This window comes from Trichomycterus rosablanca, chromosome 6, assembly GCF_030014385.1.
Source record: "Trichomycterus rosablanca isolate fTriRos1 chromosome 6, fTriRos1.hap1, whole genome shotgun sequence".
NCBI classification, from domain to species: Eukaryota; Metazoa; Chordata; class Actinopteri; order Siluriformes; family Trichomycteridae; genus Trichomycterus; species Trichomycterus rosablanca.
This window is the reverse complement of record NC_085993.1, coordinates 41,724,563-41,868,741: the sequence shown is the minus strand read 5'-3', so window position 1 is coordinate 41,868,741 and position 144,179 is coordinate 41,724,563. Positions and strand designations below refer to the sequence as shown.

The following is a 144,179-nucleotide window of genomic DNA, read 5'->3' as shown; positions in this document are numbered from 1 at the left end:
GCAAACCCAGACACAGGGAGAACATGCAAACTTCACACAGAAAGGAGCCAGACCACTTAACCTGGGAATGGAATCCAGGACCTTCTTGCTACCCACTGAGCCACTGTGCCACCTTTATGGAGAATTACACCGACTAGGCATAACATTATGACCACTGACAGATGAAGTGAATAACACTGATTATCTCTTCATCACGACACCTGTTACTGGGTGGGATATATTAGGCAGCAAGTGAACATTTTATCCTCAAAGTTGATGTGTTAGAAGCAGGAAAAATGAACAAGCGTAAGGATTTGAGCGAGTTTGACCAAAAAAGGACCAAATTGTGATGGCTAGACGACCTAGTATCTATCAAAAGTGGTCCAAGGAAGGAACAGTGGTAAACCGGCGACAGGGTCATGGGCAGCCAAGGCTCACTGATGCACGTGGGGAGCAAAGGCTGGCCTGTGTGGTCCCATTCAACAGACGAGATACTGTAGCTCAAATTACTGAAGAAGTTAATGCTGGTTTTGATAGAAAGGTGTCAGAATACACAGTGCATCACAGTTTGTTGCATATGGGGCTGCATAGCCGCAGACCAGTCAGTTAGGAAGGTGGTCATAATGTTATGCTTGATTGTTGTAGGTACACATTCAAAGAAAGTAAATAGAAAAAATACTTCTAAGTATTTACTTCTGATCTGATTGGACTTCGAGACCTTTTTAACCGAAGTCAAACCCACAGCCCCAACAATCCAAGATGAAGTTTTGTAACTACTGGCCCAGCAGCCCATCCCCTCTCTGCCTGCCTGATTCAGACTAAGAGCTTTCTAAGGTTTGATTTGTGCCTGTGGGCTGGATTTGCACACTGTCATACCTCAGACTAAATTGATCCGTGATGGCGCGTCTGGTTTTGTGGACACCGAGTCAACTCCAGACGAAATGAAGTTTTTCAGTGGAGCACGATGTACAAGCAGAGGCCAAGTATGTCATTTCAAGTAAAATGCAAAATTATGATTTTGCTTTATATTTTTTTCTTTAACCGTCTGCGATCCTTCACATTCTAGACTGAGTGTTATGTAATGCCTTCAACTTTTATTTAAACCCCAAGAAAAAGTTTTTCATTGTTCATGGTAGTTTTAGCATAAACTTATCTATACTGCAAGTCACTAAAGATTGTTTTACATTAAATATGTGTGTAGCTACTAGTGGCCAAATAAGAGAAAGCATAGACGTATTTTGAATTGAATTTTATATATATAGATTCAAGAATAAAAATATGTGCCCTGTGATCTGACCCAACGCTGCCCTAACCAAGATAAAGGGGTGGTAATACAGACAATGAATGAATTATAAATAAATTACCATTGACATGTTAAACTCGATAAATGAAATGTAGAAAATAAACAAAATATTCTATTACTCTTGGCTTGTTTTCCTAAGTCACCTCTCTTGCCCAAGTTGTCAAAAGGAAGCTGTCAATATGTCTGTCTGTCTACTTATCTGTCTGTCTGTCTACCTATCTGTCTGTCTGACTACCTATCTGTCTGTCCAGCTGTCTGTCTGTCTATCTCTGTCTTTCTACCTATCTGTCTGTCTGTCTATTTATTTATCTGTCTATCTATCTGTCTGTCTGTTTATACATCTATCTTTCTGTCTGTCTATTTATCTAGCTATGTATCTATCTGTCTGTCCATACATCTTTTTTCTGTCTGTCTGTCTGTCTGTCTGTCTATCAATCTATCTGTATACAGTATCTATCTATCTATCTAGCTAACTATGTATATTTTTGACCATTCTTTCTGAAGCGCATTTGTGAGGTCAGACACTGATGTTGGACAAGAAGGCCTGGCTCACAGTCTCCGCTCTAATTTATCCCGAAGGTGTTCTATCAGGTTGAGGTCAGAACTCAGTCAAGTCAAGTAATAATCCCCCTCCACCAAATTTCACACGGCACAATGCAGTCAGACAAGTACCGTTCTCCTGGCAACCGCCAAACCCAGACTCGTCCATCGGATTGCCAGACGGAGAAGCGTGATTCATCACTCCAGAGAACACGTATCCACTGCTCTAGAGTCCAGTGGCGGAATGCTTTACACCACTGCATCCGACGCTTTGCATTGCGCTTGGTGATGTAAGGCTTGGATGCAGCTGCTCGGCCATGGAAACCCATTCCATGAAGCTCTCTACACACTGTTCTTGAGCTAATCTGAAGGCCACATGAAGTTTGGAGGTCTGTAGCGATTGACTCTGCAGAACGTTGGCGACCTCTGCACACTATGTGCCTCAGCATCCGCTGACCCCGCTCTGTCATTTTACGTAGCCTAACACTCCTGAGAGTTTGTAGAAGCAGTCTTCATGCCTCGGTGCTTGGTTTTATACACCTGTGGCCATGGAAGTGATCAGAACACCTGAATGTAATGATTTGGATGGGTGAGTGAATACTTTTGGCAATATAGTGTATCTGTCTGTCTGTCTATTTATCTGTCTTTTAAAGTGATCTCTGTAAAACTGAGTCAGCCTTGCTGCAGACTGAATTACTAACAGTGTGGCTATTATTTCCTGCTAAGCATGAATGCTCAGTAAAATCGTTAATTTTTTATTGACTGGTTAAGGAAAGTGGCTCTAATACAAGTGCAGTATAGCCCTGCATTACTTCTTTTTTAAAAATTGATTCTGCAACTCTAGAGAACTTCATTATCTAGTTGTAATTTATCATGGGGTTGCTGTTGCTTGATGGAGGATTAACTTAAGATAACATTTTGTGAACCTATTTTGTTACAAAAATATGTTGTAAAATAAACAGTAAATATAATGTGTTCATGTTAGCATGGTAAAAATGTTTCATTTTGATTAAGGCTAAAACGTTACGTGAAAAGACTAACAGACTAATATACATTGTCTCTGATCTGGCCTGATGAAGTTAAAGTTACATGATAACGTTGCAGTCATGGTCACTGTAGCTCCTCTGTGCACTGCTGCTGTGTTTTGTTGTTGCTACTGCTGCTCTAATCGGTCTGAATTTGAAGAATTTGGCTGGCACCTCTATGCCCTGCATTCAGGATGTACTGTACTAATAAGATCAGTAAAGGTGGCTAATTACACCACACGCTGACTGAAATGGTCAGAACACACATGCCCAAGCCAGTTAAAAGTGTGAGAATCTATCAGACACAGTCAGAGGTTCTTTAGGAAGAAAACACTGAAGTATTCATGTTTTTTTTACAAAGGAGAACTCTTTTATTATAGCTTAATTGCCCATTTTCTCAATGGTAAAGACATTTCAAATGGTAAACAACAAACCCAAAGGTGTACTAATGTTTAGGAAAAAAACAGGCCAGATATGTGTTAGCTTAGAGTTTTGTATCCAGCTGTTTCCAGCTCCATCCGTAATCCACCCCAACAGATCATAATAATATAGAGATTTCCATTGTATTTCTATTAGGTTATTTATTTGGTTATTTATTTATTTCCTACACTGTATTATTCTTATATATTTTATTAGCTTTAAGATGTATTGTGTACACAATATTTCTAAGTCAAAAGGACTCAGTATTGATTAATGTGCCAGGTTTATATGCCAGCTCTTGTGCTGCATCTGTCTTCGATAAGCTACCTGAAAGTAATTGCATTTGGCACATATCCATTCCCATGTATCATCTAACTACCAGATCCCATTAGTGTACACAAAAACAGTCCGCCATGCCATTACACTGAATCAGTCCAAGCATTTTGGCTCCCTAACTGAACGCTCCTGGAAGCTACTCAACACAGCAGAGCGTTTGAGCTGGTTTATCTGTGACGGGACCACGCTCTGTTGTTCTAACTGAGGTTTGAAGGGAGCATGTTCTTGTCTTTACATTTGCTCTGCTCTTAAAAGAGAAGCCAAGTAATTACTAACGACTGTGTGCTGTGGAAGACTCGGGGGTTTGGTGGCTAGGTTAGACTTCACTGAGGGCATCAGGGTCAAGAACGTGCTCCAGGACCACACACACTAGTATACTGTGGGTACAGGGATGAAAATGTAGAGAGTAGAGAGAAAGATACATTTAGGCTGAGGAGCCAAGTAACAGTATTGCCCCTAGAGACTGTGGAAACCTCAGACAAAAGTCTTCGTACCAGAATGTCAAACAAAATTTAATCAGAAATGAATCTGAATGTAGACCTGTTTTATTTTCAATGATTTATTTATATTTACTGCGTTTAGCAAAGTCACCAAAGCTAAGCTAAACATCTATGGGGACACTTGAAGACCAAATGAGTCAAGTATAAACCAATCAGCCATAACATTAAAACCACCTCCTTGTTTCTACACTCACTGTCCATTTTATCAGCTCCACTTACCGTTTAGAAGCACTTTGTAGTTCTACAATTACTGACTGTAGTCCATCTGTTTCTCTGCATGCTTTGTTAGCTCCCTTTCATGCTGTTTCTCAATGGTCAGGACTCTCCCAGGACCACCACAGAGCAGGTATTATTTGGATGGTGGGTCATTCTCAGCACTGCAGTGACACTGACATGGTGGTGGTGTGCTAGTGTGTGTTGTGCTGGTATGAGTGGATCAGACACAGCAATGCTGATGGAGTTTTTAAACACGCCACTGTTGTCACTGCTGGACTGAGAATAGTCCACCAACCAAAAATATCCAGCCAACAGCGCCCCATGGTTAGCGTTCTATGACCACTGATGAAGGTCTAGAAGATGACCAACTCAAACAGCAGCAATAGATGAGCGATCGTCTCTGACTTTACATATACAAGGTGGACCAGCTAGGTAGGAGTGTCTAATAGAGTGGACAGTTAGTGGACACAGTGTTTAAAAACTCAGTGTCTGATCCACTCATACCAGCACAACACACACTAACACACCACCACCATGTCAGTGTCACTGCAGTGCTGAAAATGATCCACCACCTAAATAATACCTGCTCTGTGGTGGTCCTGACCATTGAAGAACAGGGTGAAAGCAGGCTAAAACAATATGTAGAGAATCAGATGGACTACAGTCAGTAATTGTAGAAGTTCCAAGTGCTTCTATAAGGTAAGTGGAGCTGATAAAATGGACAGTGAGTGTAGAAACAACGAGGTGGTTTTAATGTTATGGCTGATCAGTGTACATTATACATATATGAAATAATATAAAAAATAAAATAAAATTAAGGATACAAAATGTACATTTATTTTATGATCATTAAAATGTCTAATTGTTAGTCTGCCATGAAGCATTTGGTCTAAATGATTTGGTCTATTATGAGTGACAGATTGACCAACTGTAAATTACCAGGCCAAGTTTGGAGGTAAATGGTAAACCATCTGGCATGGCAGTGAGCTGATTAGGCTGTGTCATTGCTGGACCAGCTGTTGGTCACAGCAGCATCTGCAGATACTCAGGTTATTTCCTTTCACACAGCAGGTGAGAACAGAGCGAGAACTCTGCCGCATCTGAACCCGATGTTTACCGGTGTACCGATCATTCACATGTTCATTAGCACAGCTTGTCGGTGAATAGGCGGCATGCAGTGGGGATCTGACCATACACTGAGAACGTGTTTAGCTCTGATGTGTGAGAAATGGTCTAAATGGTGGTGTTGCTGCAGTCTATAGGGATGATATTAAAATAACCACTTTGTCTTTTCCTGCTGCTCTTTCTTTTGAACACCTGGCTTTCAAGTTGTCAGGGCCTACTCCTCTGGTCACTGCTGTAGTTTATCGTCCGCCAAAGCCAATCGCTTCCTTTCTCTCTGATTTTTCAGATTTTTTAACCCAGCTTAGTGGCCTCTCATCCTCTGTACTGCTTATGGGTGATTTTAACATCCATATTGATGACAACAACTGTAAATTTGCCAGGGAATTTTTGGAATTGTTACAGTGTTTTAATTTCACACAACATATACATTTTCCAACTCATAAAAAAGGTCATACTCTTGACCTTGTCTGCTCTACTGGTGTCCTAGTTCATCAGCCGTCCAGCCATGACCTTACTGTCTCTGATCATTTGACAATCATCATGGACATTGAGGTCACTAGGCCCATCACTAGAGCTAAACGTAAAATATCCTTCAGGAATCTTCAATATATCTCTCCCTCTGCTTTCTCAGATTCTCTTGTTAAAAAGATGTCTGTCTGTCCTGTACTGTCTAGTAATTCATCTGACCTTGTCGATTACTATAATGACATACTCGCCTCATGTCTTGATGAGCTGGCTCCTTTGAGAACCAAATTTGTTTCATTTAGTCATTCCGCACCATGGTACACAATTGAGCTTCACCAAATGAAATCCCGTAAACGCCAGCTTGAAAGACTTTATAAGAAAACCGGTCTAACAGTACATTATCAGATTTATTCTGATTATCTTCAACATTACAAAGACGCTCTTACGGCAGCCCGATCCACTTACTATTCCGAACTCATACATGCTGGATCAACAAATCCTAAGACTCTCTTTTCCACAATAAATAAACTTCTCAAACCAGTTGACAATACTACCAATTCCTTTACAGTTGACAAGTGTAACTCTTACCTCTCATTTTTTCAAACAAAAGTTGAGAATATCCACAATTTTCTGACAGTTTCCCCTGTCATCTCTGTTTCTCCGCCTATCTCATCTCAATTTATTACCCAGCCTCTGTCTCAGTTCTCACCTGTGTCTCATTTGGACCTATCTGAGATCTTAACAGGGATGCGAAGCTCCACTTGTGTTTTGGATCCTGCTCCATCAAAACTTGTTAAGGGTTGTTTTCCAGTTATCTCATCACTTATCACAGAGATAATCAATTCCTCTCTTAGTTCTGGCTCAGTCCCTCAATCACTCAAATTGGCTGCTGTTACTCCCATACTTAAAAAACCTGGACTTGACTCTAACATTATGAGTAACTTTCGGCCCATTTCCAATCTTCCATTTCTGTCGAAAATACTGGAACGTGTTGTTGCCTCACAGCTCAAAGATCACCTAAATTCCAATAATCTATTTGAATCATTTCAGTCTGGTTTCCGCCCCCAGCACAGCACTGAGTCAGCCCTCCTCAAAGTCACAAATGACCTTCTTCTTTCCTCAGACTCTGGACAAATTAATATTCTCGTCCTCCTTGATCTTACTGCAGCTTTTGACACCATTAATCACTCCATTCTTCTGTCCCGCCTTGAATCCTCTGTCAACATCACTGGTACTGCCCTTTTGTGGTTAAGGTCATATCTCGTAAACAGACAACAGTTTGTTAATATCAACAATTGTAGTTCTGCCATTGCTCCACTGTCCCAAGGCGTTCCCCAAGGCTCAGTGTTAGGTCCCCTTTTGTTTATTCTTTATATGCTCCCCCTTGGTGACATCATACGTCGGCATGGTTTACATTTCCACTGCTATGCTGATGATATTCAGCTTTACATCTCCTCCAAATCCATTAATACTGAACTTCACTCCACTCTGACAAATTGCATCACTGAAATGAAATTGTGGATGAAAGCTAATTTCCTCAAATTAAACTGTGAAAAATCTGATATGATCATCGTAGGTCCTACAACCCTGGCAAAAACCACAAAAAATTTTCAAATTACCATTGATAATGACACTTTGTCTCCGTCTTCTAACATCCGAAATCTTGGTGTAATTTTTGATAGCAACCTCTCTTTTGACCGCCATGTAAATCACATCACCAAAACTGCTTTCTTTCATCTAAAAAACATAGCACGTCTACGTCCATCACTCTCCTTTTCTGCCGCCGAAACCTTGATTCATGCTTTTATTACATCCAGAATTGATTATTGCAATAGCATCCTTTATGGTACATCTAACAAAATCCTAAAAAAACTTCAGTATATCCAGAATTCAGCTGCTCGCCTCCTTACTCATACTCGCTCCCGTGATCATATTACACCTGTTCTACAAAAACTTCATTGGCTTCCCGTTGCTCAACGCATTCAATTCAAAATTCTTCTATTCACTCACAAAGCTCTCCATAATCAGGCCCCATCCTACCTCACCGACCTGCTCCATCAGCACATTCCCTCCCGTAGCCTTCGCTCTTCTGAGGCTAACCTACTGTCCATACCCTCTAGGACCAAGCACCGGACCTGGGGTGACAGGGCCTTTTCCATAGCTGCTCCATCTTTATGGAATGCTCTCCCCAAACACCTACGAGATTGTCCTGACCTGTCCAAATTCAAGTCACTTCTCAAAACTCATCTATTCAATATGGCATTTAACTTGTAACAACACGAAATAAATGCTTTTATTTTTTGCTATTCTTTTTAATAGTTTTTATACTTAGATCACGACAGAAATGTGAAGTCCTAGATCCTAAAACTTGTAAAGTTTTCAGTTTCCTGATTGCATGTAAATCTGTCCTGTTTCAGTCTAATTTTAAGAAATTGTTCTATATTTGTTGTTCTCTCTCATAATTTAGCTAATTTTTAATGAACTGTCTTATGCTGCTCTCTTTGTTTTTATCTTAATTATTCTTGATGTTGATGTACTATTTTGATTTTGTACTATGATTTGTATGGTGTATGTACGTATTTGTTTTGATTATTTGTCTTATGTAAAGCGTCTTTGAGTATCTTGAAAAGCGCTATATAAATAAAATGTATTATTATTATTATTATTAAATAAAAAGGATGGTTATTTTATAGGTTTGGACATGTGTGTTCTCCTAGATGCTGGCAGATATTTGCAATGGAAACCAAAAAGAAATAGATGTAATTATTTGCTATAAATAATATCAAGAAAAAATATACAGTTTACTAACACAGCTGGATAACTTGATGACTCATGCACATTATTTATTCATTCAAAATAGCTGAAATGTGTCACTTCCACCAAATGAAATACTTTAAAATGGTATTTATTGATGCTCTGATTGCATAGCATTTTAATGTGCTAGCCCTCCACTGCAGAAACCCAGTATTGAATAAGAAAGAATAAAAGAATACTGTTCAGTTACATGTCAAACGCCAAAATGTATAATTAATCATTTTATATACAGATGGGGCGGCACGGTGGCTAAGTGGGTAGCACTGTCGCCTCACAGCAAGAAGGTCCTGAGTTCGATCCCCAGGTGGAGTGGTCCTGGTCCTTTCTGTGTGGAGTTTGCATGTTCTCGTGCCTGCGTGGGTTTCCTCCGGGTGCTCCGATTTACATTTTCGGCATTCAGCAGACGCTTTTTTATCCAAAGCTACTTACAGTATACAGTCTGAACAACTGAGGGTTAAGGGCCACTTCTGGTTCATTTTCACCTTTTCACCTTCCCACTGAGTTTAGTAGTGCGTTTTAAAGAAAAGACTGTGTATAAGTGATGAGGTATTCACAAGGCTGCCAGTTCAACGTGCCCTAAAAGTGTAATGAAGTAAGGCAGGGGTATTTTATGAAATGGTATTCATGGAATTCTGTGCTGTTATTTACAATGCACTAAAAGCATACACTGTTTCCTACAAAAAACTAATAAACTTTTTTTCCATGTAGAAGTTTGTTAATAAAGATAAGATAATAAATCATTTTAATACTAAGTAATTTTTCAAATAGTATAAAATCCCAGTAGGTTTGGCAAGTATTTACTTCCATTACTACTACGTCTGAGAAACCTTTTTGTAGTGAATTAATGAGGAGTAAGCAAGAAAAATTGATTGATTCAGCTTTATTTATTTTACTCCTGCCAACCATTCTGATTTAATAAATGGGGCATGCTGGAGAAATGCATTGCCACTATATGCAATTAGCAGATGCCTTTATCCCAAGTGGCTTACACTACTGTGACAGTATACAGTCTGGTTAAGGGCCTTGTTCCAGCAACCTTCTGATTACTAGTCTAGTCCCCTAACTGCCAGGCTACAACTGCATATAACGTTATGACCACTGACAGGTGAAGTAAATAACACTGATTATCTCTTCATCACGGCACCTGTTCACCACGGCACCTGAAGGCATAGGACCACCTTTACCCTCAAAACAACTGTAAATCTCTGTGTTATGATGTAAGTCCTGAATTATTTGGGATGTTAAAACATTCTTCAAGAACAAATCTTCCAGTTTTTAAAGAAGAAAGGATGTCGATATGTACTTTATAATCAGTGATTTAGAACTTCTCGTAAAGGTTCACTAATGTTTAAAAGTTTTGACTGAGAGGGCCGTATGTGTTTTACCTCCCGGTGTTCATTAAACCCCTCTATCACGGATGAGGAATTATTGCCAGAAAAGTAAATGCAAAGGCTTTCAAATGGCAAGCTGTCGTGAATTTCAGCTTTGTAAGGTTCACATAGTAATTTTTTGTTAAGACTGGCTTATAAAAAAGCTGGATGTCTTTTAGGGGGTTTTATATTTTCCAGGTTCTCCAGTGTTTTAACCTCTCAAACACATGTAGCAGGTTGATCTATTGGTCTGTCAACCACTGCTAGATTTTGCTGATGCTGTTTGTGCATGTTTAATGCTGATGGAACATTTAAGAGTGTTTCCCGTACAACCTCCAATTCAGACCCCACTTGTCATATAGGAGCACTTTGTAGTTCTACAATTACTGACTGTAGTCCATCTGTTTCTCTGCATGCTTTTTTTAAACCTGCTTTCACTCTGTTCTTCAATGGTCAGGACCCCCACGGGACCACCACAGAGCAGGTATTATTTAGGTGGTGGATCATTCTCAGCACTGCAGTGACACTGACATGGTGGTGGTGTGTTAGTGTGTGTTGTGCTGGTATGAGTGGATCAAACACAGCAGCGCTGCTGGAGTTTTTAAACACCTCACTGTCATTACTGGACTGAGAATAGTCCACCAACCAAAAATATCCAGCCAACAGTGCCCCATGGACAGAGTCCTGTGACTACAAGGTGGACCAACTAGGTAGGAGTGTTTAATAGAGTGGACAGTGAGTGGACACAATATTTAAAAACTCCAGCAGCGCTGGTGTGTCTGATCCACTCACAACACACACTAACACACCACCACCATGTCAGTGTCACTGCAGTGCTGAGAATGATCCACCACCTAAATAATACCTGCTCTGTGGGGGTCCTGGCCTTTAAAATACAGGGTGAAAACAGGTTAAAAATGTATGTAGAGAAACATGGCTGATCAGTGTATATATCATCACACAGTAATGATTGACAAAGCCAGTTCATAGCTGAGACATGCTGTAATCAATATAATACAGCTGTTTGTATTTTTTACTTTAAAATCCATTTCAATTGGTATCACTGTAAAATGCTTAACACTAATATGTCCAATGAGGCGAAATCTGGCCCTCCAACCAGACTCACAATAAACACATTAGTGTGAATAAGTAGCTATTTGACATTAGCAATATACATATTTGCCTATAGAGACTAACAGATATAGAATAAAGTACCTGGTTACTATCTTTCCAGTGTTTGTGTATGTTTTATAGCCGTGTTTGTGTGTGTTTTATAACTACGTGTCAGAGCCATTAAGGTTTTCCGAACCTGCTGAGAAAAGCTCATTTGTGAAACAGGCAGTATTAGCCTCTATTAAAATCAGACAGTAAAAAACAAAAACTGAACCTCAGCACTCTCTGTACAGAAACATCACACCAATATAAAGTCAAAACAAACGAGACAAGCAATTACGGATACTTCCTCTTGTTGAATAATTCACAAGGTCTTTTTTAGTAAAAGTATAAAATGTAAAAGTAAGGGCTGATGTTTGGTCTCTGGCTCCGAGTGCTTAATCATTCTGGCTAACAAGATAAAGTAAGCAGGAGCACTGATAGGCTGTGACATTTACAAGTTCCCACAGAGACTTTCAATGATAGAACAACCTTCTTATTCATTTATCTACATATTTATTTTAGTCTGAAATAGTGTCATACTCACTAGGGCCGTGTACATTTTTTAATCATCTGAGTAAATAAGTCATTATGTGTGGACACCGGTTGCCCTGACTTGTGACATCTTGGATTAGTAGTAATATGTTCCTTCTGGTGTAAAAAACAACATGAGTATTTTAAATTTCTGTTTGTATCCATTCTTTCGTCTTTCTGCATTAGGACACATTCACATAAGAAGCGACAAAACCATGAACCCCGGGCCGCTCAGGTGGCGCAGTGGTAAAATCACGTGCTGGAACCAGAGCTGAGATCTCGAATACATCTTATCGAACCTCAGCTCTGCCTGCCGGCTAAGGCTGAGCGGCCACATGAACAACGATTGGCCTGTTGTTCAGATATGGGTGGGACTAGGCCGGATAGGGTCTCTCTCTCATGACTGGTGCAATTACGACCTCTGCTGGCCGATTGATGGCGCCTGCACAGAGATGAGAAAAGAGTGCTCTCAAGGTGTGTCTCTCCGTACACAATGCTGAGCTGCACTGCACGCGTCTGTAGGTGATAAGATGCATATGACATGCTGCCCACGTGTCGGAGGGGGCGTGGGTTAGCTTCGTTCTCTTCAATCAGAGCAGGCGCCCTTAAACCCTAGTTGCTTTCTATGGAGAGGAATTAGTGAAAGATTTTAGTGGACAATGGTAGCTCAGCGGTTAAGATACTGAACTAGTAAACAAGTTGCCGGTTCAAGCTCCACCGCTGCCAAGTTGCCACTGTTGGGCCCCTGGCAAGGCCCTTAACCCTTAATTGCTCAAACTGTATCACTCATTATTGCAAGTCGCTTTGGATAAAAGCGTCTGCCAGATGCTGCAAACGTAAATGCTATCACTACAATAAAAAAATGTCAAAAAATGTTTAAATGAAAAGCAAAACCTTTATTATGCTAATTTCACGTTGCTTGACCATGTTACTGAAACTCAACACACAAGGATTTGCATTTAAAAAACAAAATGCTGGCTGGCCGCTCAGGTGGCGCAGCAGTAAAACACGCTAGCACACCAGAGCTGACATTTCTCGTCGGTTTAAAAATCAGCTCTGCCAGTCGTCTGCCGGCTATATGAACAACGATTGGCTGTTGTTCATAGGGTAGGATAAGCTGGATAGGGACTCGAATTACGATCTGCTGGCTGATTGATGGCATCTGCACAGAGTCGAGGAGTAATGCGTTGATCAGGGTGTGGCTCTCTGTACACAAAGCTGATCCACATATGAACTCGCCTCGTGCTAGTAAAAAGATGCAGTCGGCTACTGTTCATGTGTCGGAGGGGGCGTGTGTCAGTCTTGTTCTCCTCAATTGGCGCGGGGGTCAGCTCCAGTGGAGAGGAAGCATGACGCAATTGGGTAAAAGTTGGACATGCTAAAAATTGGGAGAAAAAAGAGAGAAAATGCATTAAAAAAAGCTAATTTCATTTAAAAATGTATACAATCAGGTGTGAAATAAAATCAAGACACAGCTTTATTGCTTTCCGTTGTGCTATACTTCAACCATGTATGCCTCTTTGAATCACAACTTTCAAAGCTAAAAAGCTGACTTTTTTTATTTCAGTCCTGAAGGACCAGATTTCAGCACAGGTTGGTGTTTTTTTTTGCTCTTATATGCCTAGCAATCTTGATTTACACGTTTGACCAGGTAAGCTTAAGCAGAGTAATTACCAAACTGTGCTGAACTCTAGCATGTTAGCACTGGAACTGAAGATGCCCTCTAAAAAACTTACATTTGAAACACAGAAAACAAAAACTCTCTTACTTAAATTTATTACTTTATGGTAAAAGATGAGGTGGTGCAGCGGGATAGCACACTAATGCCGAGATTCTGAACTCCTCGGTTTGAAACTCGGCGCTGCCTCCGGTCTGCTGGGCACCATCTAGTGGGCATAATTGGCAGTGCCTGCAGCAGATACTTATTGGCCATCGTATCTTCAGGGTGGGTCTTCATACGCTGTGTAAGGACCCTTGGGCATGGGCGTGAAGAGGAGGGCTGTACACGTGTCGGAAGAGGCCTGTACAGCAACGTGCTCTCCTTAGATGCAATCGGGTATCCCTCAGCAGCAGAAGACACATTGACTGTGTTATATCGGGAGGAAAATGGGGAGAAAAAACACATAAAAAAAGATGATTTGTCTAAATGGACTGATGTAAACTAAGAACGACCAAAAAAACAGGTGCCATGAATAAAAAGCCTTGGTGACACTTTATACAGTCAAGCAAGCTCTACAGACCACTGGCTTCTGTTACCAAACAGCATTTCCAGAATGTGTTATATCCTTCTTTGACTCACTGGGATGTTCAACAGCGGCGTGGTGCTATTTTTCAATACCGGTCCTATGAAAGCACATTTCTAAGAAACACGCAGTCAAGCTACAGATTTATGACAGACTGACAGTTACACTATGGCTTTATGGCTTCATCTGCTTTTAGTCGCCTCTGTTTTATTCAGGCAAGCTCATGAGTGCATCTCATATTAAATATAGACATTGATCATCCCAATGGTCCCTGTAGTCCCTTTAATACACCATTCCAACCTCCCATGCTTCGAATGAAGCAAATTAACAGCAACATATTAATCTTTCTATTTTTGTTATAGTGAAACTGTGGAGATGAAGCTTAATCATAAGTTTTGATGAGCTCAGTATTATAGAAAGCCAGTTTCTGCAGTGGTGGTTGTTTACTAGTGATACACGAGTAAAGCACAAGTCTTTTTTAAAGCACTGCCTGGTACGTTCACCAGTTCCCAAGAACACTGGTTGCAAGGTAAGACTGCCTGGACAGGGCATCAGGCCATTACAGGGCAACACACTTACACTTGAGTGCAATCGAGAGCAGCCAATCCACCTTCATGTTTTGGGCAGTGGGGAAAAACAGATTTTTTGGGAAAAACATGCAAACACACGGAGAACCTGCTCAAGAAGACATAATGAATGGATAGATGGATTGGTCTGTTGGTAATCTTTTATTAATAATTTATTTTCACTAATGGCTTCGTGCGGCGGCACAGTGGTTCAGTGGGTAGCACTGTCGCCTCACAGCAAGAAGGTCCTGGGTTCGAACCCCAGGCAGGACGGTCTGGGTCCTTTCTGTTCTTATGCAGTCAGGTTAATTGGAGACAGTGAATTGCCCTATAGGTGAATGGGTGTGTGCATGTGTGTCTGCCCTGCGATAGACTGGCCCCCCGTCCAGGGTGTTACTATGTGCCTTGCGCTCATTGAAAATTGTGTTCCAATCATTCAGTCACAACAGAAATACAGTTGCAGAATAAATTAGGGCCAAAAACTGCCATGATTCTTATGCCTCATACTAGTGTATGCAAACTTTTGACTCTATTTTATGTAGTGATGTTGCCCAAGCAGAATTGACCCATAGGTTTTGGTTCTGGTCTATCTGGTCTATCCTGCTATTAAATCTGCTTATCTTCAGTACACTTCTGATATACGACCTGCTGTGTCTATGTCCTGGTGACCTTGATAATAATGTAAAGTGAATGTACCAGGCAGTACAATAAAAGAGACAGAGACTTGTGCTGGACTAGGATATTACTGTAGTAAACAAACACCTCTGTAGAAACTGGCTTTATATAACAGTTTACGATCAGCATCGCCCCAAATAGCACACCAGACTTTTACTATCACAGTAAATCATCTGGTCTTGTATCTGCACTCCTTTGAATTGAACCTGATCCAACACAAAATGTGCAACACTTTGACAATTCTACTTTATTACTGTGCAAAACCTTTAAAATTGTGCAATATTCATTAAAACTGAACCTTTATATACACCAATCAGCAATAACATTATGACCACCTCCTTGTTTCTACACTCACTGTCCATTTTATCAGCTCCACTTACCATATAGAAGCACTTTGTAGTTCTACAATTACTGACTGTAGTTCATCTGCTTCTCTACATACTTTTTTTACCTGCTTTCACCCTGTTCTTCAATGGTCAGGACCACCACAGGATCACCACAGAGTAGGTATTATTTACATGGTAGATCATTCTCAGCACTGCAGTGACACTGACATGGTGGTGGTGTGTTAGTGTGTGTTGTGCTGGTATGAGTGGATCAGACAGCAGCGCTGCTGGAGTTTTTAAATACTGTGTCCACTCACTGTCCACTCTAGTTGGTCCACCTTGTAGATGTAAAGTCAGAGACGATCACTCATCTATTGCCTCTGTTTGAGTTGGTCATCTTCTAGACCCATGGGGTGCTGTTGGCTGGATATTTTTGGTTGGTGGACTGTTCTCAGTCAAGCAGTGACAGTGAGGTGTTTAAAAACTCCAGCAGCACTGCTGTGTCTTATCCACTTATACCAGCACAACACACACTAACACACCACCACCATGTCAGTGTCACTGCTGTGCTGAGAATGATCCACCACCCAAATAATACCTGCTCTGTAGTGGTCCTGTGGAGTCCTAATGACCATTAAAGAACAGGGTGAAAGCAGGCTAAAAAAGTATGAAGAGAAACAGATGGAGTACAGTCAGTAATTGTAGAACTACAAAGTGCTTTTATATGGTAAGTGGAGCTGATAAAATGGACAGTGAGTGTAGAAACAAGGAGGTGGTTTTAATGTTATGCCTCATCGGTGTATCTTTTTAGATTTTTTCATATTTTTATTTGTATATCTGTATCTTACCTTATATTATCTTGCCAAATTGTATTTATTATTTATTAGTAACTGTAATATCCTGGTCAAAGTTTCAGTAGATCCAAATCCTGTGCCCTAAACACTGGACGCAGTGCCCCAAACACTCTTGCAGGAAGCCACACACTTACTAATGGACATCCATAGGGTAACACACTTACCCTATGGATGTCCCTTCTTGCATGTTTTTGAGATGTAGGGGGAAACCTCAGTACCTGAAGGAAACCTATACTGTCCTATTCTAATTACTGGCTCAGGTGTTTTAGCCACACTCATTGCTAACAGGCGTAAAAAAAAAAAATAGGGACAGTGGTAGCCTAGTGGGTAGGGCTTTGGGCTGTCAACTGGAAGATTGGCGGTTCAAATTCAGCCTCTGCTATGCATCCACTGTTGGGTCCTTGAGCAAGGCCCTTAACCATCTCTGCTTCAGGGGCGCTGTACGATGGCTGACCCTGCACTCTGACCCCAGCATCCAAACAAACTGGGATATGCCTGTATATGTATATGTATATGACAAATAAAGAATATCTACATCTAAAATTAATTATAATAAAGCAATAAGCCACGAGAGACCGTGCGTTACTGCGATTTTATCACGGGGAAGGTCGTTTTGCCACGACGCAAAGCGGAGTGCCTAAAACGTCTTTCCCCGTGATAAAATCATAGCAGTAACGCACGGTCTCCAGTGGCTTATTGCTTTTATAAAACGGCGGTCAACATAAAATATAATAAAATACAACAATGTTCAATTTATAGATGTTTTTATTTACAAAAACACTTACAAAAAGCATTCTTCCGCGAAATCAGGTAGTCCGTTAACAGTGTTGCTGGGCAACATGAGGGCGAACACAACATTCGCTTTTTCTTTTCAGTGGCGTATTAATATGGAATGATGTGAGGTGGTCATAGGTGTGCGTTTATCAGGGATTTTACAACGGCTTCGAACGCGGCTCAGCCAATCAGATTTTAGGACCGGAACTATCCGTTTTATAACATTCATTTATTCATTCATTTATTGTCTGATTTACCACTGCTTTATCCTAGTCTGTGTCACTGTGGGTCGAATTCACTGGACAAAAGGTAGGAAACACCCTGGACAGGTTGCCAGTCCATCACAGGGCAAACACACACACTCATACCTAGAGGGATTTTAGCATCTCATATTAACCTGACTGCATGTCTTTGAACTCTGGGAGGAAACCCAGGACCTTCTTGCTGTGAGGTGACAGTGCTACCCACTTTGCCACCCTCAACTCTTCATTAATACGCATGGTTTTTGGAATGAGATGTCCAGCAAGCTGATCCATTATCAGATGTCCATATAGTGTAAATCCAAGATGTTCAGTAAGGCTTCTTGTCTAGAGCATGTTACAAATTAGAGGCGTGTTTTAAGGAATTCATTTAGCAGTAATACTTAATGAGAGCAGTTTGTAAACAGCAGAAGGCACAGAGAACCCAGAGAATCATCAAAGACTCGTATCCTGAAAGTGCTTCACTTTATTCCAACTCTCAAGTGCAAAAAGTAATTTAGCTGCCAGCAAAAAAGCTGAGAGAACATGATTGAGTGCAAGGATGCAGTACAGGCGATAATAATCCTCCAACAGGTATTGTTCAGCTCGCAAGCACTGTGAACACTTGATCAGCATGAGCAGTACAGGTACATTCAACAAGAGGAAAAGCTGAAACTAAAATTGTTCATTCATTTAATCAATCATAATCTTTCACTACTGTGATATTTGTACATGTATCCACCAAGTTGTTGGTACATTTTGATTTTGACTGTACCTTATTTTGTGAAATTAGAACGTAATTATAGTATGGACATACAACGATCAGCCATAACATTAAAACCACCTCCTTGTTTCTACACTCACCGTCAAATTTATCGGCTCCACTTACCATATAGAAACACTTTGTAGTTCTACAATTACTGACTGTAGTCCATCTGTTTCTCTTCATGCTTTGTTAGCCCCCTTTCATGCTGTTCTTCAATGGTCAGAACCCTCACAAAACCACTCTAGAGCAGGTATTATTTAGGTGGTGGATAATTTTCAGCACTGCAGTGACACTGACATGGTGGTGGTGTGTTAGTGTGTGTTGTGCTGGTATGAGTGGATCAGACACAGCAGCGCTGCTGGAGTTTTTAAATACCGTGTCCACTCACTGTCCACTCTATTAGACACTTCTATCTACTTGCTCCACCTTGTAGATGTAAAGTCAGAGACGATCGCTCATCTATTGCTGCTGTTTGAGTTGGTCATCTTCAAGACCTTCATCAGTAATCACAGGACACTGCCTACGGGGCGCTGTTGGCTGGATATATTTTTGGTTGGTGGACTATTCTCAGTCCAGCAGTGACAGTGAGGTGTTTAAAAACTCCATCAGTATTGCTGTGTCTGATCCACTCATACCAGCACAACACACACTAACACACCACCACCATGTCAGTTTCACTGCAGTGCTGAGAATGATCCACCACCTAAATAATACCTGCTCTGTAGTGGTCCTGTGGGGGTCCTGACCATTGAAGAACAGCATGAAAGGGGGCTAACAAAGCATGCAGAGAAACAGATGAACTACAGTCAGTAATTGTAGAACTACAAAGTGCTGCTATATGGTAAGTGGAGCTGATAAAATGGACAGTGAGTGTAGACACAAGGAGGTGGTTTTAATGTTATGGTTGATTGGTGTACAGTATATGATGTTGTTATGTAGATATACAACACATAACACATATTCTTTGGTCTACACATAACTAGCACTAAAGCAGAACTGTAATATTTAGTTTTTTTGTAACTATACTGCAGTCACACCTGTTAAAAGAATATTTTATTTTCAGGAAAAAGAAAACACTAAGTTGTCATTCTGTATTAAACCTTGACCAGCGCAGCAGCCTGTACAGTAAGGCAATCCAACTTGCCAGTCACATCAAGTGCTGCTGGAACACTTTTACTTAATTTCATCCAGGTGTTGCAATGCACATTCAGGATGCCTTCAAAAAGCAATTCATTTAAGGTTCAGGTCACTGCACAAAAACAAAAAGCTATTCTAACTTTCCAGCGCATTCCATTATGCTTTAAGCGAGCACTGAAATGAAGGACAGGGCAGTTAGCATGCTGCAGGCTGGTGTACCAATGCATATAATCCAGTGTTCCCAGATTTCAGAAAGTTTTAGCAGGCTTCTTGAACAGATGAGCATCTCAGATCTGGTCCTTGTCAAACCTTTAAATCTGTAAAGCACCAATGACCTCGATCAAAGTATCAGGGGACAGTGTGTAATTGTGCCTACTACTGAACAGCAACTCCAAAAGGCCTTTACCTATTAATATTAATAGGATCGGTCATTATTATTAATATTTACAGTATACTCTGATCAGCCATAACATTAAAACCACCTCCTTGTTTCTACACTCCCTGTCCATTTTATCAGCTCCACTTACCATATAGAAGCACTTTGTAGTTCTACAATTACTGACTGTAGTCCATCTATTTCTCTACATACCTTTTTAGCCTGCTTTCACCCTGTTCTTCAATGGTCAGGACCACCATAGAGTAGGTATTACAGTGTATCACAAAAGTGAGTACACCCCTCACATTTCTGCAAATATTTCATTATATCTTTTCATGGGACAACACTATAGACATGAAACTTGGATATAACTTAGAGTAGTCAGTGTACAGCTTGTATAGCAGTGTAGATTTACTGTCTTCTGAAAATAACTCAACACACAGCCATTAATGTCTAAATAGCTGGCAACATAAGTGAGTACACCCCACAGTGAACATGTCCAAATTGTGCCCAAATGTGTCGTTGTCCCTCCCTGGTGTCATGTGTCAAGGTCCCAGGTGTAAATGGGGAGCAGGGCTGTTAAATTTGGTGTTTTGGGTACAATTCTCTCATACTGGCCACTGGATATTCAACATGGCACCTCATGGCAAAGAACTCTCTGAGGATGTGAGAAATAGAATTGTTGCTCTCCACAAAGATGGCCTAGGCTATAAGAAGATTGCTAACACCCTGAAACTGAGCTACAGCATGGTGGCCAAGGTCATACAGCGGTTTTCCAGGACAGGTTCCACTCGGAATAGGCTTCGCCAGGGTCGACCAAAGAAGTTGAGTCCACGTGTTCGGCGTCATATCCAGAGGTTGGCTTTAAAAAATAAACACATGAGTGCTGCCAGCATTGCTGCAGAGGTTGAAGACGTGGGAGGTCAGCCTGTCAGTGCTCAGACCATACGCCGCACCCTGCATCAACTCGTCAATTCATCAGTGGTCACAGGACGCCGCATACGGGGTACTGTTGGCTGGATATTTTTGCTTGGTGGACTATTCTCAGTCCAGCAGTGACAGTGAGGTGTTTAAAAACTCCATCAGCACTGCTGTGTCTTATCCACTTATATCAGCACAACACTGCATGAAAGGGGGCTAACAAAGCATGCAGAGAAACAGATGGACTACAGTCAGTAATTGTAGAACTACAAAGTGCTTCTATATGGTAAATGGAGCTGATGAAACGGACAGTGTGTGTGGAAACAAGGAGGTGGTTTAAATGTTATGATTGATTGGTTTTTAGGCAGCAAGTGAACATTTTATCCTCAAAGTTGATGTGTTAGAAGCAGGAAAAATGGGCGAGCATAAGGATTTGAGCGAGTTTGACAAGGGCCAAATTGTGATGGCTAGACGACTTGGTCAGAGCATCTCCAAAACTGCAGCTCTTGTGGGGTGCTCCCGGTCTGCAGTGGTCAGTATCTATCAAAAGTGGTCCAATCTGGGTGGCCAAGGCTCACTGATGCAGAAGGGGAGCGATGGCTGGTCCGTGTGGTCCGATCCAACAGACGAGCTACTCTAACAGCTTGGTGCCAGATACCACAGCACACCTTCAGGGGTCTAGTAGAGCCCATGCATCAACAAGTTAGGGCTGTTTTGGCAGAAAAAGGGGGTCCAACACAATATTAGGAGAGTTGTCATAAATTTTTGCCTGATCAGTGTATCTTGTACTGCATACTGCACATTTTTCCAGTTTTCCTCACAATCTAGGTGTTTCTAATTACCCAATCCATTTGCTACCTTAATTGCTACTGACCCCCACTTCTGAATGAGGAATGCTGCACCAACAGTAGTCAGTTTTTTGGAGACATGTGTAGCACTCTCATTTTCCACCTTACCATCTGCTGAGTTTGTTTTAGTATTCCAGTCACTAGGAATAACTTATAAGTAAGTAGGTTAATGATGTGGTGAGTAAATTTTCTTACTATTTAAGGGCAGAATGTGGAAAAAGTGAAATATGGCATGAGTATGATTTAGTTGTCTGCTGGTCATGCAGAATTAACATCAGCACAACAGAATAATTATAAACTGTAAAACCCATTAATCATTTTTTTTAATTCGACAAAAATGTATCTGCACAATGGCATATTATTTTTTCCACATGGGTTTATAAATGGGGTTTGATAAGTATGCCAACTCATCTTAATTAAAGTCATTCTCAGATTATGATGCATTCCTTTATTCCAGAGCACCACAAGAAGTGCTGCTCGAGAGAGATACAGTTCCAAGGCAACATCTTTCTAATTCTGTCTTGCTTTGAGACAGAGAATGAGAATACTCAGAGTGAATAATGCAGTAATGTTGCCTTTTGCATATTTAAATGCAGATAGCTTTGTTTAGTGGCACACAATGGTGTGTGGAGTTACCTATACATACCAACTGATAGATGAACAATGCTATTCTATTGCTGGTCCAAAATCTTATATCTATTGAGCCCTTGGAGCAGAATAAACCACCTTCTTGTCAGCATATTCTGCTTAGTAAAGTAAATTATTTTATATTCATTGACATTACAATGCAGCAGTGGGCTGATGTGGCAGGCAGTGTTTGGGTTATTTGGAAACCAGGCAGGCAGCTGAGTTTTGAATGAAGTGGATGTGGGAGCACCTGCCTGGAGGGAGTTGCAGTAGTCCAGCCTCCAGTCATTCCTGTGATCAGACAAGAAGCTGAGTGGCTTTCAAAAGAGAAATGGCAGAATCTTCTTTATGTTGTACAGAAGAAACCAGCATGATCTTGTCATGTTAGCTACTGGAGAAGAGAAAGACAACGGGTCATCCAGGACAACAAGGTTTCATACATTATTAGATGGTTTAATCATTGTATTGATTATTAATGAATAATTCTGATGAAGCCTTAAGAAGTTGTTTACACCAGAAATTCTCAACCTCTTTCATTTCAAGAATATCTTGAAAAAAGTGAATAGAGAAACAAACTGGGAGTTGGTCCACACATGCAGGTTGCTGCAGTACTGGGTGAGTTCCCTGGAAAGAAGACAACGTGTGGTAACATAAGCCATTAGTGCTGGACTTCAGCATCACATTTTCAACCACATTGCCAACTGTGGGTATAAAACTGTGATTTTATATACCTTCCTCCATCTGAAGCTAATTAACACTCATTGATGTGTACAGACTTGTTCAACAAACCAGTACTATGAGACATCTCTGCCTCCATGCCCCCCTGCCAGACATTAATGGCAAAGCAGGTGGCATGACACTAATCTGCTAAACAAATTAGGTTCAGGTTCATTTTCAATTGATTATTATTTCTTTAATGATGGTGAGCCACCATGAGGCATAGGTAGCTCAACAGGTAGGGGACTGTACTAGTAATCGGAAGATCTTTCCTTAACTGGTTCCTGGTTGCCATTGGTGGGCCCCTGACATACTAGTGCAAATAGTAAAGTGGGTCATGAATCACCAGTAATCCTAAGGTCCTTGGATATGGGTGTCATAATGATGCAGCTGGTAAAGTGAATGCTCACATGAACATGGGTCCTGAGGACCTGGGTTCAGTTCTTGCTTTTAGTAAATGTCCAGAAATTTTACATATTGTGCATTGTTTTTTTTTTGTGCAAATCTGGGTTTCTCCCTTCTCCTAAAATCCTGCAAAATATAGATTGGCTACTCTTGAGTGCAAATGTAAGTGAGTATGTGAATGTTTGAGTAGGTGTTGGCCTGTTATTAATCTTACATTACGTTACCTTATGGACGCAACCTGTCCAGGGTGTATTCCCACCTTAATTAAGGGTGGCGCTGGACCAAAATACTCTTACAAGAATTAATTATTTAGTGAAAAAGTGAATAATGAATAAATGAATAAAATGTGATCACTGGTACATTATTGCCTGTTGGCTTCTCCTGAATGTAGATCCATAAACCACTAAAGGTGTTAAGCAGTCCATGGCCCAGTAGTTCAGAATCCCAAGTATATAGCATAGAAACTCTTAAAGCTTAAAGCTTTAACTGGGTGTATTGTGTTACCCTCACATCTGTAGATCATCACTGATGCTGCTATTTTATTCAGTACGCTGTTTAAAATCTTCAGAAGTACAGAGCCACTATAATCAAGTGGGAAGGTAATTATGAAAACCTTGAATAAGCAAGAAATGTAAGAAAAGAGCGTCAGAAAGAATACAAGGGCCGGGCACAAATATCCAGACAATAATGTGGGTGGGAAAAAAGCACTGAATTTGCGATCATGACATTATAATTGCTTTAAGTGTAGTGTAATTTACATTCATCATTTGTAGTGATAAAAAGCTCCACTTGTCCTTGAAACCTAGAGTCACCTTTATAATTATGACCATTTAAAGCAATTTTCCCATGAAAATTGAAATGAATTTTTTTTATTAATCAGTACGTTTTTTCCTCTTTGAGGTCCATGTAAAATCATTTTCCATGAACCACTTGATGTCTGGATCAAATAGATATTATAAGACCTAGAGGGAGATTTTTTAGCCCTTATTCATCTGAAAGGTTTTGTCAGTGGTGCAGCACAATCCAGGCTGTAGAGTTCATGTGCATTATTTTTATTACATATACACAATGAGTTGCTACAACATACAGTAATTGCAACACGTAATGACAACGAATACAAAAACATGCCCTTCCAACACAAAAAAACAGTAAATTGATTTAGAGTAGCCAGTCCACGGACAATATTTTTTTGAGACATCTTGTGCCCCTGGTCTGGTCAAGTCATAAACATTAAATTAAAATCAAACCATTAGACAATTCCAAATTAAAAAGCCATACAAAAGCTACAATGGATTAACCTCATCAATTAGTTTGGGTCTTTAAAAAAGTAAGATTAACAATAATCAATAGAACAAAAGAAACTGCTTGGTTGAATCAAAACTTCACAAGTTCGGAAATTTTATGAAATGCAATAAAAACTTAAATTGGTGATTTTTAAATTTTCTTTAACCTTTATTTAAGTCACAATATTTTCACCGAGCAACTTAAGTGTATGAATATGAACACATTTAGAATTTAGATCATATAAGATAAGATAAAATAAGACAATACTTTATTGATCCTGAAGGAAATTGCCATGTCACAGTACTTTACATATTACACAAGGGAAGACAGACATTATCAACACAAGGGCGCTGATGGCTGGATATATTTTTGGTTGGTGGACTATTCTCAGTCCAGCAGTGACAGTGAGGTGTTTAAAAACTCCATCAGCATTGCTGTGTCTTATCCACTCATACCAGCACAACACACACTAACACACCACCACCATGTCAGTGTCACTGCAGTGCTGAGAATGACCCACCACCCAAATAATACCTACTCTGTGGGGGTCCTGACCATTGAAGAACAGCATGAAAGGGGGCTAATAAAGCATGTACAGAAACAGATGGACTACAGTCAGTAATTGTAGAACTACAAAGTGCTTCTACAGTGGGGAAAATAAGTATTTGATCCCCTGCTGATTTTGTAAGTTTACCCCCTTACAAAGACTTGAACAGTCTATAATTTTTATGGAAGGTTTATTTTAACACAGAGAGACAGAATATCAACAAAAGTCTAGAAAAAAAAACATTAAATAAAGGTTATAAATGAATTTGTATTTAATTAAGGGAAATAAGTATTTGATCCCCTACCAACCAGCAAGAATTCTGACCCCCACAGACCGGTTATGTGCCCATGAGGCACACAAATTAGTCCTGTCCCTGTATAAAAGACTCCTGTCACAGAATCAGTTTCTTCTGTTCAAATCTCTCGACCACCATGGGCAAGACCAAAGAGCTATCAAAGGACGTCAGGGACAAGATTGTAGACCTGCACAAGGCTGGAATGGGCTACAAGACCATCAGCAAGAAGCTTGGTGAGAAAGAGACCACTGTTGGTGCGATAATTCGAAAATGGAAGAAATACAAGATCACAGTCAATCACCCTCGCTCTGGAGCTCCATGCAAGATCTCACCTGGTGGGGTAAGAATGATTCTGAGAAAGGTGAGGTCAGTCCAGAATTACACGGGAGGAGCTTGTCAATGATCTCAAGGGAGCTGGAGCGAGGGCGATTGACTGTGATCTTGTATTTCTTCCATTTTCGAATTATCGCACCAACAGTGGTCTCTTTCTCACCAAGCTTCTTGCTGATGGTCTTGTAGCCCATTCCAGCCTTGTGCAGGTCTACAATCTTGTCCCTGACGTCCTTTAGCTCTTTGGTCTTGCCCATGGTGGTCGAGAGATTTGAACTGAAGAAACTGATTCTGTGACAGGAGTCTTTTATACAGGGACAGGACTAATTTGTGTGCCTCATGGGCACATAACCGGTCTGTGGGGGTCAGAATTCTTGCTGGTTGGTAGGGGATCAAATACTTATTTCCCTTAATTAAATACAAATTAATTTATAACCTTTATTTCATGTTTTTTTTCTGGATATTTTTGTCGATATTCTGTCTCTGTGTTAAAATAAACATTCCATAAAAATTATAGACTGTTCAAGTCTTTGTAAGGGGGTAAACTTACAAAATCAGCAGGGGATCAAATACTTATTTTCCCCACTGTATATGGTAAGTGGAGCTGATATAATGGACAGTGAGAGGTCATAATGTTATCCCTGATCGGTGTATGTTATATTTAAACTTCTACAATTAGTAACTTTAATTGGTTTGAAGAAATGATCCAAAATGTGTTTATCTTGCATTAAAAAAATAAATTAATAATGTTTTTTCTTCTCCTAACATTAACAAATTTTGAAATAACTAAATTAACTAAAATAACTAAATTGTATGTAAAATTTTATTAAGAAATTTACATACTTAGCCAACAACTAGACTCTCCTCCAAATTATATCCTCAACATAAACTGACCAAAAAAATTCCTCAGGGAACAATTTTGTTTTGGTTCTGAAAGATGCGTCAAATGTGACTTATATCACACTTTTTATTATTTATGCTTAAATCACACTTAAAACAACCTCATTTTAGACACTTAAATGACTGTGATTTTACTAGACTGGTTTAAGCTTTTATTGCATTTCAAAAAATAACAAAGGAAAAAAGAATCATTGTACTGTACGTATATACAATATTGATCAGGATAGAGTATCAGCACAATAAACTACAAACCTCACATTCTCACCAAGGGAACTCACCAAGAACTTTGTGGACTGGTGTGGACAGAACCACCTTGAGATCAACACCAGCAAAACAAAAGAGCTGGTGGTGGACTTTCGAAGGTCTAAACCACATCCACTGAAACCAGTGAGCATCCAGGGACGGAATATCGAGATTGTTAACTCCTACAGGTACCTGGGTGTTCACCTTAACAATAAACTGGACTGGTCGGATAATACACAAGCCCTGTACAAGAAGGGCCAAAGTAGACTCTATCTGTTGAGAAGGCTCCGCTCTTTTGGAATACAGGGGGCCCTTCTCAGCTCTTTTTATGACTCGGTGGTGGCATCGGCCATTTTCTATGGTGTTGTCTGCTGGGGCAGCAGCATGACAGCAGCAGACAGGAAGAAACTGGATAAACTGATTAGAAAGGCGAGTTCTGTCCTGGGCTGCACCCTGGACTCGGTGGAAGCAGTGGGGGAGAGAAGGATGATGGCCAAGCTGTCATCCTTAATGGAGAGCACTGATCACCCACTGCATGAAACTGTGACTGCACTGGGCAGCTCCTTTAGCGACAGGCTTCTTCACCCGCGTTGCTCAAAGGAGAGATATCGCAGCTCCTTTCTTCCTTCTGCTGTCAGGCTATACAACCAGCACCGTCCCAAACGTAGACAATTACCATCACAATAATTCACTTGGTTTTTAGTACTTCTCTGTGCAATTACTTTTAAATTATGTGCAATACTTGCTGTACCTGCTGTACTTTGTGCAATATTTTTTAATAACTGTGCATTTGGTTAACTTCCTTCATAAATACTGTTTATATTTTTGTAATTTTTACTTTTGTAATTTTTTTGTAACTTTGCACTTTACTGCTGTACTTTGTGCAATATTTCTAATAACTGCAATATTTGGTTTAACTTCCTCTATAAATACTGTTTATATTTTTGTAATTTTTACATATTCTTACTATTTAGTATATGTGTACATACATGTAAACATTTTGTAATTTTCTATTTTTTGTATTCTTGAAAGCTGCTGTAACTTATCTTCTATTATTGAACAAACTTCAAAATATGGGGGTAGCACAGATACACACATACATACACACACAGATAGACAACAAGGAAAACCATTCAACCTTCATCACAACCCTCCCCAAAATAACGTTCAAAGTAATCTATAAACCTAATGCTTTTGTTCATTTATATCCTCAACATGAGTGTCTAAACACTGCTTTAAGCTTGAGGTGAAACCATGAGCGGATGTGACGTCAGTGCGAGCTATCAAATTGTACGCGGGCAAATAGCGGTATCAGTTATCCGTGCACTGCACCGCTTACTTTCACTCATTTGTTTAGTTACTTAAAACTTTATTCATAATGTCTAATTCAGCCGAAGCGGATTTACCATCGAACCTTGCGTGTCTGAAAGTAAGTATAAAACGCGGTCAAGTGTGTTGCTAAAGCAGCGAGCCAGTAGTGCATTAGCGGATTAGCTACCATAAAGCTAATGAGATGTTTATGTTATCCAGGATTCTGCTGTCTAACGTTTAAATTGGGTGCAGAAAGAAACAGTAACAGTTTGTGTACTGAACATTTCATGGATTGGGCTAGAACTAGTTCTGTGTAGTTTGTTTATTATTTTGAATAACGGTCTCTTTCATTCTTAAGAAGGAGAGAAAACTTCAATAATATAAATATAAAATTTAAACACAAAGCCAACTGCATGGAACACTAAGACCTTCCAAGTTTACACTTGAATTTACAAATGTAAACAATTAGGTGTGTGTGTCTTAATAGACTGTACGAGTGCAAACTTGTATCTTGATATGTTATTGGATCAGAGTATAGATACTTTGTATCTTTACATCTAGAATGTACACCAGATATAAACCAAAACACAGGGATCACCCTTCAAAAAAAGTGCATGACAATACCTATTGTGTATGAATTGTGCATGAATTGTGCATGTGACAATCCTTCTCATAACTAGGGCCCTACTAAATTCACTAATGTTCCTAATCTTACAGATTTCATTTTTCAATAATTACAGATTTAACAAAATTCAAAGCAAAGTGCCACATTTCATGGCAGTCAATAAGTAAAACTCATACAATGAATGATAGGACCAATGTAACCTTTAATACATAATCTTAATAGCTCCCTCTCAAAGACCAAAGTACTTGTCTGTGTTTTGACACACCATCCTCTCGGTTGGCAGTTTTCCGAACTTTAGACTTTGACATCTTGGACATTTTGTCTAACCAATTGCTAATGTAACGAGCGTCTTTAGAGTTTGATGACTTTATAAAGAAAGAAAGAAATTAACTACATAGACAAACTACTGGGAGCATAATACTTTACTGGCTTGTTCTTTTGAGCACAAACTACAGAGAAATGATCACGTGTGTAGAGAAGCACACTTTATGGAATCTCCAAAGGGACAAAATGCACTTAATACGTAAACACATACATCAAACCTTGTCAGCACTAACGTAATAACCGTATGATTGCTATAGGATTGCCGCATATTGCGCCTCATATTTTATGCGCTACGCTATTGAGAGATGTTGAATTTCTAAACACAAACTTTACATTTCGAATTTTACAATATGTAATTGCATATTACATGGGAAACAGCTCATTTCACGGCCCATGAATTAGGTAGGGCCTTACTCATAACATACTGAAGATGAATGTCCTGTCTATTACAGTCTATGTTTTGAAGGATTAAAATCCTTAAAGTCCTAATGTTTTGACCTATCAGCGTACACATACTTGATGTTAAAGGTTTAAACATTTGTATGAGACATATCATGATAGTCAACTGTTTATTTACTGAATGATTGGGACTGTATTTGTGATTGTGATCCCTACTGTTTTTTTTTATATCAGAGTATAGACACGATGCTGCGATGTCCCATTTGCTTTGACTTCTTGAACATTTCCATGATGACACAGTGTTCCCATAACTGTAAGTATAAATAAGGAACTAACATACTGGTTAGATCTTTGGATGACATGGTAAAACCAATGTTTACTTTTCCTCATTCTGCCATATTGTGTAGCCAGTGTTCCTTTAACTCCAACTGAATCATTCTGAATATCAGTGAATCTTTGTAACCAATGTTTCGTAGCTGCTTTCTCCTCCAACACACCAAAATGTAACAAGCATTACACAGCACTTAGCTGATTTAAAACAATAAAGTCTAGCAAATATGCAAAATAGAAATAAATGTGTTTTTCCCCTTTTATTTTCCAATCTAGTCATTTTCAATTTCCTGTGTGAATTTGCTGCTGCTTGCACAACCCTGATCTGATCATGGAGAGTCTGATCATTACACCATTACACCATTTCTGCCAGTTTTGGGTTCTCACATAGAGCCATATCATTTATGGAAAGCCATGCTGGGCCCCATGTACACCACGACCTGTTCCGTAGGCGATGGAAGTGGGCAGAGACCCTGTTCAACCTTCCTTTCCTCAAACATGGTCAATTGTGTTTATATGAACGCCAGGCCAGTTTTTCTGTCTGAGTTTAAAACTTTCGCAGTGGTGTGCACCCAACCAAGCACCCAACATGTACAGTTCTATACAAAAATATACATTTGATCAAATAACAATTAATAACAATAGAAAAATATGTTTGTTTAGCATAAAAATGTTTAAAAGTTTTAGCCGTCCATCAACCTTTGGTCAAGTAGTGAACCCTACAGTATAATGTTGAGTTTTGGTTGTCTGTGGAAATTATGGTAAATATGTTTATGTTTATATGTGATTATTTATAAAATATTTTCTGTTTTAACTATTATATTGTCTGTTTTTCTCCACAGTCTGTTCCCTGTGCATTCGGAAATTTCTTTCCTACAAGTTGTTGTGTCCTGTTTGCAATACGGTATGTATCATTAAGCACCATTATTCAGGGCTGTATAAATAATTAGATTTCTGTATTGAGATATTGATTATTTTTTATTCCTAAGTTCAGCTTTTTGGAACCAGTTTGATGTCCTAATTGGTGATAAAGGTACTGCATGTATGTTGCACAGCCTTAATGAAATATTGTCTCTTATTTCAGCCAATGACTGAACAAGAGCTGAGGAACAACAGGATATTAGATGACATTGTACAGAGCTTCCAGTCTGTGAGGTAGCTTTTCATGTTTTGATACAAGCATGCTAATATTTTTAAGGTAAATGCACAGCAGGTCTTCAGGGCCACTTCAGCCGAGGCTGCGCGGTAATGCTAATTAAAAAAAGTAGCAAAATAATAAATGTTTGCAAATATTCTATACATGAAATACATAATTGCAACTCATGTGTGACTTAGTAGTGCGCATGTCCCCCATGTGCCTGTATGTTCTCCCGACTGGGCATGCTCCTGATAAGCAGGTGTATGATTTTCTGGCGGATCTCATCTCAGACCTGGATGTTGATCAGGGCGTCAGTAAGCCTGGATAGTTACATAATGTCCCAGATGTTCTCTATTGGATTCAGGTCTGCAGAATGATATGCTTCCCCAGACTATTACTGGCCAAACTGGTCATGCTGGTTAATGTTGCAGGCAGCCTACCATTCAACACAGCATCTCCAGACTATTTCACATGTCACATGTGCTTATTGTAAACCTGCTCTCATCTGTGAAGAGAATGGGGCACAAATGGCGAACCTGCCAGTTCTGGTGTTCTTGGCAAATGCTAATGTAGCTGCACGGTGCCTGGCTGTGCATGCGGGTCCCACCTGCCAGATAATTTGGATTGAATACTGATAACCATGCTATGAACTCCACAAGTACCCCAGCACTCATGCAAATGCTTGACCCGATTTTCAACGGCAATAAAACTCATCGGACCTTTATTATTTAGGCACAGTAAATTCTGCCTGGGATTTGAAGTTGAAAGCTTGAGATTTTGGCAGTTGTGAGCTAGTGAATTAATTTACTGCACCATCCAAGCATTCTAATTTGATATTAGCGCCTCTGTTATAAGGCTGGTCTCAATGATCTACCACGGCAGAAACAGTAGATGCTAAATCTCTTCTAGTGTACTAAAAACTTACCCTACCCCCTAAAAAGACTTTCCTTTGTTCACTTGGTCAATGGCACTTGTGCATGAATGTGATTTGCTGTGTTTATGGATAGTGGTAAAATCAATATACAAATCTTAGTGTTGTAGTTTGATATAAACAAACAGACTTTTCGTTATCAGGAACTGTCAAAGCAAAGTATTTCTGCCTGTTTTATACATAAGGCGACTGTTCCGTTTCTCCTGTGTTTGAAAACTGTTATTGTGTTCTTGGTTACCATAGCTTTATCTATTCATGCGGTCCAAAGAACACATTAAAGATTTAATACTGGGTATGTTTCAAATAGAGAAGTCATTCATGCACCTGGATGCATTATTGCGTGTTTGTAATATGGCTAAAAGAAGAACAGGATTGTAGCTCAGCAGTTAACATTTACAGTTACATTTTCTGCATTTAGCAGACGCCCTTATTCAATTTGACTTGCATTACAGTTACAGTATACAGTCTGAGCAATTGAGGGTTAAGGACCTTGCTCAAGGGCCCAGCAGCAGAAATCTGGCAGTGGTGGGGCTTAAATCAGCGACCTTCTGTTTACTAGTTCAGTACCGTAACTACTAGGCTACGGCTTGTGGCTTAAGGTACTAGACGAGTAATCAGAAGGTCTCTGGTTCTTGCGTCACCCCTGCCAGGTGGCCACTGTTGAGCAAGGCTCTTAACCCTCAATTGCATAGATTGTATATTGTCTCAATTATAAGTCGCTGTAAATGCTGTAAATGCCTAAAAGTACTTTATTTAGGAAATAAAAGTGCTACAGCTGGTCCTGAACACGTCGATGATAACACAAATATATAATGGGACAGTGGTAGCCTAGTGGGTAGAGCTTTGGGCTATCCAATTGAGAGTTTGAATCCCAGCTCTGCCATGCAGCCACTGTTGGTTCCTTGAACAAGGCCCTTAACCCTCTCAATGCACAATGGCTGACCCTGCACTCTGACCCCAGTTTCCCAACAAGCTGGGATATGTTGTTGTACTGTACATGTGTATACATGTATGTATATATGAAAAATAAAGGCAGTCTATTCTATAGTCAGCTTAAAAAATACAGAAAGGCAAGATAGCGGCTTTCCATTATTTATTTAGATATTCAATCTCTTAATATCATTGGTTATTTTAGCAATGTTTTTTGTACCTTATGTTAAAAAAAAATCCACAAATCTACTGTGGCATTTATGCCCGTTCCCAAACCCTGTTGGAGAATGTGTGAAATGTCACAGGATTGCAGCGGGTTATTAAGCAGTAGAACAGTAGAATATAACATTGCTGTAATTTGCTCACAGATATGAACATAAGGCATGTAGGGTAACCAATCAGTGCTCATGAGTAACCTTAGTGCTTGCACTTCTGTGCGAGTTTGCACAAATGAGCTGTGTGAGGATGCAAGTTCCAGCACTGGGACTTGTCCGACAAAACGTGTTGACTGAATTTCTACAATCTCAAATACATCTTTAAATTCCATGGCTGTGTTTGTATCTGAATGTTTACTAAGTCTAAAATAAATTGCATGTTGGTTTACATTGTTATGCTTGAGACATCAGTTTTGTTTTGAAGAATCAAAATTAGAGATGGGACGATCGATCGGCTATGAATCGGTATCGGCCGATTTTTAATCAAAATATGCTATCGGCGATCGGCGATATTTCCTAAAAGTAGCCGATCCGATCGTGTGATATATAAAGATCACGTTAACAGCTCAGTGGATTGATCCAGACTTTGAGCTACGAAGCACCAACCATCACATCACCATTCATCAACCATCGTACAGAAACCACAGTGAAAGCTCTTCATGACCTAAAATAACATCATTAACGTTGTGCATCATACATACGATGTAATTTTGCTGATTGTAATATTTACTTTAAAAAGATCATTCAACCCGGTCACATCTGAGTCGATTCTATCAGCACGTTATATAAACTCCTGGTTCACTTTGGTAAATCGTGAGCGGTTCTTACTTGTGATGTAGATGAGAACAGAAAACGTTACAGAGCCAATCGGAGGCAAAAGTTTATTCATTACCAAATTCGTTAGTTCAGGATCATCTGCTGAACTTTTAGCTCCTTAGACGGAACGAGTCTGACGGTCGGTTACAGATCTGTGGTAATAGCAGTTTAATTAAGCTTTTTAATGAAGCTTTTTAATGTAAGAGAGTCACAAAATGTTCTGTAGTAGTTGGTGTTTATTTAAAACCACGACATTTAATTAATAACAGTAAACACGGAGAGATAACTGAGAAGAGAAACTTATGCTTCGCGAAAAATGACTCGTGAATCAATGAATCACTTATAGCGATACAGTGAACAAAGCGTCTCTTCTAAAGGCGCACACACACACACAAACACGCGCGCGCTGCTCCGGTTTATCTTCACTGTGAGGCTCTTTTTAAGTTTATTTATTTTATTTACTGCTCCCCCCCCCCCGGATCGGAGATCGGAATCGGTGCCAAAAACCCCGATCGTCCCATCTCTAATCAAAATCCCTGGCGTGTTTCCACTTTTTATCATGTTCTCATTCTAGCTGCACTGGAAATAAATTTGATCGTTAAAGGTAGAGCCAGTCCTTTGTTCATTGATGCACCTTTTGTTAAGTTAAATTAGAAATTCAATTGAGTGTAGCGTTACACCCATGTTCAATAGTGTCAGAGTGGGTTTTTACTGATGAATCCAGCATCCAAAGCCTATGAATGGATAATGAATTGCAGTGCACTATATATTTACTACAGTAAATTGCTTGTGATTTTTATTTTGGGATTATTTGCTTGTACGTCGTATGCAATCAGTCACTAATGGGTGGGTTACCCCCCCCCCCCCCCCCCCCCCCCCCAAACACACACACACACACACACACACACACAGTCTATCAATCGCTGACAAAGTAAAGCTACTTATAGATCCAGACTGTCCATGCGGGATGAAAATAAGAACTCCTTTTGTGACTGCTTATATAGTACAGAAACAAATTTGCCGTTATTCGACACGCAGTAAAAGCATGCTCTTTAAGGGCATGAGGGATTAAACACTGCATAATTAAAATAAAGAACTAAAACTATAAGACATACAGTCTTTTACCACTGTTTTACCGTTTTACCACTGGGGACAGTGGTAGCATAGTGGTAGCTTAGGGCTATTAATCAAAAGGTTGATTAGTACAACTTTCGAATCCCAAATCTGCCATGCAGCCACTGTTGGGCTCTTGAGCATAGCCCTTTACACTCTCAGCTTCAGAGGTGCTGTACTATGGCTGACCCTGCACTCTGACCCCAGATTCCAAACAAGCTGGGATACATGAAAAAAGAATGTTATTGTACTGTACACCTGTAGGGCGGCATGGTGGCTCGGTGGGTAGCACTGTCGCCTCACAGCAAGAAGGTCCTGGGTTCGATCCCGAGGCGGGCATGTTCTCCCCGTGTCTGCGTGGGTTTCCTCCGGGAGCACCGGTTTCCTCCCACAGTCCAAAGACATGGAGTGAGGTTAATTGGAGATACAAAATTGTCCAGGACTGTGTTTGACATTTAAGACTCTAACTGATGATTCTTGTGTAAGCAGTAATTACCTGTCCTGTCATGAATGTAACCAAAGTGTGTAAAACATGATGTAAAAATCCTAATAAATAAATAATCGTCTACCCACGATACGATTCACGATACTGGGTTCACAATACGATTTTTTTTCCTGATTTGTTTTTTAAACAAAATGAAATTGAAGACAAATTATGATAAATTAAGTTTCCTTTTATTATTTCTCCTAAAAAAATAAATTAAAATACTGTATTAGTGCTTATATTTTATTTATCTGAATAATGAATGCCCTTTTATTTCTGAGGTAGGTACAAACTATGCCAAATAATGCTTATTGTGTAAAAAAACTGAAATGAAATTTTAAAACAAATCCAACATTATACAAATAAAAGAATACTACAAATAAAGAAAGTATCCTCACATGAGTAAATTTGACTGGAGAATCCCCCTACCTGGCAACTTTGTGAAGTGCCGTCAACCAGGCGATGTGACTAGTGCCAGTGCCCTCTGCTGTTTAAAGTGAATATCGATTCATCTTAAATGAATATCCGATTCGAATCGTGGCACATGTGCACCGATTTTTAACTGTCTTGTGGTGCATCGTTACATCCCCACTGTTCAGTGTAAATAAAGACCATTACTCAGGCTGATATGTAGGTAAGAATGTGATTGTTATAGTTTCAGTGTTGGCAGCATGATTTAAAAATGAGATTCAGTGAACCTGGAATGCCTACGCTGGCATGGAATTAGGGATTAGTATTCGCAGTTAAGCAGGGATTTATTTTTTTCTGAGGAAGCTTATTTCTAAAAACTTCCATCTGTTGTGAGCAGGGTGCTTTTTTTATCAAAGCATCTTTTAGATCCAGATTTTAAAGCAGTAATGGTGCTGATTCATTACTGTTATAAAACTGCTGGTAATTTGATCCTGTGTTAATCAGTAAAGCTGGATGTGCTGGATACGGTAAGCCTCAAGGCAGCAATCAAGCATGCCCAAACCCACCATTTTTTACCTTTTTCCCCTGCAAAACTGGAAAGCCACACCCTCGCATCAATGCCCGTTTTCTTCTTTCTCATCTCTGTTGTTGGATTGTTTATGTTGCTATGGAGATACCTCTGCTAGACATGATCTGATCTCACTTTCCTCATTATAGGAAATGTTTGAGGTTTTATAGTGTGTAAATGTACAAACCCCAAATAAAAAAAAAAAGTTTGAGGCATTTTGTAAAACGCAATAAAAAGAAGATTCTGTGATTTGTTATATTTCTTGAATCTTTATTTACCTGACAAAAGTGGAAAGAAAAGATTTCTGATGTTATCTTTATTGTATTTTGTATATTGTATAAGTATAAATACATTTAGAATTTGATGCCTGCAACACAATCTAAACATGGTGGGTCAGTGGGTAGCACTGTCGCCTCACAGCAAGAAGGTCCTGGGTTCGATCCCCAGGTGGGACGGTCCGGGTCCCTTCTGTCTGGAGTTTGCATGTTCTCCCCATGTCTGCGTGGGTTTCCTCCGGGAGCTCCGGTTTCCTCCCGCAGTCCAAAGACATGCAAGTGAGGTGAATTGTCCATGACTGTTTGACATTAAACTTGTAAACTAATGAATCTTGTGAGACCGGTACTACAGTTTCTGTCATGAATGTAACCAAAAAGTGTAAAACGTGACGTTAAAATCCTAATAAATAAATAAATAAATCTAAAAAAGTTGGGACAGATGCAAAGTAAGAGCTAAATGCTAAATACAATGCTCATTATTTCATTATTATTTATAAGTAGATTGAAAGAAGGACTCAGACCACAGCACTTCAGTCAGTCTTGGATAAACTTTAGTCTAGAAAGCTTGACTTTGTTTCTGGATGGTATTATTGTTTTAGCTTTGAGATGCAGCTACAAACTGTATTTACTTACAAGGGTTTTTTTTTATATTTCAAAGTCCATGTGATTGTATTCATTACAGAAGCATGTCAGATTTCAGAGCAGTGCCCTCTGGGGTGTATATTTACAAAAATTATCAGCAAAGATAACTCTCTTCTCTTTGTGCTTGTTTTTCCACCTGGATTTTACCTCTATCTCCCAATCTAGGCATTTCCAATTCCCAATTGTAAATTCGCTACTGCTTGCACAACCCTCAACCTCTTCAAGGAGAGCCAGATCACCACACAAAACGTGTCCAATCTGTGGTCTGTTCTTATCACCGTCAGTGTTTGGTTCCCACACAGAGCCATATAACGTATGGAGAGCCACATAAGCTCTATGTGAACACCCCCCCCCCCTCCCCCCCTCCCCCCCTCCACTTACGCAGATGCTCAGACCAGCCCTGGAGATCACATATCTTAGTGACAGTAAATAGAGACCTAGTCCAACCTTCCGTCCATCAAACACAGCCAACTGTATTTGTGTGGATGCCTGGCCAGGTCTGTGGCTCTACTAAGATTCAGATCTGCAAATTCAAACACTTCGCAAAGCACCATAAACTTGTGTTTATATTATAACTACGGCCCTACTTAATTCATGGGAAAATGTGCTTAATTTCACGGACCTCGTTTTTCAAAAATCGCAGATTTCACAGATAAAAAAAAAAAAAGTTTAATACATTTTCTCCTCATTTTCCTCCAGATTTAGCACACTCAATTTTTTGTCTTCCGCTGCTGAGAGATACCAGATTGCATCCAAGGAGAGCACGTCGCTGTACACGCCTCTTCCGACACGGGTATAGCCCTTTTCTCACCCCTGCATTCTGCACAGGCGTCTCTTCCGCCAATCAGGGTCCTTACACAGCGTATGAAGACCCACCTACCCACACATAGTCTGGCCCCCACCCTGCAAATACGGTGGTCAATTAGTATGTGCTGCAGGCACTGCCAATTATGCCCGCTAGATGGTGCCCAGCTGACCCATGGAGTTCAGAAACTCAGTGCTGGTGTGCAAGCGGAATATCCTGCTGCGCACCGATTTCACAGATTTTTAGGGAAAGTGCCACATTTCACGACAGTCATTAGATAACACTGTACACAAATTAAATGATGTACATGTTTTGACACCCCCCCCCTCTTCGTCCACAGAATCATTTGGGAGTTCCAAACTCAGTTACTCTCACAGTCGTGTTTTAAGCTGCCTTAGACTTCGACATCTTCGACATTTGTTCTAAAGAATGAAGAATAATGCTGAAGAAAGAAATAAACTGTACATAGATAAACTGTCGGGGGCAAAACACTTTACTGGCTTGTTCTTCTGAGGCGCAGTACAGACTACACAGAGATGATCTCATGTGTAGAGAAGCACACTTTTACATTGACTATGGAATCCCCAATGGGGCAAAATGCATTCAATACGTAAACACATACATCAAACATTGCCAGAACACTACCACATTACCACAGAAAAGTCTGTTACACTAACTTAATTGAAGTATAATTTCTACTCGAATGAAAAATGCTAAATCTCTATAAACACAAACCTTAAATTTTGAATTTCACAGCATGTTTCACGAAAAACGGCTCATTTCATGGCCTGTGACATTATTTTCATGGCCATGAATTAGGTAGGGCCAAAGCTATAACTGTAACCAATTACTGCACTATTTTTTTGTTTTTTATTTTATTTTACAAATTACAATATTTAAACAACTACAGAATATACACACCATAATGAAATGTATTTTAACATTTAGATTTCTGCATTAATGTGCTGTATGATGTCTGACATTGAAATGTGTGTTACCAGTGGTCTGTTTTGCCTTGATTAGCAAATATAAAGATAAACATATGACAGCTTTTATGTTTTTGTAAAATCTTAGTAGATTTAGGTGTATACACACATACACACACACACTCACACATCTAACTTTAGTGCTGCTAACATGGACAGAGTGTGCTTCTTGACATGAATTATTGGATTTGGAGGGAAAGAACAGCTGATAGCAGGAGAAGTCAAATTAGGATTGGAACTAGCTTCTTAAGCAGTGTTAATTTCTGCTTACGCAGGAGCTCATCAATTGACTGGCCAGTCTAAAGACGTTTCGATCAGGAGCTTAGCGCTATCAACTAACATCTGCACAGTGAATGTTTGTGTATGTGTGTGTGTGTGTGTGTCTGTTTATTAGGATTTTAACGCCATGTTTTACACTTTGGTTACATTCATGACAGAAACGGTAGTTACTCATTATGGTTCATCAGTTCACAATTTAGTGTCTCCAATTCACCTCACTTGCATGTCTTTGGACTGTGGGAGGAAACCGGAGCACCCGGAGGAAACCCATGCGGACACGGAGAACATGCAAACTCCACACAGAAGAGACCTGGATGACAGTGCTATCCACTGAGCCACGATGCCGTGTGTGTGTGTGTGTGTTTGTGTTTGTGTTTGTTCACAATGTACTGATATTGCTTCAACAAATGTATTTTTAAAATGAAGCTTTTCTGTAACATTTTGTATAAAATATATTATATATTAATTCATATGGGGTGCTTTTCTCCTGGGATTTAGGTTTTAAATCGTCAGTGGTGATATCAGACCAGTCGGACATCTCTATGCATACATGATTGGCTGTATTTTACTGGGTGATTGATTGGTGTCCTGTCCAGTGCATTGTGCCCAGTGATTCAAGGGAGACCAGACCCACCGTGACTTTGACCAGGTTAATGCGACAGTAAAAAAATGGAAATAAAATGTACACAGGCCTCTATGCTATGTGTGTGTGTAAATTGATTCCAAGCCTTTGAATGGTATTAACAGTGCAGAGGTGTGGATGATTTATTAGTGGTGGATGATTTATTACATTGTGCTGACGTGCCTCTTATTTAGTAACTTCAATCTACAGTTGTGGATTACATTTAAAGGGGGGGTCCGAATTTAGATTCAAAATATTCCTGTTACAGCGCTGGTGTAGTGTGCCTCATGCATTTATGAACCTGACTTATCTTTTAGTTGGTAATCAGCTTTCTGATGCATTCTGCAGGTCTGAAACGACAGGTAGGAAATGTGCACTTCACAGCTGGTTACAAGACCAACAAATGGAAAGTGTGAGAGAGAAACAGAAGGTGGATGCACTTTTTATCAGCATGAAATATTTTTTAAACTGGCGGCATCAGGCTGCACACAGTGGTTAGGAGAGCTAATAATAGGGTATAGGGCTGCCGTGATTGGTCGACCTAGTCGATGACGTCGACGCATTTGTCAATATTTTAAGTCGATGCATCGTTTTTAAAACTATGTTCATAAATTATTCTTTTTTTAATTTCTACAACGTTTCCATTCATATAATCATTCATATGATTTCCCTCAACACTACTTGCTGCGTGCATGATCTAAGTCGTATTTTGATCCAGTCACTGGTTGAACTGGTTAAAAATGCCGTCTGCAGCAGTCAGAGGTCGATTGTAGAGAGCTTTCAAAGAAAAGCTAAAAGTTTTCCAAGACCCGAATCACCAACAGTTTGGGAATACTTCAAACTGGCACAAAACAAAAAGGGGGTTTGTAGACTGTGCAAAGCTTTGATGGTCTACCATAGCAGCACTAGCGCGATGTTGCTTGTCTGTATTGTTAAGCTTCTTCATCGCGGAGATCTTGGAATACTGCATTTCTTAGCAAGTTCGGTTAGACCGCCGCAAACTTTGCTGCGTTGGGCTCGCGATTTTTGCTGTTGCCGCGGTGCTCAAAGCGCAGAAAGCTTCTCATGTGAAACACTTACCACTTTGTTTACATCGCTTACAATGTGAAGTAAGTTTTGAGTGTAGGTTAGAATCTGGGCTCATTCTGTCGTTACTGTACGTTGGACTTAATGAGACGTGCCCACCTCTATTTTATTTCTGCTATAAGTTTAAGCACTTTGCTTTGTGTATGGAATGCCATAAACACATGTTGTACTTTGTATATTGAGCACTTGAGAATTTGATAATATGGACATAAACCCTGTTTACATTTATTTTTGTGCCATATTATTATGCCATACAGTTTGTTGTTAAAATAAAAGAAGCGTGAATTAGATTTTTTTAAAGGAAAATTAATCGTTTAGATTAATCGACTAATCAATAAAAATAGTCTATAGATGAATCAATAGAAAAATAGTCATTAGTGGCAGCCCTAATAGAGTAATAATAATATTTAACCAATAATAGGGTTACTTTTTAAAATTCACAACAGCAATTAAAGAAAAATAACAAACTAGTAACAAAGTGTGGTTTGAGACGATCTCGAAGCTTCGAATATCAACAAATATACCCTGAACAAGATGTTCTAATTGTCCAAGCAGCCACAGCATGACGATTCTCCAGAACATCCTGTTTTCTTTTTAAACTCTGTTATAAACCTCATTGTGGAAACAAACCAACCGTACTGATAATTGGTACAAAATTATAATAGGCAGTGTAATAACACAGTTGTTCAGTATAATGAGGTAAATACTTCTTAATCACCCTGGTTTTGTTTATGGAATTTTTGCATCATTGTCACTAGTAATCTTCAGTCCTGTCTGGCTTAAGGGGCGAATGCATAATTTTCTACAAGGTGCAATAAAAGATGTCTGTTAGGTTGGAGAGGGAAACGTATCATGTCTGTTGTTCCTTGCTGCTTAATTTCCTGTTGTCTCTTGATCTCATCAACAAAGAAGGTTCTGCTCACTGACAGTGCCTGATCTTCTTTAGATCTGATATCGTGTGGGTGTTCAAAACAGGATCCATCAAACTCGTTATTTTTTGACCTAATGGTAGTGGTGTGGTTTGTAAGTAAAAGCGCATATCTGTCTGTCTGTCTGTCTGTCTGTCCTTCTGTCCGTCCATACATCCATCCACCCACCCAAATAGCTGAATCATATCTGTCTGTCTCTCCGTCCATCCATCTATCTATCTATCTGTCTGTCTGACTGTCTGTCTATCCATCCATCCACCCACCCAAATAGCTAAATCATATATGTCTGTCTGTCCATCTATCTGTCTGTCTGACTGTCTGTCTATCCATCCATCCATCCACCCACCCAAATAGCTGAATCATATCTATCTATCTATCTATCTATCTATCTATCTATCTATCTATCTATCTATCTATCTATCTATCTATCTATCTATCTATCTATCTATCTATCTATCTCTCGCTCTCTCTCGCTCTGTCCGTCCGTCTGTCCATCAATCCATCCATCCATCCGAAAGTGTTCAGACCCCTTAAATGTGTTTATTTTGGAACGTTTTGGATGGGTTGCTGTTATTGTTATTGGTTATCCTTTGACTATTGATAGTCAGTTATGGGTTAAAAGAAATGGACAACATTTGCATTTTTAGTCCAAGCATATTAGTGTTCTTTATTTGGGCTCTTTTAGTATAAGGGTGTTTTCACACCTGTCTGGTTTAACTGGACTTAGGTTTGCCTCCTCTTTGCTGCCTCTTGTTTGGGTAGGTGTGAACACAGTAATCATACTTGGGTGTGGACCAAAAAAACAAAACGCTTGGAGGAGGTGGTCTCGGTCCAGTCCCAATCAAACTCTGAAGCAGTTTGCTTGTGGTGAGAATGTGGTCCAACCTTGATCTGACCCAATCAGAATTTCATTATACGTTCTCAGTATCAGCTTCCTTCTTCTGATCAGTCGTCTGAGGGCTTCTTTGAAAAGTCTGAAGCAGACCAACATTTAAGAGGTGGCCTTAAAGTTGTGATAGATTTATGTAATGGTATGCTCAGATTTTTTTTTCTCTTGGTGAAAAGTGCTTCGAGTTGTGATTAAAACAATCTCATCAACGGATTCAGAGCAAAGTAAATGAACTAAAGATGTAAAAGTGCACGTAGGCGTGATCCAGCCATGTGCGGATTCCAGTTTGATTAATTATACCAAAATCTAAATTATAATTGTGTGCAAAATGTGTGCAACCCACTCATCAAGCAACCAGCAGAGGAAAAAATCTGTCCTGATCAGTTTCACTTTTAAAGAGCTGAAATAAGACAGAACGTTCACTGCAGTGCTGGTGATCTGTATGTTTTACTGGTGCTGCATTAAATCTTCTGAAAACCAGGAGATAACAGATGAAAGGAAAAGAGAATGGATGCTCTCGCACTGACACTCCCAGACTCTGTCTGAAAGGCACTTGCACAGGCTGCTGGTGTAGTGTGGGATGTGACATGTAATGTATTAGTCTTTTATTAGGGATGCTGTCAAATTGAGAACACATGAGTTATGGGCCAGTTTGCCTCTGATGTTTTGGTTCATGTTTATTCATTCATATTGATTTTGAATTGGTTTGCATGTGTGGATGTGGAAATGCAGTTAGGATTTAATTCAGATCAAATGTGTGGTATAATTGTTATATTTTTAACACATAATGCTGTGATTTGTACAGTTGACTGAAAGCAACTTTTCTGTCTTAGCACACTTGTCTTCTTGCTTTTTTTTTTATTACTGTTTAAATTATTTATTTATTTGTTTATTTTAAAACTTAGTTCATTTTTTTAATGCATTTTCTCCTAATTTTCCTCCTGATTTAGCACACTAAATTTTGTCTTCCGCTGCTGAGAGATACCAGATTGCATCCAAGGAGAGCACGTCGCTGTACACGCCTCTTCCGACACGTGTACAGCCCTCCTCTTCTCGCCCCTGCATTCTGCACAGGCGTCTCTTCTGCCAATCAGGGTCCTTACACAGCGTATGAAGACCCACCCATCCACACATAGTCTGGCCCCAACCCTGCAGATACAGTGGCCAATTAGTATCTGCTGCAGGCACTGCCAATTATGCCCGCTAGATGGCGCCCAGCTGACCGGTGGCAACACCGAGTTTCGAACCGACGTTCACCTGGGGGCCTGCACCTGCCATTTTAAAGCAGTAATTCAGACCAGTAAATTAATGATTCCTTTTAGCTTCTCCTATTAGGGGTTGCCACAGCAGATCATTCGGCTGCATATTTGATTTGGTATAGTTTTTATGCCAGATGCCCTTCCTGACACAATCCTCTTATTTATCCGAACCTGGAACCAGCACTAAGGGTGCACTGATATGCCCCAATTCCCAAATGACTAGATTTAATTAATACCATGTGCCTTCTTTGTTTGTGAGGCCAGGCATTGCTGTTACCATTATGCCACACAAGCATACAAAAACTAAGCTGGGCTCTTGGGTACCACTTCAGTCTGTTATGCTTGCTAATCAGGGTTCAAATCTCAGCAGTGCTATCGGTCGACCAGGCATCTACACAGACATACTGTATTTGGCTATGCCTGACTGGTGGTTGGCTAAGGCCCTGCTATGGTTTGGCACCTTGTCCAGGGTATTCCTGTCTTCTCAGTGGAACCACGGCATAGACGTAGGTTCTTGATAATAAACAATGAAGTGAGCTGCTTTTCAAGATTTCTTACTTTCTCCAGGTTGCTTTGATTTGAATGATGACTGGAATATCAAAGAGGTAACTGCTAACTAAACGTGCATGAGGTTTGTTGGAATACTAGTGGGAAACGTGTCAACACCTAACAGTGATTTATTAGGACTGTGATGAGATTTATCAGTTTCAAAAACCAATATATGTTTGTATGTGCATAGTGACTTAGAAATCTAATTGGATTTGGGATCTGAGCGCTGTTATTTAAAGTCAGTGTGACTGATGGCATGTTATTGTAAGGGTGCACACACGTATTTCACTAGATTGAACTAAAGTTTTGCTTTATTGAGTAAAATCTGACTGTCGAGTTGCTTTGTGTCATAGAGCTTAGTAGCTTAGTAGTTTTTATGTCTGAGCGCTTTTTGGCTGTAATGTTTCCATATAAATAGGTATTTTTATTCTTTTGTTGAAAGTGGAAAAGAAAATGAAAAATGTGCAGAAAGCAAGATTTTTAGGGCTATATGACTTGTTTATCTTTTAGTCTGGCAGAGCTGGTTCACCAGTGTTCCAAATTTTCTTTTGTTTGTGTATTATGGCTAGGGTTGGCTGGAGTGTCAGAAGGAACATACCCTGAACAGGGCACCAATCTATTGCAGGACTTTGGCTATCAACCCTCATAGACATATACCTTCATAGACCCTTAGACATAGTCTGTGTACAAACTGATAGTTTGTGTAGCCAGTAGCAAACCCGCATCTCAGCACTGGTAAGCTAACGTAGTAGACTGCTGCTTCACCGAGCGTCAACCCAAACAGGATTTTACCTAAAGTTAAATTCAATTTAAGTGACTTTTCAATTAGCCTTAAATGTGTGGCGCTCAGGTGGTGCAGCGGTAAAACACGCCAACACGCCAGCACACCAGAGCTGGCATTTCGAACTTGTCGGTTTGAAACTCAGCTCTGCCATCCGGCTGGGGTGGGCGCCTACATGAAGAACGATTGGCTTGTTGGTTATACTGGGTGGGAAGCCGGATAGGGACTCTCTCATAAACTGATGCAATTATGACCTCTGCTGGCTGATTGATGGCGCCTGCACAGAGACGGGGAAAGCGTGCGTTGATCAGGGTGTGGCTCCCCGTACACAAAGCTGATCCGCATATGAACTCGCCTCATGCCAGTGAAAAGATGCAGTCGGCTACTGCACTTGTGTCGGAGGGGGAGTGTGTTAGTTTCGTTCTCTTCAATCGAAGCGGCGATCGGCATCAGTGGAGAGGAAGCATAATGCAATCGGGCAACTGGACGCGCTAATGTTGGGAGAAAAAAGGGAGAAAATTAGTAAATAAAATATATTTAAAAAATTGCTTTAAATGTAAAAAAAAATAAAAAATCATCAACAAAAATAAGAATATTTGTTTGTAGTTTTCCAATGTTATCATGCTTAAAAGCAATAAACCCTCCTGGCTATACCTATTTTTTTTTTTTTTTGATGTGTTGTGTTTGTGAGGTTTTTCTGTCTAACTTGATTTCCTATTTTTTCCCCCTTTTCTTTCATGTATCCAGGCAACAGCTGTCTCGGGCAAATTTTGACTCACCCCCGATCTCCCCCAAGACCCCGTCAGTGGCTATCAAAGGCAAAGCAGCGAGACAGAAAGCTCTCAAAAAAGAGGGCACGCCTCTGACTCACTTTTTCCAGAAACGAGTCCCCAACAATCCTGCCACAGAGGTGAAGAAAGGCTCTGGTCCTCTTCACCCAGTAAAACAGGAGCCCATGGAAGTGTGTCTGCAGGGAGACTTCCTGCCTCAGAGTGTACAGACCATGACCTCAGCAGTGAAAGAGGAGAAGCTGGACGGGGCTTTTCCTTCCACGTCCCGGGATATTGTAGTCAAAGGTACTGCACAGATACCAGTATGAGTGTGATGTTCAGAATATAGATTTTCTTTCTTTGTTTTTTTGTTAGAGTGCACAAGATTGCTCACTCACTCACTACTTTCTTAACCGCTTATCCAATTAGGGGGGGTGGGGTGCTGGACCCTATCCCAACTTTTCAATGGGCGCAAGGCACACGGTGTAACACCTGGACGGGGCACCAGTCCATTGCAGGGCAGAAACACACACACATACAGTGTCTCCAATTAACCTGACTTCATGTTTTTGGCTATGAGACTGTGGGAGGAAACCGGATCTCCCGGAGTAAACCCACGCAGACACGGGGAGAACATGCAAACTCCACACAGAAAGGACCCGGACCGCCCCGCCTGGGGATCGAACCCAGGACCTTCTTGCTGTGAGGCGACAGTGCTACCCACCGAGCCACCCGTGCCGCCCTCCAATTTAGTTCTGGCTTTTTCCACTACAATACAATCACATTCAATGTGCAATTTTGTGTTGGCCACACTACACTCATACATCCATGATAAAGCATGCAGATGTTGATCACTATACTGGGCTTGTGTGTAGGGATGCATTCTGCATTCCTTATAAATAATTTTGTAAGAGAGTTTATATAACTATTTATTAAAGATCTTTAGGTCATTTCAGTGCACCAACACTTCATCTCTCTTATTGAACATATGGAGATGTTGCAGCTCATTAAACATGCAGTTGTGGTTGCCTTTAATTAGCCTGCACTGCAAGTAGGGGCTAATCATTTCTCAAAAGGCTTAAATCCTTCCGCTGTGCTATACTAATAGGTACTGAATTTAAATGATGCCATTTCTCATGCCTTCTTCTGACTCTTCATTTACATTGTATATGCCAAGGTAGCAGTGCTATCACACCTAGTGCACTGTTATGAAAGTGTACTATTATTGTTCTTCTCCCCCCGGTCTAGTCAGATCAAATTCGCTATGGTAATTTATCAGACAGGGTGGCATGAACGCTCGGTGGGTAGCGCTGTCACCTCACAGCAAGAAGGTCCTGTGTTCCATTCCCAGCTTGAGTGGTCCGGGTCCTTTCTGTGTAGAGCTTGCTTGTTCTCCCAGTGTCCATGTGGGTTCCTCCCACAGTCAGGTTAATCGGAGGAACGTAAATTGCCCTAAGTGTGTGTGTGTGTGTGTGTGTGTGTGTGTGTTTGCTTGCCCTGTGATAGGCTGGCGACCTGTCAGGAGGGTTTTTCTACCTTTTGCCCAGTAAATTCTACCCATCACAACCCTGAGTAGGATAAATCAGACCATTCATTAATGAATTCGTGAATGCATAAATTTCTCTGCCGCACACACCTCCTGCATTCTGGTCTGGAAGAGCCACAGCCTGGCAAGCGCCCCCCTCTGACATACTCATACATTCCATCTGAAAGCATTAAACTGATGAAAACATTTTTAGGGTTAGGATTAAAACACATCTCCTTTAATTGTGTGTGTTTTTAAGTTGCCACTGTAAAACCGTAACATCTGCTTATGGTAAAAACTGCTTAGGGCAGTTGTAGCCTAGCGGTTAAGGTACGGGACTAGTAAGCAAAAGGTTGCCGGTTCAAACCCCAGTACTGCCAGGTTGCCACTGTTGGGCCCTTGAGCAAGGCCCTTAACCCTCATTTGCTAAGTCTGTATACTGTAAGTCGTTTTGGACAATTAATACTAAACACTGAAATACTGAAAATGTAAATGTAAAAAACTAGACCATTCAGTGATGAGCTGTTGTCCTGTTCTGTGTGTTGCAGTGGAGTGTCCAGTGTGCAGCGTGGTAGTGCCTCAGCAGCACATTAACAAACATCTGGACACATGTCTGAGCAGAGGGGAGAAGAAGGAGAGCCTCCGAAGGTTTGAAGATTAAATTCTACGATTAAAGGCTAAATGAATTTCAGCTTTTATGGAACACAGTTACATGTTACTGCAGTGAAAGCTCAGGTGTATACTACATGCTCAAAAGGAACTACAACCCTAATACTGACTGCCGTCCTTGTCCCTGTCATTGGAGGTGGGAGGGGCACACATCAGTGCACTCTTAGTGATAGTTCCAAGCCCAGATAAACAGGAGGGTTGTATAATGAAGGGCATTCTGTGTATCAAATCAAATACAAGGATAAAGTGTCCACTGTAGCGTCACCTAACAAGCAGCCGAATTTGTGGTTTGAAATGTGTTTAAAATATTGAAATGCCAGGGCTCCATCGTAACAGTTTCTCATAGAAGACCAATTTCTTTTTTTTTTTTATTTGCTCTGACTCTAAATCCTGCATGCAAGCTTTTGAGTCCATGAGAACAGATCACCCAATCATCCAAGAACTGCAGGATTCCCAGTCATAGTGGCATAGAAGGCAATGAAAAAGCAGATAGCTTGGCGAAGGAAGCGAGAAACAAAGAGATTGCTTGGAGATACATCCCAATAACTGATGCCTACCCCGAAATCAAAGATTACTGCAGAATAAAATGGCAAGAAGATTGGTCCAGCAATTCCCACAAACTGCCAAACTGCATGAAATAACTCCCCACATTGAAGTTAAACACAACCGAGACTTCTTAAACAGGCAAGACCAGACCATTATAACCAGGTTGCCGAATTGGTCATACTTCCCTCACTCACCGACACCTCCTGGTTGGCGAGCAGGCACCAACCTGTTCATTTTGTGCTACAACCCTACAACCAGTTAAACATATTTTGTTAGAATGTCCTAGAATTTCAGCCATCAGAGACGATTTCTATAGGGTTGAGAACATGAAAGAATTGTTCGAGAAAAGTCCCCTATTTAAAATTCTGAACTTTTTAGTCAGACTTGATATAAAACAAATGATCTGATCAAATAATGATGTACAATTTCAATATCTGTCTTTGCCATAAATATAGCCAGTTATGGAGCTGATATGGAAATAAACCCAAACAAACAAATCTTTTTTTTTTTTTTTGCAAGTAGCCTAGTGGTTAAGGTACAGGACTAGTAATCCGAAGGTTGCTGGTTCAAGCCCCACCACTGCTAGGTTGCTGCTGTTGGGCTTTTGAGCAAGGCCCTTAACCCTCAATTGGTTAGACTGTATACTCTAACCGTACTGTAAGTCGCTTTGGATAAAGGCGTCTGCTAAAATGCCAAAAATGTAAATTTCTTTTTTTCCCAATCTATTCATATCCAGTTACCTGATCACATATTGCTTTCTCTATTGTTGCTGACCTCCATTTTTAACCAAGGAGAGCTGTGATTTATACACGCCCCCTCAAACGTGTGCAGTAGTCGTCCACTTCTTTTCACTTGCATGAGGCGGGTTCATATGAAAATTCCTGCTGTGCATGGAGATGCACCGATCTCCGTTATCCCCTGCCTCTGAGTAGGCGCCTTTGCTCAGCCAGCAAGAGGTCATAATTGCAGCAGTTATGAGGAATCTCCTCTGGAACTCCCTTCCTTGAATAAGCCAGTTGTTGTCCCCCTTACAAATTGTGAAGTACAAGTAAACCTCCAATTATCAGAAATGGATACTTCACTGCCTTAAAAGCTTGCATTTTTTGATATAGCCCTAAACTGAGATGAACAAACACACTTATTTAAGTCAAGGGTGTGATGTACCATTTCGGTCTGTCCGTTCATCTGTCCTCATTTACCATTTTTCCTGACATCATTCCAGCTCTATTAATTCATCGTACAGAAACGTAGGCCTGTAAGTAAACACACGTCCACACGCTCCTCACAGATGAATGCTGTCCCATGTTTGCTTCTGTTTTGAGGGAGCATAGCGCTCCTGTCTAAAAACAGACTGATGCTCGGTTTGGTTTTCTAAATTACCGGGTGAGTTTGAAGAGCTCACTGATTACCACGGGCTGATCCAATCCTACCCAGTATGTACCCAGTATCTTCTTTCTTTTTTCAAAGCTTTGTAGTATGTTGTGCTCTTTCATCTCCCCATGAACTGAATAAAGTATAAAGAATAAAGTTTTTTTTATATAAATTGAGAGTATGCAGCAGGTTGAGGAGAGCCTGGAAAGATGGAGGTGTGCATTAGTGTGAATGGGAGTGACAGTTAGCTGGAGTAAAACAGAGTGCAGGTGCATTAATGACAGGGAGGGTGGTGGAGAGGTAAAGTTGTGAGGAGATCATGTGATTAAAGTGGATGAGTTTTAATACTTGGGTATAGAGGTCAGGTGTTCCTATACATGTTTTATAGTAATATAGTGTTAAATTGGGTTTAGTGTTTAAAAAAACCTGCATTTTATCCTTAAAATTGTCGTTCGGCAGGTAACTTCTCTGATCAGATGTTCTCTAACTTGCTTTTCATTTTTCTTTGATGAACGCTGTAATGTAGTTCACGTAACTTCAGGTTTCTTGCTGACACCCAGTTTGTAGCATTGTTTAAGAGGATCTGTATTGTGTATTAAAACCATATTATCTTTCCCATAGGTCTGACCAGCTAGGCCTCCCCTGTTCTGCATTTGTAGTGCCCAAGTGAGTGTCCAAGATTATTTTGAATTAATGAACACTTCTCATACAGCTGTGACTGTACTTTGGGGGATGATAAAAGTCTGTCATGTTCCCTGTGATGGTAGCTGTAAAAGCTTGGCATGCTTTGCACTGCAGATGTGCCTTCTTTTCCGGCTCATTTAAATCCACGCTTGTCTGTGTTTTTTTAGCACTTGCTTCCATTCTGGATCTCTCTGGATACAGCCACTTCTCGTGCTTATACTATGGAGTATGAAGAGTTAATTCAGTTGCACGGTTAACGCTGTTAGTGTTGTGCTTTTGTTTATTGTGAATACTCATGTCACGTTAACTAAAAAAAAAAAGGGTAGTTGTAACCTAGCTGTTACAGTACTGGACTAGTAATCTGAAGGTCACTGGTTCAAGCTAGGGCTGCGCGGTATATCGTAAATATCGATATATTTAATTACACTTTTTATACAATGTTAAAAATGACCATATTCGATATATCAAGTATGGATAAAATACACAGGTTACCATTTGAGAACGTTTAAAACACAAAAACGCTAACGGAACGCTTTCCTTCGCGTATGAGCATGGAAACTGAATCACTGAGTCAATGAGTCAGAAACGACTCTTTTCAGACGAATTATTGATTGGAATCTAATCAGAAAACTGTGCTCCTATCTATGGTAAAGATTTATTCATTTGGCTCACTCTGTGGGCAAAACAACTCCGGTTCAAGAGATTCAGATGTATAAACCAATCAGAGCTTCCGAATTTAATTTTGGGCGGAATCTTTCTCTTCATTGGTTGCTGTATAATTGACAGATAAGTGAACGAATTACCAGTTTCAGCTTTCAACCGCGACAGCCGAGAGAATAAATGAAGTTAAATCTAAGACGGTTTTTATTAGTTAGGTGGAAAAACACAGTTAAATATGGATTTTTATATTCTGGAAATATTCTGGAAATATACAAGATGGCCTCCAAGGTGCGGTTATGATTTTATGCTGCTGTGTGGTTGATCTGGGTCGCGGTGCTGCTGTTTACAGTGTGATTTCATTTTGCAATGATAGCAAAGCATCATCAAATATTAAACGTTTTCGGGATTTTTTTGATCCTCATTAATTTGAAGTTAAACGGAGCATAAATGTGATTGAGATTGTGCTGGTTTGTTTAATATAAATGTTGTCAATATGAATACAAATACAGCCTGTAATAATACAAAATATAAACACTAATTAGTCAGAATGTATCAGAACTACAATGTTTTGTGATTTTAAGATAACTTATGAACAATATAAGGTAAAATACAGGCATGGTCTGCCATTGTACTTTAAGTTTACATTATATCGCATCGTATCATATATCGCCACTTCTCAAAAGCATATTGAGATATTAGGTTTTTTTTAGCCATATCGCCCAGCCCTAGTTCAAGCCCCACCACTGCCAGGTTGCTGCTGTTGGGACCTTGAGCAAGGCTCTTAACCCTCAATTGCTCAGACTGTATACTGGCACAGTACTGTAAGGTTTGGGTAGAGGCGTCTGCTAAATGCTGAAAATGTAAATGTACAAAAAAGTAATTAATCGTGCACCATACCAGGTTGAAATTTTTTTTTAATATATATATATATATAGCTTGTTGGATCGCCTCCAAAGAGATTCGGCCAAATCCCAGCGTTACACCATTCATCTAAGTCGTGCCAAGCTGAAAGATTACACTAAATCAGAAACATGCTCATTATAATGGAGTTTGTTTATGTCAGTGTGTTTCTATGTAGTCCAGGTTTACTCCACCTTGGCAACCGAGGCCAGCCTGATTTTGTGGCCGAATTTTTAAGCAGGACTGATGAATGTGGTTGTGAGTCAGCATGCTGCTGACCTTAAGCGTATCCCACCAATCCGCATGCATGCACTTCTAGAGAGATTGATGACAGATGAATAGAAACTTGATGCCCACTGTTTTGGGCTGTGTGTGGCTTAATAGGCTTTTGGTGAATAAATAGGGTTGATTGAATTTTCACATCAATGTTACTTTTTGTTTAGAAACTTTATCATGTCTTATTGGTCTGTTCAGTGTGGTAAAAGAATGTTAGTGTTGGACACAGAACATTGGTATTGGCCTTTAAATGGGATGGGACAACATTGCTAGAAACATAAAAGTAATTGTTACACAAGACAACAGAAAAATACACCGATCAGCCATAACATTAAAATCACCTCTTTGTTTTTCCACTCACTGTCCATTTTATCAGCTCCACTTACCGTATAGAAGCACTTTGTAGTTCTACAATTACTGACTGTAGTCCATCTGTTTCTCTGCATGCTTTGTTAGCCCACCTTTTATGTTGTTCTTCAATGGTCAGGACTCTCCCAGGACCCCCACATAGCAGGTATTATTTGGGCAGTCGATCATTCTTAGCACTGCAGTGACACTGAGTGGATCAGACACAGCAGCACTGCTGGAGTTTTTAAACACCTCACTGTCACTGCTGGACTGAGAATAGTCCACCAACCAGAAATATCCAGCCAATAGCGCCCCGTGGGCAGCATCCTGTGACCACCGATGAAGGTCTAGAAGATGACCAACTCAAACAGCAGCAATAGATGAGCGATCGTCTCTGACTTTACATCTACAAGGTGGACCAACTAGGTAGGAGTGTCTAATAGAGTGGACAGTGAGTGGACACGGTATTTAAAGACTCCAGCAGCACTGCTGTGTCTGATCCACTCATACCAGCACAACACACACTAACACACCACCACCATGTCAGTGTCACTGCAGTGCTGAGAATGATCCACCACCCAAATAATACCTGCTCTGTAGTGGTCCTGTGGGGGTCCTGACCATTGAAGAACAGGGTGAAAGCAGGTTAAAAAAGTATGTAGAGAAACAGATGGACTACAGTCAGTAATTGTAGAACTACAAAGTGCTTCTTAAAAAAAGTGGAGCTGATAAAATAGACAGTGAGTGTAGAAACAAGGAGGTGGTTTTAATGTTTTGGCTGATCAGTGTGTATATATAAATACATATATATATAATTCATGCCCTGAGTATGAACTAATTCTCTATGCTGATCTGACTCTGGTGCTCAGAATAGCTGTTCTGACTCTGCTAACAGGCAATGTTAAATGCCAAAGGTGTGACAGTGGTTTAACATTTTTAGATGTCACATTTACATATAGATAAAAACGTATAAGTAAATTAAGTGGAAAATCTAATGTAGTTCTGATCCATCCTTTTTGGAAAGTATCAACTCTGGAACCGATGCTCAATATTAAATTATTACATTCCTTTAAATATTTAAGATATGTTCATTCTTGTTGGGGCATTGACCTTTGTCGGTGCTTGGTGATTTCTCTTTAGTCATATAAATAGGTTTAGTGTGACTGTACCCATAATAATTACATGGTCACCTGCTAAGCCACCCAATAATAGATCTGCTGTGAATTGGAAGCTGTTGAAACGTATGCAATAGGGTGGCTGAAAAGGTTTTATCAAGACTAGCGTAAACCTTCTTGTGTCTCGAACTACATGTCCAATCCTTCTAACTATTACATTTAGGTGTTTCAGCTGTACACAATCAGTTACACAAAATAAACCATTTGCTTAGAATTTTAAACCTTGTGGTGACTGTTATTGAAAAGCCCTTTTCAGTACCAGCATGACCAGCATGTACCGTGCATAAATAGAAGTCCATAATGACATGGTTTTGGAAATGGACCCCACTGACGAGCTTTGAGATGGATTAAGATGCTGATTGCAAGCCAGGTCTTCTTCTAATTTAAACATTAGTGCATAACAGGATTAGGTGAAATTGTGCTAGATTCGTATTCTATAAATAGGCTGGTAATTCTAAAAATACATTATGATTATTTTTGTAGATTAGATCCTTCTGATGTAATATGATTTGCAATTATTGTAGAATCAATTTATGTACAACTTACACATGTTAATATGAGTGGTCTGTGCTTGTATTAAAACATTGTAAAACATAGTTAGCACATTTTTGTGAACAATTTCAGTCATTTGGCATAATTGCTTTCCTGTTAGATGTTAGAAATGGCTGTTAATAATTTTTATAAACCACCATCACAGTAATATAATAAATATAATTTTTTATTAATTTTTTTACTTTTTTGTAATTTCTCCCCCAATTTTCTCCCTTATCTGGTCCCATATCCAATTACCCTGACGCTTCCCCTCTACTGATACTACCCTTCGACACGTGCGCAGTACCGACTGCATCTTTTCACCTGCACGAGATGAGTTCATATGAGGATCAGCTCTGTGTACGGAGAGCCACACCCTGATCAACGCATTATTTCTCATTATTTACGCAGGCGCCATCAGTCAGCCAGCAGAGGTCATAATTGCATCAGTTTTGAGAAGCCCTTGTCCGGCTTTCCCACCCACCCTTTCTAACCTAACAGTTAATCAATGTTCGAGTAGCCACCCAGCCCAGCCGGATGGCAGTGCCGAGATTCTAAACGATGTGTTCAAAGTCCCAGCTCTGGTGTGCTAGCATGTTTTACCACTGTGCCACCTGAGCGACCAATAAATATAATTTTTTAGTAAAGTAAATGTAATTTTGATGTACGTACCCTTTATACATGTGGCATCAAGTCTTTTACTACACTTAAATATTGAAATTCTAGCAGTTCTGTTCTAAAACTGACCTCTCTTTCTTGTGTGTGTGTGTGTGTGTGTGTGTGTGTGTGTGTGTGTGTGTGTGTGTGTATGTGTCAGCTCTCGGAAGCGCAAGGCAAAGCTGGTGTACACCCTTCTGAACATGTCTGAGCTGAAGAGACACTTGAAGGAGTGCCATCTATCTACACAGGGCCCTAGAGAGCAGCTTATTAGGCGGCACCAAGAGTTCACACACGTCTACAACGCACAGTGTGATGCCCTCAACCCCAGATCAAGTACGTCTGTCTGATTTTGTCTTTTATTCTGTTTCTGCATTTTTTTAGATTTCTTTCTACTATTATCAGTTAAATACAGATTCTAAATAAGTAAATCATTTAGATTAAGATTAAAGTATTTCATGAAAATAAATAAAGGAAGAATTTTATCTCGATCTAGTTTGAGGTACCATGGGGCACTGCTGCAAATAACTTGGAATGCTAAGCTCTCTTGGAAAATGTTTTTGCTTTTAGATCAATGTTTTTCATGTCAGAAAGGACCCAATATGAAAATATTCCATGGCTCCGAGGGTCATCAGTGTCTTGATTTTGCTTTGTGTTTTTGGGATTTGTTGCCTTATTTGGAAAAGTTTGTCCCATTTCTAAACCAGTGTAATGATTCAGGACGCTTTCATGGATCGGCTTATTTACTTCAAACCACTGATGGCATATTGGCCAAGACACGCGGTTCACATCGAATCAGTGTTTCTAAATTCAGTTAAACTGCTAATGTGCTGTTTAGTTCTGAGACTGTGAGAATACTGCAGTGGTGCTGATGGGAATTGGTCTCTCTAGGTAACGTGTTTCTTGTAGGCACAGAGGATTGTGGGTACCAAGCTCTTAATATGGACACAGTTTTTGCAGCAGTTTTTGCTAGTCTCAACCCACCCAGGTCACAGACTGGCCATCAGGCAAAAGATACAAGACCATCAAGACATGCACGAACAGACTGAGGAACAGCTTCCCCAGAGCTGTAGCCTCTATTACACCCCCGCCCCCACACACATCTATAGCTGCTGAAGACAGCAAACCACCAAACTGTCTTGTACCCTTACCCTTGTATCATACTCTAAATAAGGGGCTCATCTGTAAAAAAGGCTGGTGCCTACAAGAGATACAAAAGATTATGACAAGCTACATCTTTGTACTCGGTTGAAACTGAGCATTAAACTAAGAAAGCTTCAATATCACATGAGGGAATTAACAGGATTGACAAAATGGGTCATTTAATATTTTATTTCACAATCAAAACCTCTTCAAGTAGTAACATTATTAAAAAAAACGAGTGTTTTTATTTGCAAGTTTGGGCTTGTCAGCAAATGTAACCGTTTTCTGTACACGAATCGAGATGTTATATTGACATGTTAGCGCTGTCCCACCTCATTCCATTGGTTTTAATGGCAAGATGCTAAATGCTAAACGCAAAACCCGATGGAATCGCTAAGTAGTGCGTTCGAATAACCTGCCTTATAAAAGTTAATGACTTATAAGAATCCTCTCTACTGAGGCAGCTGCATATGTAGGTAGTAAGACAGCAAGGCGGCTCCCTAGGTAGATGTCACTGGTGGATATGTCATGGAAAATGAGAACGTGTGAATTTTCGTTTTGTCAAGTAGCAAAAAAGTTGTAGCATGACGTATTTGATTTAATTTGCATTAATTGACATCGCGCGTCCTGCGATGTGACTATTGCGCATGCACACATCGCGATGACGATGCTGAAACGATATATCGTGCAGCCCTAATATATACACACACCGATCAGCCATAACATTAAACCCACCTCCTTGTTTCTACACTTACTGTCCATTTTTTCAGCTCCACTTATACCATATAAAGCACTTTGTAGTTCTACAATTACTGACTGTAGTCCATCTGTTTCTCTGCATGCTTTGTTAGCCCCCTTTCATGCTGTTCTTCAATGGTCAGGACCACTACACAGTGTAGGTATGGTGGATCATTCTCATCACTGCAGTGACAATGACATGGTGGTGGTGTGTTAGTGTGTGTTGTGCTGGTATGAGTGGATAAGAAACATCAATGCTGAGTTTTTAAACACCTCACTGTCACTGCTGGACTGAGAATAGTCCACCAACCAAAAATATATACAGCCAACAGCGCCCCATGGGCAGCGTCCTGTGACCACTGATGAAGGTCTCAAAGATGACCAACTCAAACAGCAGCAATAGATGAGCGATCGTCTCTGACTTTACATCTACAAGGTGGACCAACTAGGTAGGAGTGTCTTAATAGAGTGGACAGTGAGTGGACACGGTATTTAAAGACTCTAGCAGTGCTGCTGTGTCTGATCCCCTCATACCAGCACAACACACACTAACACACCACCACCATGTCAGTGTCACTGCAGTGCTGAGAATGATCCACCACCCAAATAATACCTTTTATTATTGCTGCTGGTTTTATTGAGAGCTACCAAACAAAGTCTATCCTGTCTTATTTTTACATCACATGTTGTGTTCACTCCTGACACTTGAACCTGATCACATCGAAAACCTTAGTCCACTATATGAATTGTTGTATCCATTGTAGCTTTAATATTACTTTCTATAATCATTTAAGTCTGTATTTTGTCAAATGCACATTTTCATCTGCCTGTGTGAAACTGTGGATAAGCCAGATATTACTCATCATCGTCATCATCATCATTCTCTTTCGACTGTTCCCATTAGCAGTTGCCAAAGCAGATCATTTGTCTCCATCTTGTCCTGAACAAAGTCTGTAGTGATTGAAGCCAAGTCCAGACTACACATTTCTAAGCCCCGTTTTGGGGAGGTGCGTGAGCTTTCCCTTATTTGGTGATCCCGTCTTGTTTGTCCTTAAGTGAGTGGTTGAGCGATCACCAGTCAGTTGCCAGAACTTTATTTTCCTGCATGTCTGAAAATCAGTCATGGGATTTCAAACAACTAGGCAAGCATGTAGAAGCATAGAGAGCAACCGTAAGGTTTGGGACACAGCCAGGAGATTGTTTAGGTAAGCTTGTCAGCATTGTCCCGATGGACGCCGCACCGTTGAAATGAATGGTAAGCACCGATTGTTGAACACACGGATGCTGGGATGTAGGTGTGATTTGTGTATGGAACATATTACGTGTTAATCGATCGTCTAGTCAAAACAGAGTACCTCAGAAGAAATCTCTACAGTGATGGTGAAGTGAATGATGGGTAATTTTGGATGAAGTGTGACTTTACTGTTTACATGCTGCTAAGAGAACTAAATTGACCAGCAGGCCTTTTCTCTAAATGTGTGAACTTGAGAACGACACGAATCGAGGCTTTTTTCTGTACTGGCACCCAAGTGGTGGAACAAAGTTCCCCTGTCTGTTTGAACATCTGAGTCTCTCACCATTTTCAAAAGACGATTAAAGACCCACCTCTTTATTAAGCACTTAAGCTAAGAACTGACATGCACTCTCTAACCTTCTATAGCATCTTATTTATTTAACAACGTCATCTGAGAGAACTACCATCCTCTGCTGAGGGAACTAAATTGACCAGTAGGGCTTTTCTCAAAAATAGCTGTTATGGATTCAGCTGTTAGGATAAACCCTCGGACTGGGGCGCTCTGGTGGTTCAGCTCATTACTGAGCTAGCACACCACTGTAGAGTGTTTGACCGTGTGAGTTTTAATCTCAGCAGAGCCACTGACTTGGCCAGGCGTCCACACAAACACCGTTTGACCGTTTGACCCAGGGAAGGTTGGACTTGCGCTCTCTGTCTGAGTTTGGGGGTTGGGGGTCACACAACACTGGGAACCCAACACTGACAGGCAATAAGAAACGACCGCAGATCGGACACGTTTCGGAGGGCGTGTGGGGTGATCCTGCTCTCCTTGATCAGTTTGGAGGAAGTGCAAGCAGCCACGGATTCACAGACGGAAATTAAAAATGACTAGATTGGGAGATAAAGGGGGAAACATTCAGGAAAAGGCTCAGACTACAAGGTGGGCAGAACATTTGATTGAATTCTTTTGGACAGCATTTATTGTCAGTGTTTTTTCTTCAAAGACCTTTTCCAGTCATTGCATCAAACGATTGTCTGGACCTGAATGACCTGCTGTTACTGTCGTCCCGCAGGTTTCTTGGCACTAAATTTAGCGTCACTTTAGTCAGAATGGTCCTTCATATGTCCTTAATCGTGGTTTCTCCGTTTATTGTTATATGCTTTTGTCTTGCTGACAGGTGAGGACATTGCTAAAGAAGTTGAGAGCAACGAGAAGACCAGGATCCAGCTGGAGAACAAAAGGAAACGCGTACGTACGGAGTTTTGTCTAGCTTGCATGCTCGCTGAATATTTCTAGCATAAATCAGTTTTTTCATCTATATCCTTGTTGATTTGCTCTATTTTTAATTGCAGCCGATAGTCATCACCAAAAAGCACACAGCCGAAGAGATCGAACAGTTGAACACAGACTACCGTAAGTTGGCACGTTATTGAAGTCAAGTGGAAGAATTCAACTTGCTGTTTTCTGATTAGAGGCTCTCCATGCTTAACACTGTTCTTGTGAAGCAACTGGATACTGAATTATTGCCGAAACAGCATGCCATCTACTCACATTCCGATAGTCATGTGTTCCATTAGACACTGTTTCCCATGAGGAAATTGGATTTTGGAATAGACCAAAAGAATTCATTCTCATTTCCCTTCTTCAGCTGTTTTTAGAACAAAGAAAAACAAAATTAGAAGAAAATCATGCTTGAAATATGACACCTGATAAAGCTTCTCAACTAGTGTGCTCCAGTTTAGCGTTGAATAGAGTTGGGTATTGTTTGTATTTTTGCAGTTCTGATTCCGATTCATATTCTGCTCATTGATTCCAGTTCTGTGCTGACTGAACATTTATACAACTATAATAAATATTAAACAGTGACATATCATACGAGTCTTTACTGAAAAAAAATAAAAGTCCGTCTGATAGATAGAATATGAAGGTGTCCATGAACTTTTGGTCACTTGTTCTTACTTTGACAGCTGTGTTCAACAGAGTTACACATCCCAGCAATAGTTAACCACAGCACCTGTGTAAACAGGTTTTATGTCCCCACCAACCCCAGTACCCTAACCATTGGCTATAGGCTAGGCTCATAAATAGTTTTCATTAAGCCCTACTATTAAAATTGAATCAAGTTTAGAAATAGGCTCCCATTTCTCACGTCTTTTCCAACCACATACAGTATATACTAGCCCATTTCATAGAATAAACTGGAAGCTTTACTCTGACTGTCTGTGTGATGAGTTCCTCCCAGTGTGCACTTATGCCTAGTTCACACTACACGATTTTTGCCCTGATTTTCGCTCGGCGACTGGTCGGCGATTGATTTTCCGGGTCGGGAGCAACTCAGCGTTTGCTCGGCGATCAAAACTCGGCTCTCAGTCGCTAAGTGTGAACTATCCAACAACTCGACCCGACCGGCTCGCCGAGCACTCGGCGACTGGATTGAGTTTTCTAGCACGCCAGATATCTGATCTCAGACGGGCAACTGGGAATGAGTGACTTGTCGAACAGCCAATGAGAACACAGGATACAGCGTGAGGGGAAATGCAGGAGAGGACAGGGGCTTAATTAATATAGTTTATATCAGGATACACCGGCACACACACGTTTTTTACAGTATTTCTGATTTGATCGTCCTCTACTTAACATAATACCCACGCTGCATTGCAAAACTTACTACAGAACAAGCCATATACTGTTTGTGTTGCCAAATCCACTCAGATTCATTTATTTTTCCTCCTTGATATTACGCTGCACATCAGCGCACAAACCCTTTGATCTCTCGCTACTTGTTGACGTTCATTTTTTTGGACGTGGTATCATTAAACTTCTCGTCACTTCTCACGTGTGTTTTTGTAAAAAAAAAAAAGAAAAAAAAGAAAGAAAGAAAAAAAGGGAGACCAGAGAAGCTCGTCTGCGATTCCAGTTGGTGATGGATCGTGTAGTGTGAAACCCCCTATCGCCGATCAGTCGTGTAGTGTGAAATATACACCGACTGAAAGACTCCCGAGTGCAGGAGATTCAGTCGTATAGTGTGAACTGTACAGCGACCTGACGACTTGGAAAGTCGTGTAGTGTGAACTTGGCATTAAGATCAGGACTGCTTCTCTCATATTCAATAAATGACACTGGAGTAGAAGATCTGAGCAGCAAGATTTTCTTCAAAAGATGTTCTAACAAAAGGCTAGAACCAAAGTGTGTTCAGTGCACAACCCATAGCTGCCAAGGTTAGTACGTAAAACAGAGGGTGTGTTTAATATGAATGCAACTAAACAGTTCTTGTTAAGGAAAATCAGCATATCAGCCTTTTCTGGCTATCAGCCTTTTCTGGCTATCAGCCTTATTGTCGTTTTCTTATACAAGGTGAAGCCACACGTTTGACCAATTACCGCCTTCTTTTTTGCACCGTCTTAAAATTAGCCATGCATGCTAGCTCTGTTGTGTTGATGCATGACGTATTAACTTTGACTAGTCCTGTCAGATATTTCTGTTTGGCCTTGCAGATTTTATATATAGCAACATAAAAATAATTCTTCACCTCATCGAATTTACAATTTTTTATGCATTTCTCCCTTTTTCTCCTGATTTTTTAGCGCGTCCAATTTTTACCCAATTGCGTCATGCTTCCTCTCTACTGGTGCTGACCCCTGCCCCGATTTAGGAGAGCGAACTGACACACGCCCCCTCTGACACGTGTGCAGTAGCCGACTGCATCTTTTCACCTGCACGAGGCGAGTTCATATGCGGATCAGCCTTGTGCATGGAGAGCCACACCCTGATCGCATTATTCCTCTACTCTGTGCAGACGCCATCAATCAGCCAGCAGAGATCGTAATTGCATCAGTTATGAGGTCACTATCCGGCTCCCTCCCTGGATGGACAACAGCCAAAAGTTGTTGATATAGCCGCCCAGCCCAGCTGGATGGCAGAGCTGAGATTCGATACGATGTATTCGAAAGCCCAGCTCTGGTGTGCTAGCGTACAAATTTACTTTTTATTTAATAGAGAAGCAGGGATTTTTGGCAGCAAGCTGTGACATTATTTTATATGGAGTGTGGCAGTGCTGCTTACCTTGAGCATCTTGCACATTTACCACTTTGACGTTCGTTTTGAATGTGTCGCCAGCTAGTCAAATCATTTATAAGTGAAGTAAAGACATGGCAGAGAGAAACTGATTTTCACTGTTTTACACAAGCCTGAACTGTTGAGTATAACATTACATTTAACATGACATGAGAAAAATACGGCATGGCAACTAGTTATGATCGTTTTCATTTTTCACTCTAAAACACATTTCATACAAAACTGCATGTGAAGAAACAGTCAGTCAGTATTGAGTACTGTTTATTATCTCAAGCTTGGCACACAGTGGCGTATCATGTGAAAGGCCTACCTAATTTCAACAAATGTAAAAGCTACCTGATGTTAGGGCTGCCACTAACGACTGTTTTTCTGTCGATTAATCTATAGACTATTTTATCAATTAGTCGATTAATCTAACAATTAATTTTCCTTCAAAAAAATGTAATTCAGAATCTCAGTTAAGCTTCTGTTATTTTAACAACAAACTGTATGGCAGAATAATATGGCACAGAAATGAAAGTACACAGGGTTTATGTCCATATTATCACATTCTCAAGTGCTCCATATTAAACAAAGTACAACATGTGTTTATGGCATCCCGTACACAAAGCAAAGTGCTTAAACTTATAGCAGAAATAAAATAGAGGTGGGCACGTCTCATTAAGTCCAACGTACAGTAACGACAGAATGAGCCCAGATTCTAACCTACACATTCACTCAAAAATGACTTCACATTCTAAGTAATGTAAACAAAGTGGTAAGTGTTAAGGCGCATTCATATGAAAAGCTTTTTGCGCTTTGATCGCCATGGCAACCACAAAAATCGCGAGCCCAACTCAGCAAAGTGCGCGGCGCGTGTGAATGCGCCCTAACTAAACTCGCTAAGAAATACGATATTCCAGGATCTCTGCGATTAAGAAGCTTAATGAAACAATATAGACGTAAAAATGCATGCCCTAACTAAACTCGCTAAGAAATACAATATTCCAGGACCTCTGTGATTATGAAGCTTAATGAAACAATATAGACGTAAAAATGCATGCCCTAACTAAACTCGCTAAGAAATACAATATTCCAGGATCTCCGCGATTAAGAAGTTTAAAGAAACAAGACGTGCAGCATAGCGCTAGTGCTGCTGTGGTACCATCAAAGCAGTGTACAAACCACCTTTTTGTTTTGTGCCAGTTTTAAGTATTTTCATACTTTTGGTGATTTGGGTCTTGGAAAACTTTGAGCTTTTCTTTGAAAGCTCTCTACAATCGGCTTCTGACTGCTGCAGACGGCATTTTTTAAGACAGTGCTTAATGCTGGCAACCAGTGACTGGACCAAATATGACTTAGATCACGCACGCAGCAAGTAGTGCTGAGGGAAATCATATGAATGGAAACATTGTAGAAATTAAAAAGGATCATTTATAAGCATAGTTTTAAAAACAATGCAACGTCATCGACTAGGTTGACCAATCACGGCAGCCCTACCTGATGTGAACAAATGTAAAAGCTACCTGACTAGCACCAGATTTTGGCTTCTGTGTATGTACGATCGGCAGCTTGGTTCTCAAATCAGCTGGCAGCTTGTGGAAATTAATTTAAATAGCAAATTAACTGATTGCAGTGATCAAGGACCTGGTTATTGGTTAATTGAGACATCATTACCATCTCTAATACTTACCTAATGTGAACAACAAGGCACATGTCGCACTCACATTCATCAAAATGGGCCTAATGTAACTCCTGACTAAAATATTCTTGGTATTTCCTGGTAGATTGGGGTTTGTTACATTGCATGTTAAACTTGATAATGTGACATGAACTAGAATAGAAACAAAAACAAGAAAGAAAAGTCAGGCATCGTATTGAAACCAGCACGGACAAATAAACTCCTCAGTCTGGATGTGCATTTAATTACCATTATCTGTTTGCAATTGGCTTTTTGGCTGAATGTCAGGATTTTTCCTGATCTACCATCAGAGCAGCGAGGCCTGTTTCACGTGCTTCAGAAGAAATAAATAGAGTAAAAGAAATTACAATGCTTCTCATGCTGTTGATGGCATTGTGAAGTGCTGTCTACATCAGTTACTCTGGAGGTGAAACAGCAGCTGTCACCATGAAATGATTAGTCCCTTTTTTTTAGATATCAAGTGCTTGAGTACATGCTCCTGAATTTCAGGTATTGGCGTTTTTTGTGTAGTATAATTTTTTCATTCTATTTATATGATGCACTTTATACTGGGCAGGGTCACGCTGAGTCTGGTTCTCCTAGACACATTTGGCGCAAGGCAGCAATACCCTGGGCAGGGTGTCGATCCCCCTCAGACAGTTCTTCTTTGCAGATGCTTGCCTGGCCAATTGCTGGTGGGTTAACATAGTGGACTGCTGCACCACTCGAGTTGTTTTTATAGTGTAGCGTCGCCACTGGGGGGCCGGCACAGGCTATACCCAGAAGGCCTTGCGGCAGTTGTGTCTAAGCTCACCGTAGCCGTGTATCCCGTTGTTGGGAGTGGGGTGGCTGCGGTGAGGGTTGGGTAAGTAGCTTATATGTTTGTCTGTTGTATGAATGTATGTGTGTATGAATGGGTGTCTGTCCCTAAACCACTGAATGAACTGCCAAAGGCAGCTCACTTGCGGCCCTGACGCTATCCTTCCTGCTCGCCGGCGCCACAATATTATCATATTTAGAGTTTATATTTTTTTGTATTTTATATGTTTATTACAGCTAGGCTCTGTAATCTTGTGTGCATTTTTTTCCACATATGGCTTTGCAAATTCTATTGATTGTAACAGTACACTCATTGGCTCATAAGATTGCAATCTTAAGCTAACATGTAGGAGGTTGATTATCAGTCTATAAAGCAGCAGAACTGGTATGCTTTCAATATTTTTAGCATCACTTGACAAGATCTGTAAAGAGACCGGACATGCTAGCAAGGCCTTAATTTTTGCAACACCTGGAGCAGTGGTCCCAGCCCTAAGGAACTCCTTACTAATTAGTCCAATTAGTTTAATTAGGTAAAAAAAAACACATTGGCGCAACAATTAATTAAACAATTATTGGCAATCATTAAGCACCTGACAGTGGCTGCATGGAAATACACTTATCAGCCATAACATTAAAACCACCTCCTTGTTTCTTACCTCACTGTCCATTTTATCATCTCCACTTACCATATAGGAGCACTTTAGTCCATCTGCATGTTTTTTTGCCTGTTGCATGCTTTTTAGCTTTCACCCTGTTCTTCAATGGTCAGGACCCCCGCAGGACCACCACAGAGCAGGTATTTGGGTGGTGAATCATTCTCATCACTGCAGTGACACTGACATGGTGGTGGTGTGTTAGTGTGTGTTGTGCTGGTATGAGTGGATCAGACACAGCAGCGCTGCTGGAGTTTTTAAATACCGTGTCCACTCACTGTCCACTTTATTAGACACTCCTACCTAGTTGGTTCACCTTGTAGATGTAAAGTCAGAGACGATTGCTCATCTATTGAGTTGGTCATCTATTAGACCTTCATCAGTGGTCACAGGACGCTGCCCATGGGGCGCTGTTGTCTGGATATTTTTGGTTGGTGGATTATTCTCAGTCCAGCAGGGACAGTGAGGTGTTTAACAACTCCATCAGCATTGCTGTGTCTTATCCACTCATACCAGCACAACACACACTAACACACCACCACCATGTCAGTGTCACTGCAGTGCTGAGAATGCCTACTCTGTAGTGCTGACCATTGAAGAACAGCATGAAAAGGGGCTAACAAAGCATGCAGAGAAACTGCAGTCAGTAATTGTAGAACTACAAAGTGCTTCTATATGGTAAGTGGAGCTGAAAAAATGGACAGTGAGTGTAGAAACAAGGAGGTGGTTTTAATGTAGAACATCTCATTATTATATGTATAAATATCTAGATGGAAAGTGTTCTCCAGATGTGTTTTAGTGTTGACTTGTGTCATCTATTTATCTTTGTTTTGATTGGGAACTGAGCTTACGGTCGTATAAAAGTCAGTTGTGCTTCTGCTGGAATGGAATCAAACTGTAATTGTTTCCATTACTGCACATCCTGCGGCACTTGACTTTAAGTGGTCTGCATTCATAATTAGTGTGTGGATGTACAGAGAAAGTACTGCAGATGGAAAGTACAATGAGATTCAGTGTGCTCTACTTAGGAACTAAAATATAAATATATATATATACATACAAATAGTTACGAAGTTGGATAAGCAGTATTTACAATCAGTCCAGTGGGGAAGTGTGCAAGTTGCAATGCTACATTTTATATATAGACAGGCATATGTATAATGTGCATATATAAGGTTGGAACGGAAGGAAATCTAGGGTAATTCATAAACTTATAAACGTTGTTGGAGAAAAGTTTACATACACGGTCCAGCGAAATATGTACTTTTGTTTTTTTTAGGACTTTATGAGAAGTTAAATATAGTTACCCTAATGCAGTCTGCACATGATAAACGTATGTGGTGGAAAAAACCTTAATGAAAGACCTCATAGACTGGATTGTGAGTAAAAAAAAGAGTTAATCTTGTCTGCAGAGAAGGACCGCACTGACACAGTCTTACATATAAACTCGAAGAGTGTGATAAGACAGAAAAAAAATTATCCCCCTTTATACTGCCATCAGGGACCTTGTAGGACAGTGAAAAATTCCATTGGTAACAGAGATTTCTTAGCTAGAACATAGAAACTGGTCTAAACCAGCTAGAACTGGGATTTGGAGATCATACAATGCAATTGATACACTTTTTGTCACGCACACCGCTTTCCATTAGATAGATAGATATACTTTATTTGTCATATATACATATACAGTTGTACAGTACAATGAAATTCTTTCTTCGCATATCCCAGCTTGTTTTGGAAGCTGGGTCAGAGCGCAGGGTCAGCCATCTTACGGCGTCCCTGTAGCAGACAGGGTTAAGGGCCTTGCTCAAGTACCCAACAGTGGCTGCATAGCAGAGCCTGGATTTGAACCGCCAATCTTCTGGTTGATAGCCCAAAGCTCTACCCACTAGGCTACCACTGTCCCCCAGTATTTTTGGAATATTCTAAGTACATTTACATTTTCATCATTTAGCAGACGCTTTTATCCAAAGAGACTTATGGATTTCCTCCAACAGTCCAAAGACATGCAAGTAAGGTGAATTGTCTATGACTGTGTATGACATTAAACTTGTGAACGAGTAACTACCGTTTCTGTCATGAATGTAACCAAAGTGTAAAACATGAGGTTAAAATCCTAATAAATAAATAACCACTAGGCTATAACTGCCCTAAGTAGTAGTTGGTTACATATTAATACTTCTAGTGTAAAGTCCCACACATGTACTAGTCTTTTTTTTTTTTATACAGGTATTTATATTTTTGTTCACTATGAGACAGTGCAGCATAATTTCTTTCTGTCCTTTTTTTTGGTACATTGAATCTGACTGCTTGTCCAATACTTTATTAGTGCTGGTTGTTCTGCTGCTGCATATGTACATTAATATCTTTTCATTAATATCTAAAGGGGTTTTTTTGTTGAAAGTGGTCTAAATATAAAATCCTTTATAAACTCTGTTAGGCTAAAGCTGCACTGCTTCATAAAAAGAAAGCTGTGCAGTGCTTTCTCTAATTTGTTCAATATTTATTATCCAAAGTGTAGAATGCCCTAAATACACAAAGGAAAGACAAGTGCACATGCCTGAAACCATAAAAGAAATTCTCACACAAGACAACAAGAACAGTTTTAACATACCTCGCAGCCATGAAAATATAAATACAACCCCAAATCAGAAAAAGTGATACCTTGAATAGTTTAATGATATTATGCACTGTAGAGGGAGAAATATGCAAATCCCTTCCAATCTTTCTTTGAGGTTCATTGTTTTTAAACATCTCAATAATTTGTTGACAAACTGGAGATCCTCTGATCATCTTTGCTCATCAAAAACTCTTTTCAGGATGCTGCTTTTGTACCAAACCATAATTACAATCACCTGTTGACATCACCTGTTTGGAATCACATCATTATTTAGTTTTTTTTTTTTTTACCTCATTACTAGCCCTAAATTGTTTTGCAGACCTGAAATGCAGGAATGAAGGTTTATTAATAAATGAAATGAAGTTGAGCAGATAAAACATGAAATATCTCAGGTACATCCTGTCTGCAATCAAATAAAAGTCAAAGTAAATGTAAGAAACTCTGTGTTTTTTATCATTTGCATTTTCCATGCCATCCCAACTTTTTCTGATTTGGAGTTGTATAAAATGGACCAAAGTATGAAGACAAGATAAAATAGACACATACGTATATAATACCCGGCTCTGGCATTAAATGACACACGTGTCTAACATGGCATAAAAAACCCAAATAAATAAATATATCCAAAGTGAGGACAGAATGCAATTTACCAGCTTAGGGTTAAGAGCCTTGCTCAAGGGCAACTGGCACCAATGGGGCTTGAACCAACAACCTGCTGATTATTAGTAAAGTCACTTAAGCACTGAGCTATAACTGCCCAGTTCACATCAAGTAGGATAAAAAAAAAAATGACATGACGACACATCTAAACCAATATCTGAACATCAGCCAGTACAACCCAGATGACAGGAAGACTGATATAATGAATATAATATCGTCGCTGTTTGATGAGAAACACGTATCTCCACTTTTAGTGGTTTTCACTGTTTTACATGTGTATCTCCATTGGCTGCTAGATTAAATGTGCTGATTTTGACCAGGTATAGTCTCGTATAGTAATATTAGACTCTGCTTGTGCTAAAACATGCATTCATACCGGCAGTGTTTAAAAGAACACACAACAGGCTGTGCAGGAAGTTGGATGTGCTCTATTTTGAATTCGCCAAAAAAAATCCATGTATGTCCCTTTTGGCTGGCTACAATACACGTAAGTCCAGTTTACATATTATGAAACCGACTGACCTGATAAAGATATATTTTTATTTCTGTGCTGAACTGTATCTAAATTGTGCCATCTGTGGTTCGTTTGCACCGTTACTGTCAGGGGCAAAAGTTTTTACCTTTTCCTGAAAAGTTGGGTTTTTGGAGATACATGTTTTTCATTGGACAGTGACGATATAGTGACATAATGCAGATGAAAAATAGGCTCTGCAGAGAGCAGTTAACCCATTGTTTTCTCGTTGAGGATGAATAATGGCTTGCTAAAGATGAGTAGAGGGTCAGTTTCACTGAAGTTCACCTCTTTACCCAGTCTCATGAACTATACCCACTCATGTTCGAACCCATGCTCTCATCCTGGGTTAGAGCAGCACAAACAGCAACATGTGCAGAACGGTAAACTTAACAGCACTGAATAGAGCCCAGACGGATTTGATTATTGAAAACTATCCCTTTGCATGCTAGTACGTCATGAGCCTCCTTTCTTTACTTTATTATTAAAAACAAACAAATGTTAGAACATCACTGCTACCAGTTCTTAGAAGTCATCAAATCCCTTGTAGCTAAACTGGAGCACAAACCGGCAGGAACTGATAGAGCTGTGGGAACTGTGTATAAAAAGCATGATACTGTATAACTATATCTTATTAATGCGTATATTTTATGGTGTTTATTTTTACTTAAATCGTATTTTTAAATGCAAAACTTAAGTGGACCACTTCTTAATCATTAATGACCATTATTTACATTATTTTTATTTTTATTTATGAGGATTTTAACGTCATGTTTTACACTTTGGTTACACTCATGACAGGACAGGTACTTGTTAAGATTCATCAATTCAAGTTTAATGTCAATCACAGTCATGGACAATTTCGTATCTATAATTCATCTCACTTGCAAGTCTTTGGACTGAGAGAGCATGCAAACTCCACAAACCCTTACCGCTCCACCTAGGATTCAAACCCAGGACCTTCTTGCTGTGAGGAAATAGTGCTACCCACAGAGCCACCGTGCCGGCCTATTTACATAATACATTTCTTGTAGTACTAAAACACAAGTCACATCATTTTCATCTTTTACCACCACTTTATCCTGATCAGGGTTGTGATGGTTACAGTTTCCCTAAAATCACAGGGCGCAATGCAGTAACACACCCCAGCCAGGATGCCAGTCCATCGCCGGGCCTTGGCCACCTGCCTTTCTCAGGCATAGCCAGTCCTGTCTGTATATAGATGCTCGATTAGTCGATAGTCCACCCCCCCCCCCCCCAGCCTAGACATAGACGAGTGTGTCTGTTTAAACTGTCTGACCGCCGAGATTCGAACCCAGGTCTCAGAACTGTAAGACTAGTGTTATAGAGCAGTGGTCCTTTTTTACGGTTGTTATTGTCTCCAATCACCACTAGGTAAAAGCAGCAACTTGTTGCAGTGAAAAAAGCTCATTTGTGAGTAGTTCAGTTATTCTATTTTAAATCCTCCCGCCCCCGCCGATCCATGAAATTATATCTTATATGAAACTGGTCCATGGTGCAAAAAAGGTTTGGAAGCGCTGTAGTAGAGTAACAGGCTTTTTTTCCTCTAAAATGATGCCAGTCAGTATCATGAAGAGCCACTACATACATCCATGTGTATCAACTTTGTGCAGGGGAAACGATAATCTTTACAATCACAGGCCATCTGTTTCTTCTAATGTTGCTTATTTTTGCAGCTCATCAGTTTTCTCTGTATACCAGAGCTTGTAGCGCACAGATGGTCTTTATTTTCCCGGCTCGACTGCTACTGCTGATTCAAGTGTTTTTGCTCAGTTATTAACTCATGTTTAAAGCCCAGCTGCCATTTACATTTCTGATACTCACTTCAAATCAAACAAACCGCCGCCCTAAGCTCGCTTCTCTGTTTTGTTTATAGGGAAACAGCACAGCAGCGAATTTTCCCGTTTGATCGCTCAGGTTCGAGGTTGTTTGGAGAAATCGAAGAAAGAACAGATTAAAGAGGAAAAAGAACAAGCAGCAGAGATGACATCTCACACAGGTAGCAACACTCTTTTATTTTATATGGGTTTTGTTTTAAGCTAACGTTACTGATGGTCTCAAGGGGAGGAATGAAGCAGATCTGCAGTGGTTAAATACATGCTGCAGTGGCTTTTTGTTATCGGACACTTAGGTCATCCTATAACATATGGCCAAATGTCCAGTTCATTTCAGATCTTCAGATGAGTTTTGATAGCATCAATCCATCTTGTTGATGATGAAGAATTATTTGTGTATTTGTTATACATAAATATACATCGATCAGGCATAACATTATGACCACCTCCTTGTTTCTAAACTCACTGTCCATTTCATCAGCTCCACTTACCATATAGAAGCACTTTGTAGTTTTACAATTACTGACTGTAGTCCATCTGTTTCTCTGCATGCTTTGTTACCCCCTTTCATGCTGTTCTTTAATGGTCAGGACTCTCCCAGTACCCCTACAGAGCAGGTATTATTTGGGTGGTGGATCATTCTCAGCACTGCAGTGACACTGACATGGTGGTGGTGTGTTAGTGTGTGTTTTGCTGGTATGAGTGGATCAGAAACAGCAGTGCTGCTGGAGTTTTTAAATACAGCGTCCACTCACTGTCCACTCTATTAGACACTCCTACCTAGTTGCTCCACCTTGTAGATGTAAAGTCAGAGACGATCGCTCATCTATTGCTGCTGTTTGAGTTGGTCATCTTCTAGACCTTCATCAGTGGTCACAGGACACTGCCCACAGGGTGTTGTCAGTGAGGTGTTTAAAAACTCCAGCAGCACTGCTGTGTCTGATCCACTCATACCAGCACAACACACACTAACACACCAATCAGTGTCACTGCAGTGCTGAGAATGATCCACCACCCAAATAATACCTGCTCTGTAGTGGTCCTGTGGGGGTCCTGACCATTGAAGAACAGCATGAAAGGGGGCTAACAAAGCATGCAGAGAAACAGATGGACTACAGTCAGTGGAGCTGATAAAATAGACAGTGAGTGTAGGAACAAGGAGGTGGTTTTAATGTAATGGCTGATCAGTGTACAGTACAAATAATTTTTCTGCATATTCCAGCTTGTTTGAAAGCTTGGGTCGGAGCGCAGGGTCAGCCATTATACTGCACCCATGGAGCAGACAGGGTTAAAGGCCTTGCTCAAGGGCCCAACAGGGGCTGCATAGCAGAGCCTGGATTTGAACAATCTTTCAGCTGACAGCCCTGGGTCGTTGTGAGCCAAAAAAAAATGGGTTGCAGAAAAAATAAATAAACTAATTTTAAAATGTACATAAAAACAAAAGTAGCTTATACACAAACGCCCCCTTGTAGAGGATTTACATTACATTTTGTAAACCACAGTGGGACCAGATTGTCCAAGACTGTGTTTGATATAAACTTGTGAACTTTTAACTGCAATGCTTGCAAGCTACTAAACTACAACTTACTTATTGTCCAAACAATGCATCTCAATTTAGGTCTTAGTGATACAGCCAGAAATTTCTGTTAAGTATGTCAGTAATTAATAGCTCAGTGGTTAAGGTATTGGACCAGTAATCTGAAGGTTGCCGGTTCAAGCCCCACCACTGCCAAATCGCCACTGTTGGGCCCCTCTGCAAGGCCTTTAACCCTCAATTGCTCAAGGATCGTGTTCAGTCATAATTGTAAGTCGCTTTGGATAAAAGTGTCTGCTAAATGCGGAAAATGTAAATGTAATGTAAATGATTAATCGTTTTACCGAAAACCAGCAAAGAAGTCACTGTTGGTTTAATGCTGTTGGTTACACTTCATTGAAATTCATACAGCTGAAGCATGATGTGAGCTGAGCTGAGGTACAGATCTCACCTCACACCAGAGCTCAGATTGCTGCAATTCTGGAAACATCCACTCATCATGCAGGTGACTGGGTTGCATTTGCTAAAGCAGTGAGGAATGCAGTAAAGCTTAGGCTTGACTGCAGGTTTTGAACTTTTTTTTAAAGAGCTCGAGGTCTCAGCTGTGGTGAGCTTGTCCATTAGGCCACTGCACCGTATCATTTAGGTGCCCTCGGTTGGCGCAGTGATCTGTCATGCTAGCCCACTGCTGATGAGATTCTAACCTAGATGCTGGATGCTACTCGCCAGCCAGGCGCCTACAAAGACATTATTGGCTGTCTGAGGGGGATGGGATTGCCAAGGCCTTGTGATGGATTGGCGCCCTGTCCAGGGTTTGTTCCTGTCTAGCACCTGGGGAATCCAACCCACCGTGACCACGCCCAGGATAATGTAGTGGCAGAAAAATTTAAATGAAATAAAATGTAAATAATATTATTTAGTGTAATATTACATTCATTTATGCAATTTTTATGTATGAATGTGTTTAGGGACACGTATATAAATAATAATTTAACTGCTTGTGTTTTTATTATAGATGATCACACCACTGTTCAAAGCACAGTCCAGCCCACTCTTTCAACATCACTGATGATGACCAATAATAAGAAGATCCCAGTTATAGATATTCGGTCAAGGTCACCAAGCCCCACTCTAAGTGAAGTGTCTCTCAGCAGGTAAGTTGAAGTTTTTTTTTTTCTTTTTTTGATTTTTTTTGGTCAAACAAATCTTAGAACATCACTTTTACCAGTTCTTAGAACTTATCATCATCATCCCTTGTAGCTAAACTGGAGCACTAACCAGCAGGAACTGATAGAACTGTGGGAACTCATAAAAAGAAGCATTTTAGGCCAGTATCTTATTGGTATTGAGTTACGACATCCCTAATGTCATTACTTTACTAACAGTACAACTATAATTAGAGCCCTACTAAATTCATGGGAAATTTTACAGACCTCGTTTTTAAAAAATCACAGATATTACAGAGGCACACATCACACGGCAGTCATTAAATATTACTCATAAATTGAATGATAGATTAAATGGAAGCCACAATACACAGCACAGCTACCTTAATAGCTGAATGTAAACCTACAAACATTCAGTGACAATGCAAGGCTCTGTCTCAAATACGAAAATTCCTCTTTTTAGCTGCTTTACACTTCGACATCTTGGACATTTTGACTAAGACATTTTGTGAATTTCCCCACTGTGGGACTAATAAAGGATTATCTTATCTTAAGTGTTTGCTAACTGAATTCCCGTAGGATTGCTAGGGCACCTCTTAGTGCAGATTACCCAGTAAACATGAGGCACTTGAATGATACGTGAATGAAAAATGTTAAATTGCTAAACACAAATATTACATTTTGAATTTCACAGCAAATTGCATATTACACAAGAAAAAGCTCGTCTCACGGTCCGTGGCGCGATTTTCATGGCTGTGAATTAGGTAGGGTATTAATTAGGGCTGGCATCGATCCGATACTCTGTATCGGTATCGGTCCGATATTGGCCCAAATCACTGGATTGGATATTGGAAGGAAAAAACATGTAATCCGATCCGATACTGTTGCTTAATGTAAGTAACACTTAATGTAAATAAGGCCATTATTTGTGTGTAAAGCAAATAACACATGAAGATACGTTCCAACAGAGTGCCGTTTATTGCCAGCTCACTCAGCAACTGTCATAACAAGGTGCATCTTGATGACATCATTAACATGTGCCACTGATCTACAACTCATCCGCAACAGCCATTCAGAAATTGAAACACACTGATCTACTTAAACTTGTAGCATTTTAAAAAATCATTTACTACTGCCAAAAATCACTTTATAAATGATAAATCGCTCACCTGAGATAAAGAAAACCTATCTTGTCCCGGCTTGGAGATATCTCACATCCTCAACGATTAATCCATTAGTGTTATAAAATAAAACAAACTACACCGTTTCCCGTTTAGCCACAGCCTCTTCAAAATCCAGCAGGGTTTAATTATCTAAAAACATGACAGAACTTTAATGGAAAATCTCAACTCTGCGTCAGTTCTAATTGGTCCATCGCGTTTCATTGACATTCACATCTTCCAATCGTAGACACTTTGTACGACACGCCGTAAAGCGAGATGTCACGCGATCAACAGCTCAAGCCAAAAATGCTGCTAAATGTTCTGTGTGTAAAAGTGAAAATAAAAACAGCAGTTCTGTATAAGTGTGATGTTGTAGGTTCTGTATTTATTCCTTTAGAATATTTGTGTCACAGTGTGAGCATTGTTATTTACATAGCTAGTTTAACCATGGTGCATTGAGACATGTATTATTACTGCTTAGTTGTTTGAGAGGAGAAATGACGGTATCGAATTGATATCGGTATCGGCAGATACTCAATTTGCAGTATAGGTATCGGACATAAAAAAGTGGTATCAAGCCAGCCCTAGTATTAATTATAACGATTCTAGAGAATCAAATGTTCAGAGCAAAACAGAAATGAAACATGCTGGTCATTCAGCACAGTTTACACAAGGACAGCAGACATAGAAACATTAATACAGAACGTAATAAATTGTAACAGTTTAGAAACCCTGTACTGAAACAGAACTCTGAGATTATTATTTGTATTTTTTGCATTTTCTATGTTCAGTTCCTTGTTTAGTCCTTGTTATGTATTGGCTCATATCTCTTCCTGCACTGAATGTCAATGATATTGGAATGTTATGGTTGTGTCAGGTGTGGAAGCAGTCTGATTAATTATGGTTCCAGTACTCTGCTCTGTCAGTTGTCATGCTGATAAGAGTTAAATCGAGGAGGGAAGGGTGCTGTCTGTCTTTTTTTAGCTGTCAATCACTCATGTCTTTGTGCTTACTCTCAGTTAAGAAGCAATTACGTTTTAACTACAATCTACCTGCCTAAAATCATCCTGTCAGAATTAGATTTTTCAGTATTACCTGTTTTTCTTAAGAGGCTGGTGAACATTAATTATGTGCCATGTCATGAGGTTCAGTATTAATTTCTTGCACATTTTCCACTAGTTTAGAAGATGAAGAATGCATGTTATACAGATACACGTGTACAGTACAATGACATTGTTTTTGCCACATCGGAGCGAAAGGTCATCAAGAGTCAAGACAGGCTTTATTGTCATTTTAGCTATATGCAAGTACATATTGAAATGAAACGACGTTCCTCCAGGACCAAGATGCAACATAGAACAAAAAGTGCAAGACAGTACAGTACACAGTGCAGATAGACAACAGTACAATAAATACAAAAAGGCCTAAAATAAATACATCCAACCCTGGAGCAGGCAGTGTTAAGTGCCCAACAGTGGCTGCATAGCAAAGCCTGGATTTGAACCAACAATCTTCTGATTAATAACCCAAAGCTCTACCCACCAGGCTACCACTGTCCCTATATATTTAGTCTGGTACTGAGATTAGTGTATAACCATTAGTGTATAACCAACTGCATTTTAGCAGACACTTTTATCCAAAGCAACTTACAGTTGTGACTGTATACAATCTAAGCAATTGCTTAAGGGCCTAACAGTGGCAACCTGGAAGTGGTGGGGCTTGAACTGGCAACCTTACGATTACTAGTCCAGTACCTTAACCATTTAGCTACAACTGCCCTTAATTAAATGGTTACCTTTACCTCGGATCATTTATATAATAAGAGTAATTATTTTAATATTATAATTTTATTGTAAAAATGCTAGCTAACAATTTTTTAAATAATGAATCGTTTTTAGAGAAAGTGCCTGGGTGGTGCAGCAGTCTGTTACGCTGACCCGCCACCGCTGAGATCCAGGCTTGAATCTCAGCAGAGCCACTGAACTCGCCGGGCTTTCACACAAACACGATCGTAATTAAGGGAGGGAAGGTGTGGTCCCTTCCTGCTGCAATATGTGATCTTCAGGACTAGTCTGGGCACCTGTCCGAGTGGGAGGTGGGAAGGCACGAGGCCTAGCATGGCTCTCTATATGCGAGACGGCTTTGTGTGAGACATCGGCAAATGTTAAGAGACTGGCGACTGACTGGTGGGAAATAAAAAAATAAAAATAAAAAAAAACTTTAATACCCAGGGTTTGGAAATGAGACGTCCTGCAAGCTTACAGTCAAACGTCCACATATTTTTGGATGTTTAGCTTGAGTTTCCCCAGTAATATGCATAATATGACAACCCTGTTTATAAAGAAAGACAAATGTACTACTAATAGAATTACTATAATTACCTTTATATACAGTACAATCATAAAACCGTGGTGTCTGAGTTTGGTGTTAGATAATTAACACAGAAACAACGCTCTTCTTTTATAGAAAGAGAATAGATAATTAATTAATTAATTAATTAAAATTAACAATGAGAAATATGAGGTAGTGTTAGAAGGCTCCTGGTTTCCATGTAAGGTGTCATGTGCACTAGTAACAAAGCAATATAACAGTGAAAGTAGAGCCTTTTAATACTACCTCATATTTCTCATTGTTAATTTTAATTAATTAATTATCTATTCTCTTTCTATAAATGAAGAATTATCTTTATTCTCTGTATAAAAGAAGAATTATCTTTATTCTCTTTGTATAAAAGAATTGTTTCCCTTCAAACTGTCATTTCTCGCAGGACAGGGACACAATACACACATTGTATTCTCTTTGATCACTCGCAGTAGTACCAGAATTTCCATGTTTCATTTTTCATTTTCTTTAATTTCTTCCTCCCTGACGACTTAACAGAAACTTCAGTAGAATTTATGCTTTGTTCATAACCCACAAAGAAGTTATTGTTTGACTAATGCTGTTAGTTAAAAAGGTCATCACGTCTGTGGAGATGTCAGCCAGCAGATTTAAACCCAGGTCTCATATCCAAATGTCACCTTATATCTGAATTATTTTTAAGATATGAGTTTTACATGCAGTCAGACTCCATACTGAGACCTGAACTGCAGATTTGAGGACCCTCACCCCTTTTGAGACTGACACGTGTCAGGTCTATGTCTGTAAAAACTCGTTTAGAGAGAGCGCTGTGATTTCAACCTGAGCAAGAAAACCTTTTTATTTATATTATGCTATTATATTATATTATCCATTTACAGTCGAATCCGGTTAATCGGACCACATCGGGACGCGATCGTTTTGGTCCTAATAACCGGCTGGTCCGATTACACGAACATGCCCTATGTTACAAGGAATGATAGTGGAATGATAGCTTTCTCGTGTAGACTTTAATCGTGATTGACGGGAGGGAATTCCTTGCACGTGTTGCCGGACACTCTTGTTTACGCTTGACTTCATTTCGCCGAAAAGCGGAGATGCAGATGGATCCAATAACCACGCCGCTGGCTACTGGGTGCTTCGTTGTGGGAAAGAAAGTGGTGGGCGTGTTCACCTCCCGCTGGTTTTGCTCTTGTCAACACAACTTTTCGGATTTCCTGACCTTTGATAAAAGCATAAATTCTCCCAGGGAGCCCAGGAATCCTCCCATATCTCGCTGACCCGCGTTGCATCCGCTCTAAGTGGCGACTTGTGGCTTCTTTTTCTTATTCGCTCTCACGTTCTTTGGTCCGATTAAACGGAATTTTGGTCTAAATAAGCAAATAACATTACACGTACATAATAGGATTTGTTTCGGTACTTTAGGATTCGGTCCGAATAAGCGGCTGGTCCGATTAACCGGTGGTCCAATTAACCGGATTCGACTGTATATTATGTTAATAATAAGCGACAAATGTTTTTTCGCATTACAATCATAAACTATGAAACTGTTTTGTTTCATGTAAAGCTCTTTACATGGTAATCTGTGTACCGTGTTTTTTTTGTTTTCTCTGTAAAAATGTTCACTTTAACACTGTCCGGAGCTGCTACATGGTCGATTGCATTGCTACTTCCATTGTTATATTGCTTTGTTACTAATGCACATGACACCTTACATGGAAACCGGGAGCCTTCTAATTTCATGCCTGTCTATATGTACAAATGAAGCATTGCACTTTGCATACTTTCTCCACTGGACTTCTTTGTATATATCTATTCTATTTCCTAAGAGGAGCACTCTGAATCTTGTTGTACTTGTACAATGAAAATAAAGGTGTTCTTATTCGTATTTATAAAAATAATTTGGATATGAACCATGGGTTCTAATCTTAGCTGTGTTATCAGCTGGCTGGTGTCTCTGAGAAAGGCAGTGGCAGCCAGAGCCCTGTAATGGATTGGAGGGTATTCCTGCCTTGAGCTCAGTGTTTTCCGGTGAACCTGACTGGTATAAAGCAGTTGATCTGTCTATATCTAATTTGGATATTTTGTCCGCGTATGAAGGTAAAACTTGATTTATAATAACTACACTAATATATTTTGTCTAAATCCTACATTCATATAGCTTGAACTGGTTTCACTCTGTGTTCGTAATGCAGTTCTTCATTTTTCATTCATTGTTTATCTTTTTTTTTTTTGTCCTTTTGCATTTTTTCCACCGAATTTTCTCCCAATCTAGTCATACCCAATTACCCTGATTGCATTACACTTCCTCTGTGTCAATATTACCCTCCTCGGCTGACTGAGGGGTGCCACAACTGACCTCCTGGGCAGCACGGTGACTCGGTGGGTAGCACTGTCACATCACAGCAAAAAGGTCCTGGCTTCGATCCCCAGGTGGGGCGGTCCAGGTCCTTTCTGTGTGGAGTTTTCATGTTTTCCCCCGAGTCTGTGTGGGTTTCCTTCGGGTGCTCCGGTTTCCTCCCACAGTCCAAAGACGGAGACCTGCAGTCAGGTGAATTGGAGATACAAAATTGTCCATGACTGTGTTTGACATTAAATCTTGTGTAACCAGTAACTACCGTTTCTGTCGTGATACGATACGATGTGTTTGAAATCCTGTTTGCCACCTGAGCGCCCATTGTTTTTCATTAAAAAAAGAATTAAGAATTTTAACCTGTTAAAAGGAAACCTGTGATGTGTTTTATACTGTAATTGGGCACTATATATATGTTGGGTATCAATTAACCTTAAACTAAAGTCATCAGTTAAAAGAAATTTGTCAACATTTCACATCCCTACTTCATATTTATTTTTAGATCTAAAATCGGAGTACAGAATTTACTGTGCTCCTCAACATGTCATTCGAAGAATTTATTCTCTCCTCTGTCTTGTGAAGGCATTTCAGCTCATTAGCCTGCTTAGCACGGCTAATTATCACTCATGTGCTACCCCTGCTCACTATTCATCCTTTTCACTTTTAATTAGAATAACAGTAATATCAGAAAGTGCTTCTTCCAGATGGGACATCAGTCCTTGGGTCTAATGTTGGGACAAGCAAAGCTTTACAGTGACTGGAAAGGCTTTTAGCTTAAATATTTCTTAGACAGTGTACCAATGTTTTCTTTTGGTCATTTCTAAATAGCTTTTTCGTATTTGCATTGTGATTTTTATTTACTCTTTTTTTTTTATCTCAGTGCAATGGGCCGGAGACCAAAAGGGTTTATGTAATGAATTGTTATAAATTGTTCTCATTACTTTTTGCGAGGCGAGAACTGTGTTTCACAGCTGGGGGTGTTGTACCCTGCAGCAGAAATGAGGACAGTGCATGCTCACACTGGGAATTATTGATTGATTAATAATTACATAATTGACCCTGAATTTGAGCATAATTGATTGAGGGTGTGTGACCAGGATTGATTACATTTACATTCTTATTTTAGCTTGAAAATGTGGTGTGATCTGTTTAAGAATAATAGAATTTGAGATTTCAATTCACCAAGAAAACATTATAATTCCCTTTTCTTAGTTTTTTCTATGTTTTGTTTTTTTAATTAACAGCTCATGTACACATCTGAGAAGTGAACCAAAAATAAAATTAGTTGTTATATATGATTATATATTTAGGGACTAAATATATTTCTATTATTTATATTATATACATTTCACAGACCTTGTTTTTCAAATATCACAGATTTCTCGAATTGATAAAACATCACTAAAGTTCCACGACACAAACAAACATCTGTGTGAAATAACCATCAAACCCAGTCTAAAAGCTCCACATGTATCTGTGTTTAACTGGATTTACTTCACGTGTGGTGTTTATGCAGCTCGGGGTTCTAAATCTTCTCGGGAGAGTCGAAAAAGCATAACGTAAAAATTAAAATGTAACGTGGCTAAATGTACTAAAAGTACGACATAGAAACACTAAGTTTATTTCCGTTATTACTGGTTATAAGTGCTCTGTACTGCCCAGATTCATCGGTCATTGTTTTAGTACAACAAGCCACATTACGCTTTATTTTTCACGTTAAGTGTTGTTCGTACTGTCCGGGTCACGTTTACCACGTCCTATCACACAGTTCATCTTTTTTAAGGCTCTTTAAATTTTGATCCAGTTTGCCGCTGATATTTTCAATCAGGTGAACTTAAAAAGATAAATATTCAGCATCAAGCTCCATATGAGGCACCAGCACAGTGGTTTAGCAATGCACCCAAACCTCAGCACTTTGAGACGGCCACCGATTACATCATGGTTTGCGCTGAAAAACCAAGTATTCTGTGGTGCCAGATTAGCCCGCTAGTTCGCTGCCTGGAACCTCTTATTTCCGGTGGAAACACGTGGAACCGGTTTAAAATCAATTTCGCGAAACCGGCACCGTTCCGCATCGGTGGAAAAGGGGTATGGATGTTGTATGTGTTTTTTTGCTACTTTTTGAACCACCTTTGTAGGGTTCTCTCATCAGTTTTCTTCTTTCCACTGCATCCTTCCATGGGTAGCTGGATAACTTTGTGCTAACTTTTCAAACTGTTGAAGCCGGGAGGTTGACGTCTTTGATGATCCGGTACCATTTAGACTGCTTATGCTTGGTGATAATAGCATGTCTGCTCTGCTCAGACAGCTCTCTTGTTCCACTGCGAACAAGGAACAGGGAATGAAAGTGGCCTTTTTAAGCATCAAAGTCACCATTCATAGGCTAATTAAAGTCATGTGAGTACTGACAAGGTGGAGACAGGTTAATTAGTCTGATTTTGTCTTTTGTTTCAAACTGAACAAAGAGTGCCATTAATCGTCTTCTGGTATTGTTTTAAGTTTGTGTCCTTGTTCATCCAAGTTTACATTGTGTTATCTTTTGTCTCAAACATTTAGTTTTAGTGAGTTTATAAATGTAAACATGTTATATCAGAAGATATTTTACATAGTGTCGTAAATATTCACAGGGAAATAATGTTGATCACAACAACTGTGTAAGTATGTACACTGATCAGCCATAACATTAAAACCACCTCCTAGTTTCTACACACATTATTCATTTTATCAGCTCAACTTACCATTTAGAAGCACTTTGTAGTTCTACAATTACTGACTGTAGTTCATCCATTTCTCTGCATGCTTTGTTAGCCCCCTTTCATGCTGTTCCTCAATGGTCAGGACCCCCACAGGACCACTACCAGAGCAGGTATTATTTGGGTGGTGGATGATTCTCAGCACTGCAGTGACACTGACATGGTGGTGGTGTGTTAGTGTGTGTTGTGCTGGTATGAGTGGATCAGACACAGCAGCGCTGATGGAGTTTTTAAACACCTCACTGTCCCTGCTGGACTGAGAATAGTCCACCAACCAAAAATATCCAGCCAACAGCGCCCCCTGGGCAGCGTCCTGTGACCACTGATGAAAGTCTAGAAGATGACCAACTCAAACAGCAGCAATAGATGAGTGATCTACAAGGTGGACCAACTAGGTAAGAGTGTCTAATAGAATGGACAGTAAGTGAACAATGAATGATCCATCACCCAAATAGGACACCCACTCTGTAGTGGCCCTGGGAGGGTCCTGACCATTTTAAGAACAACTTGAAAGCAGGTTAAAAAAGTGTGTAGAGAAACAGATGGACAACATTCAGTAATTGTAGAATTACAAAGTGCTTCTATATGATAAGTGGAGCTGATAAAATAGACAGTGAGTGTAGAAACAAGGAGGTGGTTTTAATGTTATGGCTGATCAGTGTATATGACCAGGGTGTTTAATGTTTGTATAAGTTCAGTGACGTGATCAGTATTAAATCAATGAATCTTTAGTTTTGTCTAGTAAAAAAGCAGCTTTAATCTGATGGTCATGTCTGGGATTTACTGCAGTACATGAGTAAACTTTTCCACCTAACATCATGCATAACGTTGTGCTTATAATGCCCAGGGTCTTTTAAAAGGAGTTTTGTTCTGAAACCAGATGAAGCTGTAATCACATATGTAAGGCATGATTACATTTGGAATCACTGCTTCCCTCTAAATGCACCATCTTATATACACCAATCAGGCATAACATTATAACCACCTTCCTAATATTGTGTTGGTCCCCCTTTTGCTGCCAAAACAGCCCTGACCCGTCGAGGCAAGGACTCCACTAGACCCTTGAAGGTGTGCTGTGGTATCTGGCACCAAGATGTTAGCAGCAGATCCTTTAACTCCTGTAAGTTGTGAGGTGATGCCTCCATAGATCTGACTTGTTCTTTCAGCACATCCCACAGATGCTCGATTGGATTGAGATCTGGGGAATTTGGAGGCCAAGTCAACACCTCAAACTCGTTGTTGTGCTCCTCAAACCATTTCTGAACCATTTTTGCTTTGTGGCAGGGTGCATTATTGTGCTGAAAGAGGCCACAGCCATCAGGGAATACCATTTTAAAGAAAGGGTGTACATGCTCTGCAACAATGCTTAGGTAAGTGGTACGTGTCAAAGTAACATCCACATGGATGGCAGGACCCAAGGTTTCCCAGCAGAACATTGCCCAAAGCATCACACTGCCTCCGCCGGCTTGCCTTCTTCCCGTAGTGCATCCTGGTGCCATGTGTTCCCCAGGTAAGCAATGAACACGCATTTAGCCATCCACGTGATGTAAAAGAAATCGTTATTCATCAGAACAGGCCACCTTCTTCCATTGCTCCGTGGTCCAGTTCTGAGGATAAAATGCCATGATGAAGAGATAATCAGTGTTATTCACTTCACCTGTCAGTGGTCATAATGTTATGCCTGGTCGGTGTATCTATTTAAAATCTGTGAAATAATTGAAAAGTTGAATTGCTTTTCAATTTCATCTCCAGCTTTTTTTAATGGCTGCTGAGATTAAAGTATTTTTAGCCCAGCGATTGGAAATAATTTGGTTTATTTGGCTTTGAGTTTGTTAGGCGCTTGCATGCTGAATTCGTTTTATGGATTTGAATTATACGTACACAGTACATTACTCGTAGGAAGTGGACTGATTAAACCAAAGTGAGTGAAGGAAAGCAGCTTTTATTTGCTATACTGTTGACATCAAGTTTGCTTTGCCTGCACACATCTAAATAAAGGCATTTCTTTTTGTTTACAGTAGAGCTCAGAGCCGCAGGAAAAGGAACAAAATGTGATCCATCTTGAAGCTGACCTGAAACATTTTAGCCCAGCAGCGAGTAGGAATCGAAAACAGAAGTCAATAAAGGTGCAATGTGCAGAGCTAGGATGTTGAATCTTGGTGGCATTGTGCTACTTGTTGCTATATAATAAAGAATATCAGATTTAGAACATTATTTTACACTGTATTTTTGTTCTGTAGATTTCTGTGGAAATATTTGAAAACAAAGTTTAGGTTGACCTTTTTACATTTTCATACTTGGTCTAAAAAATGAAGCTTTTACTTGGTGTTGATTATAATTAAGGATGTACTAAATTCATTCGAAAATGTGCTTAATTTTACGGACCTCATTTTTCAAAAAACACATTTCACAGATACAGTGTATCACAAAAGTGAGTACACCCCTCACATTTCTGCAAATATTTCATTATATCTTTTCATGGGACAACACTATAGACATGAAACTTGGATATAACTTAGAGTAGTCAGTGTACAGCTTGTATAGCAGTGTAGATTTACTGTCTTCTAAAAATAACTCAACACACAGCCATTAATGTCTAAATAGCTGGCAACATAAGTGAGTACACCCCACAGTGAACATGTCCAAATTTTGCCCAAAGTGTCAATATTTTGTGTGACCACCATTATTATCCAGCACTGCCTTAACCCTCCTGGGCATGGAATTCACCAGAGCTGCACAGGTTGCTACTGGAATCCTCTACCACTCCTCCATGATGACATCACGGAGCTGGTGGATGTTAGACACCTTGAACTCCTCCACCTTCCACTTGAGGATGCGCCACAGGTGCTCAATTGGGTTTAGTCCATCACCTTTACCTTCAGCTTCCTCAGCAAGGCAGTTGTCATCTTGGAGGTTGTGTTTGGGGTCGTTATCCTGTTGGAAAACTGCCATGAGGCCCAGTTTTCGAAGGGAGGGGATCATGCTCTGTTTCAGAATGTCACAGTACATGTTGGAATTCATGTTTCCCTCAATGAACTGCAGCTCCCCAGTGCCAGCAACACTCATGCAGCCCAAGACCATGATGCTACCACCACCATGCTTGACTGTAGGCAAGATACAGTTGTCTTGGTACTTCTCACCAGGGCGCCGCCACACATGCTGGACACCATCTGAGCCAAACAAGTTTATCTTGGTCTCGTCAGACCACAGGGCATTCCAGTAATCCATGTTCTTGGACTGCTTGTCTTCAGCAAACTGTTTGCGGGCTTTCTTGTGCGTCAGCTTCCTTCTGGGATGACGACCATGCAGACCGAGTTGATGCAGTGTGCGGCGTATGGTCTGAGCACTGACAGGCTGACCTCCCACATCTTCAACCTCTGCAGCAATGCTGGCAGCACTCATGTGTCTATTTTTTAAAGCCAACCTCTGGATATGACGCCGAACACGTGGACTCAACTTCTTTGGTCGACCCTGGCGAAGCCTGTTCCGAGTGGAACCTGTCCTGGAAAACCGCTGTATGACCTTGGCCACCATGCTGTAGCTCAGTTTCAGGGTGTTAGCAATCTTCTTATAGACCAGGCCATCTTTGTGGAGAGCAACAATTCTATTTCTCACATCCTCAGAGAGTTCTTTGCCATGAGGTGCCATGTTGAATATCCAGTGGCCAGTATGAGAGAATTGTACCCAAAACACCAAATTTAACAGCCCTGCTCCCCATTTACACCTGGGACCTTGACACATGACACCAGGGAGGGACAACGACACATTTGGGCACAATTTGGACATGTTCACTGTGGGGTGTACTCACTTATGTTGCCAGCCATTTAGACATTAATGGCTGTGTGTTGAGTTATTTTCAGAAGACAGTAAATCTACACTGCTATACAAGCTGTACACTGACTACTCTAAGTTATATCCAAGTTTCATGTCTATAGTGTTGTCCCATGAAAAGATATAATGAAATATTTGCAGAAATGTGAGGGGTGTACTCACTTTTGTGATACACTGTATTTAAAGAAAAATGCCACTTTTCACAGCAGTCATTAAATAACACTCATAAATTGAATAATAAAATAAGTAGAAGCTACAGTACAATACACAGCACAGCTACCTTAATGATTGAATGTAACCTAAAACTTGTCTGTGTTTAGACACACACTCCTCTGCGTCCACATAATCAGTTGGGAGTTTTTAGCTGCTTTAGACTTCGACATCTTGGACATTTTGTCTAATCGATTGCTAGAGTAACCAAGCATCTTTAGAGTTGCTGAGACAAACTATCAAGAACAAAATACATTACTGGCTTGTTCTTTTGAGGTGCAGCACAGAGATGATCACGTGTGTAGAAAAGCACACTTTTCTTTTCATTATGAAATCCCCAAAGGGACAAAATGCACTCAGTATGTAAACACATACATCAAACACTGTCAGCACACTACACCACAGAAAAGTCTGTTACACTAACTTAATTGCTGTATGATTGCTAGAACCTTCTCATATTGCGCCTTATATTTAATGTAAATTACGTATTACATGGGAAACGGCTTATTTCACGCTCCGTGGTGCAATTTCCACGGCCGTGAATTAGATAGGGCCTTAATGATATTTTTGGTTAGTGAAGGGCATTATACCTTTACATTCTGAAGCTTAGATTGATTGCACAATGTAATGACTGGTGCTTAAAATTTTTGAAAAATGTAAAGATATAATCTCCATTTCTGTTATTATTAAATAATGAATTCAGGGTTTTTAATGGCTTGTTACGTCTTATTCTATTCCTGGATTAAGGGATTGCTTTCACACAGAGTATAGTTGGGTGGCACGGTGGCTAAGTGGGTAGCACTGTCGCCTCACAGCAAAAAGGGTCCTGGGTTTGTCCTGAGTTGAGGGGTCCGCTTCTTTTCTGTGTGGAGTTTGCATGTTCTCCCCGCGTCCATGTGGGTTTCCTCAGGGAGCTCCGGTTTCCTCCAACAGTCCACAGACGTGCAAGTGGGGTGAATTGGAGATACAAAATTGTCCATGACTGTGTTTGACATTAAACCTGTGAACTGATCAATCTTGTGTAACCAGCAACTACCTGCCCTGTCATGAATGTAACCAAAGTGTGTAAAACATGACGTTAAAATTCTAATAAGTAAGTATTTGTAGACAACTCCTTACTAGTCTTCACCCACGGTCTTTTTTTTCAGGTAGCACTGACAGTGCTTGGCCACTGTACAGATTTAAATTGGGCTCAAAATTCTTGCCTGCTTCCGTACCGACATGCCAGAACGTACCACCGCTACAGAGAGATTAGAACATTAAATTTTGCTCTGATCAGGCCTTACTATCAGTTCTAGACTATCGATTTTTGAGTTTACAAGATTACTTTATCTCCCTGCATGACATGATGCATTAACGTCAGGGCTAAATTCCACCACGGCTGACTGTCAGATATTATGCCTTCACCATGTCACATTATACACTCATTTTCTGATGATGGGTACACGTTGGCAGGAAATTAGATTGTGCCTGCCTCATTAATAAGCATGTTCTGTAAATGAGGTGGTGTAAACAAAAGCAAGGTTTTTGTTTAATAGGGCGAAGCTGGACTGTATTAAATGCTCCCTCAAGAATTAGGCCCTAGAGTTATTTGGCAGGTTTTCTGTGCAGTGCAGCATGGTAGTTAATATGTGCTGTTTCAGCTTACTTTAAGTGACTAGAAAAAAAAGCCATGCTTACACTTTTTTGGATGTACTCTTTTTATCTAGTCTAGTTATTTCCATTTCCCATATGTGAGTCCACTGCTGCTTGTACAACATCCGATCTGATCAAGGAGAGCCGGATCACCACACTTCCCCTCTGACACTTGTTCAATCTGTGTCCACTTCTTATCACCTGCTCAGTGTTGGATTCTCATACCTAGCTGTATCACATCCGGAGAGCCATGTGCCTGGAACAGTCCCGGAGATCACAAACCACACCAAGAACAGACCTTGTCAGACCTTCCCTCCATCAAACACAGCCTACTGTGTTTGTATGGATGCTCGGCCAGGTCTGCGTCTCTGCTGGGATTCGAACTCTCCACAGTGGTGTGCACCACTCAAGCGGCAATGTACAAAAAGTATGTGGACAGTGGTAGCCTAGTGAGCAGAGAAGGTTAAGGGTCTTGTTTAAGGGCCCAGCAGTGGCTGCATGGCAAACCTTTTGATTGACAGCCCAAATCATGCAGCCATTGTTGGGCCCTTGAGCAAGGCCCTTAACCCTCTCTGCTCCAGGGGATAGCTGACCCTGCGCTCTGACACCAGCTTCCAAACAAGCAGGGATATGTGACAAAAGAATTTCGTTGTACTGTACACCTGTATATATTTAAGCAATAGAACACGAGAGGGAGTGTATTATCGCCAATAACATCACGGCTGTGATTTGGTCGCAGGCACGAGCCGAAGGCGAAAAAAACTCATTTCAGGGAGGTAAGAACAAGAAGAAAAATGCAAGAACCTCTGAAGGGAAAAGAAAATGAAATAAAAAACCTCTCGCACACACCAAAGGATATGGGTGATAACAGAACTTCTAGGAGCTGCTAACTGGGCTATTAAGCTAACTTCGCGTTACAAACACATTAATGTTCTCTACATAGTGCACTAGATTGTGTATCGGATCACGGATATATGTTCCCTACATAGTGCACTAGATAGTGAATTAGACTGATTTATGTTCCCTACACAGTGCGCTAGAGATTGTATATCACATAACGGATCTAAAACGTGATCAGGAAAAAAGTCTGTCGCCTGCGTGCGCGTTTGTGTGCATGAAGCTTGTCGTTAATGGCAACGCGTCAGCGGAGTAATACAGTTGTGGTGTGAAAAGGCCGTGCTGTTATCACGAATATCAGCACAGTTAGAACGCTTCTCAACCAATCAGATTGTAAGGTCGGAACTAACTGTTGTATAAATATATATATATTGACAGGTGAAGTGAATAACACTGATTATCTCTTTATCGCGGCACCTGTTACTGGGTGGGATATATTACGCAGCAAGTGAACATTTTATCCTCAAAGTTGATGTGTTAGAAGCAGGAAAAATGTGGGGTGTTCCCAGTCTGCAGTGGTCAGTATCTATCAAAAGTGGTCCAAGGAAGGAACAGTGGTAAACCGGTGACGGGGTCATGGGTGACCAAGGCTCATTAATGCACGTGTGGAGCGAAGGCTGGCCCATGTGGTCCGATCCAACAGACGAGCTGCTGTAGCTCAAACTGCTGAAGAAGGTAATGCTGGTTCTTATAGAAAGGTGTCAGAATACACAGTGCATCACTGTTTGTTGCGTATGGGGCCAGATACCACAGCACACCTTCAGGGGTCTAGCGGATCGACGGGTCCATGCCTCGATGGGTCAGGGCTGTTTTGGCAGCAAAACGGGGACCAACACAATAGGAAGGTGGTCATAATGTTATGCCTAAGTGGTGTTAGTACATCACTAATAAAGGCATTCTGTTCTGTTCTGTATATGTTATAGTTTGACATACAGGTGCTTGATAACATCCCCAATTAATTGTAGTAATTGTAGAACTACAAAGTGCTTCTATATGGTAAGTGGAGCTGATAAAATAGACAGTGAGTGTAGAAACAAGGAGGTGGTTTTAATGTTATGGCTGATCGTTGTATGTAAAATTTAATTTGTTACTTTGGAAGCAAAATGTTGCATTTTCTGAATGCATCATCAGCAATTATAGGGGTTAATTTGGCTGTTTCTTTGGGATAATTGGTTTTGTAAATGTTTCATCTATTCATCTATCTAAATAAAACACTAAATAAAAAAGGACCAGCAAGCCGTCCAACCACTGTAATTGCTTTTACTTGTTTTAAACCAAATGAACTGTTAGATTGTAAGTTTTTTGTTTTTTTTTCATGTTCACCTGCTTTCCATTAGGACCGGCAGGGCGCATAGAGGCGCAGAAGACTTGTCGTATCGATTCCTTGTATCAACTGCCTCTGCACCTCATTATGTGTTGATGCGCTTTAGCCTTGAGAATCGATTTAAATGCTGATTTTGCAGAAAAAAATCACTGCTGGTGCATTGTGTTGTGTACTCTCCTGCACAGGTTGCGAGGCCGATATACTGGGCGGCCCTAGACTCAGCTTTCTTTTCTGTTGGTTCTTATGCAGGTATTCTTTTATTTTATTCTTAATATTCTTAATATTTTGCAGTTGCTGTATTATCGTGTTGCCATGTGAGATCTCTTCTTGGTGAAGTATCATCAGGCATGGAAGTGGCAGTTTGCTTTTCTGTTTAGTTGCCGCCAGTGTGATAAAGTAAGCCTGAGTCTCTAAAGTGGTGGATTGAGTAGCTGGTGTTAGATTTTCATGTTCTTTGATCTGTACCATTCCTTTTTTTTAGTGGATGTGTTTCGCTAGGGGTTATTACGCATACTGCTGGGGGCGAGCACATGGCCTTTTCTGACGTTCAATAGATGGAAGAATAGGTTAATGGTCCTGTGGCGAACATCCTCCTTTTGTAGTCAGCAAGTCATCCAACCACTATAATTGCTTTTACTTAATTTAAACATAAAAATTAAATTAATTAATTAATAAAATAGAAATTAAATAAAATTGTTAAATAAAATAATATAAAATAAAAAATTAAATTGTACGTTTTTTTTAATGAGTCCATGAATGGCAGTATCATGTTTACCTGCTATCCATTAGGATGTTGTGTTGTAATGGTTGTGTGTTTCACAAGGGGTTATTATGCATACTTCTGACGCCTGTTATGCCTTTTCTGACATTCGCCGGGGGAAGCTTAGGTATATGTTCCTTTGGCGAACGTCTTCCTTTTGTAATCTGTGCGAGTGTTTGGAGTGTGATGTTTCCAAATCTAGTTTTGTTCTATGTGTTCTAACGATTTCCCGCATTTGCTGGACACCCGTACCTCCTCCACGGCCCCTCCGACACTTGCACAGTCCCTTCGACCCCTTCTTATTCCTTTGTATTTCGGTGGATTCCCACATGAGGTTCGATATCGCACATGGAGAGTCACGCACCGATCTCCATGCTCCTCCCCTTCTGTACCATTGCCTCGGGTTACTAACCAGGGTCCTTCAACACAGCGTTGAAGGCCCCACCCACTTACCAGTCTGGTCTTTCCCACCCGGTTTGGTCTGCTGCAGACACTGGCAATTGTGCAGCAAATATTATTTACTGTTATTTTATACACAACAATTTGTGGAGAGCTCGAGAACTGAATGTTTTTTTATTTTATTATTATTTTAAGGTTAACACCCTGAGCTCATATTGTTGAACAGATAATTGAGTTGGTGGAATCCTGGTGGATCTTAAGATTTTGATTTGTCACAATGTAACTAACTACAAATTTTCCTGGCTTGCTGAAGGGAACCGTCATTATACAGTACTTCAGTCAGTTTACTTTACAATGACCACACACATTCACACACACATCAGTGACCACGCACTCATTTAACAGGGCCAGACCTGCATCGTGGCCTCTAGATAAGATCATCGCAAAGGTTCTTCACTCTGTCCTTCTTAAATGAAAAAGTAATTGAAGTAGTAAATTACTTTCTGCTTCCTAATCTGTGCTCTAGAAACTGTTTCATATTGCATTTTGAACTGGATCCTGATTTGTATTGCCCTTCTGCTAATGCCGAATCCACTTTCCGTTTCCAATTCCCACTTTCTCTTTCTCCTTGGAGTGAGGCTGTTTCTGAGCCAGACAAATGACCCACTTTGGGTCTTCATAAAATCTGCATATTAGGGCTGTTTTTTATCTAGAATTTACACCACTTATACACTAATGTCATTTTATTTTCTAAACTCTTAATTTGTTGCTACACATAGCCATAACATTAAAACCACCTCCTTGTTTCTAAACTCACTGTCCATGTTATCAGCTCCACTTACCATATAGAAGCACTTTGTAGTTCTACAATTACTGACTGTAGTCCATATGTTTCTCTGCATGCTTTGTTAGCCCCCTTTCATGCTGTTCTTCAATGGTCAGGACTCTCCCAGGACCACCACAGAGCAGGTATTATTTGGGGGGTGGATCATTCTCAGCACTGCAGTGACACTGACATGGTGGTGGTGTGTTAGTGTGTGTTGTGCTGGTATAAGTGGATAAGACAGCAGTGCTGCTGGAGTTTTTAAACACCTCACTGTCACTGCTGGACTGAGAATAGTCCACCAACCAAAAATATACAGTCAACAGTGCCCCGTGGCCGGCGTCCTGTGACCACTGATGATGGTGTAGATGACGACCAACTCAAACAGCAGCAATGGATTAGCGATCGTCTCTGACTTTACATCTTCAAGGTGGACCAGCTAGGTAGGAGTGTCTAATAGAGTGGACAGTGAGTGGACATGGTATTTAAAAACTCCAGCAGCACTGCTGTGTCTGATCCACTCATACCAGCACAACACACACTAACACACCACCACCATGTCAGTGTTACTGCAGTGCTGAGAATGATCCACCACCTAAATAATACCTGCTCTGTGGGGGTACTGACCATTGAAGAACAGAGTGAAAGCAGGTTAAAAAAGTACGTAATTGTAGAGCTACAAAGTGCTTCTATGTGGTAAGTGGAGCTGATAAAATGGACAGAGAGTGTAGAAACAAGGAGGTGGTTATGGCTGATCAGTGTATATAATATATAAATGTGTATGCACGTAGATATGTATGTATATGTGTATCTATCTACATCCACGTTTTCTGCATTTAGTGGACGATTTTATCCATAGTGACTTTTAATACTACTAATAATTTAATACTAATCAGGTAAAATGTCTTATAACTTCTTTCGCTTCTGTTAGGGGTCGCAACTGCAGATCTATCTTGCCATGTCCTGAACATACTCCTCTGATACACCAACCGCCTGCATGTCCTCCCTCACCAGATCCATAAACCTCCTTTTTGACCTTCCTCTTCTCCTCCTGCCTGGTAGCTTCAGCACATTTCTCCTGATAGATCTCTCATCCAGCTCTAACTATTAGTCAATAAATGATTTTCTCAACAGCTCATGTGACTGGGTTTTTTCTTAGACTTCAGAGCTTTAGTTCTTCTTTTCTTCTCATTTCATGCTTCTCCTGTTGTTCCACTTGTTTGTCGACACCTCCTGCTCACCTCGAGACCTCCAGCTGCTTTTTATTAGTGAAACACAATCATGTAATCATCTTACTAGCTGATCTGGACCGTGCTTCAGTGCGTGCCAAGGTCAGGACCTGGTGCTTCTCGCTTTCTCTTGTTGACCTTTTCTGTCTGTGTCTTACTACACACACACACACACACACACACACACTTTTAGAATTAGTCCTGATATCATTCTCTGAATTGTGGAATGCCTTAAAAATAAACTGGAATGTAAAATGTGCGGCTTTGGAATTTCTCAGGAAGAATAATATACACAGAACACGTGCAGCATGAAGTATGCAGAGACTGTACGAGTGTGTGTGTGTGTGTGTGTGAGTGTGTGTGAGTGTGTGATCTTTAAAAGCCTGCCTGTTATTATTCATTGTACTTTTTTGTACTACATGACAGTACAATGTGTAAAATGTCTGTCTGGCTTAAACACTAATGCGGATGATGAATGGACATGCTGGAGGTAAATGATAACAGCCCTAGTCCATCGCTGGCTTATTCTGTCTGTCATAGCAGATCTTAAATCTTCTTTTGTCTCAGAGAACGTCTCCACGTGCCCCTGCTGTTGGCACAAGGTTTCCATTTAAAGAACCAGCTAGCAGTTGAAACACAATTAGCATAGCAAGAGCTTTTTATTAATTGCTGTCATATGTGGTTTGGAAAAGCATTTCTTTCATGACATTGTTGTCCTATTTAACCAGAACTTCATTTATTATGTTTTACATTAGGAATCACATGATCATATCATATCAGTATGACACCAGTACTGAGAGTCAGCTGACTGACTTAAACCTGCTGTTTGTACAGACTCATTTTATTACACTTTATTAATCTTGGAATTAATAACACACATAAGGTGCATTCCAATCACCCCACATGTTCCCTGTGAAGATACGATTTCTTTATTGATCCCCATGGGGGAAATTTGAGTTTTACAGCAACTCCAGCACAGAGTAAATACAGATAAAGGAAATAGGGTAGGAAAAAAAAAAAAAAAAATGTTAACTATATATATATATATATATATATATGTGTGTGTGTGTGTCTGTGTGTCTGTGTGTCTGTGTCTGTGTGTGTGTGTGTGTGTGTGTAAAATAAACTGCATCAGTTGCAATGTATGACCTCCAAAACCCAGTTGTAGCTGATTTAGACCAGCTCCTAAGTTCTAGCTAAGAAATCTCTGATAACGGTGGAATCTTTCACAGTTCTCCAGGTCCCTCATGGGAGTATAACGGAGGTTTATTTTCTTTGAGCCTTATCGCATTCACCAGTTTTCTATGTGAGACTTTTAAATGTGATCCTTCTTCAGACAAGAATAAAACTCTTTTTTTACTCATAATCCAGTCTCTGAGGTATTTCATTAAGGTTTTTTTTTTTTTTTACCACTGTAGCAATATAAGGCTGGAATCTTACTCATTAATTTTATTCATTTCAATAGATTTTTACTATTTTCAAAACTTCATCTTTGCTCATTTTAGTAGCCCACATTTGAAAGGCATTGATTAAATATTTGAACTGGATATATGCAAAGTCTAATTAAAAGCTAGCTATCTTAAATACTTGTTTACGCCCATTGGACAATAACAGGTCTGTGGTTCAGTTTAACCCTATATCTGAATTTTAAGTGATGAATTCATGTGCACCTTGTACAATATGCTTAACAAACTTTTTTTGGTTTTGTGTTGTAGCTCTGTTTCCGATGTTTTCAGTTGAAGACGCTGCTCATGTAAGTGATTCCTTCTATTTAATTTCCTTTATACACAAACGTAAAGATTTTGAAATGTTTATATGTTGTCATATACACTATGGTCAGTAAATGCTACACAAATCAACTTTGCATGCCATCGTATCCACTTTCTGGAAGCTGTTTATCAGCTTGTGTTAATGTTCTGTGTTATTCCATCATAAACATTAGCACACTTATTCATTTCATTATTAATTTACACAAAAATAAAGATTCTAAAATTAAAATCATGTTTATACATTGCTATTCACAGTATGGTACATGGTCAGATGTATCTGGACGCTTTTAAATAAATGGATTTGACTATTTGAGCTACTCCTAATACTAACAGGTGGCTTTTGTTTTTTTTTATTTTGGCTGCTGTCGCATTAGAGATTGGCACAGCAGATCATTCTGGGTCCACATACCTGATTTGGCAGTTTTACGTCAGATTCCCTTCCTGGCGAGACCCTTCTTTATCTGGGCTTGGGACTGGCACTGAGTGCGCACTGTCAAGTGCACCCCCTAATGGCTAGGCTGTTCAGCCACAACAAATCCTGCCCTCAGTAAAACATAGCCAATCATGTCTGTGTAGACGCTACTACTGCACAACTGAGATTTGCACCGCTGATTTTGGTGGTAGTGAGCTGGTGACATTTAAAAAAATTAACTAATAGGCACCCAGGTGGCGCAGTGGGATATTCCGTTTGCACACCAGCACCGAGATTCTAAACTCCTCGGTTTGAAACTTTGCGTCACCACCGGTTGACTGGGCGCCATCTAGCGGTCATAATTGGCAGTGCCTGCAGCAGACACAGTTCTGCTAGGGGCGGGATGACCGGACTATGTGGGTGGGGTCTTCAAACGCTGTGTAAGGACCCTGATTGGCAGATATAGAGGCGTTTGTGCAGAGTGCATGGGTAAAAAAGGGGTCCGCAAAGGGCTGCACGCGGGTCTGAGGAGGCGTGAGCAGCAATATACCAATCTCGACTGCAATCAGGGATCCATCAGCACTGGAAGACAAATTGACTACGCTAAATTGGGAAAAAATGCATAAATAAATAGAAAAAGAATATTAAAAATTAAACTAATAAAGCATAGAGCCATGCGATCTCACTAAACAAACATGTTGACTGTGTAATACTAAAGTGCTCACCACCTACAATTTAGTTTATGGAACTTTTGTTCCTCCACAGCTGTTTTGATTGATTGTCAGCATTTGTTTTTGTAAAGCTACATTTTCTTAGAGCAACAACAGCTTATTCCCAAAACAGCAGGCCACCCAAGCGCACAGAATGGGACCGTGCTGATGCATAGCTGGTAAAAATAATCAGTCCTGGGTTGCAGCACTCATTATTAAATTCCGGACTGCTCCTGGAAGCAATACCAGCACAAGTACTGTTCGACTGAAACTTCACGGATTGGGTTTCCGTGGATCAGCCAGGCCTCAACACTTGTCGGTGTCGGTGCCTGACCTCACTGATGCTTTTGCAGCTGAATTCAATTGAAATCATGTGACAGACAGTCGTGTGTCCAGATGCAGCAGAATGTCTTAACAGAAGAGTGGAGGCTTCTGGATAGAACAGCAATAAGGAATCAGCTCAATGTACATTTAAATGCTTTCAAAATAACATGTCCAGCATCCAAAACAAACCAAAAATACATTATGGAAAATGTACAGACCAAGTTATCTACACTAGATGCAGAGTATGCCATTCTAGATTGACACACAAAAACCCAATACATTAAAAGAAACTTTCGCACTAGATAATACAGAAATAATCATCAAATTACCTCAATAATATATGACTGAAAACATATATACACTGATCAGTCATAACATTAAAACCACCTCCTGGTTTCTACACTCACTGTCCATTTTATCAGCTCCACTTACCATATAGAAGCACTTTGAACTTCTACAATTACTGACTGTAGTCCATCTGTTTCACTGCATGGTTTTTTAGACTGCTTTCACCATGTTCTTCAATGGTCAGGACCACCACAGAGCAGGTATTTCTTGGGTGGTGGATCACTCAGCTCTGCAGTGACAATGACATGGTGGTGGTGTGTTAGAGTGTGTGGTGCTGGTATGAGTTTTTAAATACCGTGTCCACTCACTGTCCACTCTATTAGACACTTCTACCTAGTTGGTCCACCTTGTAGATGTAAAGTCAGAGACGGTCGCTCATCTATTGCTGCTGTTTGAGTTGGTCATCTTCTAGACCTTCATCGGTGGTCACAGGACACTGCCCACTGTGGCGCTGTTGGCTATGTATTTTTGATTGGTGGACTATTCTCAATCCAGCAGGCACAGTGAAGTGTTTAAAAACTCCATCAGCGCTGCTGTGTCTGATCCACTCATACCAGCACAACACACACTAACACACCACCACCATGTCAGTGTCACTGCAGTGCTGAGAATGATCCACCACTCAAATAATACCTGCTCTGTAGTGGTCCTGTGAGAGTCCTGACCATTGGAGAACAGCATGAAAGTGGGATAACAAAGCATGCAGAGAAACAGATGGACTACAGTTAGTAATTGTAGAACTATAAAGTGCTTCTATATGGTAAGTGGAGCTGATAAAATGGACTGAGTGTAGAAACAAGAAGGTGGTTTTAATGTTATGGCTGATGGGTGTATAACCAATTACAGAAAAAGTCATTCATATTGCTTGTAATTCATACAGAATATTTTATGCAAACAGGACGCTACACAAATCACTGAGCATCCACTTTGTAGGAGCTATTAATCAGGCTAAGTGCATCAGCTTTGTGTTAATGTGTTAAGAGATGTAATAATACATGTGAAGGCTGTTGGATCATGTCTAAAGCGTCCAGAACTCTCTAGAGATTTCACTGTGTTATTCCCTCATAAACATTACAACACTTTTATTCATTTTAACATCCTGCTTTGGAGTAGTTCCTGTCTGCTAGTTTTTCATCATCACTCACACACACTGCAGTGCCGTGACACTTTCTTGGCCTGTAATCTCTTCTTCTGTAGGGTCACTGAAAGAAAATTTTACTTTCTTACATACTTGGCTGAGCTGGACTATAAACCAGATGATTGTGAATTAAATATAGACTGTTATTTTTCTCAAGCAATAATCGTGATGTACAATTAGATTCTATAATTCTGCATTTTCACAGCACATGAAGAATTACATGGAAAAAAATTATAAATAAAAAACACCACCACCAAAAAAGAGATCCTTAGTAGTAGGGCTGGCACCGATCCAATACTATGTATCGGTATCAGTCCGATATTGGCTCAAATCACTGGATCGGATATCGGAAGGAAAAAACATGTAATCCAATCCGATACTGTTGCTTAATGTAAATAACACTTAATGTAAAAAACACTTAATGTAAGTAACACTTAATGTAAATAAGGCCATTGTTTGTGTGTAAAGCAAATAACACATGAAGATATGTTCCAACAGAGCGCCGTTTATTGCCAGCTCACTCTGCAACTGCCGTAACAAGGTGTATCTTGATGACATCATTAACATGTGCCACTGATCTACAACTCATCCGCAACAGCCATTCAGAAATTAAAACACACTGGGCGCCCAGGTGGCGCAGCGGGATATTCCACTGAGGCACCAGCACCGATTTTCTGAACTCCCGGGTTTGAGGCTCAGTGTTGCCACCGGTCGGCTGGGCGCCATCTGGCGGGCATAACTGGCAGTGCCTGCAGCAGATACTAATTGGCCACCATATCTGCAAGGTGGGGACCGGACTATATGTGGGTGGGTGGGTCTTCATACGCTGTGTAAGGACCCTGATTGGCAGAAGAGATGCCTGTGCAGGAAGCGCGGAGGAGAAGAGAAGGGCTGTACACGTGTAAAGAAGGCGTGGGCAGCGGCGTGCTCTCCTTGGAATCAAATCTGGAGTCTGTCAGCAGCGGAAGACAAATTGGATGCGCTAAATCGGGAGGAAAATGCATAAAAAACACACACACACTACAACATAATACAACATAAGTGTGATGTTGTAGGTTCTGTATTTATTCCTTTAGAATATTTGTTTCACAGTCTGAGCATTGTTATTTAGATAGCTAGTTTAACCATGGTGCATTGAGACACATATGAGGAGGATTGGTATCGTTATTGGCAGATACTCAATGTGCAGTATCAGTTTCAGTATCGGACGTAGAAAAGTGGTATCGAGCCAGCCCTACTTTGTAGTTACGGTAAATCTAATCATTATTATTAATCATTTCTCATGCATTATACTCAAACATTTAAAAATACACATAGTTTCACTGGCTATTTTTTTATTTGTGTTGCCACAGCCAGGAAGATGTTTTACTAAGCAGCTCACAAACGTGGTGTTCCAGATAAGTGAGGTTTTGTTGGTTTGTGTGCTTTCCCACATGCTTCTCAAAACAGAGTTCCTTTTTGTGAACCAGAACGTTATTCTGGGAACTGTTATCTTACGTTCTCAAGCCAACCAGTTAGCGTACAGCTGGTGCCATAGCAGGATGATAAGTGTTAAAGCTTTGTATTAAATATGCTTTTTTATTTTTGTAGTATGTGTGTTGTCTTGTTTTCGTCAGATCAAAAATATCAGATTGCATCAACACTTGTCTTTTGTACTTGAATGTGATTAATGGTGTTTCAGCAATTGACTCACAGGACTTATTGCTGTCACATTATCATCAGCAGTGCCATTTGTTTTCCTTGCTGGCAGAGCGAGAGTAGGTCTCTCAAATATTATGTTATATTAGTGCATCTGTGCTGTAGTGACTTTTGAAAGGCTGCTCCAGTTGAAATCAAATGTAACACCCCACAAGAGCTGCAGTTTTGGAGATGCTCTGACACAGTCATATAGCCATCACAATTTGGCCCTTTCAAGCTCAGATCCTTACACTCGCCCATTTTTCCTGCTTCTAACACATCAATTTTGAGGATAAAATGTTCACTTGCCTAATATATCCCACCCACTAACAGGTGCTGTGATGAGAGATAATCAGTGTTATTCACTTCACCTGTCAGTGGTCATAATGTTATGCCTGGTTGGAGTATGTTCATTAGCTTTTTTTTTTTTTTTTTTCTTCTTCTTTCTCTCAAGCTAAATCTATAACCACTCAACTCACTGGTTTTCTGACACAGACTTTCAATTACAGTACACATGTTCTCGATAGGATTGAGGTTGGGGATTTAGAAATGTTTAAATATAGTCCAATTTATCTATTTCAAAACCGGTTTTGGCATTTGTTTCAGACTACTGAGCCTCACAAATTTTAATGTAATCTTCCTTTAACAATCCATTATCGTTCTGCTATGCACTAGTTTTAGTGGCACCAAAATTGCCCTAGATCGAAAACTACCATCACCATGCTTACTGGTAGGTAGTGTTAAGTCTTGAGCAGAGGTGCAGATTAGATCAATTTTTTTAACTGTTAACCGACAATCAAGTGATTGATGGATACCAAATGTGCTTATAGCATCCAAGTAAAAGAAGACACATCACTGAGTTTTATATCGACAGGTCTGCATAGTTTAGTAAATGTAAAACAGTGTAACAGGGAACATGGCAGTAATGTAGAAATGTAAGATGACCTAAATACAGTGAGCAAAACCAGTTCAGCATCTTGAATGTTGATTATAAATGGTATCCAGTAGAAAATTACAAATGCTAACATGCAAATCAGAATCTGTGCAGAAAAGCACAGTCAGTATATTAAAGCTCTTCTTGACAACGTTATTGTAGGTATTATAAGATGATAAGCATGATGAATCCTCTCAGTTCACATCAAGCTTCAGCTGTTTAAGATGAATTTCAATGTCATTTAACCAACAGCATTTTCCCAAGAGTAACTTTTTTGGCAGTTATCAGTTTAATTAACATGCCTAGCTTTCAGGCTTTTATTTAGGCACATGGGTGGCTCGGTGGGTAGCACTGTTGCCTCACAGCAAGAAGGTGAATTGGAGATACAAAATTGTCCATGACTGTGTTTGACATTAAAAACGTGAACTGATGAATAACTACCTGTCCTGTCATGAATGTAACCAAAGTGTGTAAAACATGATATTAAAATTGGGCCTATTGAACCAAACACTTAAACACAAGACCATCAGCACTCAGTTGTTTATCTTATAACCCTTCAGTTTTTTATCTATTTTGCATACTGTTCTTTTAATAGCGAAACCTAGATTTGAGTTTCCAGGGAGACTTAGTGAATGTCCATTTCAGTATGCCATGTTTCTAATTGCTATCTTTGTTGACAAGAAAAGTCCTTGACATACAAACGCTTAGAGATCAAGTCCATTCTCAAAGCTCTTCCTGGGACTAATTGATTTGTTCAGCTTGTTAGGAGCCGATGTGGAACTATTTGACTTGGTTAAACCGTCGCAAATTCTCCATAAATAGTGATCTAGAGGAAGGGGAAGGTTATTGATATGGTATTTTGAATGGTCAGTTTTCCTGCTGTGATTGATGGTTTGGCTGTGTAATTTTTTACTTAAGAACAGACACCCCTGAGGAACCCCTGACGGTTCTAGGAGAAGTATGTGTTGTGTTTTCTTTGCTTCTGTGCACCCAAAGCCTTTGTAATAAAAAAGACTGGGCATCATCAATCTGTGACTGTGGCTTGCAGACTTGTCGTCACCTTCACAGTGTGGGTTTAGGTGGCTTCACATGTCTTAACTGTTCAGCTTGACGAGTGCACATAGCTCGTGAGCTGACTGTCGCTATATCTTGCTGTGAGCTGCATTCCTTTATTTTTTTTCATCTGTTCAAATTCCAGCTGGGTTTTGTTGGTTTTTCTGTCTGAGCTTGATAATACTCAGCCTAGGTGACTGGGGATAAAGATGTGCTTGTTTTTTTCCTATTGAGTCACTACGGTTTGCTTTTGCTCAAGTATGTTTGGGAATAATTCTTAAAAAAAAATTTGTATGCACTGATCAGCCATAACATTACAACCACCTCCTTGTTTCTACACTCACTGTCCATTTTATCAGCTTCACTTACCATATAGAAGCACTTTGTAGTTCTACAATTACTGACTGTAGTCCATCCCTTTCTCTACATACCTTTTTAGCCTGCTTTCACCCTGTTCTTCAATAATCAGGACCCCCACAGGACCACCACAGAGAAAAAATGGCATCCAAGGTTGCAAGGTGCAAAAACACTGCTAACCAAAAAGATCCAGATGACCCTCAGGAGTTTTTGGATCATGTTCTGTGGACTGATTAGTCAAAGATGGACATTTTTAGAAGGCATGGGTCCATGTTACATCTGGTGTAAAGCTAACCCTGTATTTCCACTTTTAAAAACATCATACCAGCAGTGGTGGTAGTGTGATGTTCTGGGGCTGCTTTGTTTCAACAGGATCTGGACCTCCTAGCTGATGGAACCATGAATTCAGCTCTCTATCAAAAAAAATCCTGTAGAACAATGTCTGCCCATCAGTTCATAACCTTAAACTCCAGGGCGGTAGGGTTATTTACATTTTCGCATTTAGCAGACACTTTTTATCCAAAGCAACTTACAGTACTGTGACAGTATATTGTCAATTAAGAGTTAAGGGCCTTGCTTAAGGACCCAACAGCGGCAACCTGGCAGTGGTGGGGTTTCAACCAGTGACCTTTCAATTACTAGCCAAGTACCTTAACCACTAGGTTACAACTGTTATGCAGCATAACACTGACTTTTAACAGTGGACACTTCCTGATCACAGAACATTAAACTTATTTGTTTGGTTGGAGCAGTGTTCTCCTCCTAGCATTGACATAGGATGTTTAACAATCCCAACAACACTGCTTCACCTGCTACAATATTCCAGGACCACCACACACTACAATGTTGTTATGATATTGGTGTCATTGCAGTGCTGAGAATAGTCCACCATCCAGTAACATCTAGTCCGTGGGGGGTCCCCTCTACAGTTACTACAGTCAGTTAATCTTTATGATTGGGTAGCTTCTAAAATATTCAATGAATATACATACCAGGGCACTCTTCACTGCTGTCTGGGCTTCTACATAGACATGATTGGTTATGTATTTGGTCTGGGTTGGTTAGACACTCTGTCCAGGGTTTTCCACCTCTGCTCAGTGTTTCCCGGTGAGACCAGACCCGCTGCAACCGACCACAGTAAAGCGGTCAATGAAACTGAACAGGTGGTGCAGTGGTAAAAACACACGCTGGAACCAGAGCTGGAATCTCGAATACATCGTATTGAACCTCAGCTCTGCCTGCCGACTAAGGCTGAGCGGCCACATGAACAACGATTGGCCTGTTGTTCAGATATGGGCGGGACTAAGCCGGATGGGGTCTCTCTCTCTCATGACTGGTGCAATTACGACCTCTGCTGGCTGATTGATGGCGCCTGCACAGAGATGAGAAAAGAGTGCTCTCAGGGTGTGTCTCTCCGTACACAACGCTGAGCTGCACTGCACTCGTCAAAGTGTAGGTGATAAGATGCATACGGCATGCTGCCCACGTGTCGGAGGGGGGTGGGTTAGCTTCGTTCTCCTCAATCAGAGCAGGGATCGGCATTAATGGAGAGGAAGCATGATGCAATCGGGCAATTGGATGCGCTAAACAGGGAGAAACGGGAGAAAATGCATAAAGAAAAATATTTAAAAAACAATGTACATACTAGATAGTTGTACCTAATAAAGTGCTCTGTGAATGTATGTCTGATTTCTGAGTTAAAAAAACTGTGGATGAAGAGATTCCATTCACTGGTTTTTACGACTTCTTCACAGATTGAAGATGAAATGTGTTAAGAAAACAGCTGGGTAATAGCTTCAAGGTTAGAGCATTTAATATCTGTTCAAAAATTCTACAGATTTATGTCAGCATCACTAAACAGGAATGTTACTGTAAGTTAAGTCTTAGAAAAAAAAGCAAACTCTGGTGGAAACTAAACTGAATGTATTGATACTAATAATAGTTTGATTTATTGAACTAATGTTGGCTTGCACTGTTTTTAAATAATTCAGTTTCAGAACATGAATTGCCGTCTACCTACACAACCTTTTTTTGCAGCCAGCAATCTCCTCCTGGTGCTGTGTATCGAACAGTTCAGTTCCTGTTTGTTTTTACTTCACTGCTTCTTGCTTGTTGCCTACATTGCTTCCTTTCTAATCACACCTCTTTGAGCTTCCTGTCTTCAAAATAATGCTGGAAATGATGTAGGATGAGTATTGACCCAAAAGCAACTTGACATGGTTGTAATTAGTTTTCAAAGTTCTTAGGAGAGTGGCGTGATTTGATTCAGTATTTTCAGTTAACACTCTAAGAAGTAAAGAGTGAGAAGAAACTGAAATTAAAGACATAAAACCTTCCTCTTAAATATACTCTAAAAATCTTATCCTTGCTCTCTACTGCATGATTCAAGCCTGTCCTTTATTTTAAACTAACACAAAACATGGATGGATGGATGAATGAATATATTGGATATACTAAATGGATGAATTGTTGGATGGATTGGATGGATGGATAGATAGGATGGAGGGATGGATGGATAGATTGTTGAATGGATGGATGAATATATTGGATATATTGGATGTACTAAATGGATGAATTGTTGGATGGATGGATAGATTGTTGGATGGATTGGATGGAGGAATGGTAAGTGGAGCTGATAAAATGGACATTGAGTGTAGAAACAAGTAGGTGGTTTTAATGTTATGGCTGATTAGTGTATACCCGTGTGCAATTCAATGAAATTCTTTATTCACATATCCAAGCTTCTGTCGAAGCTGGGGTCAGAGTGCAGGGTCAGCCATTGTACGGCGCCCCTGGAGCCGAGAGGGTTATGGGCCTTGCTAAAGAGCCCAACAGTGGCTGCATGGCAGAGCCTGGATTGAAACCCACAACCTTCTTCGCGGCTCTATTTACTAGACTACTTTTTTGTTTGTTTCATGATTACGAACGTATTTTGTGCAGACAACTGCAAATGCCATCTCATTACCAATGACTATGCATCAAATGTTATAAAAGATTTTGAAAATTTAAAACATGTAACATTTTCCTGACTTGTCAGACAGAGATGAAAATTAAAATTATGCAGGTGTTGTTCAACATTAAATAAAACCTGTTCTTGGTTGTAAACTTAATGATTCTTATACAGCAAATCTTAAAATTTGTCTAACAATGAAACCAACAGAAGACGTGCAGAACTTTTAAATAAAAAACACTATGAATTCTACTCCAGTCTGGTCGTGTCATTTAATTAACCCATGGTTAAATTCTCATTTTCATCTGTGTAGAGAGCAGATTGAAAGTCCTTTCATGGTGAAAGGTACAAATTAAACATGCCAATGTAAGAAACCACTCAAGGGAATGCAAATCCTTTTGAATATGAACTCCATTTTTAAACTAACCTGAGCTCTTTGTGAGATTGTGTCTCTTTTCCTATTTAATGGACCTGAATGTCACTGTAACAGGCAGCTCAGTTCTCTGAAATGTTATTTATTTATTTTTCAGAATCTTCAGTGGTGGTCCAAGAGGCTAATGCAGCACCTCTGCTTCTTCACTCTTCATGCATGGAAATATTTCAAGATGAACCAAACCAGTATGGCATCTCAGTCTAAAATGTGTTATGTACAAAGCAGTCATACCTTCACAAAAGATCAAAGTGTTTTTGTTTGGTTGTTTTTGTTTTATAGATATGTACATAGATTTTAAATAAAAATGTGTAATTAACGTTCACAGTAATCATGTGTTGTTTATTATTGATGGAAGTACTACTGACACAAAACATGTACATATATGCAAGAGGGATCTTCAAAAAGTTTCCACACTTTTATATTTTGGTTGGAAACGGTGAGGGTGGGAGGAGTAGTAATTGGTCGTGTCTGAGAGACTGAGAGAGCTTATAGTCCGGATTTAGCCCCATCTAATTTCCACCTTTATAACCGCTCAAAGAAGCTTTAGGAGGAAAAAGATCTTCATGTGATGATGTGAAAGCAGCTGTGCATCAGTGGCTATGCGCTCAACCAATTATATTTTTTGCTGATGGCATTGAAAAGTTGGTACAACGGTTGGTAGAAATATATATATATATATATACAGGGTGGGCCATTTATATGGATACACCTAAATAAAATGGGAATGGTTGGTGATATTAACTTCCTGTTTGTGGCACATTAATATATGGGAGGGGGAAAACTTTTCAAGATGGGTGGTGACCATGGCGGCCATTTTGAAGTCGGCCATTTTGGAGCCAACTTTAGTTTTTTCAATGGGAAGAGGGTCATGTGACACATCAAACTTATTGAGAATTTCACAAGAAAAACAATGGTGTGCTTGGTTTTAACGTAACTTTATTCTTTCATGAGTTATTTACAAGTTTCTGACCACTTATAAAATGTGTTCAAAGTGCTGCCCATTGTGTTGGATTGTCAATGCAACCCTCTTCTCCCACTCTTCACACACTGATAGCAACACCGCAGAAGAAATGCTAGCACAGGCTTCCAGTATCCGTAGTTTCAGGTGCTGCACATCTCGTATCTTCACAGCATAGACAATTGCCTTCAGATGACCCCAAAGATAAAAGTCTAAGCGGGTCAGATCGGGAGACCTTGGGGGCCATTCAACTGGCCCACGACGACCAATCCACTTTCCAGGAAACTGTTCATCTAGGAATGCTCGGACCCGACACCCATAATGCGGTGGTGCACCATGTTCGACTGATGCCACTCTCCAGTGACATGCGGCGAGTGCTACGCTGTGGGCTCTTGCTGAATGAAGCTAGGACAGCCACTGATGTTTCTTCATTAGTGACAGTTTTCATGCGTCCACATTTTGGCAAATCCAACACTGAACCAGTTTCACGAAACTTGGCAAGCAGTTTGCTAACTGTAGCATGGGAGATGGGTGGTCTCGTAGGGTGTCTTGCATTGAAATCTGCTGCAATGACCCGGGTACTGCGTTCACCAGACATCAACACAATTTCTATCCGCTCCTCACGTGTTAACCTCTGCGACATGTCAATGGCTGTAAACAAAGAGAAGCTTGTAAATAACTCATGAAAGAATAAAGTTACGTTAAAACCAAGCACACCATTGTTTTTCTTGTGAAATTCTCAATAAGTTTGATGTGTCACATGACCCTCTTCCCATTGAAAAAACTAAAGTTGGATCCAAAATGGAAAAGTTTTCCCCCTCCCATATACTAATGTGCCACAAACAGGAAGTTAATATCACCAACCATTCCCATTTTATTTAGGTGTATCCATATAAATGGCCCACCCTGTATATTAGGGCTGGCACCGATCCGATATTTGCCCAAATCACTGGATCGGATATCGGAAGGAAGAAAACGTGTAATCCGATCCAATACTGTTGCTTAATATAAATAACACGATGTAAATAAGGCCATTGTTTGTGTGTAAAGCCAATAACACACTAAGATACCTTCCAACAGAGTGCCGTTTATTGCCACTCACACTTGATGACATAATTTACATGTGCCACTGATCTACAACTCATCCGCAACAGCCATTCAGAAATTAAAACACACTGATCTACTTAAACTTTTAGCATTTTAAAAAATCATCTACTACTGTCACATCTAAAAACACTGTTTAAACACAATAAAAATCTTTTTTTAAATGATAAATCACTTACCTGAGATAAAGAAAACCTATCTTGTCCTGACTTGGAGATCCTTAACAGTTAATCCATTAGTATTATGAAATAAAACAAACTACACCGTTTCCCCTTTTTACTTTTCAAAATCCAGCAGCTTTTTTAATAAGCTGGTTTTTAACCATCTAAAAAGGTGACAGAACTTTAACGGAAACCTTCAACCAAACGCTGTGTCAATTGTAATTGGTCCATCGCGTTTGATTGACATCCACATCTTCCAGTTGTAGACACTTGTTAAACAAGCCAAAAATGCTGCTAAATGTTCTGTGTGTAAAAGTGAAAACAAAAACAGCAGTTCTGTATAAGTGTGATGTTGTAGGTTCTGTATTTATTCCTTTAGAATATTTGTTTCACAGTCTGAGCATTGTTATTTACATAGCTAGTTTAACCATGGTGCATTGAGACATGTATTATTACTGCTTAGTTGTTTGAGAAGAGAAATGACGGTATCGGATTGGTATTGATATCAGCAGATACTCAATGTGCAGTATCAGACATAAAAAAGTGGTATCGAGCCAGCTCTAATATATATTATCCTTCAGAAGTTCAGGAATAATAACTAATTTGAATGTACCGTCATTTGTATTAACATCAAACTACAAGTAGATTTAGGAAAGACATGCCCTGATTCAAACTGATTATAAAGGACCTTCAAAAGACATTAAAGCTCCTAATTTAGAATTTTTTGTGAACATAGATTTTGGTTTGTATTGACATGATTGCATCACATAATGCAGAAAATTTGTTCTGTATTCATGCTGTAAATCGAAACTTACCAAATGTGCCCTCTTGAATTAGGATCTAGGTACTGGGGAGCCCGTTAAAGTACACCAAAATTATTATCATGCTCATAAAACCAGTTTGAGATTGTGACCTTATCATGCTGTTAATTGTATTAAATGAATGCAGGTGTTCAGCAGCAATACTTACTTTTCTTGTGGCATTTAAACCACAGACAACTGCTATTAGTAGGCCTAAAGTGTGCTTAAAAACAATTTCCCACATTATAGGGTTTATGGATTCTTGGTGTTGATACATAATTTTGACCCTCCCATAATCATGCTGCCACAGGAACCAAGCTTCATTAGACCAGGCAATATTATTTCCCGATTTCTATCATTTTTCAGTTTCGGTGAGCCTGTGCCCACTGTAGCCTCAGATTGATTTTGTTGGCTGAAAGGAGTGTTCTTGTGCTAACATGGCTCTTTCAACCCAAGGTTTATGGTCTGACCATACATTTGATATTCCTAATCAAACCTAAGAACTGCTGCACTCTGGCTGTTTTTTTTTTTTTTTTTCATAGAGTGATGTGTGTGTGAGAGTCCTAGAGATCAAAAATTTTTAACATATAAACATGCCAAAAGTCACTCACGTCACATTTTATGATATTTGATGTGAATGTTAGCTGGAGCTCTAGACCCGTGTCTGAGATTCTATGGCATTGTACTGCTGGGACGTGACTGGCTGATTAAATAATTGAACAGATGAGCAGATATTCAGCACAAAGAGTGTGTAATAAATACAAATGAAAACCTAAAACTACACAGAATTTAAATAAAGTAATGAAAAAAATGTATTTTAAATCAAAAGTGTTATAACAGTGAAATACACAAACCCTGTTAGACTTTGCCTACTGTATAATGTGTGCATTAAGAACTCCATTCTGAATCTAACCTTTGTGCCCGCTTGCTCTCCATGAGAATCTGAGCCTGAACATCTGAAAGAGTTTAATTCGCACAGCTTGGACGCACATACTATAGGTTCAATTCCTAATTGGAGCTTAGCATGCATGTCTCTTTTTGTCCTGTGCTCAGATTTCATTCCACATTTTCAGATGTCATTTTCCACTTTGTTTTCATGCTCGATGTGTGTAGGATGGATTACATTAACATTAACTCTCAAAAGATGAGATTCTGTCCATACTCTTGTAAAAGAGAAAAAAAAACATACTTGAAGACACTAAGCCCAGAAGACATCAAAACTGTGTGATTAGAAGCAAGATAAAGACATTATTGGCCTTTTCCATCAGTAAACAATCTGTTTACATTTAGCATCTGTTAAAAGGCATGGGAATGGCTTCGGCAATTTTGGAAATATTTGAAACACGCGAACAGAGGAAAGAATCTGCATAAAACTCAACATATTTGCTTTGAGGAACGTAGGGTATCACCTACTGTAGACCCTCATTGCTCGAGGTAGCGTTTGGTTTATGTGAACCGGTTATTGAAGACATATGAGAGCTCTTCAAATCCAACAGAGCAAAGTTCTTTAATACATCCTTCAATTTTGCTGTCTCTGCTGAATCAGCCTTTCAGTATTTATTAACACTTTGTCTTTATTCAGGGCTGCAGTATTGTCATATCTAAATAAAGTACTGATAGTTGTTAGCAGAGGTATCGAAAGTAATAAAGAAGTAAGTAAATCAAAGTACTGTTTATTTTTTGTAATTCATTCATTGATTTATTAACAGCTCGGTCAAGAAATGCTGGACGCCACACTGGAACAAGGCGATCCATCACAGGTAAAAGGTCCATACCTCAGATACAGTCACCATTTGTGATTGCTTTGGCATATCTGCTCATGTGTGTATGTTTTGCACTTCTCAAAGCATGCCAGTAGATACACTGAACACTGAATCGCTCCTAGGTGTAAGGGAGTGAATGACTTAGTGTTACTTCTGTGACAAACAAGCAGAAGCGACCAAGAGTCTTTGGTAACTGTGTGGTGTTTTGCATGTTCTACAGTGTGGGTTTCATCTAGGGCTCTACATAACCCCCCCAACACATGCCAGTAGTGGATTTGCTAGAGCACATTGCTTTTGTATTTACTGGGTGGGTGGGAGTCTAGTGTCATGCTGCCCTGATAGCAAATACTGTCGTACTGTTTTCAAACGAGGGAGACACAGTGGCTCGGTGGAGACACTGAATTGCCCTATAGGTGAATGTGTATGTGTGTGTGTATGTCCTGTGGTGGACACTGGCAACCTAGCAATGGTGGGGCTTGAACCAGTGCCTTACCAGTGCCACTGCTTAACAGTGTGCTTGCTGTGGAACTCAATCTACAGGCTGAACATTACAACATGATTGTAAACTTTAGGACACTTGTGTTTTAATTCCAGCCTCTGGGTATCATTTGTGAGGACTGATAGCACATTCTTGCAGTTCCTACATGAGTTTCCTATTAAAACTGTGGTTGCTTCGCACTTTCCAAAACTGCTTTATTAATATTTTGAGAAACAATCACGATGCCTCAGAGCATCTGATCACACAGCCTTGAAGAATCATCCTGAGCCATGTATAATTCAGTTAACGTTTTACATTAGCATTTAGGATGGTCGAAAATTGTCCCTTGAGAGGTTAGGTGTGTTGGTAGGCAAAAAAGCTTTAGCAGTTTAGTGAAAATGTATGGCACTGTAAGCAAACATGGCCCTGAACATTTAAAATGCACTTATTTAGGTCAATGTTAGTTTGTATCTTGAACCTTTTTATGAAAAAGTCTAAGCTCTTATACCTCATAAACTGTTTAATAGTTTAGTGTGTCCATATGTACATTGACACCAAAATGAGAATTGTGTGACTCATCCTTCTATGTTGGTGCATGGTTTCCATATGGGGTCAGTCCAACCTAGCACAGCCCTCCAATGTCATTGGTGTATTTATAAAAGCTTGGACTGAGACTGAGCTTACCTTGCAGTGGAACAAAGTGAACAATTTCAGTTACACATTGAAATACAGTAATGGAACAGAGACTCCACTTACTGTTTTGATGAATTCATCTGTATCAACACATACAGTGTTTTTACTGTCTCCTGGTACTAGATACAGTTTTACTTTGTACACTGTGTTTAAAGGTGTAAACAGCAAAAGGTTTAACTTTACTGCCGTTATTGTTCCTTCCAATGTTGTCAATGTGTCAGTAAAGGCTTGTTCTGAGACTGCAATAACTTTGGAGTTGAATAAAGTCAGAAACAGCAATGCATACATTTACGTACTAAGGCAAGGCAACAGCACAGAGGCCTACACACCTATGTATTGGGGAGGATCAGTTGCAATACATACTGTGTTGTCTTTAATTCCTGGGACCAAATACAACTTTAGTCTCCATACTGTACTTGGAGAAGAGAGATTGACAGAGTTCTTGTTGACAGAGTTAATGTAACACAGCAAAATGACAGTCAGTTGGTACTGTAGTAACACCAGCTATATTCTGAGAGACGACAACGGAACTGAGACCTCAATTATTGGATTACACAATGTTTTAGTACTCTCACTTTCTTCCTCACACTCTCATGGAACAAAATACAACTTTACATATTACAAAAGATACAAGAACACAAGACAAATAAAATGTTAGTGATATTTTATATCAGGTATTTCAAGTTTGATATCTTCTCGAATTTTTCCATTGAGATACCTTTGAGATAGTGTGCTACCTATCTAGCATAGACTTTTTGCCACAGGTTAAGTCATGTGTAGGAATTGTTTAGAGTGTACCGAGCTTAGAGGGCATTCACACCTTGATTCCAGTGTTTCTGGTAAGGTGTTGGACTTATGGTGTTGGACCCTGATCAGGATGAAGCATTTAATGAATAATTAATAAATGCAAATGATCAATCTCAATAAGTTAAGACAAGCTATCTTTGTCAGTTTGTCAAGATGTATTACAAAGACCCAAAATATTAGTCCTAGAGGATAAGATAGCATTTTATTATCCCACAAGGGTTTACAGCAACAGAGGAGAAATAGAATATACAATAAATTAGATGTATATAAAAATAAACTATGAAATATAAAGATACATATGGATGCATACTCCAATAGCCCTCATGTTCCACATCTACACCAGCCTACTGAGAGTAGATTCTTATACATGGATCTGGCAAGGTAGCATTTGTATTTATCAGTGTCATTCTCACTCTTATCTGTGACTCCACAGCTGAATTGCGACTTCATCCTTCATCTCAGGCTGAGTGGTGCTGAACTTGCCTCTCGGTTGCTACTGGTGTATTTTGTGGTGAGTATAAACATCAGGTTGGTTCAACTCCTGTGATTGGAAACATGCAGAGAGCGGGATTATTCAGTCATTTCAGGGTCTAAGGAAAAAAGACAATTTAGAGAGGAGATCAGGAGTGAAGATGAAACCTGGACTGTAAAACAGCTAAGCTGAAGGAGAGAAGGTTGCACAGATGCAAAGGTTTGCTGATATGCCTGATTCGCTGTTATGCAGTTCATTTTTCCCATTCCTATCTTCCGACCTTACACAATACCTGTTTTTCTGCTTCTGCTAAATGGTAAACTCTCCATATTCTTCATTTTATTGTGCCCCCTAATTTCAAAACAATATTTAAATAGTTACGTTTTTAGATGGCTGATTGTAAATATTGTTACTTTTCACAGTCCAGAAGTCACATCATACATTTATCATATGTATTCTACCCGGAACCACTGCACATCGACCTGCTCTTTATTCTGCTGGAGGTCGACCCATTACACAAGATCTCTGGAAACTCTAGTGCATTTGGCTAATGCAATCAAGGGTAATTAACCAGTCTGTTAGCTAAATATTTGGCAATGTCATATTTAATTAAAATATACTATGTTATGTGGGATTATTACATACAAGAGCATTTAAATGAACTCTGATCCTAGTTCAAATGTTACTAATGTGTGTATAGATAAATAAATTAAAATTTGTCATTGCTCAGTACAAGTACAAGGCAACGAAATGCAGTTTGTATTTACTAGAAGTGCAAATAGTTGCATTGTAGCAAAAACAAAGAACATAATTAAACTTATATATCTATGATTAATATAAAACTTATAACTATTTACATATATGGTATTAGGTCTATATACATAGTAATACAGTATACACATAATAATAATATGCATACAAATGGAAATACCTAGGCATGTATACTAGATAGATAGATAGATAGATAGATAGATAGATAGATAGATAGATAGATAGATAGATAGATAGATAGATAGATAGATAGATAGATAGATAGATAGATAGATAGATAGATAGATAGATAGATAGATAGATTTTAGATGAGATATGTAATATGAGATATACTAAGCTGTTGTAGTGTTAAATAATAACAGATATGTAGCATTGTGTTAGAACATGCTCCATGAGTCTGTCCTGATAGTAATTTAGTGTTCAGTGATGTCCCGAGCTAGTGAAGCATTATGCAGCGTGATCGCTGCTGGTATAAACAATCTCCTGTACCATTCCTTGTTACAGCGGAGTTGGATGAGTCTGTAACACAGTACTACTACTACTACTACTACTACTAATAATAATAATAATAATAATGTGAAAATAAATAACTATACATAAGGTCTTAATAGGTATATAATTGTGCAGATATGTGTGAGGTAGAGGTGTTGGTGCAAATGATAATACATAATAGGTCCAGTGTGTAGTCAAGGGTGTTAGTGGTGTTAATGGTGTAGTGTGACGTTCAGTAAAGTGATGGTACAGCATCATTATGAGAAATTATACATTCAAATGATCTTATTATTGATTGATTACTTTATTGATCTCCAAAGGACAGCAGCAATACATCAGCACATACATCACAAACATTATAAACCCATCAATGTAGTGCAAAAATAGACTAAATTTAGTTCATAATAAATGAAATAGAAAATAAGAAAAAATAGAGAGACACTGTGGCACTGTGGCTCAGTGGGTAGCAAGAAGCAAGTAGCTCAGTGGGTAGCAAGAAGATCCCCAGGAAAGCGGTTCGGGTTCTTTCTGTCTGGAGTTTGCATGTTCTTTCTGTGTCAACATGAGTTTCCTTTGAGAGATCCAGTTTCCTCCCACAGTCCAAAGACATGCAGTCAGGTCAATTGGAGCTACTAAAATAGTTCTAGGTGAGAATGTGTGTGTGAATGGGAGAGTTTGCCCTGTGATGGACTGGCGACCTGTCCTGCCTTTCGCTTAGTGAATTGTACCCACCGTGTGGTTACACCCTGGGTGGGATAAAGCATTGGTAAAACAGACAATGAATGAATGAATAAAAAAATAAAAGATTAAAATGTAATGTAATGCAAATATATCAAATATATAAAAATAAAAAACCCTAAAGGACTAAAGATTAAATGGTGCAATTCAAAAAGTATAAAGTGCAGTTGTGCATTGTGCTATTACTAAAATGTAAAAGCTTACATCACCAGTGTATCATTGCTCTGGAAGCCTTTTTGTCCTATTGATTCTTGTTTCCTCAGAGCACATTTAGAGAATTAATCTGTCCTTAAACTGGCACACATGGATGGATTTCCAGGTCAAGGCTAAAGGACTGAGAAGCTAAGAATACAGAATGCATTCTTGATAGTTTGGCGATGTGTCTATGTGTGAATTGTGACACCACCTTTGGAAGTGCACTATTTAGTACTAGTCTATACAGTTCTATACAGTCTATACAAATCTGTTTGTGATTTATACAAGGCTCTGCTAAAAACCACAAATGTGAATGTACTTTGTCATAATTGGATGCTATTATTTACATTTACATTTAGCAGACATCTTATCCAGAGCGACTTACAGGGGAGCTTCCATAGTGAACATTACCTTACTCTACTTTAAGTAGACAACAGTTCAAGAACACAAAACTGCCGAAACCCTGTTAAAACCAGACAATTTTTGCAAGAAATGAATAAGAGCGAAGTCAGCTTAAGTGTTTAGTAAAGAGGTGATGAAGGTTTTTAATCGTGTTTTTTAAAGACAGCAAGAGACTCAGATGTTCGGACAGACAGAGGAAGTCCGTTCCACCACTTGGGTGCCAGTACAGAGAAGAGGCTTGATGCTTGTCTTCCTCGAGTCCTGGGTGGAGGATCAAGTCAAGCGAGACTAGTAGCTCAGAGGTTGCGTGGTACAGAGCGGGGTTTCATTAGACCTCGAAGGTAGCTTGGGGCTACGAGCATCAGTGTTTTAAACTGAATGTGTGCAGCTACAGGAAGCCAGTGAAGAGAACGCAGCAGTGGGGTGATGTGGCAGTGTTTAGGTTGGTTAAAAACCAGACGGGCAGCTGCATTTTCAATGAGCTGCAAGGGTTTAATAGTGGACATGGGAGCACCTGCCAGGAGGGAGTTGCAGTAGTCCAGCCGTGAGAGTACAAGTGACTGCACAAGAATCTGAGTAGCGTCCATGGAGACAAATGGCCGAATCTTCCTGATGTTGTAGAGGAGGAACCGGCATGATCTTGTCATGTTGGTTACATGAGAAGAGAAGGTCAGTTGGTTATCCAGGACGACACCAAGGCTTCTTAAATTATCAGATGGTCTGATCTGGGAGTGATTAAGAAATATGACTAGGTTTTGGGTTTGAGATTGATCTCCAGGAATAAGTAACAGATCTGTTATGCTGGGATTGAGTTTTAGATGATGAGCTGACATCCATTGTGAGATATTTCGCAGACATGCTGAGAGGCGAGCTGAGACTTGTGTGTCTGAAGGGGGAGAGGACAGAATGAGCTGAGTATCATCTGCATAGGAGTGGTAGGAGAAGCCATGGGAGGCTATGAATTTACCCAGAGAGCGGGTGTAGATAGAGAATAGAAGTGGGCCAAGTACAGAGCCCTAAGGAACACCGGTTGAGAGAGTGCATGGAGGAGATATAGATCCCCTCCATGACACTTGGTAGGAGCACCCTTCCAGATAGGAGGCCATCCATTGCCATGCCGAATCCATTTTTTATTTTTTCTATCATTAGGGATGTTACAATGAAAAGAAAAGCTCCAGTTCTGTGATGAATGCAAGCTATTCTATAAAAAGCAGATAACAGTTTAACCTACTATTATGCAGTGGCTAAACAGCTTTTTTTTATTCTACATATTCTACATTAGAGACAATTTCCCAAACACTTTCCTCTCTCACATTCTTGTTCATTTTTCATTTTACCAGTCTTCTCTGGTACACCCCCTCCCCCCAGCCACCTTTCATTTTCCTCTTTAACATTTTACAGGCTGCATCTTCCTGGCTGGAAACATCCTGTACTTGTCGTTTACAGCAATAAGAAGCGAGCTTGGCGTTTGGCAGGAGCTTATTGCTGAAGGAAAATCTCTGGGTGCACCCGTGTGAACTCACAGAGACGGAGACAAAAGCACATCCACTTTAACTTGTCATGGCAACAAAGCTTTCACTTTCTCAGTCTCATCACTCGCTCCTGCAGTACGTCCTTCTCTATCATCACTCACTTAATCACAGAGAGAGCCGAGTCCTCGTTCAGCACTGAGACGCACGCTCTCAGAATTTACTGCGTAGTGCTGGGGGTTGATGGATTTATCGTAATTCCTTCTCTTTGTTATGCACTTTGTTTGTGCAGTTAAGATGTACATAACTGTATTCCAGTCTCCATATATTTTGAGAACACTGATAAATAAAGGAAAAATTAATTTTTCAGTTCATTCTAGAACTAATTTAATAGCTGATTTAATTTGTGTGGTATATTATGCATTTTCTCCATGGCAGTGACATCTACATTTGAAGCTATTTAAACAAAGCTTAATATAAACCTGGGTGGCACAGTGGCTTGGTGGGTAGCACCGTCACCTCACAGCAAGAAGGTCCTGGGTTCAGTTTCCATGTGAAGTGGTTTAGGTCCTTTCTGTGTGGACTGCATGTTCTCTGGGTGCTCTGGTTTCCTCCCACAATCCAAAGTCTGGTTAATTGGAGCTACTAAAAAAATCCCTGTATTGGACTGGCGACTTGTCCGAGGTGTTTCCTGCCTTTCGCCCAGTGAATTGGACCCACCACTGTTACGGGGTCACATTGGTGGAGGGTTTTAGCCACACCTGTTGATCTTTTCCTATTGGTGCACGGGGATTAATTAGTCTAATCACGAGCTCTATATATAGAAGTGGTGTGGGAATCCTTGTTGCCAGTTGGTCTCTTTACGTCGTACGACTTGAGCATTATATTTTATCCCTGTTACTATTTTTGAGCCTTTACCCTGGCTGTGCTTATTCTGTTTGTTGCAGGTGGGAGCGGTCCAGGCGATTCTTGACATTTTGGACACTTTACGTTATTAGAAGCCCTGGAACCGACTCCGTTCCTTTTGACATGTGTTATGTGCTTATGAACATTAACTTTCTTTACATACGTTGTAGTATTCTTTGTTACATTGCTGATTGTATTTTGGGTACTGGTATTAAAACCCTCTTTATTGATTTCTGTTTCTGAGCTTGATTTTCCGAGTAGTGGTTCCAAACTAACCTCTAGGGGTTGTTTGAATCCCCATAACACACCACGACCCTTAATAGGATGAAGCGATGGTGAACAGACAATATGAGAGAAAACATTTTAATAAAAACAGTCACCAGTCCTTTTTCTGTTCTGTAATCATTTGGAAACTGCAGACACCAATTGTTGTAGTTGAAAAAGTGGATTTTATTCTCCGTATTCTTTCTTGATCCAACATCTTATCTGCTTAACAGTCTGGGGTCACCAATGTCATATATTGCACTTCATAATGCTTCACAAGTCTTTAATATAAGGCAGGTCTGGACTGCATGCTCTTCCTACAAAGCCACAACAGTAAAGGTGCACGGATGTAAGATAGCATCATACGTTGGTCTAAAATGCGTTTGAACCCCTCAGAATTAAAAATGCATTCACAGATCGCATGTTGCCAGTGTCGAAGGCACAAGCATACTCATATACAGTGACAGACTCTGGTTTTGGAACTTTGCATTGGTAACAGTTTCGGATGGTTCTTTTTCTCTTCAGCCTGGAAAACAGGACACGCAGTATTTTCAAAAGAAGGACTTGTCAGATCACAGCACACATTTCCACTTCAGTAAATCTCAGAAGAGCTTCAGCACAGAGAAGTTGGCAGCATTTTGAAATGTTTTAAATATTATTTCTTCTTTGTTCTTACTGTTTATGCAGGAAGATTTTTTCGGATTATCAGAATCTTATGTTTTCCAAGTCATCCATTCTTCTTTTATTGTCATTTTGTGAATCAGTTTAAGATTTAATTGTATAAAATAAAGTTGAGATGAAACATTATATGTCTCTTCTTGGTGCTATTTTCAATGAAATACCTACAGTGCTGTTCAAAAAAATAGCAGTCCAACACCATTAACTTGATAAATCAATGTTTTTAGTAGAAATGCTATTTCTACATAGCAAAAAATTTACTTGAAAGTGTAGTAGAGTAATGAAAACAAAACAAACTCAACAATTAGGACATGCATGCCGTAATCGAAGCATTGATTGAAAGGGGCTTGTTCAAAGTAATAGCAGTAACGAGTTCAATTGGTGAAGTCATTCATTCTGCAGAAGAACGGGTGTCAATTTTGGCCCTTATTTAATGTAGGAGGGTGGCAAGTGTTGCACAGCTTGGTCATAGCGCATTTCCTTCAGTGTACTTTGATTTAAAAAAATTATAGGCTGCTCGGCTAAAATGATCTCAAATGCCTTGAAGTGACAACCAAAACCTGAAAGACGCAGAAGGAAGCATGGAACTACTGTTCAAAAGAATCGAAGAATAGTCAGAATGGCAAATACTCAGCCAATGATCACCTTCAGAAAGATCAAGGAACATCTGAAGTTACCAGTGAGTACAGAAGATGATTAAGTGAAGCCAATTTACCAGCAAGAACTCCTTGCAAAGAAAAAGACGTGTCCTGAATGGGTTAACATTTGCCAAGGAACACACTGACTGGTCCAAAAAGAAATGGCTCAACATTTTGTGGACTGGTGAAACCAAAATTGTTCTTTTTGGGTCTAGTGGCCGTAGACAGTATGTTAGACGACCCCCGAGCACTGAATTCAAGCCAAAGACAGTAAAGCATGGTGGTACAAAATGATGATATAGGATGTTTTTCATACCATGATGGTACACCTATTTATCACATACAAGGGATCATGGATCAGTTTGAATATATCAGAATACTTGAGGAGATCATGTTGCTCTATGTCGAAGAAGAAATGTGCTTAAAATGGGTGTTTCAACATGACAATGACCCAAACCATCTTGGTTACAGACAAACAAGATTAAGGTAATAGAGTGGACAGCTCAATCCCCTGACTTCAATCCCATAGAGAACTTGTGGGCTGATATCTGAAACGCATTTTTTTGAGGCAAAACCCAAGAATGCAGAAGAACTGTGGAATGTAGTCTAATCATCCTGGACTGGAATACCTGTTCAGAGGTGCCAGAAGTTGGTCGACTCCATGCAACACAGATCTCGGAAACAATTGTTATGCCACTAAATATTAGTTCAGTAATTTAAAGTAAAGTGGAACCTCAAACATTTCTTTTAGTTTATAGATACATTTTTTTGAGTTTTTAAAGATAAGGCACAAACTGGCTAAATTTTGTTAATGTTTTGATTTAGAATTGTAAGTGTAGTATTTTCAGTGCATTTGCATTTATGGAAATAAAAGTTATTATAATGATTTTTTTGAAATCACTGCTATTTTTTTTAACACTACTGTATATACATATACTTTCTGCTTCCTAATCTGTTCTCCAGAAACTGTTTCATATTGCATTTTGAACTGGATCCTGATTTGTATTGCCCATTTGCTAATGCTGAATCCACTTTCCGTTTCCAATTCCTGCTTTCCTTCTTTTTCCTTGGAGTGAGGTGGTTTCTGAGCCAAACAAATGACCCACTTTGGGTCTTTATAATATCTTTATAATAATTGTATTTTCCTAGAATTTACACCACATTATTATTATTATTTATTATTATTTTTATCAGTAATAATAATACAAATATATTCATGTGCTGCATAGTTATATGCACATGTATGTGTGTATGTAAATGTATGTACTGTATATATATAATGTAAAGATATGTATATGTGTATGTAAATGTATATATGTAAAGTATAGATATGTATGTATGTGTACATGTGTATGTATATACTGTATATAATGTATAGATATGTATGTGTGCATGCATATGTATATATAATGTATAGATATGTATGTGTATGTGTATATATATATATATATATATATATATATATATATATATATATACATATATAATGTATAGATATTTATGTGAGGGTATGTACTGTATGTGCACATGTAGATGTGTACATGCATGCACATACAGGGTGTGTGTGTGTGTGTGTGTGTGAGAGAGAGTGAGAGAGTGAGAGAGTGAGAATGAGAATGTGTTTCTTGTCCTCCACCATATCAGACCCAGAATAAAACAAAATGATTTATTGAAAGGAATGAACGTTAAACTGTATTTTTTTTTATTTCGACTTTGGCTTGCATTTTTATGAGACACTCTTTCTTTTACGTTTCATCAACTACAAAGAAGCTGTTTTATTTGACACTTGATATAACTCTACAGCCTGCATACACACTCAGCTCTGCTCCTTTCAATACAGAAATACACTTCAAGTGTTCACTGCTTACTTAGAGGCTTTATAAAAACACACAGAGGACTTGGTCATGGCCCTCTCCTGTCCTATAATGTTTCAGTAACATCCTTCACCTTTATATATCCACAAAGTTACCATGGCCTATGTTTTTTTACCCTGCAAGTGATTTTAAGCCCTTACTTTATATCTACTCCAACGTCTCCAACTAGTGGATTCGTCACTAGAAGGTGCTTAAAATGCTTTCAGAGTACACAATGCTTGGCATTAGAATGGTTGTACTGAAAATCTTGTTGACCTCTAATCAGGGGCTAAAGTGAGATCTGGCAGGCAGGGGAACCCTTAGATCCAGAGCAGTGGTGCAATAAAAAAAATCAGTCTCTTCAAAATAACTAAGTTGATTTGTACTGTGAGCTCAGATCGATTTGTTTTCTTTGTGAACACACATTGTGAACAGTGGGATGTTTCTGGATACCACTGGTCTAAAGGAAACCCGACCAAAATTCCTATATTGTTAATTTCAGAGAATCCTCTTTCACAATCAGCACTGCTAACAGCAAGGGGTTTGTTGCAGGTTCAGTCCATCAATAAGAGGATTTTTCTAGATTCTCTTTAAAATGCAGAAGAGATCGCAGAACTGTCCAATGTCCTCCTCTTTCTAAAACACTGGTAAAGGTGAAGACCAGACTACTAGCATAAAAATGGTGATTTGGTTAAAAAGTGATGTTTCATTCTTTATTATTATTGGTGTCTGCATATGGTCAGTGAGTGCTTCTGGTCCAGGATTGTGTTGTCTGTCCATAAAAGCATCAATTTACTTCTTAATAATGTTAACATTACTGTAGCTTAGCTACCCAAAGACACCATACTAGCAAGACAGACAGCCAAGTTACACAGAAAAAGCTAGTGTTCTGTGCTTGATGATATTTGTTACGTTTTGTTTAAAACATTGTTTTTTAAATCACCTACTTCTTCAGAATAAAATTGCCTCTGTTTACAAGGAAAGGTTAAGAACAAACAATGGGTATTGATTTTAGAAGGCAAGGCACCGGGTTGATTACGGCATAAAGTAGATGGAACCCAGGTTGTAGCACATGATCTTGCTTGACATCATTATGAATAAACTTGCCCATCAAATTTATTTGCTTGTTAATCAAAGGTGACAGAATGACATCCCGGATTGTTTCCACTCACTTTAATCCCTGCTTAGATATGTTTACTTGTACTGTTTCAGCCAACCGTCTTAACTGTCTGACCGTACAAAGTATGTGTACATTTCCAGCATGACAATATAACCCGCACAAAGCAGTTTGATGTAAAAAAAACTTGCTGCCATCAAGCCTTGATCTCAACCCTATTCAACAACGTAGAGGTAGATTGGAATTCTGCCACTCAGGCTTTATCATTCAACTACAGAGCCTGACAAGCCAAATGCTCTTGTGCTGGAATATAAGTGAATCACCACGATTATTTAACTGTCTTTTCTGATGATTGGAGACTGTTATAGGGGTTGATAATAATGAACTCTGGATGTTTGCTTGCTGGTACTTATATTTTTAGGGACACTTGCCATTCAGTAACTTGGTTAACTTGTCTGTCAGTTGTTATTTGTGTGTAGGGTTGGTTAGAAGAAACCCGTTTGCCAGCATGCCCCCAAAGACATGAATGTTCCCCTGGCTTCTATAAAAGGAGTCCCTAAGACATGTGGCCATGTCCATCACAGTAGAATGACGGGTTCTCAAACAATACCGACTGAGGACTTGATGGTCATGCACATTCAGCAGCAGTTTCTGCCCTTTACACATCAAGATTGCTCCGTGGATCTTTTCATGATATTATGAACTGTACATGGTGAAAGATATAATTTCTTTGCAATCTTGCACTGAGAAACATTGTGTTCTCTCATGAGGTTTGGCACAAAGTGGTGAACCACGACCCATCCTTGTTTGCAAAGACTAATCCTTTGTTGGATGTTGTTTTTATACTCAATCTTGATGACCTCACCTGTTACCAGGTAAACTGCTATTTGTGGAACCTTTCAGTACAGTGTTACTTGTAACCCTAGTCTTATTTTGCATCTGTCCCAACTATTTTGAGTGTGTTGCAGGAGTCACAATAGGGGTTAGGTTTGTTCAACAGTGGCAACTTCTGATCACTAGTCCAGTACCTTAACCACTAAGCCACCACTGCCCTAAGGTTACACTGTTCCACACATTACATTTAATTACATACCACTTTATCATGACGTTTAAACATAAATGCAATAGCACATTTATTTTGAATGAATTTTCTCCCTTTTTTCTCCCAATTTTTTTGCAAGTCCATTTTTTACCCAATTACATTATGCTTCCTCTCTGCTGGTGCTGACCCCCGCCCCGATTGAGGAGAGCATACTGACACATGCCCCCTCTGACACGTGGCAGTAGCTGACTGGATTCTTTTACCTGCACGAGGTGAGTTAATATGCGGATTAGCCTTGTGCACGGAGAGCCACACCCTGATCGCATTATTTCTCTACTCTGTGCAGATGCCATCAGTCAGCCAGCAGAGGTCATAATTGCATCAGTTATGAGGTCCCTATCCGGCTTCCTTCACTGTATGAATAACAGCCAAACGTTGTTCATATAGCCGCCCAGCCCAGCCGGATGGCAGAGCTGAGATTCAAAACAATGTACTCAAAATCCCAGCTCTGGTGTGCTAGCTTATTTTACCGCTGCACCACCTGAGCGGCCAATGTCCCCATTTTAGCTTGATTCAGCTAACAGTTAAAGGTTTTTCATTACAAATAATAGCAATGATGGTAGAGTGGGTGCCATATAGCAATATAGAGCTTGAAGACCTGGCTCTAATCATGGGCCCCAGTCACTGTATGTAAGGTGTCCATGTCTGTTTGAGCTGTCTTTGGGTACTCTGGTTACCTGTGATGGTTGTCTTGCAATAGTCACTGTGTTTAAGATGTACTACACCTGCGAATGCCAGGTGGCACCAGTACCACAGACATTAACCAGAATAAATGATGAATTAATAAAAATAAATAAATAAATAAATTAATAAATGAATGGTGAAGATTTCCTATGGGCAATGTGTATAAAACGACTGTAAAGTTATTATATGGGCAAGATCTAAAATTCTACATTAAAAGTCAGTTCTTTTTTTTGCACATGCATAAAAAAGTGCATCTGAGGGCATCTGGTTAGATGTCCAGGCGCTGATTCCCAGAATAGAGTCTGGAACACTATGTGATGTGATGTTTCCTTGGTACTCTTTCTTTGTTCTGATAGTCACAGGGACCCAGCAGGACGCTGTGTTTTTTATCCTCCAAGACTCGCATTCTCTTCCTCCTATCTTACACTTAAACTATGCTCTAGTGTGTAAACATTAGGCAGACTGATGCTGTATTGATCGTTTGTGAACCCTCAATAAATGAAGATTTCTGGATCTCCAGATTTTTCTGTGGGTGAAGTTTACACGGTCTGGGTCGTGACACAGATGGCAGGCTAACACCTTCTGATGGGTCACACCATGTTATTACAGACTGCTAAGAGGAATATAGCTGTGATTACTCGCCTCTGTCTGACTTAGTAGAGATGTGGTCTGACTGTTGTGTCTTAATACAAGTGACAATAAAGTTCTATTCTATTATTTTGTATCTGTGAGATGGATTCTATGTCAGTCAGTATGCTAATCACTACAAAAGACAAACATATACTATTTTTTTAGCATGAGTATTATCACATCAACCCATAATGTGACTCAGTAGTGTGTGTGGGTCCCTTGTGCCAGTATGCACTCCCGACAATGTCTTGGCATTCTCCTGATAAGACGGTAGATTGTGTCCTAGGGGATCTCATTCCAGACCTAGATCAGGGCATCAGTAAGCCCGAACAGTGTGTGAGGCTAATTGGTGGCATCAGATGCACTGATACACAACGTCCCAGAGGTTCGTAATTGGATTCAGGTCTAAGGATCACAGGCGTTGTCCTGCACCAGGAGGAACCCAGTACCCATAGCATCAGTATAAGGTCTGACAATTGCTTTGAGGATTTAATCAACCAGTGGCTGTCACAAAGAGATTTGTGCGACCCTCCAAGGATATGCCTCCCCAGACCATCCCACACCTAGCGCCAAACACCAGTCATGCTGGTTGCAGACAGCGTAACGTTCACCACAGCATCTCCAGACTCTTTTATGTCTGTCACAGGTGCTAGGTGTGAATCATTTATATATATATAAATGAAATATTGTGAACCCATGTGTATCTCAGGCAACATCACATGGGATGTCAAAACAAGCTTGGGCTCAGATAACTCAGCTGTGATTCTGAATAGAAAGATAGATGCAATGTCGTCAGAGAGCTTGAGGGTCACTTACATTTAACAATGGTTTCTGACCCTGTCCCACAGGGATTTCTCCAGAATCCCTGAATATTTTCACAATATTATGTACGGTAGATGGTGAAAGACCTAAATTAAATATAAATGTTAATATATAATAGAATACCTTTATTTGGCATACATACATATACAGATGTACAGTACAACCAAATTCTTTTTCTACATATACCAGCTTGTTTAAACACTGGGGTCAGCCATTGTACGGTGCCCCTGGAGCCAAGAGGGTTAAAGACCTTGCTTAAGGGTCCAACTCTTAACCTTGCAATTGATAGCCCAAAGCTCTACCCACTAGGCTACCACTGACAATTTGTCTTAATTTAACACAATTTATTTTTATGCCCAGTCGTGATCATTCAACGCCCCTTCCCTATTTTTTAAATGTATTGGTGTATTGCAGACTCTATTTGATAGTTACAAAATAAATATATAATTGGTCAGCCAAACATTAAAAGTCATTTCTTTTGCACTTTTGTCACTTAAATAAAGGTTCAAGAGAATAAAAAAAACACAGAATCTCATTTTTTTAATTATTTTGTTTATGCATTTTCTCCCCTTTTTCTCCTGACTTTTTAGCACATCCAATTGCCTGATTGCATCATGCTTCCTCTCCACTAATGCCGATCCCCGCTCTGATTTGAGGAGAACAAAGCTAACCCATGCCCCCCGACACGTGGGCAACAGCTATATGCATCTTTTCACTTGCACTAGGCGAGTGCTAATGCGGATCAGCCCTGTGTACGGAGAGACACACCTTGATCAACGCACTGCTTCACCGCCCCTGTGCAGGCTCCATGAATCAGCCAGCAGAGGTCGTAGTCGCATCAGCTACGAGGAGACCCTATCCGGCTTACTAATACCCCACCCCTATATGAACAACAGGCCAACCGTTGTTCATGTGGCCGCTCAGCCCAGCCGGATGCCAGAGCTGAGACTTAATACGATGTATTCGAGATCCCAGCTCTGGTGTGCTGGCGTGTGTTTTACCACTGCGCCACCTGAGCGGCCACAGAATCTCATTTTTACTGCATTTTACAAAATGTTCCAACTTTTCCAGAAATGAGGTAAGCATGCTAAGAAGATGTGAAGCTATACTAAGAATTTTTTCCCCTTAATTCGTCATATATCTTTTTCAAATGCTTCAGTTGTTTTTTAAATGCTCTGTCTTTGGAGGTTGAGTAGGTTATATATGGTTATTTCATTGGGTGCCTCTGATTAAAATGTCTCTGATCAAAGAGGCGGAATGATTAAATCTTTGTGCAGTAATTCAGACATAAATGTCTATGTTAAGATGGCAGGAGATGCTCTCTGGTGAGTCATTTGTATTTATTTACTGTATTGAATTAAGGCAAATTGTCAGTTTATTGTGTAGGTGAATGCAAACTCCTGGGGCATTTTTCAATTTTGCAATTATTCAATTATCCTCAGACTCTTCATTTTCATATAGATAGCTGTCTTTGTTGTTGTATATAAATTAAATGCACTACTCCTTGGTGCATTTGTAATATGTTTTTTACATAAAGAACATCATGTCATCTTGTAGGTTGTGATTAAAAAACTAAAACGTAGCCGCTCAGGTGGCGCAGCGGTAACAGTACGTTAGCACGCCAGAGTTGGGGTTTCGAATACATCGTATCGAATCTCAGCTCTGCCTTTCCGACTGGGTTGGGTGGCAGCATGAACAACGATTGGCTGTTGTTCAGGGTTAGAGGGTAGAAAAGTCGGATCATAGGTCCTCATTACTGGTGCAACTGCGGCCCCTGCTGGCTGACAGATGGCGCCTGCACAGGGCTGGGGAATATTGCTGATGGGGGTGTGGCCCTCCATACACAGTGTCCGTCAGTGTATAAACTCGACTTGTGCAGGTGAAAAATGAAGTCTTTACTGACTGTACGTGCCGGAGGGGGCGAATGTCAGTTGAGAGGCGTCCTCAGTCAGCGGTGAAGGGTCGAATCAGTGTAAAGGACGCAATCAGGGTAATTGGACACGATTAATTAATTAGTCTTAATTAATTAATTAATTGGACACGGTAATTGGTACATTCCTGAAAAACACTAGAGAGGTATTGCTTACTAAATCTAGACTGGCTGGGTGGGTAGCACTGCCACCTCACAGCAAGAAGGTCCTGGGTTCGATTCCCAGGTGTACTCAGTCTATTCTGTGTGGAGTGTACATGTTTTCTCCATGTCTGCTTGGGTTTCCTTTAGGAGCTCCGGTTTGCTCCCACAGTCCAAAGACATGACGCTAAAAATCCTAACTAACTAACACACAGAATCTTAGTGTTTAACATTATACTGATGGACAATATAAAAAGTGTGTGTGTATGTGTGTGTGTGTGTGTGTGTGTGAATGTTTCATCCAATTCATGCAATTTATGGCCGTATCCAGAGACTTTCGCCTGAATTGGATTTGCCCTTTTTTGCCAAGTGAAGCTTATCTCTTCCATTGCTGCTGCCACCCGCATCCCCACCCCCACTCGAGGAGGGCCAGGGCTGTCATACACCCCTTCCAACACAATTCCGTTCCAGGGATGCGGCCTTACAGAACGCAGTATCAAGTGTATCAAGTATCATGTGAAGAGCCACGCACTGCCATCCATAATCATCCATGACGCCCCCCAACCCCCCCCCCCCCAAATTTAGCGCTTGGAACAGTCAACAGAGACCACACTTGCCCCAGCGACAAGAAACCCTGTTTAAAGGTAGTACCACTTAAAACTATTTATTAATGTTCTTAATACATGTATTCATTTACAGCATTTAGCAGACACTCTATTCAAAGTGACTTACAGTTACAATGACTATAAGAACAAAGGGCCTTGCTCAGGGACCCAGAAGTTGCCAAATTTTTAGCAGGACAACCTCAACCTGCAACCTCAACCTCCAGTTTTAAATAACTGAACAAGTATTGAAGAACATTTAAATGTCACACTTATAAATTGAAAGATGTTTGCTTGTTTACTTAATAAAGCAGCAGTTTTTTAAACTTCAATCACATTATCTTCACACGTCTCGAACCATTTACAACATCTAACAATTGTCTTTCTGTACATCACAAAAGGTGCTTTATTAGTGTATTCATACAGCTTAGAGTGCTATTGAGTACATCAAACACTGCAACAATAACATTGATCTTCATCTTCTTATCGGCTTTACTGTCTATTTTCCCACCAGCCTTGTGCTGATAAGGTTCAACTAAAGCTCAACAGCTGGTAGCGGAAACAGTACCAAAGCTGTTTAGCTGCTACACTTAAATGGCAGTGATGCATAAAAGGTACAGGCTATACATGCGAAGAGGAACGTCATGTTCCATAAAACAAATTAAAGGTACCAAAATCACCTGCCATCATGAGGGCTTTGCAGCTCTAGCAAGGTTTAAATCTGCAGTATTTTTCTTCCTCATAGATCAGTATGAGATTACAGAAAGGCATATTGGGATTTACTAATTACACAAAATATTACATTCTATTTCTTACTCTATTTTCCCACTTTATTTGATGTTATGATAGTCATACACCGACCAGGCATAACATTATGACCACTGACAGGTGAAGTGAATAACACTGATTACCTCTTCATCACGGCACCTGTCAGTGGGTGGGATATATTCGGCAGCAAGTGAACATTTTATCCTCAAAGTTGATGTGTTAGAAGCAGGAAAAATGGGCAAGAGTAAGGATTTGAGCGAGTTTGACAAGGACCAAATTGTGATGGCTAGATGACGGGATCAGAGCATCTCCAAAACTGCAGCTCTTGTGGGGTGTTCCCGGTCTGCAGTGGTCTTTATCTATCAAAAGTGGTCCAAGGAAGGAACAGTGGTAAACCAGCAACAAGGTCATGGGCGGCTAAGGCTGGCCCGTGTGGTCCGATCGAACAGAGCTACTGTAGCTCAAATTGCTGAAGAAGTTAATGCTGGTTCTGATAGAAAGGTGTCAGAATACACAGTGCATCACAGTTGCAGGGCTGTTTTGGCAGCAAAAGGGGGACCAACACAATATTAGGAAGGTGGTCATAATGTTATTCCTGATCGGTGTATCTACTATTATATACACTCTCACTTAGGGTTGCGGGGGAAGGGGGGGGTCCTATTCCAGCTTTTCAATGGGCACAAGGCACACAGTAACACCCGGTCCATCGCAGGGCAGACACACATACACACACCCATTCACCTATAGGGCAATGAAGTGTCTCCAATTAACCTGACTGCATATTTTTGGACTGTGGGAGGAAACTGGAGCTCTTTGAGGAGACCCACAAAGACACGGGGAGAACATGCAAATTCCACACAGAAAGGACTCGGACTGCCCCGCCTGTGGATCAATCCCAGGACCTTCTTGCTGTGAGGCGACAGTGCTAACCACTGAGCCACCATGCCGCCCCTGTTATATACATTCAACTACAATTTAAACCAAAAAAATGTACATATACTTGTAAAAGACAAGTCATGGCAGTATATCAATCATTTAGTCATTATTATTCACATTCATTTGTTAGCAGGTTGACCATGGTGGAAGTAGCAGAAAGTTTACTCAGATGTTCATGCAGCAGGGTCCAACACAGTTTTTATTTGATTTTTTTACTTTTAAAGGTGCAAATATTTACAGTAAGAACATGAAAAAAAATTGGAAAGAAAAGCTAATTACCATAACTATATTACAAAAAAAAACTGCCTTACTAGACTTACTAACAATCCAGGCTATATCACCAGACCTGGCCCAAGGATCTCTTCTGGTTGGCCTGCTTGGTGGGTCTAGGTGCCACCTACTTAAATAGCCTCAACCCTGCCTTTAAGCCAATCCAACTACAGTAATTTTAATCACCCTTAAGGTTCATCAAAAAAGAAAAATATGCACAAAGGCAATCATACCCACATATATGAACCCCAACACTGTAACTCCTAAACATAAACCATTAATGTTCCCAGTAATCCATGAAAGGAAACCATAACAGGACAGTACTATACTTACCCCCAGCTCTAGGTCCAGGAATTGTATGGCAGGAATGGTGAAAAACACCACTATAACTGAGCTGAACAATAAAGCTCTCTCTGTTTGTGAGTGCCCCAAGACTACTGTACACCGTACACACTGTACACCGATCAGCCATAACATTGAAACCACATTGTTTCTACACTCTCTGTCCATTTTATCAGCTCCATTTACCATATAGAAGCACTTTGAAGTTCTACAGTTACTGACTGTAGTCCTTCTGTTTCTCTGCATGCTTTGTTATCCCCCTTTCATGCTGTTCCTCAATGGTCAGGACTCTCCCATGACCATTACAGAATAGGTATTATTTGGGTGGTGGATCATTCTCAGCACTGCAGTGACACTGACATGATGGTGGTGTGTTAGTGTGTGTTGTGCTGATATGAGTGGACAAGACACAGCAGCACTGATGGAGTTTTTAAACACCTCACTGTCACTGCTGGGCTGAGAATAGTTCACCAACCAGAAATATCCAGCCAACAGCGTCCCGTGGGCAGCGTCCTGTGACCATTGATGAAGGTCTAGAAGATGACCAACTCAAACAGCAGAAGTAGATGAGCGATCGTCTCTGACTTTACATCTACAAGGTGGACCAACTAGGTAGGAGTGTCTAATAGAGTGGACAGTGAGTGGACACGGTATTTAAAAACTCCAGCAGCGCTGCTGTGTCTGATTCACTCATACCAGCACAACACACACTAACACACCACCACCATGTCATTGTCACTGCAGTGCTGAGAATCATCCACCACCTAAATAATACCTGCTCTGTGGTGGTCCTGTGGGGGTCCTGACCATTGAAGAACAGAGTGAAAGCAGGCTAAAAAGGTATGTAGAGAAACAGATGGACTACAGTCAGTAATTGTAGAACTACAAAGTGCTTCTATATAGTAAGTGGAGCTGATAAAATGGACAGTGAGTGAAGAAACAAGGAGGTGGTTTTAATGCTATGGCTGATCAGTGTACTTAAGGCCAAGTTTACTTAAAGTTATGTTTGGAAGCTGGAAGAAAGGTCAGAAAACATAGTAAACACAAATAAAGACATTTAACACCCTGTCTAGCACCTCAGAGCAGTTACTTCAAGTACCAATCAAACCGTGGCTCCTAGAGATTGCGCCTCAAACAATACATGCTGCACAGCGTGCTGCACCACGTTGTAAATATTAGTCACAGCAAACCACAAATGCAGCACTAGACTTGGAACTGCAGTACATGGAAAGAATTAGTAGCGTCTGCTGAAACTGTTGGAGGATTGAGATTTTTTTCTCTGAGGGAGATTACAGGTGCTGTTTCTTCAGATATCACTTTGTGTTATTTTCTGTGATATTCCAGCAGACTGGCACAATAAAGCATTCTTAAGCTAGAATGAGTGTCATTGTGACCTCTGGAGAGTGCACTGGCCTTACTATTTCCTGTATACAGTACATAAAAATAAAAATGGAACTGAATGTGGAAAATTGTGTCTCTGTGTAGTTCATGACTGATTGAGTCTTTGAACTGGCTTTATATATTCCAGATTGCACTGATTTGTGGGCATTAGGAAAGGTTACTAAGTTCCCTTTAGCCAGTTCCTCCACTCCTCGAAAGCAAACATGACAGGCAATCCGATCCTCCTCCACATATGTAAAGCGTTTACCTCTGAAAACAAATAATAATGTAGGTCAGGATGTTTGATGAAGAAGATGCTAGAGAAACAAGTTCTTAGAAGTTCAAACTCTGACCAGTATAGTTTTTAGGTCATGGTGTTCGCTAACCCCTCAAAAAGACCAATTGAAATGAACAATTATTTACAGATGATGGACAAACCTTACTTACAGGTGAAGGTAGATATGCTCCAGCAAGGCTGTGGGAAATATTAAAGAAATAAAGGCAAGCCTTAATAGCACAGCCAGTGCAAGACTGTTTATTTAGTAAAAATATGAACAAACACAGAAAATACCCCAATATTTACAACCCCAAATCAGAAAAAGTTGGGACAGTATGGAAAATGCAAATAAAATAAAAATGCAGTGTTCCCTACATTTACTTTGACTTTAATTTGATTGCAGACAGTTTGTACCTGAGATATTTCATGTTTTTTCTGCTCAACTTCATTTAATTTGTTAATAAACATCCAATTCTGCTTTTCAGGCCTGCAACACATTCCAAAAAAAGTTGGGACGGGGCAATTTAGGCCTAGTAATGAGGTGAAAATGATTGAAATGTTTACAGACAATGTACCTTAAAGAAAGATTAGAAGGGATTTGCATATATCTGCCTCTACAGTGCATAATATTATTAAACCATTCAAGGAATTGGGAGGAATTTTAGTGCATAAAAGCCAAGGGCACAAGCTTAAACTGAACGCCCGTGATCTTCGATCCCTTAGACGGCACAGCATCAAGAACCGCCACTCAACAATAGCTGATATAACCACATGGGTGAGGGATTACTTTGGCAAACCTTAGTCAAGCACTACTTAAAACTTTACTGTGCAAAAAAAAAGCCTTATGTTAACCACGTCCAGAAGCCGCATCAAAAATAAAATAAAAGCTGAAACACTAAATCGCTTGGTATCCTCTGTGCCAAAACGTCTTTTAAGTTCCTAAATTAATACATAGCTATTTAATTGCTATTGTCACACCTTGCTTACAGGTGAAGGTAGATGTGCTCCAGCAAGGCTGTGGGAAATATTAAATTAATGATGGCAAGCCACAATAGCACAGCTAGTGCAAGAGTTTATTTAGTAAAAAATATTTAAAAAGGACAGAAAATACCCCAATATTTACATTATATTTATGAAATGCAAGGAGTACTATTTTTTGTCAACATGCAAACACTGTCCACACAACCATCAGCCAACTATTCACTCTCTTAACAAAAATGAGTTGAGCCTTTCAATTGACTCTAACTGGTCCACCTATCTCAGAATATACCAGTTCTTCTCCTCTGCAGGAAGGACTGTTCTAACCATAGAATACAGATTTTAAATACACTTTTTTAAGATGGTTATTTAAAACATAACAAGCTAAACCACACATGATGAACATGATTTCAATTAAATAAAGACATTATATGAATTAATTATATGAATCACTTACTCTAAAGTAACCAATTTATTTGGAGTCTACTGAGCATGTCTGAACTTCCCCAGGCATTATTTAAGGACAGCTAAAACTCAGTTTGGGTCTTTTCTCAGACCAGGAAGGTGAAATAAAGCACATGTAAGTATTCTGATTTATATAATGTTTAAAATGCAAAGTTTGAGGAGAAAGAAGTGTACGTGTTCATAGTATGGTGATTTAAAAAAGAAGACATTGTTTAACTGTAAAATATGAGATTATTCACCAAGTTAGCAATGTAAGTAAAGTGAGATTTGAAAGCGAGTGAATAAATTGCAGCATTAGCTGATAAAATGATGAAAAAAGTGTATTAACTAATTTAAAACAAAAGCAAACAAGAGGTAAGCGCATGCACTCTGATTATAAAACCATGCGGTTGTAGCATGTGCAGATTAAAACCTGGTATTGTCTTGTGGATATCCATGGTGTTCCCGGAATAAATATTTTGCGTTGATGTGCATATGTCTCTAAAATCCCAATATGTCATTGTGTCAATGCCACCTTCACTCATGCCGTAAGCACTGATGCACAACATACTGGAATGGACTAGAACGCCTTTCGCTGATAACAGTCTGGATGGACCTTTTTGTCTTCAGCATGGAGAATTTAAAGTTTGTTTTTGCTGACCGAGGTTGTAGAGGATCTGGTGCTTTGTATGGCATGAAGGTTGAATACACTTTCATCAAACACCACATGCTCATGTCCAACACACACACCTTGGGCCTAGGGCTGGGCAGTATGACCAAAAATTTGTATCACGGTATTTTTTTACGATTCTGACGGTTTCACGTTATATCAAGGTATGTTTTATTTTTTGTATGACTGATGATATAGCAGTTGATATAGCAACTGACCTGAAGTATATTCACCCCATCAAGACATCCCTCGAAACCAGTGTTTTAATCATAGCTCTGAAAGGTTATTTCTCAGCTGTCTATAGAGGAATCATGTTCTCACATTGGTGGATTATTACTGTGTTAGTAAAGTCGCTCCACCGTTTGCTTTTTTGCAACATCTGTGGCTCGACAAACTGTACAGTATATAGTGTTTTAGTCTGTCAGACACCAAAAAAGCTTCTAAACTGTTGACACAGCTCGACACATTTCTTTGGCAGGTTCTTCCGGTGCATCTTTGGTCTCCCTCTCTTCATCCTCCATCTGTTTTCTGTTTTTGTTTTTATTCTTCACGACATCGAGGAAGCCTTTCTCATCATTAACACTGTAATGCTAATGCTACCTAGTGGGTTGTACCTGATCTGCATAAATCTCCATAGCGCTTTTAGCATGAACAATATTATATGATTTGTGTCCTACGGATGTTGTATTAACTACGGTATGCCGGTATATGAAAAATCCATACTTTACGAGAAATCAAAGCCAGTATACCTAATGTACTGTTATACCACCCAGCACTGTTGGGCCAATTAACATTTTGCATAGTTTTACATAGATTTAAAAGGTTGTAGAAAAACAGAGTGCACAAATAACTATGTAGGCACAGGGATAACCTGAAACTCAGACAGTGACCTGAGGCAAGTTTTAAATCCAGATCCCCAGCTGCTGGCCCCATTCTAGCTTCTGTCCCACAATACAACTTCCTCCCTTCTGCTTTTTGCAATTTATATTGTTTTTATTATAGTTGAGCAAAATTAGTCAGCTGTCAGTCAGCCTCTCTGTTTAAAGGACAAATACTCTGAGTAGTTGGTAGCCCAATGAGAAACCTCTCCCATTTTTTTTTTAGCTTTGAATTGCTGCTCTTTGAATGCTGTCCCTTCTGCATCATCGTGGTATCATTATCGAGTCGACATTTGCTACACATTAACAAGCATCATTTGCATTCATAGCCTGTCCTACCCAGTCTAACTATAGAACAAGGAAAAATGCCTAGTGGCGGTGCTTTACTCGCTGCACTTTTCAGACCTCCTAGGAGATAATATGCCATAAAACTGCTGCTTATATCCTCCATCATTATTTTTCATGCTGGTTGCTAATGTTTTAATAATTAGCAAACCACTTCATTAAAAAGTACACTTTATCAAACCAATCACTTGACGCTGTTAGAGGTACATCTATTGATTGTATAATTGACCAGCACATTTAAATCCACATTTAGGTCCAAAATCAATTGTATTTTCTAAATGCATCGTATACATGCAGGTATATTGGTACATTTAAGTGCTTAGTTTTGGCCATATATTTATCAGTGTGGACACATACAGTGTATTAAACAAATACATTATGACTAAGCCATTACACTTGAATGAACTAATGCACCCAACTAGCAATTTATGTAAAAAATGTAATTACACTACACCAGAATTAGAAATCAAGTAATTTACTAATACACACAGGTTTACCACAAAATCTTTACACTGCTGTTTATTTAGTCTCCTCTTCAAAGCTAAAAATATATATACTTGTTTTGATTGCTTTATCCTATTTATTGTCTGGCCTGTCAGTCATATTAAATAAATTACAACTGAGTAACTGAAATTATAACCAACTAGTTTTGATTATAAAATAAACTAATAATAAACTGAAGAGGGGTAACATGTCTCACATACCCACACAACATTAATCTTTAACATAAGATAAATAAATTACAAAATTGAGATAAATTAGACATTTTAAATATGAAAAATGTTTGTGTATTAGGTGTGGGGTTTTTATGTGTGGAGTTTCTTACATTTACTTTAACTTTTATTTGATTCAGACAGGATGAAGCTGAGATTTTATGTTTTATCTGGTCAGCTTAATTTCATTTATTAATAAACATCCATTCCTGCATTTTAGGCCTGCAACACATTCCAAAAAAAGTTGGGACAGTAAAGCATTTACCACTTTGTAATGTTGCCATTCCATTTCATTCAAGGTGTTCTGGCACTGAGGATACCAAACGATTGTGTTTCAGCTTTTACTTTTTATCGAAGATCACGTGTGTTCAGCTTAAGCTTGCGCCTTTGGCTTTTTCGCACTAAAATTAGAGAGAGAGTTTTTGACTGTTTATTTTGTGAAGTTCTGTGATTCTCGTGATCATTGAACTGTACTGCACTTACCAGGGTCGCCTCTGTACTTTACCATTCAACACCTTTTAAAGGTTCAAAGATGGACCACATTTGGCTATGATCTCAGACAGATACTTCCACTTTTTTCATGTCACCTCTACTTATCCAGTTGTCACTAAATCATAGGTCTGTTTAAATGGATAATTTCCTCATAATCCATCAGGCTGATGTAACTCACTGTGAGCACAGAGGGTTTCTCATGTCAGTCTATTCATCTCTGAATAAATTGCTAAATTTAAGCTGTTTTTAAAGTAGATTTTAACTAGGTTTTGACCAAGCTGTTTATAAAAATATACTATTTTCCTACAGCACAGATATTTGTGCAATATATGTTTACAGTTGGTTGGATTGGGTGGGTGAAAGATGTGCCATTAATATGAATAATGTAAAATGAACAACTTCTGTAGCTTGTGTGTGATATCTACATTTTTCTTATTTATTTTTTAAATTATATTATTGCCATTTTGTGCTTCTTTCAGTCAAATTAAAAGCCTTGAAACTTCTCTATTTTGTTCTGTTTGCCCTGTAGATTGAAAATTGTTAAAGCAAAAATTGAAAGATCCAGATCAAACTGCCTGTTAGTACATTGCTACGGAGTAGCTTGTATTGCAAAAGGCAGATAAACTGATGCAGTAATGTGTGCACAACATGTAATATAGTGAAATATTGTGGGTGTTTCATGGGTTGTAAACCTTGTGTTTCATGACCGAATACAACAATCCAGTCCATTGAAGGTTAAGGGCCAAACAATTGGAGGTGTCAAGGCTTTAAACAATGACGTTCTGATCACTGGACAATTACCTTAACCACTGAGCAGCCACTGCTCTTGATTTAAGTGCTGGTTATAAAAATCAGCTACCATGTGCAATATGCAGATTTATTCTCCATTAAGCAGCAAAAATGTGCCAGTTGGGTGTTCTCTATTACATTTATAGGCTTAATAGTGTGTGACTGAAGTTTACTTAAGCTCCTGAACCTGCCTGAGGAACTAGTCTGATATTTGCACTCCTAACGCCACAAACATATGTGCTTTAAGTGTTGTGCTTTGTACATGTGCTTTTAAATTTAAGTTATATTGTTAAATAAATTTGAGTTCTCATGATGTGCAGCGGTAAAAGTACACTAGCCCACTACTGCTGGGTTTGAATTTTAGCAATGCTATCAGCTGGTCAGGTGTTTGCATGAAAATGATTGGGTAATGTATGGGGAAGGTGGGGGAGGATATGGGAGCAGCCAAAAAATGGATATGATACATGGAAAATATTGTAGGTATTAATGAATATAATTTTGATGTACACATTAGAAATACTGAGGGGATGCACCGCACAGAACATGCTGCAGTCATGCAAGAGCAAAGGCTGCATCTTTTTGGACTCTTGTCTAGTCATACTGGCTCTAATACCACCCAAAAACACAGGGCATGAGGCACGAATGCTGTTTTGCATGTTTCTTAAAATATAAAAAAGTATCTACAGGGATCCATGCTGACACAGAAGGAACATACAATAACTCTTCAAAAAGTAACAAAAGTGAAGGAGTAAACATATATTCCCAGTACTCATGTTTTGGCGCACCCACTTCGAGCTCGTCAATGCAAAAATTTGTAGTATCATTTGTTTTTTTTATTTTTTGCTTAAAACCATGTTTTACATTAATTTATGCATATTGATAATACCAAGTGGTTGCTTACATGTGGGCTAAGTAAATTTAGTCCCCACAGTGACAAACATGATGTATTGAGCCACTGTCCAAATACATTCTAACAGCACTCTATAATCACTCCCATAAGATGGCTACACACACAGTTGTGGTATTTAGCACATAATGTACATTTCTCTGTAAGCAGAAATTCTTGGTTTTTGCATTCGCAGTTTGGAAGAAAGCTGGGGTCAGAATGCGGGGTCACCAAGTGAACAGAACCCTCCAAGCAGTGAAATGAAAAGCTTTGCTCAGTGGTCTGCTTCTAATAGTCTACCGTGACTTATGTTTTGGCTTTACACATTGTCCTTGATTGACACACTATGACTTTAATTACTTAAATTGTACTTAAGCTTAAATTACTTAAATTTTAATTACTCATCATAAATCTTTTCAAAATTAAGCAGTTACTTTAAGGTTTTTAGGAACAATATGCCACAATCTAAGAAAAATCTGAGTAAAATACATATTTTCAATTCAAATGTGGTCTAATGTTCTGCATATCAGCTAGAACAAATGTAACTTAACTGTATTTTAGATCCTTTTTAATAAGAGTGTTTTAAAAACATACAAATGGCACGCCATGAAGACGGCTCTAAATACAGAGCTTATAATGGCGATAAAACTCAACCAACCAATCAACTGTATTTTAGACCACGTGTCAAACTCAAGCGAGAGCTTAAAAGACGTATGATTGTCTTAAAATACACTGTGTAGATAGCAGTGTTTCCACATCACTTATTGAAATACCGACTCAGTTAAACACTGATGAGAAATATTTACAACTAATCCCAAAATGTACAAGAAGAGAAAACTGAAGCAGAAGGAAGGTAATTTAATGAAAAATAGGAAAGTGAACAAGTTTGTGCTTTGAGAAGAGAAACCGGGATATCTCTTGTGTTATGAGGCCATGTCTGGTAAAGGAGTACAATATAAATGTAGATATACGTTATAAATATACAGAATAAATTTGGCATTTTGACACCAAACACAGAATTTAGCCTCCAAGAAAAACAACAAATTGTCCAAGACTTAAAGGGCAGACTGCAATCACAGCAGGATACATTACAATTAGGGCTGGCTCGATACCACTTTTTCATGTCTGATATAGATACCGATACTGCATATTGAGTATCTGCTGATACAATACCAATCCGATACCATAATTTCTCCTCTCAAACAACTAAGCAGTAATAATACATGTCTCGATGCACCATGGTTAAACTATCTAAATAACAATGCTCAGACTGTGACACAGATATTCTAAAGGAATAAATACAGAACCTACAACATCACACTTTTGCAAAACTGCTGTTTTTATTTTCACTTTTACACACAGAACATTTAGCAGCATTTTTGGCTTGTTTAACAAAAGTGTCCAATTGGAAGATGTGGGTGTCAATCAAATGCGATGGACCAATTAGAATTGACGCAGAGTTGAGATTTTCCGTTAAAGTTCTGTCACGTTTTTGGATGATTAAACCCTGCTGGATTTTGAAGAGGACGTCTGTGGATACATGGGAAACGGTGTAGTGTGTTTTATTTCATAACACTAATACCGTAGATTAATCATTGAGGATGTGAGAGATCTCCAAGCTGGGACAAGATAAAGAAAACCTCAGGTGAGCGATTTATCATTTTAAAAAGTGTTTTTTATTGTGTTTAAACTGTGTTTTTAGATGTGGCAGTAGTAGATGATTTTTTAAAATGCTAAAAGTTTAAGTAGATCAGAGTGTTTTAATTTCTAAATTGCTGTTGCAGATGAGTTGTAGATCAGTGACCCGTTAATGATGTCATCAAGTTACGGCAGTTGCTAAGTAAGCTGGCAATAAACGGCACTCTTGGAACGATCTTCGTGTGTTATTTGCTTTACACACAATCAATAGCCTTATTTACATTAAGTGTTATTTACATTAATCATTACATCGGATTGGTGCAAGCCCTAGTTACAATTGGCCCTAATGCAGATGTGGCCCTCGTTGGAAAGGAGTTTGACACCCCTGTTTTAGACGGTAAAATATGGTGATAGTCTAGGAGACTTAATGGATTTAAATGCCTTTTATATAAATATCACAGTACTTGTATTTCTTAAGTAATAATGGATCTAGGTTATTATAAGTTGTTAGACTATCTATTGATGAACAATGTGTAGTTGCATTATTCTATAGTGCAGCTTTCTACAATAATAGATTGCTGTCATTTTTTGTGCGCCATTATTTTCCAACCAAGAGGAGTTCTTAAAGCCCAGGTGGACACTTATGACTTTGTTTTTATGCACGGATGGCACAAATTTTCAGCATTTTTTTTCTTGTTCCTACTATTTCTTTTATTAATATACTGTTCTTGTTCCTACCTGAACTTATTTTTGTACTGTTCCCTCTATGATGCCTTTTGTGTAGATATATATTGTGTTCTACCATTCACCTTAGATTATTCTTTTCTGTGTTGTAACATACAAAAACACATACATGGGGTAAACACCTGGTCTTAGTTGACTTTGTTGTATATGCAGTGTTCGAAAGCTGTCACATGGCTCTGAGCGTGCACCTACCCTGAACACAATCTTTAATCTGAGATGCCACAAACACATCAGGCATCTAAGTAAACATTTACTGTCCACCCTTATCACTCCTAAAAAAGATCTGCCCCCTGGGAGCTAAATCAGCAATGTATGTAGCTAATTAAATTCAGCCAGCCTTTATTTAAGCCAACCCTATAAAAATTTTATTACATCTTATCTTGAATCTTACGATCAAGGTCAAGCAGTTACAGTGGTGTTCAAAAAAATAGCAGTCCAACACCATTAACCTGATAAATCACTGTTTGTAGTAGAAGTGATATTTCTGCATAGCAAAAAATTTACTTGAAAGTGTAGTAGAGTAATGAAAACAAAACAAACCCAACAATTAGAACATGCATGCTGCTCATTATGAGTAATCGAAGCATTGATTGAAAGGGGGTTGTTCAAAATAATAGCAGTGAGGAGTTCAATTGGTGAAGTCATTAATTATGCAGAAGAACGGGTGTCAATTTTGTCCCTTATTTAAGGTAGGAGGGGGGCAAATGTTGCACAGGTTGGTCATAGCGCATTTCCTTCTGAAATATTGGGTAAAATGGGTTGCTCCAGACATTGTTCTGATGAACAGTGTACTTTGATTAAAAAGTTGATTGTAGAGGGAAAAAACATACAGAGAAGTGCAGCAAATGATAGGCTGCTCATCTAAAATGATCTCAAATGCCTTGAAGTGACAACCAAAACCTGAAAGACGCAGAAGGAAGCGTGGAACTACTGTTCAAAAGGATCGAAGAATAGCCAGAATGGCAAAGGTTCAGCCAGTGATCATCTCCAGAAAGATCAAGGAAAAAAAAGGATCTAAAGTTACCAGTGAGTACAGAAGATGATTAAGTGAAGCCAATTTACCAGCAAGAACTCTTTGCAAAGTCCCGTTGTTAAGAAACAGACAAGTCCTGAATGGGTTAACATTTGCCAAGGAACACACTGACTGGTCCAAAGAGAAATGGCTTAACATTTTGTGGACTGGTGAAAGCAAAATTGTTCTTTTTGGGTCTAGTGGCCGTAGACAGTATGTCAGACGACCCCTGAGCACTGAATTCAAGCCCAAGTTCACTGTGAAGACAGTAAAGCATGGTGGTACAAAATGATATGGGGATGTTTTTTATACCATGGTGTTATGTCTGTTTATCTCATACGAGGGATCATGGATCAGTTTAAATATATCAGAACACTTGAGGAGATCATGTTGCCCCATGTCGAAGAAGAAATGTTCTTAAAATGGGTGTTTCAACATGACAGTGACCCAAAACATCTTGGTTACAGACAAACAAGATTGAGGTAATAGTGGCCAGCCCAATCCCCTGACTTCAATCCCATAGAGAACTTGTCTTCTGACATCTGAAACATGTTTTTTTGAGGCAAAACCCAAAATTGCAGAAGAACTGTGGAACGTAGTCTGATCATCCTGGACTGGAATACCTGTTCAGAGGTGCCAGAAGTTGGTCGACTCCATGCAACACAGATCTTAGAAACAATTGTTTTATTGAATATTAGTTCAGTAATTTAAAGTAAAGTGAAACCTCAAACATTTTTTCATGTTATAGATAATTTTTTTTAGTTTTTTTAAGATAAATGCTGGCACTGCTATTTTTTTGAACAACCTAATATTCATTTTTCTTAATTTTCTGTAAAGGATTAACGCAAACTGGCTAAATTTTAATAATGTTTTGATTTAGAATTGAAAGTGTAGTATTTTCAGTGCATTTGCATTTATGGAAATAAAAGTTTTTATAATGATTTTGTGCTTTATTCGGTTTTTTGAAATCACTGCTATTTTTTGAACACTACTGTACATCAAGGTTTCTCATGACCAATATGCTACAATCTAAGGAAATTCCAAAGGAGCTGAGTAATTGCCTTTTCTAAGGCTCTAGGATGCCACCGAACCAATACTAATAGCCTCCAAATCAAGAACTTAAGCATGGTGAATCTATCTAGAATTGGCCTGCATGCTAATATAATAAACATCTGAGAAACGGAAGACATCTCTAGCCACAGGCAGGCTCAGAGAGGATCATCACTAATTATCTGACATTTACAGAAAATCACTTGGATGATTGGGTGATAATGCTCGATGGACAGATAAACCAAAAAGAAATTTTTATGGGCATAACGGGTTTAATAATGTCTGGCAAAGGTGCAATTATAGCGTTTAATAGTAAGAACATTATACTAACAGCTTTTCATATGACGCACAAAAACACAAGCATGGTGTGAAGCCAACGTCTTTATTGACTCATATACGCTGATCAGCCATAACATTAAAACCACTTCCTTGTTTCTACAGTCACTGTCCATTTAATCAGCACCACTTACCATGTAGGAGCACTTTGTAGTTCTACAATTACTGACTGTAGTCCATCTGTTTCTCTGCATGCTTTGTTAGCCCCCTTTCACCCTGTTCTTCAATGGTCAGGACTCTCCCAGGACCACCACAGAGCAGGTATTATTTAGGTGGTGGATGATTCTCAGCACTGCAGTGACAATGACATGGTGGTGGTGTGTTAGTGGATCAGACACAGCAGTGCTGCTGGAGTTTTTCAAATACTGTGTCCACTCACTGCTCACTCTAT

General features: G+C 39.7%; 1 protein-coding gene across 2 annotated transcripts; it reads left to right on the top strand.

The window, feature by feature from the left end:
• Positions 1–28,152: 28,152 nt before the first annotated feature.
• On the top strand, positions 28,153–106,481 carry rad18 (RAD18 E3 ubiquitin protein ligase). Of its 2 annotated transcripts, XM_062996984.1 has the most exons (14): positions 28,153–28,281; positions 29,746–29,824; positions 30,684–30,745; positions 30,926–30,996; positions 46,297–46,625; positions 48,393–48,492; positions 51,052–51,096; positions 55,822–55,997; positions 59,955–60,025; positions 60,130–60,190; positions 71,672–71,794; positions 74,180–74,318; positions 95,781–95,818; positions 106,268–106,481. In XM_062996984.1, the coding sequence occupies exons 1-13, from the start codon at positions 28,231–28,233 to the stop codon at positions 95,803–95,805; spliced, it is 1,332 nt and encodes a 443-aa protein (XP_062853054.1). In that variant the 5' UTR covers positions 28,153–28,230; the 3' UTR covers positions 95,806–95,818; positions 106,268–106,481. The 2 variants fall into 2 exon arrangements, with proteins under 2 accessions (XP_062853054.1, XP_062853053.1); XM_062996983.1 differs by lacking the exons at positions 95,781–95,818; positions 106,268–106,481 and adding an exon at positions 84,976–85,166.
• Positions 106,482–144,179: the final 37,698 nt, after the last annotated feature.

Excerpts from the sequence above, each read along its gene's own strand:
- rad18 (XM_062996983.1), top strand. The coding sequence starts at position 28,231 with ATGTCTAATTCAGCCGAAGCGGATTTACCATCGAACCTTGCGTGTCTG. Across the intron at positions 29,825-30,683 it reads GACACAGTGTTCCCATAACT|TCTGTTCCCTGTGCATTCGG; the intron begins GTAAGTATAAAT and ends TTTTCTCCACAG. Across the intron at positions 60,026-60,129 it reads TGGAGAACAAAAGGAAACGC|CCGATAGTCATCACCAAAAA; the intron begins GTACGTACGGAG and ends TTTTAATTGCAG.